The sequence below is a fragment of the Telopea speciosissima genome, chromosome 7 (genome assembly GCF_018873765.1).
Source record: "Telopea speciosissima isolate NSW1024214 ecotype Mountain lineage chromosome 7, Tspe_v1, whole genome shotgun sequence".
NCBI lineage: Eukaryota > Viridiplantae > Streptophyta > Magnoliopsida > Proteales > Proteaceae > Telopea > Telopea speciosissima.
Genome location: NC_057922.1, coordinates 64,755,149 through 64,871,038, shown reverse-complemented (window position 1 = coordinate 64,871,038; position 115,890 = coordinate 64,755,149). Strand labels below are relative to the sequence as shown.

Below are 115,890 nucleotides of genomic sequence, written 5' to 3'. Positions count from 1 at the left end.
TTAAAATGTCTAGTAATCTATAACCTTACCTTTTTGCCTTTTAATGTAAGACATTTTCTTTTTCCAGTGAGAGTGAATCTTGTCATTTCACATGTACTTGAAAAATGGACAAAGCTAATGACATAATAATAAAATGCTTTCAAATTATTTTGAATCTTTTTTTTAATCGACTTGAAGTACTTTTGGGTATAAGACGAGACAATCTGAAGAATGTTACAAGTTAAATACACCTATAGAGGTGTCATTTAAACAGTCCCCTTCTAAGAAAGTATCAAATGGCAAAATGATGGATCTGAATTAATTTGAAAATTAGATGTTTAGATTTCAAAATTTTAGGACAAAAAAAAAGTCATGGCAATTGTATTCCAACCTCACTGCGCTTCAAAAATTTTAAACTGGAAAAAATCATTAAAGGCAGATGCTCCAGCCTCCACCAAATTTCTTTTATTCACTATATCAAATAACAATACAATTAATCTGAAAAGTAAATCATACACTCTTGACAATCATTTCATGATCATTTTCGAAAAGATGAAAAGAATATTTCTGTGAATTGAATGCTTAGGAACTACATCTGCTCTTGTCACAATACCCCTACCACTACATGCATGCAATTCTCTTCTAGAAGCTAGTTTACCCCAAAAAAAATAAAAAAAAATAAAAATAAAACTAGAAGAAAACTTGAGTTAAATCAAATCATTCTTTTTCTGTATCATCAAATTCAATCCCAAGAACTCTGCAGTTCTGCAGTTGGACTTGTGTCCGAGAACCTAGTTCATCTGCTTCCACATAAATGTGAGTTGTATCAATGATTGCTCTACATGGTACTACAGTTTTTTCATTAAACAACAGAGAACAGTTGTCATATAAACCATCCTTTGGTGATAGATTCAATAAACTGGACTTGGGAGCAGATATCCTATTCTCGTGACCAACCAGTACTTCTTGATTTCTCATATTCAGCATGAGACGGTGTTTGCGACCCAAAAGCTCTGACACATATCTCATATCTCCTTCAGCAAGAGCATGACGAACTCGGGTAGATGACACTTGTCCCCTCTCTTTTGAATTGTTGGGGCCTTTATCTCTGATGCATTGGTTCCTGTCCATGACTGAGCTCACAATATAAGCTCCCAGTCCATACTCCTCACATAGCTTCACCAACTCGGATGTGTCACCTGCAGCTTTGTATCCAAATCGGTAGTTTTCACCTGCCATAAAGACTAGTAATTATATTACCATAATATAATAAAGCTGAACTGGGTAGATAAATAAGATATTTCAATGGTAAGAAGCTATGCAACTCTCTCAATCATTCACTCATTGATACCTGCCACAACTCCACGTACTCCAAATTCTTTGGACAACTTTTCAACAAACTGTCGTGGAGAGAGATGTCGAACACTTGAGAAGTCAACATGGAACTCAGTTGGGGCAACATTACCACAATGAGAAGCCCAAGAGGCAAGAACCCGCTTCCGGTCACATTTGGCAACTATAGGAGCCCTGTATATGAAAATTTAATCACGCAATAGTCACAGACAGATTCAGTTGATTCACATAAATAGACTACTTGTTAGAGGAGGGAGAAGTAAGCCAATTCGCTGAACTTGGTACTGTAGCAGAACTGAATCTAAAACCTAATCTGTAGCAAGACAACTAGAAGAAGAAAGCAAAGAAGAAGAAGAAGAAAAGAAGAGAGAGTAAAACCGAGAGAGAAAAGAAGACTTCTCACGATTTAGTTAAGTTACTAAATCGTGAGAGAGATGTTTATTTATAATAAAACATTAATGAGTTACAATAGAAAACCCCAAAATACCCTTGAGACATAAAACTAATTAAAACTAACTAAAAGGAACCACAAAAGACATAAATAACCCCAAGCACCTAAATACGATAATCTTAACACTCCCCCTCAAGCTGGAGCGTAGACATCACCAAGATCCAGCTTGGAACAGCCACTTGCAAATTGTGGTCGAAACAAAGCTTTGGTAAACATATCTCCAAGTTGAAACTGGGACCGAACAAAAGGAGTAGTAATCAACTTCTTTAGAACAGCATCGCGAACAAAATGACAGGCAACTTCAATGTGCTTGGTTCGTTCATGAAACACCGGGTTGTTGGCAATATAGATAGCAGCCTGGTTATCCCAGTACATCTCCATGGGTTGATCACTGAAATAACCAAGCTCATGAGTAAAGGAATGAAACCCACATCAATTCAGCAGCTGTGTGAGCCGTAGCTCTGTACTCAGCCTCTGCACTGGAACGAGCAACAATAGTCTGTTTCTTGCTCTTCCAAGTAACTAAGTTACCACCAAAGAAAATACAATAACCAGTAGCAGATCTACGATCACCATCAGAACCAGCCCAATCGGCTTCAGAAAATCCAACAATGCTAGTGTGTCCATGACGGCGATAGACAAGCCCCTTGCCAGGAGCACCCTTAAGGTAACGTAAAATACAACACGCAGCCTCCCAATGAACTTGCTTAGGTGTCTGCATGAACTGACTAATAACACCCACAACAAAAGAGATATCAGGACGAGTAACTGTAAGATAGATAAGTCTACCGACCAGGCGTCGATGCTGGTGTGGATCACAAAAGGCTGTGTCATCAGAAGCACCAAACTTGACATGAGGATCCATAGGAGTATCAATAGGTTTACAACCCGTCATACCTGTCTCATTAAGCAAATCAAGAACATACTTCCTTTGGGACAAGCTTAGACCGCGAGAACTGCGAACAACCTCAATGCCAAGAAAATACCGGAGGTTACCCAAATCCTTAATCTGAAAATTGTCAAGTAGATATGTCTTCACCTGTGCAATCCCAGAAGCATCATTACCAGTGATAATAATATCATCAACATATACTGCTAAGATGACCACATTAGACCCCCGTCGTCTAACAAAGATAGAGTGATCAGAGTAGCACTGAGAAAATCCACAACTGGCAACAACACTGCTAAATTTATCAAACCAGGCATGGGGAGACTGTTTCAGTCCATAAATTGCCTTATGAAGGCGACAAACTCGGACACTATCCTCCCCCTGAGCAACATACCCAGGAGGTTGCTCCATATACACCTCCTCCTGCAGGTCACCATATAAGAAATCATTCTTCACATCCATCTGAAAAAGGGGCCAGTCAAGGTTAACAACCAAAGAAAGCAAGATACAAACTGAATTCAGCCGTGCAACAGGAGAGAAAGTCTCAAAGTAATCGACCCCATAGGTCTGGGTAAACCCCTTGGCAACCAAACGGGCCTTATGCCGCTCCACAGTACCATCGGGATTGTACTTCACTATGTACACCCAACGACACTTAACAAGATCCTTACCAGGTGGGAGATCAACCAAAGATCAAGTCTTACGAGAGATGAGGGCCTCCATCTCCACATCCATAGCATTTTTCCACTCAGGGTGAGACATAGCAAGGGTATAAGAAGAGGGAATAAAAGTAGAATGTAATGCAGTAGCAAAAGCACGATAATGAGAGGGAAGATGAGAAACAGACACATAATTTGCCAGAGGATAAAGAGGATGGGTAGTGCAAGTACGAGTACCTTTTCTCTGAGCAATAGGGAGATCATCAACATCTACAGGAGGATCTGCAGGTAAAGAATCAGTTGGTGGCGGTAAAGGTGGGGCCGCAATAGGTTGAAGTGGGAGCAGCGGCTGCTATTGGTGACAATGCACATAAACCTGTACAGGTGGGGCAGCTATTGGCAGAGGAAGAGGAGGAAGAGGAGCAGGGGCAGCAACCCAACCAACTTCATCAAGATGAACATCAATAGAGGAACCAACAAAATAAGGGGAACTCTAAAAAAAGGTAACGTCAGCAGAAATAAACTGCTGGCGAGTAACAGGGTCAAAACATCGATACTCCTTCTGGGTACGAGAATATCCAAGAAATAAACACTTAACAGCCCGAGGAGATAACTTATCAAGCCCGGGGCGAAGCACATGAACAAAACACTAACACCCAAAAACACGAGGAGAGAGAGAGAGAAAACAGCCCGACCAAGAAACACTACTTTGAAAGGAATTTGATTATTTAGAACAAATGAAGGCATACGATTAATTAGAAAACAAGCTGTCAACACTGCATCTGCCCAATAGAGTTTGGGAACATGCATATGAAACATCAAAGAACGAGCGACATCTAACAAATGGCGATTCTTGCGCTCGGTCACACCATTTTGTTGGGGTGTATAAGAGCAAGAAGTTTGGTGAAGAATGCCATTGTCAGAACAAAACTGAGAGACCTCACGCTGAATTAATTCAAGGGCATTGTCAGTACGCAAAGTATTTAAAGGAACACCAAATTGAACTCGAATTTCATTATAAAACTGTTTGAAGACAGAAACAAATTCAGATCGATCCTTCAAGAGGTACAGCCATGTCATCCGAGAATGATCATCAATAAAACTAACAAAATAAGAAAACCCTAACCGACTTTTGACCCTACAAGGACCCAAAATATCCGAATGAACCAACTGAAATAAAGAAGTACTCCTAGACTCTGGACTCAAAGGAAAAACAGTACGATGATGCTTGCCAAGCTCACAAGCTTCACACTCGATACGGGAGACAGACCTGCAACTGGGAACAAGGTGTTGCAGCTTAGATAGAGAAGGATGCCCTAGCCGATAGTGCCAATGTAAAGGAGATACGCCAGGAGAAGTAGCAACAGCTGCAGTGGATGTAGTCCCCAAATCAAAGTAATATAGGCCTCCCTTCTCATACCCACCACCAATCTTCGTTTTTGTTGCAAGAACCTGAAAGACACAATAAGAAGGGTGAAAGGTTATAGAACAATTCAAAGTTTTAGTTAATTGACTAACAGACAAAAGATTAAGAGGAAGCTTGGGAACATGGAGAACAATAGTTAAAGATATGTCAGAAGACAAGGAAACTTTCCAATGACCAGTGACTGGTATAGAGGATCCATCTGCAATAGAAATTCGAGATGACATAGAAGGTTGTGTGTAAGATGAAAACAAATTAGGCTTACCAGTCATGTGAGAAGATGCTCCGGAGTCAATGACCCACGGAGAGGATGAGGACGCAAAGCAAGCAGTAGTACCTGAGTGGGCAAGGACAGCGGTAGATGTAGAAGAAGAAGCCTCAAGTTGCTGGACTCGTTGTAAGAGTTGAGAGACTAGATCATTAGAAGAATTACCACCATCAATAGAGGATCCCGGGGCAGTGTCGAAAGAGTGCACAGAATCAGCCCTGCCATCAAATACAGCAGAGTTTGCAAATTGCTCATGGGCCCACTGTGGTTTGCCATGTTTGAGCCAACACTTATCAATAGTATGATTAGACCGATTACAATGAGTGCACCATCGAGAACTAGCATCAATAGAACCAGAACCAGCAGTGTTAGACATATTCCCACGACCTCCAGAACCAGCTCCACGACCACGGCCACGCGCTCCAGTAGAAGTGAACAGGGCAGAATTATCTTTGTTGGTAGGAGCTGAATTAGACTTCACCACTGAAGGGGATACAAGTCTCTGGAGCCGACAATATGCTTCATTCATAGAGGGGATCTTCTCTCCAGTCAACAATTAGCTTTTGACGGATTGAAGATCAGAATCTAACCTAGAGAGAAATTTGGCAACCAAAAATTCAGATCGTTGGGACTTAATTACAGCAGCATCAGTAGAGATAGGCTGGTATACATTAAGTTCTTCCCACATCCCCTTCAATGAACTGTAATACTCACTAAGGGATTTTCCATCTTGTTTAAAAGAGAAGAATTTCTCATAGAGATCATAAATTCGGGACAGATTTGTATCTTGAGAGTAGCTTTGCTTGAGTTCTTCCCAAACACCCTTGGTAGTTTTATGGAACATAACATTAGAAGCAATGGAGGGTTCCGTGCTATTCCAAAGCCAGCAAAGAAGGGTTGCATGCTCAGCCTTCCAATCATCATATTTGTCATCAGTGGATGGCAGATGGTCCATGGTAAGGTATTTCATCTTCCGGCGAGCAGTGATATAGACCTCAAAGGCTTGAGACCAAAGTAGATAATTAGAAGCACCATTCAGCTTCACACTGGTAATCTGAATGTTAAAGTTGTCGGTAGAAGACTTAGTATCAGCCATTAGGGAAATTAATAGATGCAAACACCAATGCGATAACAGCCCAAGAGAAAAGAAACAAAAACCCTGATCAGGGTAAAATCGATAGCCTTGAAGAGTAGGGCAGAACAGCCCAATATAGAAGTATAATCTTCGATAATAACCAGCACCAATGATGTATAATCACTGTAAATCCAGCAGCAAGGATGAAGAACAGATCCCAGAAAAACAAACAAATCGATTTCCTCTGAATTTTGGAATATCGATTGTCAGGGTTTTAGAGCAAGCAAGGAACCAATCTTCAAGGGCTTCGAACAGCAGCAGGGACACACACAAGCAGTTGCAGCATAGCAGAGAACTCTAGTCCTTCATGAATATATGACTAGAGTTCAGATCAATATAAGCAGCATATGGTTGCTGTAGACCACGATATAAACAAAGAGGTGAAAACCCTTCAAAACAGCAGCAGCAAGGAGAATCTCGTGGATCAGAATTCAATGCTTTGATACCATGTAGCAGAACTGAATCTAAAACCTAATCTGTAGCAAGACAACTAGAAGAAGAAGAAGAAGAAGGAGAAAAGAAGAGAGAGTAAAACCGAGAGAGAAAAGAAGACTTCTCACGATTTAGTTAAGTTACTAAATCGTGAGAGAGATGTTTATTTATAATAAAACATTAATGAGTTACAATAGAAAACCCCAAAATACCCTTGAGACATAAAACTAATTAGAACTAACTAAAAGGAACCACAAAAGACATAAATAACCCCAAACACCTAAATACGATAATCTTAACAGGTACAAATACAATTACCCCAGTTTTTTCTTTTTAAATTTCAGGGATGTGTGTGTTCTCTACATCAAAAGATCTCAAACTTTATGCCCTGAATTTGTCTAAACTTAAAAGAACCTCTAGAATGTGAAGTACCTAGAAAAAAATATCAATGAAAAGTGTAATCCATTTTCACTTCCAGTTCATAGATATAATGACTACATACATATATGAACATTATCAAGAAAGCAACCAATGCTTTCTCTTCTCACAATATGAACATTCTGTTATGACAAGGTTCTGCAAGTATGGATTGACCTAAGAATATCTAACAGCCTGATAACTCAGTTCAGGGCTGTCATTTAGGGAAACTCAGTGGGATGTGTTAGCAATGTCCTCTTCCTTATCCCCAAGCATTTGGAGACAGATTTTCAGAGAGAATTTCAACAAGTGTTCTTGAGGAAATCTGGATCATCCATGAGGGACTTTCAGAGATCGTGAGCAGAAGGTGATATAATGTCTTTTTAAGTCCATAGAAGAGAGTAGTTCCAGATTCTAGAAAGAAATGATGGCCATTATTCTAGCACTGAAATTTGAAAGAAACTAAATGTCACCTGCCATGAACGATTCAACTAATGCAATGGGAGAGTAAAAGGGCCTAGGAGACTCTCTCACCTCATCAAGCATGTCCAGGAGCTAACCTCTACGAGGAACATCTCACTCTCCGTACATGTTCCAGGCCCAAACTGAGATAGTCTAGTGAAGCCAAGGTCTAAGTTGGACTTACAATGGCCAGTCTAATAAAACCCATGATCAACCAACCCAGTGTTACACAACTGATACCATATTGATATTCATTGTTGTCATTTGCAGTACCATATTAAGAGATACAAGTGACTTAAGATGAAGCAAGTGCAATCAGTTATCTCTTGCACATTTCATGACTAGGAATGTAAGAAATAAAACAATTTCAGTAATAAAAAATCTACGGTAAAAGTACCCCTGTACAATGGTCCGGGAAAGGTCACCAACATTTATTATCTCTATTGCATGTTATGCTTTTGCTCCTGCAACAAGTTTGTACAACACAAGTAGTCCAGTGTCTTGGTTTTTCCCTAAGCACAAAGATTTCAAATACTACTATTAGAAGGGATCCTGCTGTTTTGGAAGCAGAACTGGCCAGTTGGATTAGTGCTGGCCCCTCTCTCCTCTCTTCTTCCTCCCCCCCCCCCCCCTAACAGGAAAACAAATCCATAGTAAAGTGGAATAACCACTCAAACTGGTCACTTTATAATGGACAGGCCATTTGAAGGGCAGATTAGTTATGTTGTATCAAATGCACCGAAAAAAGCCAACCAAACTCCTTCAAGTCAATGGCAGGTCCAGTTTCAAAACTATTATCAAGAGCCCCCCCCCCCCTGGCACACACACATACACACACACACAAAAAAAAGAGAGAACTGTGAGGTACTTGGACCTATAGAAACATGAAAGGTGGTTCCCAAATTATAACAGTTATGCACGGCCCAATTTCAGATTTCATTTTAAGTTTTATAGAAATGAATCAGGTAGTTCATGTCTGTTAAGATTAGTCTCGGTTTCTGTGTTATGTTCTATTAGTTAGTGGCTTATTAGAGAGGGTGGGAATTAGTTCGCACAGTATACTTAAGTCGGTTGTATGTTCCTTTTGGTGATTATACATACATTACAAGGCACACGGTTTGAATAAGCTGTTCACTTCTCAAACCATGGGCTGCATTCCCTAAATTCTTCTCCCTACTTCTCTCTCTGTTTCTCTTCTTCTTATCTAGGGTTGCTGGTTGATTAGTGCATTGGTATTGTCACATGGTATCAGAGCATTAAGATCCAGTAGCTCTATTCTTTCCATCTTGAGAGTCCTCTTTGGGTTCTCAATTGTGGTCCACAGCACCCATGCTGTATTTTATTTCGTGAAACCCTAGTTGATTAAACAATGAAGAACTAGGGTTTCCTGCATTCATGAAGATCTGATACTCCATCGACATCCTGCTATCATGAAGATTATTCAAACTGAAGTTGCGGTACTCTTTTTTTCGCAATTTTTTTGCAGAAATTGAATCTGCAATTACTTTTGATCCATCCATTGGATCTTATCAATCTTTTAGGACATTAAAACCCCCTCTGAGTGGGTCCTTCGATCCTCAAATGAAGCTGATCCGAGCCATCAATGTGAAGTAATTTCAATTCTTATATTGCTGCACTGCCGTTTTATGGATTTTTCTGGGAAATCTTGTAATTGAAATTACTCCAGATCTGTCCGATATATATGGCTGAGATTTTAGGCATTAAGGCCCTCATACATTGGTCCTTTGATCTGACTTGTAGGTCAGTCTCAGCCTCTGAGTTGCTGTAATCAAATTTCTCCCAAGCAACCTGCAGGACTCTGTTCTGCATCTGTTAAGCAGAATTGATCTGTACATCAGGTTCTATACTTGAAATGGTATTTCAGGCCAGTGTTGCCTCTCTTTGGAAGGTTAAGTGGTGATAGATTTGTTGCTGATTGCTGTATCTATAACTGCTCTGTGATTTTTTATCGTCTCTGGCTCTTTTCCTGTGGATTTTTGTTGCTCACAAAGAGCAGTTGTGATTGTTGGTGCTTTCTGTCATCAATATGGCAGAATCCAAGCCTCTTGTGGATAATGCTAATGTCCAGATAACTTCTATTAAGTTAAACTGTGCTTCCAACTATCTTCTATGGGCACAGGCTGTGGAAGTCTATATTACTGTCAAACAAAAGATGGATTATTTGACTATGACTCCACCTGCTCCCACTGCTGCTGGTTACAAGGATTGGCAGTTTGAGAATGCTACTTTACTCTGTTAGCAGTGGAATAGTATGGAGCCCTTTGTGGCTGCCAATATCATGTTTCATAAGACCACAAAGGGTGTTTGGGATGAACTCAAAGAGAGTTTTTCACAAGGCAAAAATATGTCAAGGATATATGACTTGTATGAAAAAATCTTCTCCTTCAAGCAGAATGGAAAGTATGTTTTGTAACTACTACAGTACTCTTAAAGGAATATGGGAGGAACTCAATGTCTATCAGCCTCTCTCCATTGACATTAAGGTTCTCAAAGTCAAATCTCAACATGTTGAGTTTCTTGTTGTTAAGTTCATGTATGGGTTGGACTCTGATCTTCAGCCTGTCAAGAGTGAAATATTAGCTGGCAAAAAAATCCCCTCTATGAATGAGGACTATTGTAGAATTCAGTAGATTGTGTCACTCTCTCTGGTCAAACCTGATTCCACTACCTCTTCGAAGGATACGTCTGCCTTTGTTGGTAATAGTGGTGGTCGTGGTAATACTGCTCCTGGTAGAGGTCGTAGATCGAGGGGAGGTCGTGGTCGTGGTAATAGTGCTCCTGGTAAAGGTCTTAGATCGGGGGGAGGTCGTGGCCATGGAATGGGTGGTTGTGGCAATCAACCTTCTGATCCAGTTGTTCGTTGGTGTACTCATTGTAGTCGCCCTAATCACACTATTGATAAATGTTGGATGAAGCGTGGCAAGCCCTAGTGGACACAACAACAATTTGCCAATTCTACTGTTTCAGACAGGAATACTGAAGTGGTGCTCCCTGACACTAGTCATAGTCCTTCAACTAGAGGTGGTGTCTCATCCCATACTGATATGATCAATCAACTTCTAAACAAAGTTAAGCAACTAGAGATGTCCTCTTCTACATCCACGGCTACATTAGCACATTCAAGTACACCTACATGTTTTGCATCATCCTCATCCTCCACTCCCAGGGTCATTTACTCAGGCACGTCGTCACATATGTTTTCTCTTCATTTCAGCAATCTGATTCTCCACCACAAGCTATTCTTGTTGATGGATCTCTTACTAATGTTACTGGTCATGGTGTTGTTCCCTTGTCTTCTATGCTTTCATTATCTACTATTCTTTATGTTCCAAAATTGCTTCTTAGTCTCTTATATGTTAGTCAATTGATGAAACATCTTAACTGCTCCATTACATTTTATCCTTCTCAGTGTGTTTCAGGACCTCAAAGACAAAGATGACGATTGGTGGAGGACATGAGAGGGATGGCCTATACTACTTTGTCGTTGCTTCCTCATCTATGATAGCGTCTGCTACCTCTACTAGCGTTTCCCCTTTACATCGGCACATCTGGGGCACCTTTCTCTATCTAAGCGACAACATATGATCCCTAGTTGCAAATCTATTTCCCGTCTTGAGTGTGAAGCTTATGAGTTTGGCAAGCATCACCCCGTACAGTCTTTCCATTACATAATAAGTCTAGGAGTCAGTCTTTGTTTGATTTAGTTCATTCAGGTATTTGAGGCCCATGTAGGGTCAAGAGTCGGTCTGATTTTTATTATTCTGTCCTTTATTGACAATCACTCTCACATGACAATATGACATGGTTGAACCTTTTAAAAGATCATTAAAAGTTCAGATCGGTCTCTAGATTACCCAACATGAGATTTCATCTTTTTGTTTTGACAATGGCATCATTAACCAAACCAATTGTTCTTATACATCTCAACAAAATGGAGTGGCAGAGCGAAAAAATCACCATTTGTTAGGCATTGACTGATTTATAATTGTGTTGTTGTATTCATTTTCTTTTACTTTTATTATTAACATTTTGTCTTCGCAAGGATCCATGCAGCCGACCCCATTTAGTTGGGATAAGACTGGGTTGTTGTTGTTGTTGCTGCTGCTAGGTCTTTAATGTTCCATATGAATGTTCCAAAATTTATTGGGGTGATGCTGTGTTGGCCACCTTTTTAATTAACTGGATGACGTCTTTTGTCCTTCGTAATCACACCCCCTTTTTCGTTGTTTCTCCTAACAATCCCTAATTAGTTTACCTCCTCACATTTTTGGATGTCAATGTTTTGAACATAATCTTTGTCCTGACCTTGATAAACTGTCTCCTCGGGCTACAAAGATATCTTTCTAGGGTACTCCCGTACTCAAAAGGGCTACTTGTTTTTTGACCCTATTACTCGTCAACAGTTTGTTAGTGTTGATGTTATTTTTTTTGAGAACACACCCTATTTTGGTGGATCGGTTTCTGATTAAGGTCCTATCTCTCTTATTCCCCCACCTCTTCCTCAGCTCATTCCTTTTGAGGTTCCTGACTGATGCAGTTAAGATTGTCCAATTGGGTCAATTGGGCCTCAAAAGACTTTATTTTGGCTAATGGTTGGGTTGTATAGACCTTAGGCTTCTTATTTTTGGGTTTATTGATGTAATGGGCCTAATTTATAAGCCTATAAAGTGGGGATAGTGTTAGTACACGGGATTAATAGTTAAATTGAGTGTTTGAGTTTGATTAGGATACTTAATAGCTAGATAGAATTCTGTTTTGAGTTTATTTACTTTGTATTAGAGTGATTAGGAGTCATTTTATGAGTCGAATTAGGAATTTTAGAAGGTCAATATATATGTAATACATCCCCCATCAATTAGAGATGATTTGAGTAAAGAATATGAGTTTTTTAAAGAGTTTGGTGCTGTTGAGCATTGCATACGGGATTGGTGTCCCAAATCTGATTTCTTCTCTTCTTCTTTTGTTATTTCTCCCAAGAAGACCGATCTCATCTTTCTTCCCTCCCTTCCATCAACCTTATTTCTTCCTTTGACAATGGAGTTGCTTCCTTTATCTCAGATTTGATTACAGATTTGATTATTGGGCCTACTTGCATCTAAGATCCTTAATCTGGATTTTCAGATTGCATCACGGACTCCAAACCTCAAGCAACTACCGACAAACCTCCAGGGGTACCTTTACATGTATACAAGTGCCGCCCAAAGCAACTACCATCTGCTCTTGCTATTCCTCTACTCTCACCATCCGAATCTTTGCCTGGAGATCCTTCTTCTAACACTGATTTCCCTATTGCCCTTCGGAAAGGTACTCGTTCTTGTACTCAGAACTCCTTGGTTGCCTAACCAATTGCTAATTGTGTTTCTATTTCTCACCTACCTGCTTCTATTGTTGTATATTGAGATACCTTAAGGGTGATCCAGGAAAAAGTTTTATTTATCGTCATAATTGTCACACTAGTATTGTTGGTTTTTCTGATGCTGATTGGGCTGGGTCGGATGGTGATCGACGGTCTACTACATGCTATTGTACCTTCTTAAGAGGAAATCATGTTACATGGAGGAGTAAGAAAAAAACTACTGTGGCCTGTTCGAATATTGAAGCAGAGTATCAAGCTATGGCTCACATAGCAGCTGAGTTGATGTGGCTTAGGTCTTTTGTTCAAGAGCTTGGTTATTCAACCACCAAACTGATGGAGATGTTCTATGATAACCAAGCGGCCATTTACATTGATAGTAATCCAGTTTTTCATGAGAGGATGAAGCATATAGAAGTAGATTGTCATTTTATTCGAGACGCGGTGATTAAGAAGTTGATCTCTACACCCTTTGTCAACTCACATAGTCAACTTAGGGATTTATTTATCAAAACCTTATTTCGGAATGTTTTTCTACAATTGTGTTCCAAGCTGGACATGGGTAATGTCTATGCTCCAGCTTGAGGGTGAGTATTGAGATTAGTCTCAGTTTCTGTGTAATGTTCTATTAGTTAATGGTTTATTAGTGAGGGTGTTTTAGCCTTTTAGGGATTAGTTGGCACAATATACTTAAGTCGGTTGTATGTTCCTTTTGGTGATTATAAATACATTACAAGGCCCACGGTTTGAGTAAGCTGTTCACTTCTCAAACCATGAACTGCATTCTCTAAATTCTTCTCTAGGGTTGCTGGTTGATTAATGCATTGGTATTGTCACAATGTCAATCTTGCTACACATTCTGTTCCTCAAGGATAGACATAGCATGTCAGGTTTAAGCCACAGTAATTTGACAACTCCATGGAGTTGTCAAATATGGTGTCAAATTCCAAGTAAGCTCCTTGCACCTTGACTCCACAAAGTTGAAATTACCACAAAAGCCAAGAATATAAGATAATTAGTAATCAATTATCATAACACACCATTAAATTCTATTTAGATATGAGACCCGGAACTGATCCCCTCGACTACTATAATAAACCAAAGTGTAGGAGCAAAAGCAGTGAATAGAAGTACAATGAAAAGATGGAAAAAAGGTTGGGAAAAAGAACATAGATCACAAAAGAATATGCATTTCATACAAAATTAAGAGAAAACTAGCATCTTTACACAATATCAAAAGAAGAAAGAGAAAATCTGTACCGGGGTTCCCAACCAAATACTTCTGCCATTCCAACAAATGACATAAGAAAAGGAATGCCAGCCTTCGATGCTTGCACTGCAAGTTCTCGGTGACCAACATGAAGAGCATCAAACTTTCCCAGAGCTACTATACCTCCTAATTGTGTGATAAAGATGAAAACCAGCAGGAGATTGGGTCAAACAAGGAATGACAATGCCTAACTAATAGAACTGCCAGTGAAGCACGAACTAGGGATATGGAATAGAAACAATAAGTGCAGAGAACCAAAAAGATGTAAACGTAATTCCAGCATGCCTTCTCATGAAAAAATTAGTAGAAAGTAGCAGTCCGACCTAGGGATGTCAATCAGTCCAGGTCCTAGTTGGTTACACCATTTTAAGACCAGGACAGAAACTGGGCTGATTACACCAGTCGGTCCTATACCTTGGAACCAGGACCACTTAGTAATCTGTTCTGTTGATCCAGTTCTCAATCGGCCCCGGTTCTTAATCAGTCTGAAGACCAAAACACCAGTCACTTAACCCCAATGAGAGTATTTTTTAGGCCCATACAAATTTATGATAAAAGTAGACAAAAATCTATGAAATATAAAGCATGTGGACTCAAGGGTCCATTTTAACATGAGTATGCTTGACCCATTAGACTGAATAGTGAGTGAAAAACCTAGCCACCCATATATAAACCCCCATAATCGGTTCTAACCGGTTAATTGGTTCAGTCCAGTTCCAGCTCTAAAATACAAATCACTCTAATGGCTAGAACCAGAACTGACCAATTAATAATCAGTACCGATTTTTGTTGATTACTTCTGATTTGGTTAATCGGTTCCAGTCAAGATTGACATCCTAATCCGACTCCAACCCTACTGACCTAATCCTTCCTACAGGGATGACACTCACGCTCTCAATCCCCAAATCGATGTTCTGACGGTGAGAGCACCTACCTTCCTCAAATTCAGGTACTTGAGAGTGAAGTTATGAGGAAAACCAATCCAACGATTAGCAGGAGACTGCTTGAAGGAAAGCTGCTATCTCAATTTAGATAGACATCTCAAAATTATCGGGCTATGTTATATGGAGTTGAATTGGCTGGGTCAAAGAAAGCCGGGGGAGGATTTTCAAAATATATTGTTTGAATGAATATTTTTGGCTGGAATACTAGGGGATTAAATGCCCCTGAAAAGCAACGTGTTACTAAGAGAATGCTTTCTGATCACAAAATAAAAATGGGAGTGCTTATTGAGTCTAAAGTGAAGGAAGAGAATGTTAGTACTATTTTCAATGATCTGAAAAATGGTTGGAATTATACTCACAACTGTGAAAGTGGGATTGCTAATTGTGTTTGGATGGGTTGGAATAATAATTTTTTGAAGGTGGAAGAAATATAAAAAAAACTAGCCAATTGATCCATTCTAAAGCAAGTGTTTTAGGGAGTTCTATGATGTTTTATTGTACAGCAGTGTATGCTTTAAATAGTATAGAAGGGAGAGGGAGCTCTAGAGGGATATGGTGGACATTTCTCATGGCATGAATGACCCTTGGGTTCTAGTAGGAGATTTTAATGTAGTGAGGCACACAAACAGGAGAAACTGGGAGGGATCCCATTCGTCACTCTGCAATAGATGATTTTAATAATTGTATTTTTTACGCCGAATTGGTGGATCTAAAGTGGAAAGGCGAATTTTATACTTGGAATAATGATCATGCTGGTTCGGATAGAATTTCCTGTAAGTTGGATAGGGTTCTAGTGAACCACCTTTGGATGAACATTATGAAATTCTCATAAGCTAATTTTTTATGCCTAAGCATTTCTGATCATAGTCCTATTAATATCTCAGTCTTGGAAAATACAAACTTTGGTCCAAAACCATTTCGGTTTTTTTATGCTTGGACTGCTCACTTGGAGTATGATGAGGTGGTTCGAAGAGGATGGAATTTACTTGTTAGATTGAATCATAACCCTTTACTTTAGTTTGCTTCCAAATTGAAGAATGTGAAGCAAAAATTGAAGCTCTGGAATAAAAGTAAGTTTGATGATGTTTTTCTTGCTGTCAAAGAAGCGGAGTTGGAGTTGCAGCATGTTCAATTGAGTTTATCTTCTTCCCCAGATGATACTTCTCTTGTTCTCTTGGAGAGGAATGTGAAAAATAAATTGTGCAATGCCTTACAAGTGGAGGAGAAATTTTTGAAGGAAAAATCTCGAGTAAAATGGTTGGAGTTAGGTGATGGTAACAATAGCTTCTTTCACAAAGCTATGAACTGTCGTCAAAATCGAAACCATATTCTTGAGATTAAGAGGAGTGATGGGGTGATTGTTGAAGAGCCAAATCTCATTAAGGAGGAAGCAATTTCTTTTTACAAAAACTTGTTTGGGGAGAATTATGTTGATGATGGTTTTGTCTTCCTAATGTTCCTATTGACAAGGTTCTATCTTTGGACCAACAGACTGCTTTGGAAGTGGATGTGACAGCTGAGGAAATTAAAGGGGTTGCGTTTTCTTTAAAAGATCATAAAGCTCCAGGTCCTGATGGTTTCGGAGCTTGTTTCTTTAAGCATTCCTAGGAGGTGGTAGGTGGAGACTTAACTGATGCAATTAAGTGGTTCTTTAATAATTTGATCGTGTCTCATTCCATAATGCTACCTTCATTAGTCTTATTCCTAAGACTGGAGATGTATCTTCTTTTGCTGGGTATCGTCTTATTGCTTTGTGTAATCTGATCTTTAAAATTATTACAAAGATTCTCACAAACAGATTACAACAACTTATTGGAGATGTGGTGAGTGACACTCAATTAGCTTTCATAAAGGGGCGTTCTATTGTTGATAGCATACTGGTGTGTCATTATGTTGTTCGCGGTATTGACCAAAAGGGTGCTAATCCTACTGCAATTCTAAAGATAGATCTTCACAAAGCGTATGACCCCTTCAGCCGAAAATTTTTGTTTGGAATAATGGAAAGGATGGGGTTTCCTAAAAATTTTCTTGGCTGGGTGAAAGCTTGTGTTAATTCCCCAAGCTTCTCTATTCTTATTAATGGAAGCCCAACGGGTTTTTTCTTTGGTAGAAGAGGTATTTAGCACGGGCACCTATCTCCCTTTATCTCTTTACTATTGCTATAGAAGGCTTCTCAGGATTGATGAGGAAGCTAGAAGTGGAGGGTAGTCTTCAGTTGTTACGACGGTGTAGGGCATTACATATCTCTCATCTTATCTTCGCGGATGACCTAATGATCTTTGTAAAGACCATCCGTGAATCTGTTACCGTTAGTTTGGGGGCTTTAGAAGAGTTTGCTACCTACTCTGGGCTGCATCTCAATAAAGCTAAGTCCTCTATTATTTTAGGGGGGCTTACTCAAACTAGCAAACTGCAACTTTTGGAATTAACGGGTTTCTATGAAACCAAATTACCTATTAGGTATCTTGGTGTGCCTCTTATTTCGGGGAGGTTATCTTTGGTGGATTGTGATCCAATCTTAGACCTGGTGCAGAAAAAATTGGAGGGATGGAAAGCCAGATTCTTGTCCTATGTCGGTCGCTTGCAGTTGATCTCCTCAGTGCTCAAGGATGCTATTTTTACTGGTCAGGACATTTTGGATTTCCGGGTAATGTAATTACTAAACTTGAGTCCTTATTTTCTAACTTCCTTTGGTCGAGTCCTTCTCGTGAGAGGAAAATCCATTACATATCTTGGGACACTATTTGCAAGCCTAAGTATGAAGGAGGTTTAGGAATTAAACGTATCAAAGACATGAATATAGCAAGGATTAGAAACAAATTTAGTGGATTGTTTCGTAGAAGAATAGGCTGTGGGTTAAATGGGTCAATAAGAAATATTTGAAGCATAACTCTACTAGGACTGTTAAAGTTTCCCAAAATTGTTCTTAGGTATGGAGGAAAATTTTGAAGTATAGAGATAAAATGGAACCATTGGTTCAGCACATTATTAGGAATGGTCTCTCTACAAGATTATAGCTAGATAGGTGACATCCAATGGGAGTACTTTTCAATCGTTTTGAGGACAGAACTCGATATGATGTAGGCTCTAATCACCTATCCTTAGTTAAAGAAATTCTGCAAGATGGTCAATGGCATCCTAGACCCTCTAGATCTATTGCTTTGCATGATATGTGGAGGGAGTTACCCAATTGAAAGAAACTTCATCGTCCTGAATCCGATATGATAGCATGGAAAGGCAATTCTACTGAGCTGTTTACAACTAAATCAGCCTGGGATCTTATTCAGAATAAAGTAAGGAACGTGGAGTGGTCTGATGCGGTTTGGTTTTCTGTAAATATTCCAAGACAACCTTTTACCACTTGGAGATGCATTGTGGATGCTATGCCAACCAAGGACCAGCTTATTAGATGATAGGTGGGGGGTAAATCCCAATTGTGTATTTTGTTGGGCTGGTTTGGAGAGTCGGAATCATCTTTTCTTTGATTCTTCTTTCACTTCAAAAATATAGGGAGATATTCCCTCTTCTTGTATCCAAAATAGAAGACAGGTTCAGAGTGTGGAAGATGAAGCTGTTTGGATTAGATATGAGTTCAGTGGAGATGACCCCATTCAAATAGTTGGTAAGCTGGCTTTTTGTTCAACTATTCAACATGTGTGGCAAGAGAGGAATTTTATATTATTCCATAATAAGACAAGAACAAGACCCCAAGTTGTTGTTGCAATTAAAGTACTTTCTAGGTGTACCTCCATTTCCCTTATTGGGACTTACACCCTTAGAAATCAGTTTCTTGTTGATAGCGGGGGAATTAATGTGCATTGGATTTCTACTGTTCCAAAAGCATGTTCATGGTTCGACCTCCTCAGTCTATGTTTGCTTTCCATTGTGATGGTTCTCTATCCCAATAAAAGGCAACTTATGGTGGGCTGATTCGTGATGCTATGAGTTCCTCCATTATTGCTTTTGCAGGTGTAGGTGTAGCTAGATCAATCCTTTCTATGGAGTTGTACGCTATCTTCCGGAGTATGACTTTATGTATTGAAAAAGGTTTTTGTGAAGTGTCCATTTGGTCAGATTCCAAATTAGTTATGGACATGCTAAATGGAAAGATTAAAGATCCTTGGGCATTATAGTGGTTGAAAAGCAAAATCCACCATTTAAGTGCCTCTCTTTCTTCGGTGGAATATAAGCATGTGTGGAGGGAGGTGAATCAACAGCAGATTAAATTGCCTCCTTACCTACAGGTGATGTGGAGACTATTCTCCAACCAGTTGACTTCTCATAGGAACTTTGTAAATTGGTTAAGGGGATGCTGATTTTTGTATCTACTATCTGTTGTAACTTCCTTGTTTTTGACACTTTTGTTGATGCGGGCCTATCCCGTTTTTGTTAGGGGCCTCCCATCCCTTTTTTAAGCCTCTTTTAAAAGGGTTCTAGGTGGCTGCCTATTTTTTTGTATATCTAATTTTTTCCTTTTTCGTTTTTTTTTTTAAATATAATTTACTTATCCAAAAAAAAAAAAACAACAACAACAAAGCGGAGAGGGGAATAACAAAAGAAAAAGCGTGAAAAGCAAAACCTGTGACAGATGATGAACCATCAGAAGGAAGCTCCCGATCATCTTCACGTTGACTAAAACAATGAGATATAGAGCAAATGTTTGGATAAATGTCAGTCACACAAACCAACAGACAGAAGAGGGTATCTCAAGCGTGAAATAGACCAACCAAGTGAACAAGTTTATAGAACGGTTAACTCATTGGGGAGGGGGAGAGGGAACGATTAAGAAAGAAAAGAACAAACAATCAAACCTGAAACAATCAGAGAGAATGGGAGCTTCACTGGATGATTTGGCTTGCAGAGTATCAGCTTGAAGCCCATAAACATTGCCGGAAATCCCAATCCCCAGAAAACGATTCTTCTGAACAATGCTATCACAGGGTTTCACGGAGAACGATACGAACTTCCCGCAAACCAATAGATGACAAAGCGGAACTCTGGAACAAAAACCCAGGTCATAATTTCTCAAGTGCTGAGAAATTCGACAGCCAGTCCCCATCGTCAATTGCAGAAAGATTCGTAGATGTCAGTTGAGACTTGAGAGACGGCCAAACTTGCTTTAACTCTCAAGTCCCACTGGTTCAGGATTTCAGGCACCGAAATTCGGTGTGACGGGACTTGTTAGAGAGCTGAGACTAGAAAGTGGATGTTCGGTGTTCACAAACCAGTAAGGCTGTAATTAGAGGATTTGGCAGCTTGGCTTCAACCTGTGCAATCTTTTTAGTTTTTTGGGGGATAATTTTTTAGGGACTAAAATACTCTTCAATACCAGTGGGGCAGCAATGCATATCCGACGGTACAGCAGAGGCCATGTGTGCCACCTAGCCTCTGTGGTGCCGTCGAATGTGCACTGCCGCCCCGCCGGTACTGTAGAGGATCTGGTCCATTTTTTAGATCTATTAGTTAAGAACTGAAATTACAAGATAATTGGTTTCACATTTGTTTTACATCCACTACTTCACATTTTGAAAAGAATAACTCAATCCCTAAAGTTGATTAATGGCAAACAACCGCTATTTCGGTTGACAGGAGGCATTTCAAGTTGGTGCATGCCCCCCAGGAGGTCAACAGATCGACCCCTGAGCTTGTAGTTGGCCTATGGGCCAAAAAAGAAAAGTACTCATGCCACGCAAAAATAAATTAAAAGTAAATTTTCAAAATTACCCCAAAAATCTATTTTAAACTTTTAAACCTCGATGAGGAAAATATGAGGGAAGGGGCACGCAATTTTATCCTCTTTTTTTGTTTTCTATTCCTACAATTAAGATGTATTTCCCTTTGGATTCGAGGCTATAGCTTTGTTTTTATTTTTTTAAGGGGATAATAACCGCTTTGATTTCTACTCCTACAATAAAGGTGCACTTACATAGTTTCATCGGATTTCACAGTTTTTAAAATAGTTAAATGAAGTTGGGGCAATTTTGGAAGTTTTCTTTTATTTAATTATGACATGGCATGAGTACTAACCAACTTTGGGAATTAAGTCAATCTTTTTTAAAATAGAAAAACCTACTTATCTTGTAATTTCCGTTCTTCTCTAGTGGATCTAAGTAATTTCCCTTTTTTTTCAGTAAATAAAATTTCATTCAAATAGAATGCATGAGATACACAAGGTTTGGGAACGAAATATCCGAAACCAAGGAGTAGAATATAACCATTTTGTCATACATGCAATTGACATGGTATTCCAAACTAGGATATGGGCAAGCCCAACAGTTTTCCTGGGGCCCCGTTTGTTTAGAGGGGTTTATGGGGTGGGAGAGTTGTGGGATTATTGACTGGTGGGTCCCATATGTTTGGAAAAGTAAAGAGTTGATGGACCTGAAGGAATCCAGATCAGCTACCCACATGGGGACGGGTGGGGACAAATCTGACCCCTACATGGGGCATGGGTCCCACACCCTAGAGGCGGGTCCCACACCCCCATGGAGGGTTCAGATCTGTCCCCACCCATCCCCATGTGGGTAGCAGATCTGAACTCGACCTGAAGCATTTCGTGGGAAAGTTGCAAAATCCCACAAGCCCAGGGGTGGGAAAATGATGGGATTTGCAATGCCATGTCAGCAGACAATGGTAATGGTTATGTTCCCTCCATTATCTCAACATTCTCACTCCTTTGCAAACAAACAACCTAGGGAGATTGTTGCAATGCCATGCCAACATTTTACCATAACTTTCCCACCCCTTTCAAACTATTCCGCTAAACAAACGAGCCCTAAAAAAAAAAGTTGTAGATACAACTTACAACACAATTGGATACATGATGTATGAACAGGAGGAATGGGCATGACAAACAAAACCATGTGATTTCCTATAATGATGATTGACAGACTATTTGGTCCCCACGCTCACAGATGCCTGCCTGGCAAACAAAGCCAGCATTTTCTGAAGATTTCAACGCCATCACCCCGTCGGTTGTGCCATGAACCATCAAAATGTCACCTTCACCTTAGAGAAATTACTTTGTATGTACTCGCATACCCTGGGCTTCCCTGTGTACCTTCATGGATTGGATGCAATGATTTTGAGCCTCTCAAGATCCTTGATGGCCTTACCAACCATCTTGTTGTCAGGCATGGAGGCCCACGTGACAGCCATACTGAAGAGTTCATACAAAAAGAGCTGCAACTTAGAGGGCTTCATGGGTTCCGGCATCACGAAGAGCGGGGTTGAGAATATTAGGCCAGTCCACGAGTTGGGTGAGGACTGCAATATATAATGACTCATGATGATCTTTGAGTGGAGTAATTGCATCCTACGTAGCTGGAGATAATGCATTCCCACATTGTATTGGATTTGTGGCAGAATCCGCTTGTTGTAACCGATGTAACTCCTGCATTAGAGCCAAGGACGACGTGGAAGTGTAACCCCCAACCAAATTAGAGATATGATGATTACTAGCCTGAGGAAATGTTTGAAATTGATGAACAGTAATTGCATGACCCGTTTGTGAAATCCCAGAAATGGAAGAGCTAGTATTCATGGCACCAAAAGGGGGCGACAAAGATGATGATGCACCTATAACAGTGGTGCACCACCCATAGCGGTGGTTCGAACTCTTAAATGCTCAAACAAAAGGCTTGTGGCATTTTCCAAGCTCCACGGGTTAGGGACAAAGAGAACGAAGGAGAGGGAGGTAGCGGCGATCTTCTCCATATCGTCGAAGTAGCACCGGAGGCCGTTGGAATAGTCGTGGTCGAGAAGATAGACAACGAAGACAGAGTAGCCCCAGGTGGCGAAGTTGATGCAGACCTTCTGGAAAAGCCAGTTATAGATACTAGAAATTTCCACCCGCTCACCTCGATGACAACAATTGGACACAGACAACACCATAGCCTTACTTGTGGTCAGACTCACTAAAAAACCTAGAAAATACCGTAAAAATGGCCGCTTTTTGAGGTACAAGTGCATAGATGCTTCTATATGATTTCACAACATTTGATGTTGGCCACAACAAAATTGCAACAACTCCAACAAGAAGATTTGATAGAGCCTACACATTGTCCATGGGTATGTGAAGCTTTCTATGTCAACAAGCGGGCAGAACAGATTCGAGGAAAACTCATACTTGTTATCAATTATTAGCCGTTGAATGCCTTCCTCTTTGATTATAAGTTCTCATTGCCAACAAGGCCAACCCTGCTCCTCCAACTTGCAACTGCTCAAATCTTTTCAAAATTTGACTTAAAAGTCCTTTTTTTGGCCACTTGGAATCAACCCGACGAATAGGCCTAAATAACATTTCGACATACCCGGACAACATTTTCAATGGACTGTCATGCCTTTCGGGTTTAAGACCACTCTATTCATATTTTAGCGGGCCATGATGAAAATATTTGCCCCGATTCAAAATCAGACACTTATCTACAGTGATGATATTCTTCTCTTCTCTAAAGATGTTGACTCACATATTCAACTTCTCCAATAGTTCCACCAGATCATGTAAAAATATGGTATTATGCTTTCTCCAAAGAAGCTATAGATTGGAATGCCTCAAATTGACTTTCTTGGTGTCATTACCAGAGAAGGAAAATATCATATGCAGCCCCATGTTGTTACATCATTGCTCTAGTTTTCAGATTAATTTACCACAAATCATCAAATGCAAGTTTGACTCATTTCCCTGCTCCTCTACATCAGCTTTTGATAAAGAATGCACCCCCTTGGTCCTCCCAACATGCCGCAACGTAACATCTCTCAAAAAGCTCATTGAAAAGCTGCCTCTTCTAATCATACCATCTACGAAATTGTGAATCCTTAAAACTGATGCTAGTGATCATTAATGGACAAGAATTTTATTTGAGGAGAAAGATGCTAAAGGATCTCCATGTGCATACAAGAGTGGAAAATTCAACTCCACAAAACAACATTACCACTCAACTTTCACAGAGATCTTGGTAGTTAAGAGATGAATAGAGAAATTTCAGTTCCATCTCATTAGTCATACCTTTCATGTAGAAATGGGTATGACATCATTCCCAAAGATGCTCCAATTCAAATAGAAGGACCCTCCTCACGATCAATTACTTCGGTGGGCAAAATGGTTCTCTAAGTCGTCACCCGACGAAATATATCAAGGGTAAAAATAATGTCTTAGCAGATTTCCTTTCTAGGCCCGTTGACCATCTTTATATTCCTCCATAGTCCTTGTACTTTTCCCAATAACCCCAAAAGCCTCCTCTTCAAGCGCTTTCCCATTTTCACTGCACCATTTACCTCCATAACTTATTTCCTCCATTATTACACATCAATCCTCAAAGATGCTCTAATTCAAACAGAAGGTCCTTCCCCACGATCAATTACTTCGATGGGCATAATGGTTCTCTAAGTGGTCACCGTGGTGAAAATTATTAAGGGTAAAAATAATGTGCAATTCTGTGTATGCCTGTCTCGCTCATATTGAAGTTATTTACTTAGAGAAACTTGACATCCCATATCTATTTGATATATCAATTGGTGCGTTCTCTTAGCAGATTTCCTTGCCAAGCCCCTTAACCTCTTCATAGTTCTTCCATAATCCTTATACTTTTCCCATTAACCCCATGAGCCTCCTCTTTAAGCTCTTTCCCATTTCCACTGCACCATTTACCCCCATAATTCCTCCATTATTACAAATCTCTCATCTCTAACAGCCTTATTGTCTTCCACAAAACTCTTTGTATTGTCATTCAAAAATACAGTCTTCAGTATGAGTTCATCCTCTATCACCCTAATTACCCCTTCATCATTGACAAGTTTTTAACCTTTGAAAAGGAATTTATCGTTATCCTTTGGAACCTTCTCTCTATTTTCAATATCACCATAGGATTCCCTATCCATGGCTTCCATCATTATCTTTTTCTCTACCATCTTAACCAAGTTGATCTAAACCAGCGGTATTTTGGCAACTTCATATCTCTCTCTCTGGTTACAACTTCTCGGATCCCTTAACAATGATGTTGTTTATGTTAATGTCCTTTTTCATCGGCCACTGCACTATCTATTTCATCGGACCCACAATATTATCCGTTTCTCAACAATTGTCTGAGTACTCTACACATCAGCCTATGGTGTCTTCACCAACTAACATGACGATAGGGATGAATGGCAGATTTCCATAATAAAATTCCTCAATGTCTTTTGAATTCCATTCAACATGCGTGGGACCTACAACCCACTCTCCAGCATCCTCTCCCGGGCTAGCTCAATGAGGATTACTTTGGATTCCTTGTAAATGATTAAATGGACTATGGACAACTGAGGTGTGACTCATCCGACACTGTCTAAAGACCAAAGATGTCATAAAAATAAAAAATGTAGTACGTCACATGGGTTTCTATGTAATTTAGTATATCTTCTTTGGTGCTTTTAATTTGTTTAAGCGTGGATTAAGTTTGTGTGAAGTCCGTGGACTTGTAATTTGTTTTAAATATATGGATTTACGTTTGTGTCAAGTATGTGTAAAATCTATAAATATGAAGTTTGAAGGAATGAAAGTCAAGTTTCAATTTTTAGGAAGAAAATCGAGTTTTGGTTTTGGTATCAAAGCCAAATAACGATCTCTTGCCCAAGTATTTTATACGAAGGGGCATAGGAAACCCTGGTGACTCAGATAATCCTTTCCCATAAAATTTTAATGGGAAAAGAACACTGCTTGGTCACATGGCTCTTGTCCCTAAACGTAGGAGCATGTGAAATTATCGCATAGTTCCTCCTAAAATCAAAATTCTTATTTGTGTTGATGCCCCTGTGCGAGCCCTCATTGGCTCATACGTTGATGTAGGGGTTACACGACCAAACAACGATCTCTTGCCCATTTTTAAACGAAGCAATCACACCGAAACGAGTGGTTATCAGAAAAACCATATGATTTTTAGAATATTGGCCCAATTTGATTCTGGTTCCAAACAAGTGGTCCATATATGCCGGACGTAACCAAAAAAAGGGTTGATCCGGTTTTTTTCAGTCGACTAGTCTAATTGTAAAACCATGACTATGATTTAGGAGGCAAAAAGATTTTAGAAGTGATGACTCAGGCCATGAGGGTTGAAATTCCTCCACCTCTGAATGTGGCATCCCCTTCTTTTGAGGGAAATAAGAGGGGTATTTTGAGGCAAATGTTACTTATGGATAAGAGTTTATTTTTGGTAAAAACTTATGGATAAGAGGTATAAAGTTAGAACCAAAAAAAAAAAAAAATCGGAATAAAAGTTGATTGCTTTAAATTGATAGAATCGGAAAAAATTACAGTGTAGTATTTGGTATTGGAAATTTTTATTTTTTCCCTGTTCCGATTTTAAATTTAGACTACAATGCTGATTTTAACCAAACCGATTCATATGAAGTGTAACAAGTATAAAACGAACCCAACCTAAACCATAATGAACCCTTAAAGGCTGAAACAAGTGTTTTCAGATTTCATTTTTCACTTTGTCTCTACTGCCTCTGTCTTCGATTATTGACTCTCACCACTACTAATTCGCAATTCTGCAACTTTGCTCGTTCCCTCTTTGTGCCTTGCTTATTCAAGACCAGTACGAGACATTTCAAGTCGTACATGAATTAAAGATGTGGACCAAACACAACTGAATAAATTAAATCCAATTACTGATACCATATACGAATCCAATTTAGGGGTTTAAAATTGCGTCCAAAACTGGTAAACCGACCCGAAACGAACTGAATCTAGGCTTTATCGGGACGTCAACTACAGATTGGCGTATTGTGCCCCTAAAATCAAACTGGAAACTGGAAAAACCTGACACCGAACAAAAACGAAAACCTAGACCGATACCAAAACCAAAACCAAAATGAGTTATACCCGATAAGAAACTTATAACAGCCCAAAACCCATTAAAAATTTCCACCCCCCCTTATAATTGTGTAAAAATATGTATGGTAAAATGAACCCAACCAGACTGAAAATGACAAGCTAACAATCCCATTCAAGAAATAGATATGAACCCAAAACCCAAACCAGAATCAAGTCGTAACTGAATCTTCCTTATTGGTTTGGTTTCAGATTCACCGTTTCCACACCAATTTGACTCAACCCGAACCAAATCCAGCCCAAACCAACCGATTGACACTCCTACCCAATTAAACCGAATACAAAAAACTGAATAGGAATCAAATAAAACCGAACCAAATAGATTTCGTCTCGATTTGAGATTGCGAAGATTACTCGATTTTGGTTTATACATAGGGTATTCAAAACCAAACCAAAAACCGAACCGACTCACACCTTTACTTCTGGGATTGGGGTTTAGGGATGTAAATGGATATTCGTAAATCCGTATTCGATCCGTGTTCGTATCCGTTTAGGAGAATCCGAATCCGTCCGAAACTAATCGGATACGAATATGATAATTCCCCTATCCGACCGATTATTATCCGATTCGTTTAGCAGTCCAACGGTAATAAAATATCTGAAATATAACTCTGTGTTTGTCTATCCTTTTAAGTTACCTTATTGGATTTTGTTATCTTATTTTTATAAATTTATAAGTTAAGATAATGTGATTCTTTTTCTAGATTTGTTATTGGTTTATATATGTTATTTTATGCAATGTGCTACATGGAATTACATATCTATTAAAAAATCAAAAGTAAAAAACGTAAGAGAATAAAAGACTAAGAAGAGTAGAAGAAAGGGTAATACCTGAACTCTCAAGTTTCAACCCTAACCTTCATCTTAAAAACGGTAAATATATCAACGGATAGTCGAAAAATCGTATTCGATCTGTATTCATATCCATTTAGGAGAACCTGTATTCAAAAAATAATTATTCGGAAATTATCCGAATCCGTCCGAATACCGATAGAATATTATCCGAATTTATCCGAATATAAACGGATACGAATATGATAACGTCACTATCCGACCGAATTCGATCCGTTTACATCCGTAGGTTTAGGAGGCCAAAAAGATTTAAGAATGATGGTCCAAACTCCTCCACCTCAGGGTGTGGCGTCCACGTCTTTTCAGGGAAATAGGGCATTTTGAGGCAAATGATACTTCTGGAACTTACAAATGACCTCTCCTTGGACTCTCATCACAATACTTCAGAAGGACGATCGCTCAAGCAGTCGTGTAAGCTTCAATTATCAAAAACCATTAACTCTTTCTTTTTTCCCCTTTCGCTTTCAGTCGTCGTGAAGTACTGAGGAACGTACATGCTTATGGCTTAACATTTCAAGAACTTCTCGGAGTTTCATTTGAAATTTGGATGTTTTTGTCAAGTGTCGTTCCAACTTTTTAGTAGAAGCAGTATATTTATCTACTTCATCATCTTTTTTTTTTTTTTTTTGGAGTAGTTTTGATCAGTCGAAAATGGACTCTGTTTCAAACAACAACGAAGAACCCAGATCGTGGGATGAACTTATCAACATAAATGTAGTACCTTCGGAGTTGTTTCTCAAGTTCCGTAAAGAAATCCAGGGCCTACGTGTTGGCGTGAATTTGGAGGTATATTCGTCCACTATTTAAAACTAGTGTTATATAGAATTAAAAGCCTTTGTTGCAAAATCTTGGTCCAGCTAAAACGAGATTATTGTAGTTTATTGTATGGTTAGTTTTTTATTTCAGTAGAGGAGTGAAAGAGGCAAAGAGCTTTAGTTGGAAACATTTGTTTGATTTTATTTTATTATTACTATTATTTTTTAATTTATAGTTTTCTCCTATATATATATAGAAACTCTGTTTCTGTAATTCTGATTGCGGGATATTTTCTGATACATAGTTTTGGGGGATTTTGAACATCCCATACATAGTTTTGGGGGATTTTGAACATCCATCAATTTCAAATGGAGGTAAATATAGGATGGCCTTAGAATCACCCTGTGGCTGTTGGTGGATAGACCCAATTAAAGCTGTCCATACCTTATCAACAAGTTTAGGATGTCCCTAGTAGCATAGCCCTGAAGTCGTATAGGCGCTTGAGTAGAAAAAATTGGAACAATTAACTGAAACTATGAAAATCAAGTAGGGTTGTAAAATAAAAATGCCACAAAGTAGCACATGATTATCAGAATTAAACTAACTTTAAAGGGAGGCTCTGTAAGAGAGAGTTGTTTCCTCCCTCAATTCTAAGTGTTGCAGACAGTGATATCTCCCCCGCATCTCCCCTCCCCCCCAAAAAAAAAAAATAAAAAATAAAAAAATTCAGTATTTCTTGATTGAAGAAAGCTACAAATCAATTATAGGATATAAGATAGCAATTGGCTGCGAGGAAATGGGTGCTCCTTGATGGATTTTGTGATTTTTTTAATGAAATGGTAGAGGTTTTATTAGAAAAATTGGGTATGTTAATGGTAGTTGTTATGAGAAAACAATTGCAGGTCACAGAGATAGTAATCTGAATAAGAAACTTGATGAAGAAAAAACAAAGCATTGCCTGAGAAATAGATTTGCAAGAATACTCAACAGCATCCTGAAAATAGCAGCAGCTAGAAATCCATATCTCCGCCAGGAAAAGAGAACTTTCCATCTTATAACTAAAATCAAATAACAATATCCAAGTAGTCTACCAACTTTGCTAGGTCCCTATTTGTAAGCTTTTCTAATTCCAACTGTTCTTTGGATTGCAACATGATAAATTCTTTTCTGATTCCTGCTATAATTTTGACTTCAATTTAATTAATTCAAAGCACCCCTTGGCTATAGGACTTCCTCAATATGACTGAACTTTGGAATACAATGGGAATTTAAAAAGTAATCCCAAAAACCAAATAAAACGTGCATTTATTAAAAATAGTAAAATTGGCGATACAAAAAGTAAATCAAGATGTTCTACAATAGTAAATTACATATACTCCAATGGTAAAGCTCATAATACTAAAAGACAAAGTGAAAAAATGAACTTACTAACTATAGCTCATTATCAAAAGAACTTATTCCATGCATTGTTTGTGCTTTATTCTGACTGCTACATGGTTTTAGACACTTTTTCTTCATGCAACTCAATTGCTGTGGTTGGATTTGTTCTGGGTGAGTAGAAAGCCCACTAGGCAAGCTAAGGCTATTACACCTCATGTCCGGAGGAACATAAATATCTTATGGCCTTATTGGCTTTCTTTCAATCAGCAAAATTTCTTTCTCCAATCCGCTTAATAATAAAAAAAGGCTTTCTTCTGTGGCATCATCATCTTAAAAATTGTAGAAAACAGACATGTCTCATGATACTATTGCTCTGTGATTGAATGACTGTGGTGAGAGTTAAGTTAGCTGCATAGTTGTAGGATTAGCATCGGAAATTAGAATATGTTGAAGTCTGTCTCTTATCCTGTTCACGTGTCAATAAAACGGTCCTATGTACAGTGTCCCATCAAAAGAACACATTCTATCATCTACAAATGTTTCATTGATTCCCAAACCTCTGAATCGGTTAATATGGAGTGTGGATTTTTCTACTGAAATGTGCATATGTCTCCTGTTGAAGACTGGACTCAAGGTGACTGAGGTCCCCCCCCTCCCTCATGTATATGTTTTGATACAAGTTAGTTGATGCAGCGATTACTTGGATTAAGATTGTACTGTGGTTTATTTGTGGGTTACTGTACCTGAGCAAGCATTAGTTAATATTTTCGGTTCTAACTGAAAGCATTTTCAGTTTTGACCCTTGGTTGAGGTTTATTGGTTGGTTATGTATACTTCAGGAAGCATAAGTTTATACTAGCTGTATTGTGATCATTTCAGTTTTTGCATTAAATGGATATCTGCAAATTATTCGAATTAAACAATGTTCTAATGTTTTCCCTCATTTGTGATTCTTGATCTCAAATACTTTGGTCCAGTTCTACAATGTTCCACTAAACGAGTTTCAGACAAAGTTGGTGTTAAAGCCTTTAGACCCAGATCGGAGGTGGAAGTTTACATATGAGCCTATACATCATGATATACGAGTTCTTTCAAAGAAGATTCCTATTACCAAATTTCTCAATCTTCAGGTTTGATGCCTTTTCCCTGATCCTCATCTTTGTCTTTCATGCTCAAGTTAAAGAATGCAAAGACCTTTCTTCTGTGAATTATAGAGGGCGTTTAATTTCATTTTCACTCTACTTAAGCTATATCTGCATCCTTAGATCCATCTTTAGTTTGTAGAAGTTATGGAAGATCTCAGAATTTCTAGGAACTGCCTCATGAATCCATAGAATTGACATGGTACAGAACCGGACATCGATTGGTGTGAGAGCTTGTTATGCTTATGCAGATGAGGTTGTTGCATTGTGATGTCACTTGAATTAATGTTTCTAATTCACCAGCAAATTTTTTAGAACCACTTAATTTCTGTCGAGGCTTGGCAGAAATTGATACTGTTTTTGGGTTGCTTCAACCACATTTATTTTGGAACATAGGCTTTATCTACAGAACCACAGTTCATTACGAAGTATTACATATGTATGATGCACCAAACAAGAATACTTCTATTGATAAAACAATTAAAACAAAGGTGTTGTTTTGAAATCCTCAACTCAGTTCAACTTAGCCTTATCCCAACTAAATGGGGTCGGCTACATGGATCCTTTTTCTCCATTCAAATCTTTTCAAAGCCTTACTCGTTACTAGTCCTAAGCTATGCATTTCTTGCTCATCACTTCTCCTGGAGTCATTTTAGGCCTACCCCTAGCTCTTGTAGCTCATTCAATCTGAATCAAATCACCCTTCAGTACTGGAGCATGGTAAGGGCTCCATTGCACATGACCATGCTATGTCAAACAACTTTCTCAGACCTTATCATATGACAAAGCTACTCCTAAATTAGCTCTCTTTATTTTATCTTTTATAATTTTATAACTCATCCATCTCAACATCTTCATTTCAGATACACTATTTTATCTTGTGATCTTGTCCTGTTTGCACCACTTTGCGAGTATGTCTAGCCTTCGCATTAGCTACTCTAAACCCTTTTGTTTCTGGCTGGGGTGTCTGATGATCTTAAGTCCTCTTGAGGGAGTTGATTGGTTTTTCCTTAGGCTGTCTCCCGATCAAGTATTTGGGTTTGCCTTTGATCCCCTCCAGATTGACTGTTCACCACTTCTCCCCATGCTGGATCTCTTGCGCAAGCGGCTTCAACTATGGAAGGGAAAGCTCCTATCTTATGCCGGCCATCTATAGTTGATTTATTCTATTCTCCAGTCTTCTTATATCTACTGGTTCGGCCTTTTTGGGCTGCCTTAGTCCATTAGCTCAAAGATGGAGTCCCTCATGTGTGCCTTTCTTTGGTAAGAGTCTAAACACTGTTGCACCGGCACAGGGAGTTCATAACAGAACAACAATGACTTCCTGAAATCAATAGTTGAGTTGAGAACAGAACTGACTGATCCTGGAACTTCAGAAAGAAAATAGCAAATGTTGAAATTAAAAGCTAAACTGATTGTAGAAACAGATTACAGAAATAGAAAGTAGATTAGTATTAGCAGCTGATTAAGAAATAGCAACTGGAGTCTAAACACTGTTGCACCGGCACAGGGAGTTCATAACCGAACAACAATGACTTCCTGAAATCAATAGTTGAGTTGAGAACAGAACTGACTGATCATGGAACTTCAGAAAGAAAAGTACACTTAGAAGTCAGATTCGATGGTTTTGTGTGATTTGTAACTGGTTGGAATAAAAGACAATATCAGTACCTCAGCCAACAAGACAGAAGTAAAGGATAGAAGATAGAAGATAGAAGATAGAGAATAGAAAATTCAAGAGAGAAGTAAAGATATTTTACACCTCTCACTTAACTGTGGAGAAGGAATCCCACCAAGGTTTCCCTACTGCATCTCACAGTAGAGCATTTCTGAATTCCACAAAACCACGCTCCATCTCTCTCATAACTCACAAGCTCAAGACTAAATTATTCTCAAATCAATGGTAGTGGGTATGTTCCCCTACTAATGTAGTCCTAGGTAGGGGTAATCCCACTAGGAGCCAGGGTAATGGGGTCACACACAAGAGCTGGCCGATTGGGTTAGGATTCAGAAATCTAGGTCAAAACTAGGGTTAGGGTTGGACAATGGTAATAGGGTTTATGGGGTTTTAATGTGCAGGTCTAGGGTGCTTTTATGGTATATAAATAATAGGATTTGGGAAGGTTTTAAAATTCTGCAATGCTGGACAGAATTGTGTTGCAGGTTTTGGGCTTTAATGGAGTGAAGGAATGGAGAGGGTAGAGTGGGAGTTATGAGCTGGGTTTAGGATCAAGTGTAGGGGGAAGTGTGGGGGTTGTATGCTGGAAGTTTGGTTTGAAACTGATGGACAGATCTGTAGTTATGAGGGAGTCCTAGTTAAGGTAGGAGTTGCAGGTTTAATGGAGGTTAGGGTTTGATGGATGGAGGGGAAGGGTATATGCTGGAAACTAAAATTACTTATTGGTTTGATCTCCTTCAAAGGCAGCAACAGCAGCTTGAAGAAGCTCGATTGAAGAAGAAGAAGAACCTCCCGGTACTGGACAGACGCAAGGAGTCGCAGGAGTCCACCCACCCTATCCACCTTGAGATCCACAAGGATAAACACTCACAAAGAGCAGCAGCAATGGCAGCAAGCATAAAGCTAATTTTTATTCATCAAATTCGTATTCAATGCTGGCCTCCCTTACAAACTTATATAGAAGACTCAAAAATAGACTTAAACACTTAAAAGGAAAGGCCTAACCCTATCCCTAACCTATTAGGTAAATTAAACTGACTAGGAAACTAGAATACTAAAGGAAATAGACTCAAAACATGGCTGGACTTATAGAGTCCTAATCCAGCCCAACTTACATCACATGACCACTTAACCAAGTCACATGATCACTTAAAGTGAACCAATTGGATGCAACCAATTTGAACCAGTTCAATTAAAAAACATAAAAATAAACTAATTATTGGGCTAATCCCGTATGCAACCTATATACCCATAGTTTAGGCTCATTAAAGTGGCCTAATACATAGAAAACCCTTGGGAACAAAGGCCCAACATGTATATAACCCAACCCTAGGCCTATTTCTAAAGAACTAAGCCAATTTCTATGATGAACCTGCATCACCTACTCTTTATTTATAACCTCAATGAAATAAGCAAAATAGGAAACCCCTATGTCTGGTGGGGAGAAACGGTTACAACTTAAGTCTCTTTAAAATAGAAACTATTTTTTTGAGGGGGTAAAAATAGAATTACTAGAACATTACAAAATAGAAACTAATTACTTAATACCGTATAGGACTTAAATCCCTAATATTTTGGGCTTATAAAATTGTCTCATTACAATAATAAACCCAAAAATATAAATACCATGGCCTATAAGCGATTAGGCACTCAAATCAAGCCTTTAATCGGCCATGGTAGCAACTGTAGAGGAGGATCGCTTGACAACTGGAGACGTGGCAGCAAAAAAAAGGCTCGGTGATCTAGGTAGATCGCGGTGGCACTGGCGAAGGGAACCGGCGGAAAGGCACGGCGACCGGTGGGTCATGGTGAGAGAGAGACCGGCCGATAGAGAGGCTGACAAGGGAAGGCACGATGGTGACGAGTGCCGGCAGCTAGAGGGGCCGGCGGAAAAGGTGCGGCGACTTGATGTCTTGGCGGTGGTCGTGACAGTGGTAATGGGTGACGACCTCGGGTCGCGTGAGAGGCAGCGGCAACAATAGCACCAGCGGGAGAGAGGTTGGCGGACAAGGCGGCAGCGGCAACGGCAGTGGGAATGCGCAGTGAGGAGTTGCGATATAGTGAGAAACTCAAGAGTGCATGGTGCGGTGATCATCTACCATGCTAGACGAGGAGGCTACGGCCTCCAACAAGTGGTGGCGGTGGTGGAGAAGAACAATGCGAATACCGAAAAAGATTTCCTAGGGTTTTGGGCTCTGATACCAAGTTCAGAATCAGAATTGGGAGAATGATGTGACTTGTCATTAATGACAGAGGTCCTCTTTATTTATAATAAAGTTACAACCCAAAGGGTTAAAAAGGGTAATAAAGTGAAGCCCTAATTTAACCTAATGTAAGATGCTAAAATACTAATCCCACGGTTCTTAACAGGATGTTATATGGGTTCAAGTGTGGAACCAAAATAGAAAGTAATAAAATTAGAAAGTCTCTAGAACAGTTGAGACTTGAGTTACAAGAAATTAAACTTTACTTGGCCTAGACTAAGTAACCTAAAAGGTTACCAAAAAAAGACTGAAATAGCAAGGAGACAAGATTCTTCTAGAAGCTCCAAAGCCTTGTAGATCAAGGAAGTAATCTGCTTGCTGTCTAGGCTGAAAGATCCCCCACGATCTGGTTTTGGGAGAACCAGAAAACTCCCTCCCAGCTTAGCTGGTTGGCTCTAAGGCCCAGTGGCCTGGCTTTTCCATGGTCTCTGTGAGAATATTTGAGACCATAGAATCTATCTGCAGCAACAGCACCCTTGTTAGACATGTCCTTGTATTTAGATATGTTTTTTTCTTTTCTATTTCTTCTGACATTGGATGGATGATTTGATGCACATGAGTTTATCTAAAATCTGAATGCCTCATATGCTGAATAAACTGCTGGACCTCTGAGCATATTGGGAATGTTAAGATGTGTGTCTGGCAGTTACTACTTTTTTTTTTGTATGACATGTCCTGGTCTAAATGACATTGGCAATGATTTCGTGCAGACATGCATATTATTCAGTGAAACATGAACCTGTTAAATCCTCGTATCTGTAGAACAACATTTTTTTTTTGGAAAAATGCAGGTGGGTATAGGCCATAGTTTTAAGTTGCACGCAACTGGGTGGAAATGGAAACTCTCTACATGTTTGGGAGGAGATGGTGTTTCTCGGATACGTAACAAGTCATCCATTGGATTGTTCCCAGGAATGGATTTCCGGTTGGGTTGGAGGGCAGAGTATGTCCTGCCAGAGATTCAGGGGTAAGTTAATTGATGTTTTTCTACATTTAATTAGAAATACTCAGTTACTGAAGTTAAAGGCTGTTCTTCAAAATCATCTTTCAAAAAGAACAGCCAACATAAAGGAAGCCTATTTTATTTCAATGAAATGACCATGCTGGAGGCAAGTTAGAGAACTTCTTGGTCCCTACCCAACCCACGGGATGGTGAACTAAGGTTGCTTGACTAGCTATAGATCTGTAAAGTGAACCACATGATCATCTTTGACACAGATTATACTGAAATAAAAGGCATGCCGTAGCTGAATTGAGTTCAAAATATTAAAGCCCATTAAAGACAGAGATCTTGAAACAAAAGGATCTGAAACGCTTGTCAGATTCTACTCAAGCCATCGTATTCTGTGATCTTGTGCTAGTCATGTCCCTGACAGAATTATTTTTCTTCAGCTTCTGGACTTGCATGAGCCCAAAATCTCTCCCTTAGCTGTACCAAAGAGCTGATTATCAGTTCGAAGTATTGCTAACTGATTTGATTGAGGATGATTTTTCTGAGCTCCCTTGACGCACAGGATCCCAGCCATTGGAGTCCATTCATATTAGGATGATGGTCTGGCTAGCATTTCCTGATTAAGGGATGGTGTGCACAACTGATTTGATTTAGTTTTGTCGGACTGGCTTGAGGGATGTTTTCTTCGCCAAATATTTTGAAGGGTCTTAAATTGGATATTGTGTGGAGATTGTCTGAGAAACGTGGGACCACCTAAGTATGTCTCAGTTTTTTCTGGAGGTCCACCAATACATTTTACATTATTGTATAATCACTTATTTTATATTTGCTTTCATATTTGTATTTTGGTTCTTATGGTTGAAGTCTTTATCTAACAGGGCCCTTGGCGCCGGGGAACCAATGTTTAACTTGAACTCCGGACGGTTGCAAGCATCTCTAGACAGAGTGGAAGCCATTTTAACTCATACTACAAGATAGGTGTACCTCTTGCATAGAATCTGTTTTTTCCGTGTACATTAACATCAGTGAGTATGCCTAAAGTTAATCTGCGAGACTGATCCTAACAAACTGATTAGTATTTTCAAACCCCTAACAATACTTTGTACTGACAATCCAGGTGAATGTGTTGGATGAATAAGGTCATGGTCAGCTGATGCGATGTAGTTGCAATGTTTTCTTCCTTACTCCTCGGTACACTTTCTTTATCCCATGATGCCAGGTTGTCAATTCTGCAAAATCGACAGAGAACTGAGAAAGAACATAGATAGCCGGCTGTACATTGGCCCAACCACCAATTATCATCACAGGGTAGTATCTCCCTCTCCTTGTTTAGTGGTGGGGTTCTTTGCAAGTTTCAATATGAAGTTGTTTAAGTGATCAATGTAAATGCTTTTCTTTCTGTGAATTGAGTTCTATTATTTCACTCGGAAAATTCCATGAATCTCAAAACAATGTGCATCGGAAACAGCATTTTTGCTGATTCAGTTGCTTTGTCACAAGGGATGCGATTATCACTTTCACAGTACAATCCTGCTCTGCAGGTTAAGAGGAATAATCTGAGTAATGCATAAAGGATCCCTACGCCGATAGCATGGGGATCCTTTCTCACACCCCCTCACATTCTGTCAATGTGAGTTTCGCACTTGACACTCTCTCCTACCTTGACCATGTGGAGCCATTCAGTTGATGAAACCATATCCTATGTCTTGATTGGTGTGGCATGTGGAATTCTTCCCATAGCGGCGGTGTGGGGAACCTTCTCTCATAACTTTTTATTGTTTCTGGTATTCACAACTAGCAATATTTGGCCCCCAAAATTTCTTTGGAAGGATGTTGTATGTTTGTATCCAGACCCTATTTGCGGTTCTCCAGGGTCTATTAGGCCTTACTGTTTTTATGGAACAAATTCAAGTGGAGCCTTGATGGCAATATTGATGCACTGCAAATCCCAAAGGGGGAGCTCAATTGGCAAGGATCAACATTTCACAGTTGAGAGATCATGAGTTCAACTGTCCTTGAAGCCTATCTATCCAACAAAAAAAAAAATGATGCATTGCATGTGTAGCTGAGTGGATGTGGAGTGCACTTCCAGCACCCTGGCTAAGTGGCATGGTAACTAGATAAAGCAAAGCCAAAAAGTAAAGCCCTTCTTAAATTTCACACTTGTCTTTATATTTTAAAGGATAAATTATAGATCACCTCCTGATTTTCAATCGAAACTTAGATCACCCCCTGATTTAGATGCCAAAATGCCAAATTAGTCCCTGACGTTAGTTTTATGCTGTTAAATGATGATGTCATCTAGTTAAATAAATTTAAATTCCTAAACTACCCTTTAACAGTGTTGATTTATGATTTTACCCTTGCAACTAAGAACCCCAAATTCTATCTTTTCCCTCACACCACTCTCTCTGTGTGTGCTCCAAGCTTGAGGAATCTGGTGCTATTCCCGCCTTGATTCCTCTCCTTCGTTGCAGTGACCCATGGGCACAAGAACATGCTGTAACAGCTCTGTTGAATCTAAGCTCCTGGAACCTGAACACTAGTCTTTCAATCTGATTGTGAAACGAACGGAAAAAAAAAAAAGCTCAAAAATCTCATCTTTCATGCGACCCAAAAGCCATGAAAGAAATTAAGCAACATCAAAAGGAACGGCATCAACCATCAAAGTGAAACCAGATTCAGCTATAGAGATAATCGTAGAGACAATCCGAAGATGTAATAAAAGCTTCGAACCATGATAAACAAAATTCAAATTTGGTTCTGAAATTCAGGTCTTAGGGTTTATCTGTTTATCATCTTATCCTTCTTCCACTTGTTTTTATCTTTGGTCGAGTAGGTGGTACTTAAATGCAGATTGAACAACCAGAATTTCTGTAATTGATTATGTAATTGCCATTGAGTAGGCAGGGAATAATTATTTGGCAAGAGACCCATTTGGGATATACTCATACACCAACATTCTATGATCCTTCTCAACACAGAAACCCCAAATTCGGACTAAGTTGAGGTGGCGCATTTGGGCACCCCAAAATTCCGTCTCTCCACTGGAGACTTTCTTAAGGCACTTCACGGCAATGCTTTGGTGATTGGGTAGCTCGCCTTTATATATAATCCCAAATCAACCTTGCCCAATAATTTCAGAGAAGTTATTTGTGGCAGCTTTGAGCTCGGCATAGCTGAATCTTTTTGGACCTCCAGAGGGTAGGAGTTCAAGGCCTAGCGTCCATGCCATGTCTTGGTATTTGAGGTATTTCTTAATGAAAGCCCAAACAGAGAGGGAAAGAATGATGAACTCGATGGAGAAGACGGTGGAGAGGATGGCAATGTTCCTAGCTGTGGTTTTAGGTGGGGTGGGGTATTTTAGGTTGAAGATGAAGGGTAGTATTGTAAATTTAATTCTAATGTTTTAGTACAAGGGTAAAATAGTCCTTTCACACCAATAACTAACGGTAGACTAACTCCGTTACTGTAGAGGGGGTCATTTGAGTTTTTAAAAAAATCAAGGGATGATCTGAGTTTTGATTGAAAACCAAGGGATGATCTGTAATTTATCTTATTTTAAATAGTTGTTCAAAGGTTTGTTCTTTTAGTTTTGGGCTTGTTTAAATGACACTTCTATGTGTATTTAGAATTTGTAATCTTCTTTTGATTGTTCTTTGTCTTGTTTCCAAAAGTTTCAATTTGGGGTAAAAAAAAAATTTTAAATACTTTTTTGTAGCATATATATGTGAAATGATAAGGTTTACTTCATTGGAAAAAGTGTTATAACAACCTAAGGCAAAAAATAAAGGCCCTAAACTATTTTTATTCTTTTGATGAAAATGGAAAGACTAGATTAATAAAGAAAGGAACAGAGTACAACATTCATATCAAGGATACAAACAATTTAACACCTTAAGGTGTCAATAAGAAAAAGCAAAAGGTCGTGTGCATGCTACCGTTGGATGGAGTTAAAGGGGTGCATTGTAGACCCTCATCCTCATCCAACAGCTTTGTGCATGGTTGTGCACCATAAGACCATGCACAATCATGATTTGAGGTATCAGTATCTAGGACAATACGTAATAGTTTTGCTAGTCGCTAAGACCATGCACAATCATGGTCAATCATGGTTTGAGGTATCAGTATCCAGGACAATACGTAACAGTTTTGCTAGTCGCTGAGGCCTTGTACAATCATGGTCAAGCATGGTTTGAGGTATCAATATCTAAGACAATACTTAACAGTTTTGCTAGTTGCTGATCCCGATATCATATCAGTGACACGGCTGTATGGACAAAGGGTAAAATAATAACAAATTGTATTTTTTTTAAAGGAAAATTAAGGGGAAATATGTCCAATCCATGCTGATATGGTATCGATTTTACAGGTGATCGACACGCGATTTGATACCGTGCACTAGCATATGCATTATACCCTTCACATAACAAAATCTCCCTAATTTTATTTTAGTTTTTTAAACTTGGGAAAAAGTACACTAACCCGTTTTATAGTTCTTGTGCCTAGGCATAAGACTGCACAAAATTACTGCTCAACCTCCAATGACTTAAAAAATCTCATTTAATCAAATGCTGCTCCATGCACTCTTATTGGTCCCATGCTCATGCAGGCACCACACGATCCGATAGCGATCTCTTACCCTTTAAAATTTTTGACACTTGATAGAGTCGCATGAACGATAGCCAGAATTCTGTACAGTTCTCGATACAAGTACATACCTTAGTTAGAATGGTGAACCCCCCCCCCCCCTCCCCCTCCCCCTCCCCCTCCCCCTCCATGTAGTGCCTACGGCTGCCCGTACCAACCATTTCCATGGTCACCATTTGATGCTGCCTACATACATACTAGTGGGTGCAGAGTTTTGCAGTTCCACCATATTCTCGACTTCATTATTCTGACAGATTACACTACAATACAATTGAGTGCTTCTTCGAGCTTTTCCAAGTTCCACTCATAAGTGTCAGAACATGAAGTCCCGATTTTGAGAAGGCCTTCCTTTGCATAGGACAGAAAGAAAAGGGGCAGAGTCCCTCCTAGAAAGAAAGGATAATTGCAATCACAGCTCCATTTGGTTGCGAGGGAAATTAAAGGAAAGTAAAAAATTTCAAACCTAAAAATCCGAATAGTATTCTCTTCATTACCCCAAGGCTATATCATTAAAATTCCAAATCATTCTATTTATTTTACTTTGCATCCAAATCTCTTGGATCTATAAAGTGACTAAAATTCTCATCTAAAAAGTGTCGTACTAAACATGGTAAGATAGATTTGAAAATTTTCCTTGCAACCCAACCCAACCCAACCCAACTGGAGTTCATAATTCTGCCCTCCCCCTTGCCACTCCAATCTCAGGCTTATAATGTATAGATAGAAATCACATCAAAACAATCCCTGTTAAATTTTTGAACCAACACGATATTGAAATGTCGTCTAGTGTTTTTCCACAAAAGATTTTGATTGAGACGAGTAGTAATACAGCCTTCATGCAGGGGAATATCTTGCATGGCTAGGATATGCAAAGGCCTGAATCAACTGCTTGAACCATGAATAAAGCAGAAACGCCAACCTACTACAATCAATTGCACTGAAAACACATCACTCTCCTGCTTAAATGGAGGCCACGGACCCATCCATGGTGATAGCATGAAAACACTTAAATCAATTTGGGTCAAAATATATAGAGAGAGAGAGGGAAAGAAAGAAAATAAAGAACATGAAAGGACAAGTACATACCATCTTCCAAAAACAGCAAATTTAATTTCATTATCGATTATCAGAATTACATGCCATTAAAGTAATGAAGTAATAATCTAATCCAACCTCTCTGACAGAGACACAAAGAAAAGGTTACAACAGAAGGCCAACATCCCAAATCAATCACTCACCGTCTGCCTTTTGCTTCTTTGCTTTGTGTTCACTCACATTATTCTTCAGCTTACCTTCACGACGTTCCCTTTTCAACCCTTTTGCTTTGTGAGATAGAGCCACATCACCGACCTAAATGCCACAACAGATCATGAAAGTTAAAGGAATAAACCGCCAAAGCCATTTCAGCAACATTAGTAGGTACAGAGTCAAAAAAATAAGGGCCAATGGGATCTTTCTACCTGTTGGTCAGGAATGTAGATCTTTCCAATCTTCCCTTGTATTACATCACGGCTAACATTCTTCTCCTGAGTCAAAAAAGCCAAATTGTTTAGCATATACGGTTATGGTGCAAAGGATTCTCTTTCTCTCTCTCTCTCCAACACACACATGCATGCATGGAGAGTGAAGAACAGCGAGAGGATTAGGGATGGTTAACATACCTTCTTCTTAGGACGGTCAGTAGCAGTTTTCATAGCTTCTTTCTTTAGGCTGTCATTAGGAAGACGATGCCGCCGAACCACAAAATCCATGGAAGGGCCAACTTCTACCATTTCCATCCTTGGGACAACTGTGCCTGACCTTTTCAGTCGGAGTGCACAGTGCGTAAAGAACACTCTATTAGAGGACACAGCCGTACACACATAAGCATGGTCTACACCAGCAATATTTAAATTCTCTACAACCTGCATGGAATCAACTATTCCTTTTCATTTCTTATTGATTGTTACAAAAGGAGGACAAGGAGGAAAAGCCACCACAATACATACCTCTCCCCTGAATAAGTCAAGCAAAACTTCCTTTAAATGTTTCAGTTCTTCTACATTCTCAAAACCTTCTCCTAGAAAAGCAAAGAAAGGTTTTGACCCTACACGTGGAGCCATTTTCTTGTCATATGAGAACGACTCCATGGTTTTGAAATTTTCCACTCCAACCTCCACAAGATCATAAATGTGGTGATCATAAGTCCGCCCTATAACTAGATTGTTCGGCCTTTTCTTTGAGTGAGAACCAAACTGCAAGAAAATCCATAATAATGCTGTTAAAAGACTTAGTGGGCAGTTTGACTAACAAAAGAACTAGGGATGTAATTCCAAACCAGAATCTGGCCCAAGGGCAGAGATAAGCTGGACTCAACACACTTCAGCTCAACCTGGCCGTCATATACAGATGATGTACAGAAATTTTTTTTTGGCGGGTGAACCACCCGTCCAAACTATGGAGGAGGCTCCTCATTTGAGCCATATAAAAAGGTAATTCTATTATTTAAAAAAAAAAAGAAGCTTTGACACACTGGTACTCTGCTTTTTATCAACCTACCCACCACCCCCTAGTGCAAGACCAGATCTACAATAGCCCACTAGACCTAATCTTACAACAGGATCTCAATATGACAGTCCAATCACCCAAAAATTCAACCTTCTCAGATGAAGGTCAAACTTTAACAATAAATCACAAATAAGTAGAATAGATTTCCTTCGGAATATAGGAGTGATCCAACGGTCAGATTAAAAGTAATTAAAGAAAATTCAAATCTGAGATCAAATTCCAGCAGATAGGAGATTTAAAATTAAACATAAGAAGGTAACATCAGGGTAAAACTCAACTCGAGTTTCCATCTTGGATGACTCAAATAATCCCCAAATTATTACACTGAATTAATGGTTGGATCGAGAGAAATTAAATAAACTTTAGATCTGGAACTGAAACAGAGCAGAATTAGGAGATTTTTTACTATCAGCAGATCAAAGTCTCAGATCCACCTCAAACCCTGGTCGAGTGTCAGTGGTAGGGCACTCTTTAATACCCCAATGTATGAACTAGATCTGATGGTCAGATCAGATTTAGATGGGCTATGAAATCAGACTGAAACAAGCTCTAAAACAGAGCACCCATGAGGAAATTATCAAGCTCTCTCACAGATTAATAAAAAAGAATAGAATGACAGGAATAATGGTAGATTGATTAGGGATAGATTAACTGATTAACATAACTCAAAGAGAAAATCACAACCCAGCAGTATCAATTGATAGGAGATTAAACAATACCTTATTTGCAGAAAACAGAATATAAGAGAGACGAATAGATAGGTGGTAAGGGCCTCCCACCAATCTGGATCAGAATATCACTCTCCAAGGTTTCTCACCCAAAACAACTGAATTGCACAGCTTGAATGAAGAAAAACTCCCAACTCTCATTAATCTCAATTAATCCTCCCTAGGCCAATGGACATTACAATCATATAAAAAAAAACACTTAAACAGTCCTATTTTATCTAGGAAATCAAATCCTATTAGCAGTTAAGCAAACAAAACATAAACTTAACAGAACATAAAAGGAAACAAACTTAATCCTAAACTATAGCTGGTCGATGCATGTTAGTCTTCAATTGATCTTCAGTCTCGATCTCATCCAACTGAGATACCCCCCCCTCGAACCTGGAAAGAACCTGAACATATCGTCCTAAAAATCAGCAAACTTGATAGCCATTACTCCCCCAAACACTGCTGGTCGGCTTCTATTATATTTGCTCGATATGGGTTTGAATAAACCCTGGATATGGGTCAGGTGCATGCCCTTTTCAGAACCCAATCGAATGACCAAGTCTACATCAACCCACCCCATCCCATCCCCCCCCATAGAAACAAATGTCATTCCAAACTCTTCAACATATCTGAGAGGCAAATTCAAATGCACTGCATGTGAAGATCAGGACAATAGTCTTATAGGTAATAAAAAGTAACCATTTGTATGTAGAAAATTTTCCCCTCTTTCCAATAAATATGTTATTCATAAAAAAAGGAGGTGGGCATAAAAAAACTATGTTGAAGGACTCTGGGTTGAACCAAATAAACAGTCGTTTGATGGCCATTCCAACTATTAGAAAGGCTGCAATGCAAATGCACATGCACTGCATGTGAATATCAAGACATTTGTATTATAGTTACATAAAAAGTGGGCATTTCTATTCTAGCAATTTTTCCTCTCCAAATAAAAATCTGTAAAGTGGACATTGGAATAGCAAATAAACAAGGAAACTTTGAAAATTTTATTGATCATTACAAAATTCATTTTTTCTTTCATCCACATTATGCATACAAAACTAACAAACCCAGTTCTCACAGAACATTCAGTTTTGAAAATTCAATTTGATAATTACTGAATTTTTTTTCAATCCGTATCATATTCATACATATATATAAAAGTTAATGAGAGAAGAAGAAAAAGATAGACTTCAGTTTAATACTCAAGTTCCACCATGTTTGTACTACATAATAGTCAATAGTTGCAAGCTAGTGTATCAGATTTTTAGCTACTTTAAACATAAATTAGACCTAACAACCCAAGCAAAACTAGATACGATTCAATGATAACCCCTGGGTGGCATAACTTCTAATAATAAGATCACTTTCTAATTAACGGCAACCAATTGATTTCCTCCAGCAACATCCAAGTTCCCCTGTACAACTCAAGAACTAATTGTGTATGTCGCTAAGCAAACAAACATGCTAATAAACACTCCCCACAGTTAGTGATAAGTTCATTCATACTTTCGTAGGAGACCAATAAGTTAGTATCTACTTCTCTTTATTCTCACTTGATTCCCTATCTTTTTTGCTGAAAGTGGAAAATTCGCCCAAAATAGTGTTTTGCTTCATCTGTTATGTGCTATCTGTTACTGAAAATGCATTTCAAGCATATTTGCAGGTCATTGAAATTCATGGAAGAAAGAACCATTAAACATGTTGATGCAGATCCTAGCCTTCTCGAATTGAAGAAGCCACCCTAAACCTAGGGTTTTAGTAGGAGCCTTAGTTTAGTTTAGTTTATTTCCATACTTAGTTTTTATTTTGTGTTTTTAATTGAATTGGGTTAAATTGGTTGCATCCAATTGGTTCAATTGGTCTAATTTAAGTGAAGTGATCCTATTGGTTAAGAGGTTCTTATATCCTATTGGCCACTAGGGAATCTTCTTTTATTTTAAATGAAGTGATCCTATTGGCTAAGAGATTCTTATATCCTATTGGCTACTAGGGAATCTTCTTTATTTTAAGTAGTTTAAATTGTTTTTAAGTCATTAGGGGTAGATGAGTCTTATCTTTTAAGTCTTTAATTTGTTTTTAAATTGATCCACCTCTCCACGATTTAAGTGGGAGATTTAAATTGTAATAGATTTAGGAATAGGCCTTTTGGCCTCTTATTTAATAAGAAACGTGGGAGAGGCTCCCCCACCAAGTTTATGTTTAAAAAATTTCGTTTCCTGCTGTTAGCTGTTGCTGCTGCTGCTGTTCTTCTCAGAGATCTGCCTTGTGTGTTATATCGAGGCTGCCTTGTGAGTAATATCAAGGTGAGGGCTGGTGGACTCCAGTGACTCCTTGCATCTTGTAGATCGGGAGGTCCTTCTTCTTCAATCAAGTTTCTCCAAACTGCCATTGAAGAACTTGCAATTCAGTAAGTTAATTTACTGTTTTATTATTTCCCCTCCTCCTCCTAACCTTCCAACCTAACCCTAATCGATCCCATAAACCCTAGTTTCATCTATAATCATTACAGCCCTATTGCCTCATCAGTTTACACTCAAAATCTAACCACAGATCCATCACAGCAGACCCTCCACTCGACTGCCATCTCAGCCCCAACTTACAACTCTAAACCCTAATCCCCTCATCCCTCTAAAACCCCAAAACCCTAGGATTCTCAGATCAGTCACTTCTGCCCATCAATTCCCCTCCATATTCTGATTGAATGTTCTTCCCCCTCATTGGAAAACTCGACCAGAACTTGATCCCAAACTTCCATCTTAAAACCCTAGTTTCAACCTAGATTCTAAAACCTAAAACCCAAAACCCGAAACCTAAATTTATGGAATTTCAAAAACTTATTCAAACCTAATCAAACCTAGTTTATTAAGACCCTTAAAACCTGCATATTTAAACCCTATAAACCCTATTACCATTAGTTAACCCTAACCCTAATTTTTGCCCTATTTAGCCTAAGCTGTCCCAAACCAGCAGCCTTGTTAATTGACTCTATTACCCTGGCTCCTAGTGGGCCTATTCCTACCTAGGACTACATTACATGTTTTGAAATTATTGTTGTGGTCACAACCTAGAATTCAACAAGTACTAGAAGCACACTCTAGTTTGATACCAAGAATTCCTCTTTTTATCCATTGAAGTACACAACATCCTTAATAATAAACAGCAATCAAATACCACTACTGCACATGAACACTGGGATGAAAGAAGAGAAGTGCGGGCAGAAGCTTAAATGTCTACTTACAATAAAAAGACTGCAGTCGGTTTTGAGAGAAAAGAACTCTAAAGAGGTTTCTCCACCACTTTCAAAGGGCCTAATGCTATCATTCTTCCGGGAGTATTTTATGGCACAGTCCTTCTTTAGATGATAAATTTCAGTCAACACATGATTCAATACATTGCTGGTCTTGGTACCATGAAGAATCAAGGTCTTCTTCAAATTCTCAACCTACACCACCAAACCATCAAAGATCAATTAGAAACTTGAATAGCCAAATAATGGATGGTTCAGTCACCGTGGCTGGCCAAAGGTCACACTGGAAGTGCATTGGAGGATTCATTTAAAAAGATTAGAAGAAAAAAAAAAATCTCAAACAGAACTTACGAATTTGGGGGCACGTTTATCAAGAGCTCGTTTAGCTTTCTTTGTTTTTGGAGTCTTCACTGTCAGCATGATTGGCTGCCACCAGAAACATACAGCAACATTGGTGAAAAGCAAACACAATATCAAAAAATTGAATATCTCACATCCAGAAGTCTACTCTATATGGTTGAATGAAACCATCAATGCTATTCGAAAGAAAAAGAGGGATCACGATGATGGTTGCAGAGATTGTGCGGGAGGAGAAAGGGAAAATATTTCATTTAAAGTAGGGGTGTCAATGGGTTGGGTTGGGCCGGCCTGCCCTAAACCCTAGCCCAACCCTAAGGGCCTTAACCTAAACCCAAGCCCAACCCAACCCTACCAGAGTCTAAGATATCCTCAACCCAATCCAACCCTGCCAGGGTTTTGCCTATCCCGACCCGGCCCTGATTGATCCTGATTGGGTCAGGCAGAGTCGGGTTGGCCCTGATTGACCCTATCCCTGACCCTGACCCTGACCTTGACTTTTATTTTTTATTTTTTTTTGGAAATGGTTTTTCTTATGCCTGTAATTTTTACTATGTCAAAGCTGATCAGATTGTAAGTTTCTAGAATTGTCAGCATTGTGATTGTCATATTCCGCCTCTTGCAAGTAAAATATTTTAACTTAATTTGAAGCAGTAAAAATGAACAGCTTATAAACAGTGCACTCAATGAATCTCGTTAGCTTGAGATCCGAAATTTCTCCCCATTCTGCTCTCCTTTCTAAGCTTAATTGTGTATGAACAGCAACAGGGAAAGAAAAAGTTTATCAAAAAAAAAAACAGGGAAAGAAAAAACTTGAAAGTCAAAAGATAGAAGATAGATCGCAAGAAGAAAAATAACTGCAGTACAAGAAGTCCTCAGTAATAAAATCAAACATGTTCATACCATCACACTAACCCGATGGCCGGGTTACTAAAAACCACACAAAAAATATTCAATAATCCAAAATAAATTTAAGAAAAAAAAATTATCTAAGAAAAAGACATGGATTTGGGTATGTATCTGTTTCCATCTATTAATTCAAAAGTTCAAGAAATCTCTGTTTTACATTCTACACCCAGTTTTGTCGTCCATGCCTTTGCCCTCTGCAACCGAGAGCTGTAACAAAAATCATCTACAGCAGCCCCATCTCCCCACCCCCCCCTCCCGACTCCAACAGTAACAACCTATTCTCCTTTCATTACCCCCTGCTGTAAGCCTGTAACAGCGAACGAACAAACAAACAAACAAAAAACCTCGACGTCCACAGCAAAACACTCCTCCCTTCGACTCTCATTCCCACCCAATTCCTTGACCCCAAACCAGATAACCTCTTCAATTTTCACTGAAAATCACCCCACTCATTTGACTTTTAAAAAAAAAAACCACTGTCAATTCCCAGCGAAAACGCCCACCACCCCTTTTTTTTCCTCTGAAACTTCGATCAACCCCTTCTAGGGTTCGACCCAGTGAAAAGAAAAAAAAATGAGAACGACCAAAGAGAAGAGAGCGAGAGACAGAACCAAGAGAGATACGGAAGAGGAAGAAAAATCAGACATACCTAATTGGTCCAACCTCGCCTTGCAGTTCTCCTCGTCAGCCTTCTCCTCCAAAGTCCAAACGAGAACGATAGATGAAGCTAATCCAGACATTCAGGTGGGAGAGGAAACGAAATGTTAGGACTTAAGAGATTAGGGTTTATCGTTTTCTAAACCAATTTAAATCCTACGGTTCTAACAAAAACAAAAAAAAAAAACTTAAATCCTACGGTACAAAATAGACCCCAAAAGCCCAACCTATATTATATATAATTATAATTAGCACAGTATCAGGCAGGACTGGAGAAAGGGAAAATATTTCATTTAAAGCTCCGAATAAATGATTCAGTAAAAGAAACTAAGAAATAAGGGCTAAGAGTACCGAGAGAGAGAAAGAGAGGTTACCAGATATGGAGTTTGAAGCTTCGGAATGTCACCTTTCCTCACAAGCGCCTCCAAAGCGTATTTTTATCTTGGACAGCTCAGAGCGACAACGGTATCTTCTCCCACAGCGAGAGGTTTAGGGTTTTGATCCTTGAATACTTGGACTTAGCTTGGCTGAACGGCCGAACCAAGAGATAAAGGGTGTTTATCGATTCAGTTTTGGTTCGGTTCATGATGAAATAGGTATAAACCCCACCGAGTTCCAATTTTCCAAATGAATGTTATTCGTCCTAGTTATCTGGTTTGATTTCTCCGGTTTGAATCCGATTCCATAAGATTTTGAAGTAGCGATTCAAGAAAATGAAATTTACAAATCATTTTCTTGAATCGTTAAAGACCTAAATTACAATTTAACAAAAAAAAATTTTTTGGTAAATAAATGCAATTTAACATATTAAACACCATATAAACATGCTAGAAATCTAAACTTTCGAAATCAAAGTTTTACGAGTGTAATCCAACCAAGGTTTGTTTTCTTTTTGGTTTATTAGTCTACTAGCAACATTTTGAGAAAGCAAGTGAGGCTCTAGAAGAGTGTAGTTGTTCAGCAGATGTCAAGCTCGAAATCTGTGTATTCTTTGGATGCAGTTTCTCTTCAATTTATATTTTTACTCAGTTAATTGGTTTTTAATCGGTTTGGAATAGACGATTTTGGTTCACAACCAAACTGAATAAAAAATTAATGTTCAAAACCAAAACCGAACTGATTATTTTTTTGTTTCATTCAGTTTGACTTTAGAAAATCAGTTTAAATTCCGATTCCAATTTTTGTTTCACTTTGACACCTTTACCATTTACCAAGGGAGGACATGTTCTATTCTTGTAACTTGTTCATAGTGGGTTATGAGTTATCGTCCTGGAATGCATTCCAAGAAAGCATACCAAACACAACTTTAGAAATCGAGTTGAGTAAAATAGTAAATCCATATTCTAATGCAATAAGAAATCCTCAACTACTTGTCTCCCTTCTCTTATTGTTCAATGGTATGAACTCAAAATGCATTGATACATGATTCATCGATTTTAATTTTCTGGTTTTCCTATTTTTCTAATTTTTTTTTAAAATTTATCATATTTATTGCATTAAAAAATACAAAAAAAAATGTGACTTACCTTGACCGTGTTTGACTAGGCTGAGTCACCAGGTTTTTTTGAGAGATGGGTCAGTCAGAAAACCGGGTTTTCCAACTATGAATGAAAAAAAAGAAAATATAATTAAAACAAGTTGAAAAACGTGGTTTTCAAACTGTCATTTTCTGCAAAGGTTCAATTCAAGTTTCCAATTCAATATGCTTGCAGATAGAAGGGGGGAAATTTTCATATTTTAAAAAAGAAACTTTTGTAATCATTATCCCATGTAATTGTATAAATTACTTTAATTTTTTATCATATTTAGTAATGATACATTTTACATTTTAAACCAAATGAAAATTGATGCAATGTGCAATGTAAAGTAAAATTTAATAACTATATATGGTATGATTTAGTATTAGTGATGTAGTCACATGGGTAATTATTACAAAAGTTTTTTTTTTTTTTTTTATATGAAAATTTCACTTCCCTTCCCTTTAATTTCCTTTCCAACCAAACGTAGCCTTAAGGATTCCAACACTACTATGATTTTCATCTGTTAGTTATAGTTTTAACCGGAAAAAAAAAAGTTACCATGGGCAGTCCAACCAAGGTGTATCAAATGCAAACATGGATTTAGTTATCGAAGTTGTAGTAGCCAAACTGGCAGGTATTATTGGTATCATCGGTGGGTAAAATGGCCCAATTCAACCTGATACATTCAGGAAATGAACTTGTAGCTCAATGGGCACTGCCGATTATTGTTTGGTTGTAAGCTGTAGGAGGTCTGGTGTTCGACTCTCCATCCTTCCCACCTTATCCCCCCTGCCTATGGGCCCCTAGTCTGGCAGCTCCAGTTGATGATAGGGGGAAAATGGATCGAATTTTCCTTCAGCCACAATCCATTCACTGCAGGGGCTTAAGATGTGTGTACGAAAGGGTATCACGAGGGTATTTTGGAAAACATACTAAACCCTACCCTTGTAGGGGTTTGTGAACCTAGTATGGTGTGGTGAACCTCCACCACATGGTGAAGCAAAAATTCTTGGAGAGACATGTTATACTGAGGAAAAAGTTTTTTTGGACAGTAATTGTAACTTGAGAAGGATTGTTCTATTCTATTTCATGAAGGGTAATGAAAATAAAAGAAGGGCCAAGGCCATCCCAACATCATCCATAAATGTGGATGCAAGTTGGTCTGGAATCCTGATGGTACTCTGGGTCAGTCATCACATGCCGGAATATGTCTTTAGTAACACTAAAGTCACTACTTTCCTACACACAGGCAGAGAATCCCAGACCGAGGTGAGGGGCCACAGGGATAGAGAGACACATTTTGCTACTGGTACAATAAAAGCCTTATGGTTGGAACTTGGAAGGCTTACCCACTTTCCCTAGGCTACAGTCTATTATTGCTCTTAAAGTCTCAAACATGACATCCCTCCTTGCTAAGATGTGTACCACATTGCAGGCTTTCGCCACTTTCCCCAGACCTAGAGAGAGAAGAAAAATGGACAGAAAAACCAGAAGGCCAACTCAATATCAAGATATTTACCTTGTCCTTTTTTTTTTTTTTCCTGGTGAGGATTTTAGATACTGCTACAGTCAAATGTCATATAACCCAAACCAGGGTTTAAGATCGAACCAGATCCTGAACCGATGAATCGGCCTGAAAAACCCTAGATTTGGCCTGCAGATCCCCAAACCTTCCGATTACACTCATGTTAGTATCCAATCAGAATTTAAAAACCCAGAATTGGGATCTAGATCAGTCCCAACCGATTCTGATTCTGATTCTGTTCCAAAGAATCTCCCCGAAAAAACCCTAGATTCAGCCTGTAGATCACTAACACTTCCAATTCACTTGGACTTGGGATCAGTGGAGTCCAAATCAGCCTGAATCAGGATCAGTCTTGGCCAATTCATATCCAATTTTTAATTCCCTGAACCAAGGTTTTAAAATGCAGCATTGAATCATGCTCAAGAACCCTAGAACCGGTCCTCATATCCAAAAACAGGGAATTTCTAGGGTTTTTTGGTGTGAATCAGCTGAGTCTGATTGGTGGAAATCAGGATTGGTCACAGCCGATTCCAATCCGAATCTAGCCAATTCAACATTTGAATTCCCGATTCTTAAAACCCTGCCTGAACCCAACACAATTCTTACACAACAAGAATAGGTAGCCATGGTAACTCTACCAATATAACCAACATTAACTAATTGCATAACTGGAGTTGAATACATACAGATATCCCGTACCTTACCAATCAAAATGAATCACCATCTTCCTGCTTACCAAGTCTATAATTTTTCACCTAGACACAATCTCTCCATTATGTATGTATTTTGGGCTGAGAGGGAAGTCATCTCTTTTCAAGTCAGTCGCTGTTCTGTGATATTACTTGCCCAAATCTCAGGAAGAGTTGAGCATCAGAGGTGCTCAGGGATCCACAGTTCACCACGCTTGGATTCTTGAGGTTTGCATACTCATCCACATAGCTTGGCACCTTGGCCGGTGTCAATGCGGCTGCTGCTGCTGGCGGGGGCAGCAGTTGTTGACTCAATTGCTTAGCCATGGCTGGGGGTGTAGGTGTCAGTGTCACGAGGAGGCACCCTAGTATACGGCCCACCTCGTGCATCGTGGGCCGATCGGAGGGTTGTTTCTTGGTGCAGAGAAGGGCAAGCTGGAATACCTTCTTTACTGCTCCTAGATCTTTACATGTAGCAGTGACTTCTGGATCAACCGTCTCCATCACAGCATTGCTGGCAGCTTTGGACATGATCTAAGTACCATTGCAAAGACATTAGAGATGAAACTCAAGAAAAAGTGACAATTATTATCTTGGAAGTTTGTTTGATATTACTATACAACCAACAACAGCTCACTAATCCCAAGGATTTTGCATGAACAAAACCCAATATTATAATGTCTCATGGCACACTTTCTAGTAGAAATAAAGCAATCAAACATTCCTTTGTTTTGGTCACGTTTGACAAAGAGAAGAAAGAAAATGCCAACGGTGAGAATGAACGAATACCAGCTGATGCAAGTTGGAATCATTGTCCACAGCTTTCTTTCCAGTCACCAGCTCAAGCAGGACAATCCCGTAACTGTAGACATCAGATTTCTCAGTGAGACGGGTAGTGCGGGCATATTCAGGATCAATGTAGCCAATTGTGCCCATTATACACGTAGAGGTATGAGCCTTAGATGTGCACAGGCTCTTTGCGATGCCAAAGTCAGTGAGATGGGCCTCTAAATCCTTATCCAAGAGTATGTTGGATGATTTCACGTCCCTGTGGATTATACGAGGACTACAGTCATGGTGAAGGTATGCCAGTCCTTGAGCTGCTCCTAGTGCTATTCGGAGGCGAGCTTCCCAGTCAAGTTTCTGTTTCTTCGAAGGGCCTGCAAAGACAAATGGTTCTTAAAAGGAGGAAACTCATGAACAGGGTCGATCCACACACACAGTGTCTCTCCTCTAGGAAGACTTAGCTTACCATGCAGATGATCCCAGAGGCTTTCATTCTCCATGTAGTCGTAGAAGAGAAGGTTCCCAATGGGGGACAAAGAATAACCTTGGAGGCTCACCAGATTACGATGCTTGATGTTTCCAACTGTCCCAAGCTCAGTCTCGAATTCCTTCAGGCTTTGCGGGTAGTGAGAATACAGTCTCTTGATGGCCACTGGCTTGCAGTTCTTCAGCACGCATTTGTACACTGTGCTTGATGCACCGTATCCAATTATATATTTCTCACTCAGATTCTCAGTCATCCTCATGATGTCCTCGTAGACATGAAGAGCCATGTTCATGTGAAGGATTACCAACTTTGGTGATGTATGATTAACTGTAGTTCAACAAGCATTTCCCAAGGGACAAGACCTTAGTTTGCTACATACATATCCAAGCTGTATATCAAACAATTTATAAAATAATTATAAAAAGTAAATAAATAATTCACTTATTTGGGTTGATCACAACCATGAGATTTTTATCTTCTTTCTAATGGGTAAACAAAATAGGTGCCTACGGCTCCATTTGGCTGCAAAAGTTTAAAGGAAAGGAATGGAAGTGATATTGGTTTTAAAAAGAAAAAGTGAAGTTTTGGTAATCCTTACCTAACATGATTGCATAACTAGAAATTTTTAGCATATTTAGTAATTATACTTTTTTTTATGTGACTTTTATTTTTCTTTTTAAAACCAAGGGATTTGGATGCAAAAATAAAATTTAATAACCAATTAACCAAATATGGAATGATTTGGAGTTAGTGACATTGTATCGTGTTAGGTAATACAAAAGATTTTCACTTCCCTTTCCTTTAATTCTCTTGCAACCAAACAAAGCCGTTGAGATCTATTTCCCATGGATCCAATTGATAAGATGGTTCTGACATCTGCTCAAGTCGAGTTTTGGACCAGTGGAATCTGTTGAGAGAGGAGTCTTATTCCCATTAACCTGTTGTATCCTATCCCATTAGTAGACCATTCCCATAAATACTTTTATAGAGGGGACATCTGTGCCTCCTTTTCCAAAGAAAAATCCAATATTGTGCACTGACTTTCCGGGTTTGTAATACCTTTCCCAGGTTGGTAATATATTTCTAGTAGGCTCAACATGTGGGTTCCAGACCATGGGAAAGTACACAGTACAATCCTCTGGATCCAGAAGGTGAGTCTCTACCACCAAAATAAGACCTCTTGAATATTACATATATTTAGTAGAAAGAGAACTACCTGGTTTGTCCGGGGATCCTTCCAGAAAAAGTGTTGGATTTTGGGGCCGACATGCTGCCACTAAGATCATAAGAAGGATCACAAGAGCACCCAAAGCTATTCCTAGAATTGCCGCTTTAGAGATGGTAGCTGCATACACAATCCAAAGATTAAGAAAACAAGGAAAAGTGATGGTTGACTGATTTCAATTGAAATGCTCCTAGTAATGCAAAAAAAAAAAAAAACAGTATTTTATGCACTGTTATGGAATTTGTATTAATCAAGCAGATCCCATGTAAATTAGCCATGATCACAATCTTCTAGAGGATAGCATTTTCTTGCTCCTTTTTTTTTTTTTTTTTTCTTTCTCTCTTTGTTTATTTTTTATGAGGCTTGTTGAAGCAGGTGGAGAAGCGAAATAGAAATGATTTTTTTTTCTAGATGAGAACCTTCATACATTACTGTGTTTACAGTTTCAATAACTTGGAACAACCTCTTGGATAGCATGTTACCAAATCTTCATGCCAATTAAACTTTGGTCAACCAAGATCAACATAGAAATTCAAGATGGGGCCCCTGATCGAATGGCCTGTACTGAAGAATCAGTTTCAAGACAAACCTGCCCGAAAAATATAATAGAAAGTAAAAAAATTTGACAAAAAACCTACTTTACACGGCCCCATTTAGGAAAGGCTTCTTAAATGGCCAACTCTTATTGTGACATGGACAGATGATGTGGCTATTTGATATAGACCAAGCTCAAAGGGGAAAGAACTTGACATGTGAGTAGGGAACCTTGATGTCTACCTGTCCACAAAATTTGGGCAGATCTGATCCGCCACGTGGTAGCTTTTTATAGCCATTTAGGAAAGGCTTCCTACCTAAATGGATCATTCAGGAAAACTGCCCACAAATTTGACACCAAAATCCTCTTGTTGCATCAAGAATTATGTATGCTTTCTACCATTTAGTTGCTTAGTAAGTGGGGACAAAAAAACCATTAACTTGAATGCAATTCGTTTACCTCGTTCCGGCAGGTGTGATGTATGACATGAAGAACGTAGCCAGTATCCGCAAAGACCAGGATTCCCTACAAAGCTGCCACAAGATGGTCCAACTCATGGAATGGAAGATTGAGAATGGAGGCAGGAAAAATTAACAAAGAGAAGTCTTCCAAGTGGCTTCTAAAAGTCATGACATCAAGATTATGGTACTTGGAAAGGATGAGCATGTTTGCAATGACTAAAGATAACCAAAAAGGGAAATTAGCCTTCTTACCTATCAGGTCTAAACCTGGAGAAGTTATTTCCAGTAGGAATTTCACCAACTAGGTTGTTGTAAGATACATTTCTGCTCAGACACAGCAAGTTTAATGCAAACCCAATTATTCCACCATCATACTAGTTTACTAAATTGAAGATATACCAATAAATCCTGTGAGAGCAGATACTTACAGAATGGTGAGACTGAAGCAGTTAGTCAGAGGCAGCACATTCCCTGATAAATTGTTGTTTTCGACTCTCCTGTCATCATTTTGCACACATGATTATAAACTCAAAAGACAGTACTGTCAGTTAAAGCACGGAATTGCAGAGCAATACAACCTAATAAACAGAATACCAAAGCAACCACTACTTCACATCCAATCACCAGACATTTATCATGGATTTCAGAACATGTATGACTATGAAACTGCAAACATATTGGATCCAAATAGCCACAATTATTTAATGAGTTTTTCAATCCACCAAGTAGATGTAGTTCGTGGGATCCATGATATGGTGGGACCTATTCAGTCCATAGTATTTATCCCTAATTTATTCTTAGGATTATCAAGAGTAACAACGGCACATTATGGGGCCAAAGATACAAAGCAAATGTTCAGAGCAACATAAACTATCTTAATGACTTGATCATTAAAACACACATACACACGCAAAAGAAGGATGACCATAAACAAAAAGCTTTCCTTTTTCTTTCCTCACTAATAAAGAACAGAAACGTTCAATGAAAAAATAGAGGAACGCACAGTGAGTACAGATACGGTAGCTGACCAAGCTCTTGTGGAATCGGACCGGCAAGATGATTATTTGAAAGATCTCTACAATGCAAAGCAAGATTGACTTAGTGACAGAATTAAAAAAATATATATTATTTCATAATTTGTCACAACTGTCGCACCAATCTTACATCTCCATCACACTCCTCAAATTTCCAAACTCCATTGGAATATATCCAGCCAAACAGTTCTTGCTCAAGTTCCTATTCAGGGAAAATTAACATCACCAAAAAATGAAAACTCAGAAGCAAACACATCACTGGACAGTAGAACTCACAGTTTTAAAAGATGCTCCAAGTCACCGAGGGAAGAAGGAATGGAACCACTTATCTTGTTATTTGAAATGTCCCTGGAAAGAAAGTGACAATTAGAAGTAGCACCAGTGAGGAACTAAAATTTAATAAAGAAGTCAATACTTACAGTGTGTCCAAATTACCAATTCGGGACAGCTCAATAGGAATGTGACCGTTGAGATAATTTGAGGAAAGATTCCTGAATATGGAAATAAAACAAAATGTAATCAGCTACTACCATAAATAGCAGTTCAGAATCAAATATGAATTTTATTTATAAGCCAATCAGTAGTGATCACAACTATGGGAAGGGACTTAAGAATAGTAAAAAGTATGTGGCACAGGCAGGTATTTAATGGGACAACATGAGAATGCATGCTTTTTGACGAGACAACATACTAATGCATGCTTTCTCCCCCAACTGCCAACTTCCCTCCAAAAGTGAATCAGGATTGTCTGACCATACGAGGGTACATAGCAAAGATCCTTTAAACAAAACATAGCCCAACTGTATGGCATGACTATATGAGGAATTTACCAAAAAAGACTATACAATGAGGAGTTGTCCAATAAAAAATTGATAAAATATGTGTTACTTACAAGTAAGTCATAATCTCAAGCCTTTCCAGTTCCAGTGGGATGGTTCCACTCAATTTGTTGCCATGTACATTGCTGCCATTGTATTAAAGTATCCAAAAATTTTCAAGTAGTCAAGAATTTCAAATAGCTGAAGAACAGGATAAAAGTTCAAATCCTTACAGACTATTGAGATTTGTACACGAGCTAAGATTAGCAGGAATTGACCCTTCAAGATTGTTGCTTGCAACATTCCTAAAAGAGTATTGAGTCAACAACTAACTTTGAAATTATATGAAAACTTTTCCCAACAGCAAAAAAATATTAAATGCAATCATGTCAAATAATGAAGTTTATTTAGTATCACCCACAAGTCAAACAATTCAGTGAGCTTCCCAAGCTCAGGTGGGATATGCCCAGTAAGGTGATTGGCATTCAGTTCCCTGCACACAAAATTTAATAGTGTTGAACAGTGAGTGCAATACATGGTATTACCATATAACAATATAACTTTGGTGGTACAGCCCACCTTCCTGAATTAGGTATTTACTATTACAGCACAGCTGTAAACTTCCTCCAATCAGCCTTCCAAATTACGCATATGCAGGCCAACTGAACCATTAGATCACTGACCCCATAAGAATTGTTCCATCCCAACAAATGCACTTAGCGGATGATTATAAGGAATGCCATTAAATCAACTGTCCATTTGGAGTGAACCATGGCCATCAAAATGCACTGAAGTTTGAACTTCAAGATAGAGTAGATGGTTCAACTGATAAAATGGTCAAATACTCCATGCACATGCACTGGAATAATGAGGTAAGTCATGGAGGCAGTATGCAATACTGTGCAGCAAACCATTGTGAGACAAAGACTTCACTAGTATGAAAGATATCTTACAGATAATGGAGCTTTGTCATGTTTCCAAGCTCCGGTGGAATTGATCCTGTCAGCTTGTTACTCTGCAAGTACCTAGAAAAAAAATGAACAGATACCAGTCAAGTTCTTGTTAAAAGGTCAATCAAAGCGCTTTGAGAAGTAGAAGTACGAATTTCCAATTAATTCTGTGTCATATACTGATCATTAGATTGATGCAGTCCAAAAGAAAGTCAAGGACTCATCCAGCTTTGCATAAAAAATACAGGGTGATGAGTGACTGATGAAAAGAAACTCAGTTATGGCTAAATATCAACATGTTCAAGCAGTTCCTTTTATTTTTTCAAATAAAAAAGCTATAATAATATGTCTTCATATCCTTGAGAAATACTGCAACTTTTTTTCTTTTTTTTTTTTTGGGGGGGGGGGGGGGGAGGGGGTGAGAGCCAAGCAACACTACATATATGTTTACGGAAAAAACTCACAATTTTTCTGTGTATGTCAAATTGCCAAGAATGGGAGGAATAGTTCCACTTAATTGGTTGCAGCTTAAATCTCTGCATCCAAAAGGGGGAAAAAAGCTGAAGAATTGGGATCTCAAATACACAATAATGAGGTTAATATGGATCACAATAACAGGAGGCAGGACCTCCAAAGGGTGAGACAAGATGAAGACAGAGAGAGAGAGAGAGTTAAGATGGCAATATAACCCACTAATTCATTGCATTCCCAGGTAATCAATAAAAAACAAGAAAGTCCCAGTGCACGAGGCTACAGCTACTGCAGGGTCTGAGAGGGGCAAATGTATGCAGCCTCATCCCCTGCTTCGTAGGAGAGGCTTTTTCCAAATTTCCGGGTAAACAATGTCTCTTAAAATTATCAAAGGTTCAAAAACAGTAGAGCAGAGCGCTTACAACACAGCAAGGGCTTGCATGAGACCAATCACAGATGGAATTGGTCCAGAAAGCTGGTTTCCTTGCAGAGATCTACATACGAAGACAAATTTCAAGAGATCATTATTCAGAAACTTTAATAATCAAACCACTTGTTACAAAACAAAAAGGCTATTGAAATCACTTGTTACAAAACAAAAAGGGTTACTCAAACCACGTGTTACAAACGAAAAAGGTCACAGGTCATATACAATGTAGCAATTTGCAGGAACCCTATATTGAATGGAATCTCTCCAGTGAGCTGGTTGTAGGACAAGTCCCTGCCAATTGAACAACAGAGAGAACTTCAGACCTGCTCACTTTAAGCATTGATAAATTTGGCTCATTTAGTTAGGCAATGTACATACAAGACCTGGAAGCCCGTACAGTTGCCAATATTCTGAGGAATGCTCCCACTCAGACTATTGTTTCTTACATCACTACAATGGATAAAAGTAGAATTAGTAAGCTGAGGGAATGTCATGGGACATGTAGAGTATTTGAACATTGGAGAGAACACACAATGACTTACAAATACCATAAGCCAGTCAATTGGCACATATCAGGAGAGAGAGTGCCTATTAAATTGTTTCCCCGCAATCCCCTGAATTAGGTGTCACTCAGGATCAAAAGTTATTAAATCGTAACACCACTGAGTGAAGTAGGAAAAAAAAAGGAAAACAATCAAAAAACAATAGTTTCAAAAGAAAGGAATAATTTGCACTGAGATCAAATATTGAAAAGCACTCACAGATACTGTAAAACTTCATTCCAGTAAATGAGCCTTGGTATTTCACCACTCAAGTTATTCTGGGCTAGATCCCTGGCAGTGGCATGGAAACTCATGATTGTCAGCCAAAAATAATTGAAAAAGAAAGAACAAAAGAAATACCAAGAAAAGTTTAGTAACTTACAAAATTTTTAGGCTTGGAATCTGAGACAATGTTGAAGGAATGGGTCCTATCAGCTGGTTATTTTTCAAAATCCTGTAATATTAATCCAATTTAAATATTCTATGGAGGACTAGCACACTGGCAATAATAACAATAATGCATATGCAGAAACTTACAGGCTTTCCAACTGTTTCAACTTTGAAATTGAAAATGGTATGTCCCCATTGAGGTTGTTAGTAGACAAGTCCCTAAGAAATACCAGTTAACCCACATAAAACAATTCCTCATAATCAAGTACTAAAATGATAATTCAAACACAATGAAACTTGATGTTGTTCGTAGACAAGTCCCTAAGAAATACCAGTTAATCCACATAAAACAATTCCTCATAATCAAGTAATAAAATGATAATTCAAACACAATGAAACAGTACAGCATAGTGGAAGGACCAAACAGTCCCTCACCACCAAACAGGACTTACAGGTAATTCAAAGATGAACAGTCTCCAATCTCATCCGGGATCTGTCCAGAGAGACGGTTTTCCTTAAAATCACTGTCCAAATAAATTGGTTAAAAAAGAATAACATTAAGAAAACACATACATAAAATCCAATTTAATTTTTGCATTTCTCATGTCTTTACAACTTATTTAATCTAGGGGTAAAAAAAAAGGTTTTTCTTACTACAACTTCATAAGAATAGATTTAGATATGAAGAACAATACACAGAGAGTAGGCCTTTCAGATTTCCAATTGCAGGTGCGATCTCTCCTTCAAGATTCAAACCTGACAGATTACTACAACAACCAAAGTGGGGTGGCGTCAAAAACCTTTAAAGTTTGAGGTTTGAACACAGAAATCAAACTGAGTACCAAAAAGAAGAAAGGAACAAAGAAAAAAAAAACACTGATATCAAACCACCAAAATATGTAACAGAGAACAAACTATAAGCACACACTAACTACCATCTCCATTGAATAAAACCTGAAGGAAAAACTTACAGTGCAATAACATTGAAGGTCACATTGTCACATGTTACTCCTCTCCAGAAACAGTAGTCCGAAGATGGGGAATCCGTCCAGTCATACAACACATTATTGCCGTCGCCAAAAGACTTCTTGATCTCCAACAAAGTTGCACCTTTAATAAAGTTTAGGTTTTTAATTATTAGATAGATTAGAGACATAATATGAACGAGCGAGGAAAGAATAATAAAAATTTGAAGCACACAGGTTCGTTATCTGTTTAAATAATGGCGATAGTTACTCCAAATCTTTCAAAAACTAAATACACGGATCCCAAGAGCAAAAAAACAGAGCCAGGACTTATTAAAAAGCTAAAATTAATCTTCTACCGAAACAGAAATGATTAAATTAATCGCTCAGGTACTCTCGTTCGAGATTTCGAGGTAAACAATAGATTATTACAGGCATCGCAGCAACCAACAGGAAACCACCGATAAAACGGAGAGAAAGAGAGAATGCCAAGACGAATTAGGAAGAAAGTACTAAAATGGAAGTTACTAAGGAGGAAGTAAGAAGTTTCATTTATAAGTGAAAACACCATAAACAGGGTAAAAAGAAGGGTAACAAGTTAAGCTACCGTCGTTGGAGTTGGAGCCAGAGTCGGAGTCGTCGGAAGAACTGAAGCGAAAACAGAAGAGAAGAACCAGAAGGAGAAGCAGAAATCGATATGCCATCACAAACTCCGTAACAGAGGTCATTCTACGGCCAGAAAGTCCATCTCATTTCTCAAGCGTCACTTCACATTTTCCACAGAAACAACCGAACGTCACATGCTCACAGAGAGCCTCAGACACCTCTCCAAAGTCCAAACTCGAGCGTCTAGTAAGAGCGACCAAAGGTGGGAGACACCAAAAAGGCCAAAAACAAAATATACATCAGAGCCTAAAAAAGCTTGCAGAATCACTTCGGAGTAGTACTAGGAGCATAGCTGGTAGGAGAAGAAGAAAAAGCTCTTCTGGTCACCGACATTGGAAGCGACTGTTGTCTAAGGATTTCTCATTTTTCAGAGAGAGAGAGTAGTGATTTTATTTAATTTTCACTCTATTTTGGGTGCTTTGCTTGCTAGTTCCATCACATTGTCGTAGCTGTGCCATCAGAATGGAGGGAAATGAGTAATCAGCGAAGAGAGATAGAATTATTTGGAAGAAAAAGTTAAAACGTTCTGCCACCCTTCCCTATAAAACCTGCAACTCTACAGGAACCTCTCTCTCTCTCTCTCCTTTCGTCCTTTCACCTTGCATCCTCTCTCTCTCTCTCTCTCGCTCTGTTGGTTTTCTGAAATTTGCAGGTGGGAGCGGCTGAGAAGGGCCAGGTTGACAGCGACGAGTTCTTTCTGGGCCTCTTCTATTGCAGGCCCCTCTCTCTCTCAAATTTACTCACTAACTCTTATATTTCTTTCTTATTTTCTTCTATAAATTATTTACTAAGCTCCCTATGGCCGCCCGTAATCTCAAATTTATCCCTCTTGTGGTTCAATTTCAGAAAACCTGGTTTTTTTTTTTGGGTAGGAAAAGCCGGATAATTTTCATAACCTCAAATCGAAGTAAGACTCAATCAGTTTCAGTTTTAATCGGTTTTTTTATGTGGTTTATTCGGTTCGTATATGATGTTGGTACTTCGGTTAATTTCTCAAATTCTATTTGTTAAGTGGAATAACCTGCTAAAACAAATAAGGTAAAATGGCTCATGTTCTCTGTGCCGCAGCGTAGGCTGCGCCCAGACACATGGGCCTGCCACTCAGGGGGCAGGGTGATCATTGCGCCCACCCCCATGTATTTAGGCGCAGCCTGCACCCCCAGCACAAAGAACATTCTCCCAAAAGTTTTATATATGATTTCAACCGATGGATGAGGGAGAGAGGGACATGTGTTGTTACATTTTTACCCCTCATTCAACAATTGAAAGGCACGACCGTGTATGTACATGATCATCCATAAAAAACTAGGTCTCACAAATAAAATTGAGAAAAAAATTATAATGTCATGAAGATATAGCATACAAGTAATACAATCTTTTTTTTTTTTTTTTGGTAAACCAAGTAATACAATCTCATAATATCAAATATGATACCTTGCAATCTCTTTTACACAATGCAACTAATAAATCGATGGTTCATAGAGAAAAAAAAAAAACATGATAATTTCATACCATGGTTTGAGGTATCGGGCAATACGTACTAGTTTTGCAAGTGATTGAATCCGATATAGTGTTGATACTGTATCAATGACACGATATGGAGTATGGACAAGGGGTAAAATGATTAAAAAATCCATTTTTAAAGGAGAACCAGAGGCAAATTTGTCTGATACGGCTGATCTGTGTCAATACCAATCCGATACCACATTGGTTTCTAAGTTGATCAATACCGGTAGTGTGCACTAAAACCATGTTTCATGTAATTTAACAAAGACAAATGATTGTAGGGTTTAGTTTAACGTTTTTCTGTTTTCAATTTAAAATCCACCTGGATGAAATTTCACTTTCTAAAATCAAAATCAAACCAAATTTTTAAGTTTTTCTTTTCTTTTTTGGTAAAAAAAAAAAACTCTTTGACACTAAAATCAGTTTTATAAGGGACCTTTGTGCATCCGACGTTGCACTAAGCAGTGCACCTTCAAAGTTCATCCTCTCAGTTTCATGGCGATCGTCGAATGTAAAAGTGAGATGCATTAGGCATTGCACTGCACTTGAGAAGATAAAAATTTGTTTAAGAAGGTATATTTTTTCAAAATCAATAACTAATACAAGGTAAACATGAGATATGGAATATAAGGTCCGTATCACAGGGCTTTAGTGCATCTTATCAATGCAATCATCCGTCTCGCCGATACTGATACCAATATTGATATCGATATAGATCGATCGTATCAAGATGGATTGGGCTATCGAGTTAGATTGGATCGTCCCCCCCCCTCTCAACCATGGTTTGAGGTATTGGATCGGATCAGTCGATTTTGGCCGGATCGGAATCGTTCGAGACCGATCCCAATGCCGATCCGATCCAGCTATATAGACAAGGGCAAAAATGTAAAAAACAATTACTTTTTTTTTTTATAAGAAAACAGGAACACAAGTGTCATATTTGCCTGAGTTTGGGCGATCCCGATCCGTATCGGCTGATCTGATCCTGATCCAATCCGATCCAGCCGATACCGAGATCATGAACCATGCTCTCAACATACCGATACAATTTTTTTTAAAGCATCTTACCATGAATTTTTATCGCATGCGGTTTCCTGATCGATGCGGTTCCCTAGTGCCTCTCACAAGAGGAGGGTGGACCCCACCCGGGCAAAGTGTTCGGTCAGGTGCCCTGGGTGAGTCCCACCCCCTCTTGTGAGAGACACTAGGAAACCGTAGACGATAACGAGTCATCTTACCATCCCCTTTTTGGTACCACTGATGCAGCATTGAACAGGTATCGGAATTGGTCATCACCGATCCAAACCCGGATACGACATTGAACAGGTATCGAAATTGGTCATCCCGATCCGAGCCAAATACCTAAAGACCGAGTAACTCCATGGAGTCTGACAGATCACGTAAAGTAGGGGAAGAATCTGAAAATGTCAGAAACGTAAGGGATCCAGTTGTAATTTAATGCTTAATTTCAAATTTCTTATGCGTTACTGTGTGCTCTTAATTTTTAACGGGTATAGATTGTCTTAGGGAGTTAGATGCTGACGTGGCAGAGAGATCTGACAGTGGACATTAAATGTGTAATGTTTTAGCATAATTCCTTTGTTGGGACTTGGGATGTAATGGGCCCACCTTTTCCTCATCATGGGCTTATTAGCCATCACATATATTATATTAACCAAAAAATATATATTTAAAAGGGGTGAAAAATAAGCGCCAAGTTCCCTGGGACCAAACATGTTGGGCTTTTCCCCTAAATCCTGATTAATCTGCATAAATTCTTTCCTTTATTTTCATTTTATTTTTGATATATCATATTCATTGAAGACTCTCAGGCGTTCTTTGGAAGGCAAACATATTGCGATTGACTTAAACTAGATTTTAATTAACCCAGTTACTCATTTTTTTTTCTTTTTCCAATTTTACCCTTGTAAATAGTTATTTTATTTTTAAATATAAAAAAACTAAAATGACTTACGTGACCACGTCACCGTCACCGTGCCTCCTCCTTCTTCTTCTTCCTCCTGCAACCCCACTAGCCCCCACTCCCTGCTGCAACCCAATCCCACCCATGACCCAACCCCACCCGCCCCTACCCCCGCTGCAACCTAACCCCACCGCTTCGCTTCACCCTCCCCTTCTCCCCCTCCCTCTGTTCATTTTCTAACCCCCACCCCCTAATTCCCGCAACCCCAACCTTGTTGCCCCTCACTTCTTGCAACCTGCAACCTCTCTAAACTTAATTGCATAACTATATTTCCCATGATCGGTGAAAGATGGGGAGCGTTGAGGCCTCTCATTGCCAACTATGGTGATGGGTTAGGTTACAACGGGGGTAGGGGCGGATGGGGTTGGGTTGGGTTGCAGCAGGCAGTGGGGTTGATGAGGTTGCAGGAAGAAGAAAGACGAGGCACGGTGACATGGGTCCTTTTAGTTTTTTTATATTTTTAAAAAAAAATAACAAGGGTAAAATTGGAAAAAAAATGAGTAATTAGGTTAATGAAAATTCTATTTAAGTATCACAAACACAATATGTGAAACATCGGGTACCAAAGCTACAACTTGCCCATATGGTAGATACCCTAAGGCCTAAGTGCCTATGCATGCAGATTGTATGTGTGGAAAAAAGATGGGTCAAAGAAGCACCCTTATTACATTCATTTTAAGGATGAAAGACCTCTTGTTTATGCTGCTCTTTATGATTCTTGGAAGAACTCTGAAGGTGAATATGCATTTTTCTAAATTTCAGTCCTAATTTCAATTGGGGGGAGGGGGGGGGGGGGGCGCGGCTGCTTTCATCGTTGTATCTATTATTTTTTCTTTCTGTTCTGCTAATGAAGACTAATCCCAAACTAGGGAATTCCAGTGGAGATTAACTCAATAGGATCACAGGAAATAAGGAAAGAACCAGAAACTGAAGAGTATTGGTAGTTACGATTAAACAGTTCAGAGTAGTCTCCAATCTTCGTCAAAGGTTCTGTCCTGATGACAGACCAGACCTGCAAAGTTGTGTCAATGTATGAAGGCTGAATTGTGAGATCTAGAACAATCCTTTTGCAAGTAGGAAACTTGAAATAGAAACCAAAAGAACTAAAATTTCGATTGGGGTATTTAGAGAATCGAAACTCAGAGGTTGTAAAAAATCAGTTCTTTCCAAATTATATGAGAAAGATGAAAAAGAAGGAAAGGTTTTTAGCTGCAGAAGATGTGACTAAGTGAGTGAGGAGGGGTTTTATTTGCAGAAAAATAGGGAATGGTTTTTAGTTGCAGAAGATGTGATGAAGAGAGAGATTACTTGAGGAGTAGCAATGGCGACCGGAGATGCAAGGTAGACGGCGATCAGAGATGAAGGTGGGGGGTCAAGGAGATAGCAGCAGTGAGGAGGTTTCGTGAGAGATTTGGGAAATAGGGTAACCGGAAGGGTGGGAGGATTGAGGGTAGTTTGGTCCTTTTGATTTTTAATGTATTAAGGTATAGAGGGTATTTTAATAATTTTAGGGGTGAGTTAACTTGGTGGAATCGGCCATAGTTAAGGGGGTGTGTCTATATTTTTATCTTTTTGTTTCTAACAGAGATAAATCTTATCATTTCACATAAATATGCATTAAATAATTTTCAATTTTTAGAAAACATTCTTTTAAATCTTGCACGAAATAACTTTTAGGGGGAAGTTTTCATACACGGCCGTGTAAGCGTGCACGGTCATGTCCCCTCACACAAAGACTTGAAAAAGTCATAAAACCCCCACCCATTAATTAATGCCTTGAAATTCCCACCCTCTCACATACGCGGCTGTGTAGCCGTGTATGAAACTTTCCCCTAACTTTTAAGAACAAGAAAATGGTCTATTAAAGGAAAGGTACAACTTATAGTTCACCACTTTGGTGACAATATGTCACACCCTGAAACCACCCCCTGGAAGGATTCTGATGGCTGACCCGAATACCCGAAGTATTTAGACACCTCCAGGATCCATATGCAATAAATACACATCACAAGCACCACACAATATCGAGATAACAAATGCTACATTGATCAGAGTGTAGGGAAAGTAAATATTTACAAGTCCTATATATATATATATTATTTACATTAAAGTTTCAACGGCTCGATATTCCTAAGATCACGACCATCGAGCCAACACACAACTATTCTAAAATATAAACAGTGGAAACTCATCCACAAAAAAGGATGGTATTTAGCAAAATAGAACATAAAGATAGCACCACATCATCAGTCCTTGTTCTCCAAGGACACCCTAATCGTCTGCATGATTGGGGTCACAACCCTCTGGGTCTGCACCAGCACGTGCACAGTGGCCATCGACCTCTGCCTCAAAGTAATCGTTCCTGCTTCCATCACATCCACAGGGGTGAGCTCTACCGAGCCCCGTGAATGAAAAATAAACCATGCATGCAGATGCAACACAAACATGATCCTATATGCATGAGGTTCAGTTTTATTATTTAATCCACCTAACAAAACTAAGTCCAGGTAAATAGGTACTACTACAATCCCAATACATGTATCCCTGGTACGGGCTTCTAACCCCATCCGCGATACATCCATTGAGTTGTCGAAAAAACCAATCGACTCCGGCATCCCTTCCCAAGGTCAGCCCGACCAGCCTTCAATGTTACCAGTGTGCTACCACCAGCCCTATTGACTGATAGGACAATCGACACCACCTGTCCTAATGACCCGATGAGTCTACTGGCCAAGCAATGCCCCTTCAGGACATTAGCCTCATACATTTGTGGTATCCAACACTTTAACCCCTGTTGCCAAGGGTTCGTAGTACGGGTGATGTTGATCCCTTGCCAAATGCCATTTTATATGAACATAGTATGAAGTGTACGGTGCTCCCGCATCCCATACTAAAGCACACCATTCGTTTCATTTCCAAGCAGACGACGGCATCTATGCTAACAATGACATGCAAGCATGCCAACAATAATATCGTACCTCAACAATTTTAATTTAAATCTTATAACAATAATAAGAAATAAGAATGAGAAATAACGTAATCAATTACCATATTATAGCACAACAATTGTATTACACCTACATGTATGGCATATTCCCACTCACCTTGTTATGCAGTTTATGCTTGTGTTTGTGAAGCTGGACTGGTTTTCATGTTGGTTGTCGTTAGGTTCGATGACCAAATGATTATTTCCTATAATTATTAAGTCATACACAAGTATTAGGATATGCTTGGGTGTTGGTGGGATCCTAGGGTAGCCTTAGGATTAAGTTAGATTAGATTTAGAATCACATTTAGGCTTAGCGGTAGTTACAAGAATTTAAAGGAAAAATGGGGAATTTTGTATGAAAATTTCGGATCACACAGGGGTAAAATTGAGCAATGGTTTATTGTAACAAAAGAAGCCCTATGAATCTAGTTTCTAACAAAATTAGAATCAGAGCAAATGAAGTTTGGATGGTGACGTTATACCATTTTATTAAACAGGGATCAATCTCCCAGAATAGAAGACAGAACATGCTATCTAACTCGAAGTGGTATTTTAGCCCATTTATGTGGAGGCACAGTGCTTAGTCCAACTGGGGTAAAATGCCCCAAAAACCTGAATCGGACTCTTGGGTGGATTATGGTCTGAGTCCACCTCTGGGTCCACTTGAAAACAGTATAGGTGTGGACTCTTGTTATGGATTTTGGCCTAAGTCCACCTGGAAACAAAATAGGTGCGGGCACTTATTATGGATTCTAGTCTGAGTCCACCTCCGAGTCCACCTGGAAACAGAATAGGTGCGAGTACTTATTATGGATTCTGGGTCTGAGTCTACCTGGAAACAGAATAGGTGCGAGTACTTATTATGGATTCTGGTCTGAGTCCACCTGGAAACAGAATAGGTGCGGGCTTTTATTATGGATTCTGGTCTGAGTCCACCTCTGCTGAATCCGAATTTCTAAGATTTGAGCCTCCCAAGTTGATTTCACTTAGGTTTTAAGCCATAAGGGCTTAGGGAAAAAGGTCACTAAGCCATTTAGGGTTATAATACCCTACTCTTATCAAAGGATTTGTTGGGTTCAATGAATTACCATGAAAACTCCTAGATTTAAGTGAGAGGTTAAATGGAAGGTCAAGAGTGGTCATAGAGATGATTTAGCTTTAATTTCCATAGATTTCTAAAGGAACTATCAAGGATTAATATTGGATGAGAGAATAGGTTTGACAAATCAGTCATGGAGCTTTACATAAAAATGGAAGAGAGAGTGAGGTTCTTACCTACAAAATCGAAATTAAGCTCCCAAGTTCTTGTTGTTGTTGTTCTTCTTCTTTCTTTTTCTTTTCTTATTTATTTATTTATTTATTTTTTTTAGTAGTATAGAATGATTCAATCGTTTGAGTCTTTTGTCTAGATAGGAGAATTGACCCAAATCTCATTAAGGACACCTCCACATTGCATGTGCAAGGTGGCTTTGTCCACCAACCCATTATTTCTTCCTTAACCACCTCATACTTCACCAATAAGCCACCTCATGCTTCCTAGCCACCTCCTATTTCTCTATTTGTCCAACAAACCACCTCATGTTTCCTAGCCACCTCTTACTTCTCTATTTAATTAAGTAATACAACATAACCCATGTACCATATATAATCATATATATATATATACATAAACACCACATTATTATATTGTATAAAATTTATATTAAAATAATATTATATACATCTTAAATTATAGTAACATTATTATAATATAATCTATTTAAATAACATATAATAATGTATTACGCAAAATTTCTTGAAATTTCGTATCCGACCTGCATCGGATACAAGGCTGGATCCAAGCCTGGATGTGAATCCGTGCGTGAATCTGATGTACTCTATTGTTCAGCCCACACTGGACTCAAGGCCGGACCCAAGACTTTGTTTGCATCATTTCTTGCCTTCGATGCCTTATTTATGGCTTTTTGTTTATGAAATCCTAGGGTTCTTTTTTGGGGATCTCCCCACTTTCGTTAACACATTCTCGTAAAAAATATATATATATTTAAGTTTAAAATATCAAACATGGTTTATGCTTGTTAGTTAGTGGAATTTACCACGATCCGCACATCTGTCGATGGGTCTTGCAACTACACAGGGGAGGTATCCGTCATTTTACTGGTAAGTGATGCATTGCCGAAAATGTTCTTTCTTCATCATCTACCCATTCAAACGCCCAACCAAAATTTCATAATGTACTCGATGCTATGACTTTAGGTTCCGGATCTATAATCGGATTCGGATTAGGGTTCGGGTAAAAAATATGCCAAGCCATAACTCAATAAGTTACACCCTATATCAAAAGATCAAAAAAACCATAAAGGAGAAAGTTTTCATACCACACAGCCGTTTATGTGAGACGCTGGGAATTTCAAGGCATTAATTAATGGGTGGGGGTTTATGACTTTTCCAACTCTTTGTGAGAGGGGACACGATCGTGCGTGCTTACGCAGCCGTGTATGAAAACTTCCCCCTTAAAATTAGAATTCTTTTTAATCAACCTTTTAAGTCTTTAACTACAACAAGATTTTGGATAAAATCATAAAACCCGACCCGTCTTATGAGCGGAGAACCGTGATTCAAAATTTTAAATCATAAACTCAAAAAGTGAGAGAGGGAATAATAAAACGTTGTTCAAAGTGTTTGTTCCATGGAAAAGGACCCAGTACCCATACATAGCCGTTGCACTTTCCGGTGTCCAACGGCCAAAATTCTTACTTCACCTCTCTCTCTCTCTCTTTTTTTCTCCATATATGTTTGAAGTCCAGATTTCATCTTCTGTCATTCAAAGAATTGAAACCCAAATGGCTTCCTCATCTTCCTCCAAGCTCAGAAGCTCTTCTCCCTTCCCAAACATTCTACTCTCATGCCTCAATTTCATTCTTTTCATCCTTGCATCAGCATCTCTTGCTCCTGTCATACTTCTCAAGAACCCTCCAACTTCACTTGGCTGGGCACTACTACTGATCTCTTTCCTCTCCCTTCTCTCTTCCCTTGTGAGCTTCTGCTCTCAGCTCACCCACATGTGCTTCATAACCCAGATCTCACTAATCCTTGCGGCATCCATCGGCCAATTGCTAGGCATCATAGCCCTGTTTACTCGAGAGAATTCGAGTCTCCAATTGATTAAATCGACTAGAGATCCAAAGGAAGCTCGAGTTCTGGTTAGAGTGGAGTGTGGGACTCTGATGGCCATGTTTATAATGCAGTTGGGGGTATTGATGATGACTTGTGCTGTTCACAGTTCTTGGGTGAAAGACTTTGAAGGGTTGGAAGCAGAGAGGGAGGCTATAGCAAGGAAGAGGAGTAGAAGGTTGGCTCGAGTACAGGAGGAATCCATGGCTAATGCAGCTAAGATTGCTGAGGTTAGAGCTAAGGAGTTGGATGAGAAGATGAAGAGCAAGTATGGACAGTGGGTGAAAACTGATTTTGAAGGTGTTTGATGAAAATCAAGATATCAGATATGGTAATGGTCTGTTTATGTTTTGAGTTGGGAGTTGGGACAACTTCGTGTTGTATTCTAGGAGTCACTTCTGGGTTATGGTAGTTTGATATATATGTGTGATGTCTGTTTTTTTGTTTTTTAATGTTCAAAGATCAAGGATAGTTCATAATAGTAAGTAAAAATGGAGGGATTTTATGTTATATTAGTCAAGGTTTCAAATTTTGGGATCGGATCGGCCGAATTGAATTCGAATCGGCCAATGATCTGATTTGGCTGAGATTGATCCCAATTCCAACCGATCGATCCCCTTCCAAAAACTAAACTATATTTGGGTTGAGTTTATCGATTCCTCAATAATCCTGATCAATTCCGATCTGATCCAAATTAGAATAGAGCAAGACTGAGTCGGATCTCGATTCCTAGTTTTTAAAACCTCGCTTCAAGTTCAAGGTAGCTGGAATCGATTTGGGTCGGCCAAGGGTAGTATCGATACCAGACCGGCCTCTGACGATTACGATTTGGCTTGAATTGGCCCAACCTTAGAAATCGATCAATTTATTGAATTGGGAATCGAGGCAGAATTGAAAATCAAATTCAGTTTATTGCAATCCAATTAGACAAGATTCGGCTATCCGATTCTGATTCTGATTTCGAAAATCAGTGGCCAAGGGACGAGTTATACGTGGGTTGGGGCACATCACCACTTATTTGTCGTCACATCAAGTTTAGTAAATAGGTAAGACAAATATTGAGGATTTTTATCCTCTCAAGTTTCTAATCTACTTAACACCAATAAATAAAAATAAAACGAGTGTGTTCTATGTCAGCACTCCCATGAGTCTATCTCTCTTCTCCCATGTGAACAGACACATCTGCCTCCTTGTTTTAAGGAGGAGAGAGATAGACCCATGGGAGTGTTGACGTAGGCCACACTTCCGTACAGAAAACTGCTTTTCATTAAAAAAAAAAAAAAAATCCTAATCTACCGGTTCCCGAGTATACCCCCTAAATGATTGACACGTGGATCAATTAGATCCCACGGTCAAAAATTGAAACCGCTTTAATACTTCTCATCTTAGGAAAATTATCCTCTCCAATTCCCTATAGTTCGACAGTGCTAATGTGGATGTCTGACACGTGGTAGCTCCGACATCCAACGGTTCAAGCTCATTGAATATGTTGAGCTCAAATCGTTGGATGTCCGAGCTGCCACATATCGGACATCCACACTAACACTGCCGCACTGCCGAGCTATAGGGAATTGGAGAGGATAATAATCCCTCATCTTAACTCCAGTATTCCTCTGCCCATCGTCCCTAACCTGGGTACCCCTACCCCTGATAACACCAACTCACTCTACGTCTCCTCCACCAAACTGAACTTTGGAGCTCTCTACCTCCCTAAATCCTCGTCTCCTCCATCAAACTAAACTTCAATTTCTCCTACTTTTGAACTTTAAGCTCCCTTCCTCCCTAAACGTTGAACCCTAACTAATAGATGTCGTCTTCTTCACTGAGATCGTGGCTCTGTTCATCGTTGGTCTGGGAACCCTAACTAAGAGATGCCTTCTTGCTTGAGATCATGATTTATTTCGCTGTCTAAACCCTAATAATCAATTTCTCTTGACAAAATATTCTCTACCCTAAAAGGAGTACCCGAATGAAGTTTCAACTTGATCAGAGACTAGTTTAGGGTTAGTTCTAATAATTCCTAAATTGTAGATTTCCAATAGCTTATTCCCAACAATTTTCAAATTTTTGTTGAATGTCGCACATATCCAAGTCTATAATCAATATGAACACAGTATATGGAGTAAATCTCATTAGTTGCAAACACTCTTAAGTTGTGAGAAAAGTTCACCCCTACTACGGATTTTCATCCTCTCAAGTCCACACTTGAGAATCCAACCGTAAAAACATGGACAGTGATGTCTTTTTATTCTCTCAAGTGTTGGATGGACGGTTGGATTACTTGAGAGGATAAATTTCCCCCCTCCTACTACTTACTATCCTAAAAAAGCAAAAAAAAAATAAGTATTAGAATCGACCCGGACCCAAAAAATAGAAAATTGTCCATACCCATAGAAATCGAATCGGGCGGGGTTACCCGTTTAACTTTGTCGCTTTCCCCAGCCACAAGATCCAAAGTTGGATCGCTGCTTCCATTTTCCCAATCTTAAACGTTATCATCTTTCAACCAATTCCAGAATTCCTCTGTTTCTCACACCCATCCCTCTCTGCTATTCTGTTACTCTGTAGAAACCCAAAAGGACTAAAGAAGGCAGTCTTACTATACGAATATATGATGTCCCCCGACTCTCTTTCAGACGAGTTGGCCACTCCAAGACCCATTTGTGCGGTTCATTTTGTCTCCAACTGTTTTTTCTTTCCGGCATTCTTCCGAACACCTTTTTCTCCTCCACCATCTTCCCGACCTTGGAATTCGAAGCACAACCACTTGTCTGAAGTTCCTGATCTTATCCGGGTCCTACGCACGTCCCTTGTCTTAACAGCTGATCGATGTTTCAGAACATTTTCTTCTGCTGCTGCTGGTAATCCTGTATTTCAGAAACTCCTCTCCTTATCTGCCGATTTCCGCCACTTCTCCCAGGTAAACTCCCCCCTTTCTCTCTTCATCTGATTGTAAGTGTCTAATTCACGTTTTAGTATAGTAACAGTTTCATTTTGATACCTCAATTTGTCAACTTTCTGCCCAGTTCCCAGTATTACCCTAGTTAGAAAACAAATGCTTCACTATTGATTTTCTAGGAAAACAATGTTCTGCAGTCCTATTATTGAAGAATTAAGAATTGGGCATGATTGATGAGCAATATCAACGAGGAAGACCAAACGGGAAGCTCAGTTTGAGGAATTCCCTTCTGGATTGGAAAAAAATTCCTAATAAGGAATCATTTTCCAAAGAGGAAGTGGTCTATTCGTTCATGAACCATGAGTTATTTTATGTAGTAAATGATAACAGCAAATAGAAGGTTTGAGAGACTAGTAAAATAGAAGACTAATCAAAATAGTTAAAACACTCACGGATAGGACCAGAGTGAAACTCCACTTGATGTACAGTCATTACATCACTTCAACATATACTAAAGGATGTCAAAGTGATGGTCGGGCTGAGTCATACCACTCTGTCACTATTCTTAAGATTGTATTCCCCCCCTTCGGTGAAAATGGTTCTTGTGAATCAATCCCCAAGATGAAACAGCCCGGTACTATTCTTAAGATTGTATTCACCCCTTTACGGTGAAAAGGGTTCTTGTGAATCAATCCCCAAGATGAAACAGCCCCAAGAAGGCGGCACCAGTTTTGTTGCACTCAATATCTAGGCCTTGTCAGACCATGTAGAGCTGTGTTCAACAACACAAGTAAAAGTTCCAATAAAAATGAAAACAACAAATTGAACAAGGAGTGAACAATAGAGCATAAGAGAGCAAGAGAGTGATTCAAATGATGTCTGTCCAACACATCCCAAGGGAGGTAACTCTCTCCATAAAATTTTATAACTTGGCTGAAGCTGGTTGACCTCCTAGGCAAGCCAGTTGATTGGGAACCTCAAATGTTCATATAATGGACATATCCTCTGCCAAACATTGCTTTTGGGAAACATTGACCGGTGTGCATGCTGGTCGACCGGGAGACTGAAAACTATGCATGTGAAGAAAAGACATGCATGCACCTTGTGGGGATCGGAAAACAAAACTAGAGGTGTTTTGAATCTTAAATTCACTTTAAACTTCTTTAAACTATAACATTTTATTACTGGTCTTGTGTTGGACAGCCATAGTCATTAGTCCCAATACCGCTTAGAAAATGGCTATTTACCACTGCCATCCGACTGCTACCACTATTACCTCCACAATTGTATCGCTGGCCATTTACACTGTTGGGCACGTCATTCTGTTTTTTTTATTTTCCGCCTTGAAATTTAAAAAAAAATTTATTGAAAGGAAATAACAGAGGAAAAGATTGCCTGCATTTGTGTTCATAGGAAAAACATAAGTAATGTTTTAACAGTATGAACTTATTAGACATCTCATGTGTGTTAGACATCAAAGCACATACCCATGTCCTTGTTTGGGTAACAGATTATCAGAAATAAAAGGGCTGGAAAAAGATCAGTATGCATTGCTGTCATGATATCACGGCAAATAAACAAGAAGGAAATTAAAAGCTTTCAGAATCTACAAATAGTTATGGCAATCTCCAGATTAAAACCATGATCACATAATCATTGTTTGTAGATAATTTAACATATGTAATAGCTTTGGGTTTGGTTTCGTTATCCATCAAGGAAGACTTTTCCATTTTAGTTTAGATTTTGCTTCTACAAAATTGAGGTTCAATGTTTTTGCTCATGACATGCATTGTTGTTTTTTGTGAGTTTTAATGGATAGAAGAATTTTTATGGTCTTTTGTGGATCTGTAAGAGTATGCTTGAACCTATCATCAGAAGTTGTGCCTTTGTTCGGAGTGGGATGTGTGCTCCGTACCATCATATCATCTGCAACTCAGAGTGTCTATGTTTTGATCCTACTTTATGGTCTTCTAGTTAATCTTTCTGTTTTAGACACAGGTTTTCTTGCACCAGGTCTTAACTGTTCAGAGTTACAATACCTGAAGAGGAATAATATACTTATATTCTTCTTTAAATTCTACTTTCAGGTTAATTGTAGAAACTACAGGAATTCACACTCCCTGTCCATGCACAAGTTTGCTGCCATTTTACCTGGTGATTCAGTTGCAGAGATTGTAGCAACTAATGGTATCCTGAACTTCTTGAACATCTATAATTCACTGCTAGTTGTCAGGCTTGTTTTGACCTGGTTTCCCAACTCTCCTCCAGCCATTGTTAGCCCACTTAGGTATGATTCTTCAGTCTTTGCGACTTTTCTCTATTTTTATTGTACTCAAGAAGTTCTGAACATTTTAAACAAACTGCAGGGTCTAGATTATTTACTGAAAAACTGAAATGCTCAGTTAGAGAACACTACTGTTTTAGTTTCCCAATATTTGAATAACATTACAATCTGAGTTGCAACAAATTTTCAAACATAATTTCTTGCAATTCTCAACAGACAGATACAAAACCTTCAGTCTCCAACTACTCTGCAGGCTTATCAATCCAGACCATATAAGCTGATGTTAGAGGCCTACAAGCCGTATCTGAAGCAAGGGCTCTTCCTTGCATAGATGTATTTGTGCTGGCTATAGATTTGATAGATTTGACTAATGGTTTCTCATGAATAAAAAATTGTATTTCTGTTCCAATTGCTTGGGGAATTTGCTTAGATAAATGGATTTGGTAGGCTATGTCAAGTGAGCAAGATGGAAAGACGAGTCCCTGAAAAATACATTCCATTTCTGCACTGAAAATGTTTCTTGTATGATTCTAATTGATCTCTCTCTTTCTCATCCCCACCCTTTGGGTGGGTTTCCTGGTTCAGCACTTTGTGTGATCCTTACTTGAACATCTTCCGGGGGATTATCCCACCTCTTGGAGGGACGTTGGATCTGTCTCCAATACTAGCATTTCTGGTCCTGAATGCCTTTACCAGCGCTGCAGCAGCTCTTCCTGCTGAATTACCCATTAGACAAGAATCTCAAGAAGGTGTTTCTTCCTCAAACCCAAGGTTTTCCAATTTTGCTACAACACAGAAGAAGTGGATGAAAAGGTGCGCAGCAACACCTCGATGAGCTCTGTGGACCTCAACTTGGCTGTTTGAGTTTTCAAAGTTGGAGATTTCTTTATTAATCATCTTGTTTATGAATCCCACCTCTTCTGGAGATTAAAAAAAGGTACAGATTCCTTGTGTATTCTTTTAAATCTTCAAATTAATGACCATCTCCCAGGCACTAAACTGATTTCAATTGGGTTGCAATATAAATGTTTTTCTTTTGCCTCTATCCCCCTGTTACATCTTGGTCATGACTATGTAATAACCCAAAATCTCAAGTTGTGCAACGTTTCTATGACCTACTTCAACGTTGCAGTCCTATTATTGAGTTAGTTCTTCTTTGATTTTGTAACAAGAAGAATTCTACTGTCCATGAATTTTGATGATGATTGATTATGTTGTCAAGCTAATACAAACCTATTAGATATGGAGACCTACAGCTTTTGGAGGAATTCTTCACATCTTTCTCCCAACCAGGGGAAGGATTCAAAAACATTTTACTTACTATTTGAAAATTATGTAAAATTCCAAACTAACTTCCACTTGTGGATACTAACTGTTTTCGAGCTTGCATTTTGAGGGTTATGTTGCCATTTTCATCTCTAACCTGTAGCCAATTTGGATGTTTGATGGGATCTAATCTGACACTGAAAAACAGTACTTGAACCCTTTGATCTGGAGTACATTATTTGCGCTGGTTTATCTATTCATGCTTGTATTCTATGAATTCCAATATTCCATTTCAAATCTAGCAACAGGTAGAAAGTAGGAGGGGGTAACAATGACCTCTCACGAGCAATCTCTTGTACCCAAGGTTTTAAAAATTGGGATTGGATCACCGGATTGGCTGATTCGGATCAGAAGTGACTGAGGCTGATCCGGCTCAGCCGATCCTTGTATGGAAACTAGGTTTAGGGCAGTTTTACACCGATTTTGGCTTATCCGGTTTTCGATTCTGCAGATCAGTCACCCCTAACCCTAGAAGTCCATTACAGATCAGGAATCGGGGTTGGCCTTGGTCTTTTAAACCCTGTTATTTAGTTATATTTTTATAATCGAAACTTAAACGGATCAGATACTATTCTGTCTGAAATTGAAATATTCGTATTCACATTTAGTTAGCTTTTGAACGGATTCATATGGTGTCTTGAAACCTATTTTGCAAATACGAATTTCTTTAAAAGGATATGATCACAAATCGAATACAAATTTTGTCTATTCATTTACGTCCTTAGATGAGTCCCACAAAATTTGTTACACCAAAAAAGTGGGAAACATTGTGATAGAAGCCTCTTCCTCACTTTTTCCTCATCTTTTTAAATGCAACCATACAATGATACAATATCTAGATAGAAACCTACTCCTCTCTTAAGGAAAGAATTATCTTCCCAAGGACAATTTGGAGGGTATTGTGAAAGAAACCTCTTCCTGACTTTTTCCTTGTCTTTAAAGTCAACAAACAATATCTAGAAAGAAATTTCTTCCTCTCTTTTCTCATCTTTTGAAGTGGAACCAAACAACATCAAGAGAAAAATCTCTTTCAATTTTTTTCCTAAATTTTTGGAATATGTGTTTTGGTCAAATTCCTAAGAAAGAAAATATCTTCCCAAAGACAATTTGGAGAAGGTATTTGACTCACTAGAAAAGCTATAAAATATGGTCTTTTTCACAAACATTGTCAAAGTTTATCTGTCATTGGCTTCTAAGTTTTTCTTTTTTAAATGAAAATAGCAAAATATATTACTTAAAAGGAGAAATGTACAGGCAGGTTAGAGTGCGCTATATTACAATAATTCTAGATTGCACTTAAGAGTTAGTTTTTCATCCTACTATAAACAGATTCATCCCTACACCAATTAACTTTAACTTTAGTGAAGTTATCAGTTTCATCAGTTTGTTGAAAAAAAAACCTTTAATTATGTTCCAAGGTAAATTTTCCTTAGAAGATGGGAGCAGAAGAGGATAAATATCCATGTGAATGCACAAAAATACTTTAGGTCTGATGTTAGCCTTCTCAGCATGTTTCCGCCCCTGCAAAAGTCCAAATAATTCAACCTCCTTTTCGTCGTGAGTTGATAGGCACCCTGTAGATGTTAAAACACTCTTTCCAGCTATCAAAATGCAAAAAGCCCAACCGGTTAATTCTAGTTGAGGTTCATATATGCTTGCGTACATTAAATTAGGGAGTTGTAAATTTGGGTTAGCAATAGGATACATTATAGAGTCTTAGTGTGTGACTTGTGTAGATGCAATAGACAGGGATGCATTAGAAGGGGGATGAATGTTCACATCAGATAGCCACTTTAGTACATCCCAAAGAACCAACCTAGGATCGACCTTGGCCAATCCTTTAAGAACCTTGTTCCTTACATTCCAAATAAAATAACAGTTAATAATAAAAACAGAAAAAAGCAAATTGAAGATTGTTTATCAAGAACTTTAGACTTGAGGATGGAGGCGCACAGATGTGCCAGAGAAGGGTTAGAAAGGAGTTCAATTCTCAGTCCGAGAGAGCTAGATGCTCAGAGATGCTTTGTCTAATCACATAATAGAAAAATGTGCCAAATGGATTCATCACTAGAACCACATAAAACAAATGTTGGCTCGATGGACATCCATTTCGAGAGAGTAGTTTTGGCTTCTAAGTTAGCTTATACTACTTACTAGTCACAACATAGGGTGTTCATTTCTATTAAAAAAAAAAAAAAAAAAACGTCCCAATGCACGAGGCTTCCGCTATTGCCGGGTTTGGGAGGGGCAAATGTACGCTTCCTTACCTCCTGTCGAAGTGGCTCATATCTATATCTATCTATATTTCTTTTTGATGTTTATAGTTTTTTCTCATAAAAAAGATGCCCTTTTCACGTTTATTGCCCTGCCAAATCCAACCAAACAACATTGAGATTCATATTGGTATTGGTAGGGGCTGATACTGATTCCTGGCTGAAATTGTAGCGATGGGTCAGAGCGGACCAAGGGTAAAATGATAACAAAAATCGATTTTAAATAAAATCAAGGGCAAATCCATCCGATACAAGCCAATCCATATCGATATTGGCTGAGACCGATACCGTATCTGATTACTAAATCCTGCTTCTGGAAAAAAAGAAATAGGTTAATCTTATGGCAAAAGTAATCTGTTCTCGTAGATGAAGAGAATCCAACCATTTAGGTGTCATTATTCTATGTACCTATTATTATATAAAATCCAAAATACCCTTGATACTATTTCAAGAGTCCCATCCAATCACCAGAATCAATGAATTAATGTGATTCACTCTTCATTGTAGGTCAAGGAAAACTCAATCTTATTGGTATTGTCACTACATTTCTGGTAACAAATGAATTGCAACCATGCCCACTTGTTCTGCCATGTGACTACCCAGATGGGGTTGAAATTTATGTGGATAAGTGGACCCAAAGGGGTCTTCCTTTTACAGGCTAAGTTTCAGTCCAATCAAACGACGTGACAAAAAATCATTAAAGAATTTAGAAGTACAAAGAGAGTGCACGAGACTACGAAGGGGTGCATGGACATACATTGGAGGAGGGTAAATGATTGAAATTTCAAGGGTAGTGAGCACCGCTACGGTTATTTGTTTTTAAACGCAACACAAAACGCAACGTCTTAATCTAAACCGTTTATTTTTTTACTTTTTAATCGTATCCATCGAATAAAAAAAACCCATAAACCTGCTCACCGTGAGAGCAGGTTTCTTCTTTTTTCTATGGCTGTTGAGGTATTTGGTTTGGGTTTCAGCTAATCGTGAGGTTTCTTTCTGCAGGTTTATGGGTTTCTTCTTTTTTGCTCTCACGGTGAGCAGATTTATGGGTTTCTTCCTCTCTCTCTTCCCCCTGCAAATCTATGGCTGTTGTGGATTTGGTTTGGAGAAGAAACCTGCTCTCACGATTTTTACCATTAAAATCGTCTCTTTTTTTTTTGGGTAAACAGCCACTGGAGAAAAACCCATAATCGTATCTCAATTGCTGTTGTGTATTTGGTTTGGGTTTCAGCAGAGTTTTCATTTTGTCCATTTCGTATAGGTATAAAAAACGAAACTCCAACAATGGAAAAGAAGAAGATGATTTAAGCTGATGATGAAGATGACCCAAATCCGATGAGATGGCTTAAAACCAAAACTTCTTTCCTTTCAAGACTTCAGAGATCAAAAGACCCTGTAAAAATTAATCGAATTGAAGACCCTTGAATCTCTGGGATCTTGGAACCGAACAGAAATGCAAAAAATTCCATCTTCCCTTTCATAAAAAAAAAAAACTTCATCTTCCCACCCACAATACACAGGGAGGGCGGAGGTGGGAGGAGACAATACACAGTGGCTTCAGCTTCTTCAGTTTTCTTAAAAAATAAAAAAAAGAATTTCAAGGGAGATAATCCAGAAAAAAAAAAGGGTTTTGAGAAAAAAAAATCAAAACAGAGAGATGGGGAGTGCTTCGGTTCGTTATATCTTTTTTTTGTGTAAATCGATTCTCTCTAGGTTTGCCTAGAATAGGTTTAGAAAGGAAGAGAGATTTACAGGGGAGATGGGGTTGGGGTTGCGGGAGTGATTTTTTTTTTTTTTGTTGAAATGATTCTATCTGAGTTTGCAGACAATAGGTTTGCAGGGGAAGAGAGAGAGGCGGAGAGAGCTGAGGAAGAAGACAGTGAGACAACCGGTAGAAGGTTGAAAATTCAACGATTCAGATCAATTGATTAAATCTCAATGGTTGAGATTTAACCGTTGCGTTTAGTAGTGCGCTTAAGAAATTATACAGGTGGCGTTACAACTTTTTTCCCATTAAAATTTCCCATTTGATTAATCCAAATAATTCCCGAGTAATTCACTGTCAATTCACCATATCATTCTTGCATATGAGAGAACGAGTGATCATGGTTGCAATTTATTTGTCACCATGCATGGTGACAATATGTCTTTCTCCCTCCCCTTTTAAAAAAAGGCAAAAGGATGGGCATGTTGCCTGTACACGCCCTCTTACAAAACCTGAAACTCTTTTTCCTCTCTCTTCTCAACAATCATATGGATCAATTGTATAATCAATCGACACCAGAGTCTTAGTGCATGATATTGCAACTAATATCAATCATCATTGATTTCGATATCAATTCATATCGAGTCGATACTGGATCAAATAGATATCTTTTTCACCAAAAATCTAGGGATCAAAATAAATCACCAAAATCGTATTGATCGGGTATCGATATTGAGCACAGTTGATATCAATACAGATCAGACAATAAGCTTGATTCGATACTAATTTCTAAATCCTTTACTGACACCCACTGAAATGTACACTTCTTTTCTTCATTGGTTTGACGTATAAAATGCCAATATATCATACCCTTAAATATATTCTTATAGTCTAATCAAACTCACACTAGTGTAAAGGCCACGCGTCCAGGCAGCAATCCCTTTAAAAAACAGGAAAAAAAAATAAACAGAAATTGGATTGGGTGTTGATCGCCTTGCTGTGACCTGTCTTACAAGGCTTGGGGGAGGGGGAATGGAAGAAAAAGGGTCCAATCATTAAAGAAAAGATTTGATTCCATATGTCCATCCATGTAAATTGAAATCCACATATATCTTTCTGACAAGTGACAATGATATCCCTCTGCCTAAAGACCATTCCCTTTCCCTCACCAGTCGCTTCTGGTTTTTCTTCCAAAATCTGTGTGCTTCTTTGTTTTCAATTCCTCCATTCGTTTTCTTGGACTTCACAAACAATCCAAAAGCTCGTTGGTCCGTCCAGGTACTTCCTGAGGTATCCAAAAAGCCCGTTCGTTATTCAACCGTTAAGTTGCAGAAAGCTTGGTTGTAATGGCTTCAACCATATAGCCTTTACCTACCCACCTTAACAACCCCTCCCCCAACCCCTTCTGGGTACTGGGATTTTAAGCCCTTAATCCATTCTCTCTCTCTCTCTCTCTCACAGACACACACACACACACACACACTGTCATACAGGGGAGCTTGAAGAAGTGTTTCGGACATTGGAGGAAGCAAGCTCCAATGTCGACGGGGATTGTTTTTCGCAGTCTTGATTTCTTGGCATTTCCAAGCCATGGTTCTGGAAGTCACTCCCAGCCTCGCGGTGTTTATGTCTCTCCATCAATGTGAGTATCTTCTATCTCTCCTTTCTCCAGTTTCAGCAATCTTTTTTGCTCATGTACATTTTTATTTCCTGACCTCTTTGCCTGCAATATTTCTTCCTTCTTCCCTAGAAACTTAAAGTTTTTATGGGATTCAAATTAAAATGTTAAATTCCTGCCCTGCTTTCTCGACCTCTGCTCCTTTGGGTTCAGAGAAATTAAAAAAACAGGAACAAGAACATAATGGACTGAAATAGTTCCAGTTGGTTCCAAACAAATCCTCTGTTTTTATTGTTTTTTCTTTTTTGGGGGAGCTCAAGCATTGTTCTGAAATTCTTAGTAATTAGCTGCATTTATAGGACTATTTCTAATCTCTAATCCAATCAATCCACATTGAACTTTCGAGATTGGCCCAAGTTTTCTGAGTCCACTTTGATATTGATCCACAGGAAAATCAACCCAACATCTCCACGGACAAGGAAGGAGGCACAGTCTGTGGAGGTTCCAACAACATCTAGTCCTCATGTTGAGCCTTCAAAGCCATCAAATCTTCGGTTTGATCGGCTGCAACATTTGGATCAAGAGTTTAATCATGGGAAGGTAATGGATTTTGGACGATTCGTGACCCGGGCAGCAGTACTTGATGAAGAGTATTGTGTGGGTAGTTTAACTAAATTGCAAATTAACCTTGAAATTGAGGCCATTTTCATCTATATTTCTTGCTAAATTTGTGGTGGTGCTGGTGGTTGGCCTTTGATTTTGTGGTAGACATCGGCATGGTTGAGAGCAGAATGTCACTGGGAGGATCAACCATATGGACGGTTTGTATTAATTATCACACCATGAATTCTATGGCATGTCCTCTCTTCCCTGTTATCAGATAAACAGTAAATGAGATGGAGACCACCACTGGGTTAGGAAAGTAGGAACTGCTGTCTTCCTATTAAAACTCTTGGTGGAAACATTAGAACATGCTTTAGAAATTGGATTACTGTAACCATCACTTCAATCAATCAATGAGAACATGCTAATTTGGAAATATTTTTACTAATGCAGCTATGTCAATAACTACAAAAGAAAATTTGCAGAGCAGGTAAGTCCTAGATATCAAACATAGTTCAAGAATTTCTACTGCAAAAAAACAGAGATACCTGGCATTCTCTTCTCACATTTTCTAATTTTTCCCTGGTTTGTTTCAGGAATTTAATGCATTAAAAAGGCGATGCAATGGACAGTATGTAGAAAAATGCACCTGCATCGTCGCGGTAGGCTGTTTTATGAAGATATTTGCTTTTCTGTTATCCATTTTTTTCTCCTTCTAGTGACAGAGATGAGGGAACAGAAGGACAGCTATTCATCCGCTCTTCTTCAAAATCATCAGGTAAAGAAGGCAGACAAGAATGAACAATGTACGATACTGAAGAGTGTGGTTGGAACTCTGGATTTAAGCATCCAACACATGTTACAAGGAGAGGAGTATCCTGGGGTAGAAATACAATGTGCTTTGATTAGGAATTTCAATCCAATATTGGTGAGGAGTAATAATTCTTGCTGATTGATATATGGTGTAATTCCTCGTATAGGAACTCATGAAGGCTCCAATCTTTCACTGCTTCAACCGAACGAGACCACGGATGTATGGCTATTTAGCAAACTTATGTGTGGCCAAAAGCGCACGTCGCCGGGGCATTGCAAGCAAAATGTTGCAGTTTGCTATTGAATCTGCCAAATCAGATAGTAAGATTAAGAAATGTAGCAAGCCCTCCTTTTTTAAATGCAGGTTTCCATGGAAGCAGCCAGATTTCAGGGTTTATGAAATGGTCTGGATGAGTGGAAACATGGGCTTTTTCAAACTACCACCACTGAATCCTGTCTCCTTGGTGCAGGTGTGGAGCAGGTGTTTGTGCATGTTCACAAGGATAACATACCAGCAAAGGAGCTGTACCAAAAAATGGGTTTCCAGGTGATATGTTCTTGATTACGCTATTTGCATTAGTGTTCTGGAATCTTAGGTTGTGTTTGGTATGAATTCTCGAAATAAATTCTAGGTCTAGAAAGCATTCTGAAGCGAGAAAATAGAGAAGAATCGGGTTTCAGAAATGCATTCTATACCCAGAATCTATTCCAAGAATGAATACCGACTACTGCCTTAGATTAACAGAAAAATATTTACCGACATGAGCTAATACAGCTTCAGTACTTCTTGTTCAGAGAGTGGAAACAGCAACCCCTCGTTCCTTAGAAGAGCAGAATTACTTGCTATGTTTAAAGATAAAGCATTTGTAAATTGATGAGAGCAGATCTTCTTCCTCTTTTGGTATAAAACAGACCAATCCATGGATTTCTTGTAAAATTATTCAAAAGCCAATTCTTGAATTTTTCTGACCACTGCAATATGGTCCCAAAATTATAATATAGAAGCTAATTTACTTTCTTCTGGACTTACAGAAGTGGTGGCAACCATTAATGATAGATTCTTTTACAGGAGAGAGGATAAAAATCTTTGTTCAGCCTTTGCTCATAGGTTCAGTCAGGAATGAATACAGTTTAGCCTATTGGAATTTGGAATCAGGAGATATGAGTTTGGTATATACTAGTACAAATGGAATGGGACTGGTGCATCAAGCTCTGATACCAGATTAGCTTGAAAAACAAGATAAAGCTAATGGATCATGATTAGGGGTGTAAATGAATAGCCGAAATTCGTTTCCGTATCCGTTTAGCACTATCCGAATCCGTCCGAAAGCTAAACGGATACGGATAGCTTATAGCTAGCCGAAAAGCTATATTTACATGTAAACGGATAAAATATTCGATCCGTATCCGTTTAGCACTATCCGAATCTGTTCGAAAGCTAATCGGATGCGGATGCGGATATAGCACTATCCAAGCCAAATCCAATCTGTTTACATCCCTAATCATGATCAATCCAATTAAGGATCAGTTAAGTGTTAAATACATGGATCCTCTTTTGAGATGGATTTGTGATCCAAATGTTATATCCTCAATCTGGCATGAAATAAAAAAATATTGATCTTTCCCTTTAGGATGGCCTGATTGAATCCTCAACTGCTCCAATATACCTCTTGATGCAAAATATTCTTAAGATGTTACATCATCTTACAACCCTTTTTACTGGATGGAGTCTTTAACTCTTAGTTCTCACTGTCTCCCAAATCAAATCTATGTTAAAATTCAGCTTGTTCTGGAGCACTCTACCCATACTGTGTTCTTTCTTTATAACTAAAATACTATTCAGGATAGTGTTCCAGTTCTGTTTGACACTGCATCTATTGAGAAGTGTATCAATCAATGGACTGAAATCTGTCCAAACTGAACATGCTATTGTAACAGATCAAACTGAAAAGTCTTCTGGGTTTTACAACATATAAGTCAAAAACGGTCAGCGATTCAAGAATCGGAATCAGAATCGGATTGGCCAAATCGACTGCTTTGGATCGGCTGATCCACATTCCAATTCTAGGGTTAGGGCATACTTTGATTGATTCTGGCCACTTCCTGACCGATCTAGCCCGATCTAGATCCGGATTCCACTCATTTAGACCTTGATTACAGTATTGTAATTGAAATTGAGAAATTTTCCAAAAACACCCTTTATGTATGTGGCAAGTGATGTTGTAGTTGTTCCTGAAATTGAGAATTTACCAAAAACACCCTTTCGGTATGTGGCTAGTGGTGTTGTACTTGTTCCTTGACAAAAAACGACAGAACAAACCCGAACCAAACCAATTCCATATCAGGCCAGCTTCAGTTTGGGGTATTATGAAACCGGATCGAAACCAATACAAACCAGGAAAAAAAAACATGGTTTTTCCATAATTGTTGTTTATATATACATGGTAAACTGAAATCGAATCAGAATGAATCCGATATCAAACTGATAAAAACCCAATAGAAGAGAATCGAAATAAACCGAAACCAAACCAAACTGAAGCCGAGCTTCCTTTACCGGGCTGGCTTTGGTTTGGCCCAGACCAGCCCGACCGAAATCGGACGGAACTGACCGTTTGACAACCCTATGGTTTGGTAATGTTTCAGCAAATTTGGACTTCAAATGGAAAAGAAAAAAGGGGGGAAAAAAAACCCCACCACTTGAGTGCTAGAGAATCCTTTTTCCCATTGCATATAAAGAGATGTAAAATGCAATATCTAGTATTTCTTGTGTTGACTAATTCGAAATCAAGCTTCTGATTGAAATAAATAAATAAATAAATACCCACTTAGAAGAGCATCAGATTCTAATTGATTATACAGCAATTTCTTCCACAACCATAATGTAAGGAAATGGAATCAGCTTTTTTCCACAGCCTCCATATTGATGTGAAACCATATCCAACCATCCTATTATCCCAAGCTTCATCAATAAGCTCAAACAGAACCTTTCATAGTTGCTTACCTTATTGAGAGGCCTTTAGAGCATCTAGAAAGGTTTTCTCTTCTCCTTACCAACTAGCCATTGTAGCTGATTAGCATGGACTAGAGTGACAGGTTCCTAAAAAGCTCTTCCTTAATTCCCTCAAGGAGTCTCAAAACAATAGCTTGTCTGGATCTGCAATTCTGTATGGGTAGCACCAGAAGGGCTTCTTATTACTATGAGAGAGTAGTGGCTATTGTTTTGGCCCTTATTGCTGTTCTATCACCTCTGTATATCGATCGGAAACAAGCGGTCGAACTGGAAGAAGATGAAGATGGCAGTGGCAGCACCATCAGCTTTGTTTCCTGGGCATGGTTACCTCTGTTGCTAGTAATCCTGATTGTTGCCATCAACATGTCTTGTTACTTAGACAGAAGATTTAAGAGGTTTGACCCTTATTGGATACACAGAGTTGGAGGTTCTCCATGTGGGATCCTAGCCCTTCTCTTGTTGCTTGCTTTAGTTTTGAAGTGCAAAGCTTCTTCGATCAATAACTGAACTTAAGAGCCCTGAAAGGTGAAAGGAAGAAGGTGAAGGACACAAACTGCTTCCAGGGGTGAAGGTGGGGGGGGGGGGGTGTAAGGTTTTGTATATTTTTGTGATTTCATCTTCATGGTTCTGTACTGCTTTTTCTCTGTGTAAGTGGTCAAGTTTCGGTTCGGTTCGGTTCAGGATACAATGTGTGCAATCTGAAATCAAATCCAAACCAAATAATTTTCATAACCTCAAAACTGAAACCCAATTGAATTGGTTTGGTTTTATTCGGATGTTATTCATTCGGTTAGCATATGGTCTTGGTCATTCGATTCAAATTCTATTTAAGTGGAAATAACCTGTTGAAACAAATAAAGTTGGTAAAAAAATCACAAATCTCATGAAGATACAGTCTCACTATGTCAAATATGCTACCTTTCATCCCTTTTTAGACAACTCAACAAAAAAACCCATAGTAGGTAATTTCATACAACTCGATGAAGACACTAGTATGGTTTAGGTTCGGTTCGATTCAATTTAGTTTGGGTAACACTTTGTTCGTTCAGTTCAAATACAATCTTCAGTCTAAAATTGAAAACGAACCGTTTGAAATTTCACTTTTCAAAGTAAAAAATGAATTGGTTTTTTCGACTTAATTTGGTTTTAAATGATTGGTTCGGTTTTATTTTTGGTTCTGGTTCTAAGTTTAATACCCTTAGTTCCTCATATGTGAAGGCTTCGTGACGATATGTGATCTTTAACTTCCATAAATGGGCCTCCAAATTGCCATAAGAGTGTTTAGAGGAGCATTTTGCTGGAAAAACAAAGACACGTGTTCTTAAGAAACCATACACGAAAAGTGGTTACATTCCAATCCGGATTCATGCTTCACTTGGGGAAACAAAATTTAAAATAAAAAAAAAAGATCCCTGCCAGGCTGCGTGCAGCCATCACCCAGACAGAGTACAGCGCAAAATCACAGCCCCCTGCCCCTTTGAAATGCAAAAATCACAAACTCTTTAATGCTCCTGCTCGCACACTCATTGACCCCTATGCCTGTGCATGGCCCACGCAGCTTGGCAGCGATCATGTACCCAAATTTATTTTAGGGCAAGTTTTTTTTTTTATGAGAAACAAAATAACTATTAGTTATGTACAATAAAAAGAAACATCTCACACCATATAGTTTAATGGGAGAAAATTCTGTCCGGGAGTGTGGCCTACACTAGCACTCCCATGAGTCTATCTCTCTCTTTCCCATATGAAAAGACATCTCTGACCCCTTGTTTTGAGAAGGAGAGAGATAGATACATGGGAGTGCTGGTGTAGGCCACACTCCCGGACAGAAAACTACTTCCCTAACCTACTCGAGCCCTTCTAGCCAAAACCTTTGCTAGTTTACCCATAGACCTATCAATCTTACAAATATTTATAAATTTAAAAGAGTTTTTGCCATAATCCCACATCATTAATGAGGAGGGAGGGAATATATATTTTGCGGGAGTGTGACAGCTTTTTTTTCTTGTGGTAACTTCCTCACAAAAACTGCACCAAAAAACAAAAAAAACACCAAAAAAAAAAAAAAAAAACCCTTCCTCACAAAAACAAGACATAGCAAAAGTTTTCTGAGCCACTAGGATTTCCTACACTCTCTTATAGAGACTAATGAATATGAATTTCTCTACAAGGGGGCGTAGGAAGCCCCAGCAGCTCAGAGATACCTTCCCTTTAAAAATTACATTCCTCTTTTTAACTTCTGGACATTTTATATCAAAACAAATAGAGCCTTGCTTTTCTCATTTTATTTTGCTTGAGTTTACTTCTGAAATATCATTTAAAACTCTTCTTCCCTTCCCATAACTTCTAATCAAACAGCGACTGCTCTAATGTGGGTAGCAAGTGAAAAAATCAAATTCCATTAGCTAACCACAGACCATAGAAAGATTTAATATCATGCATAGACCTGTGACATCAGGATCTCATTTGTTCATTGAAATCATAGAGCTTGTAAAAAACATTACAAGTAGATTTGGCCAGAGAAAAAAAAAGAGTAAAAGTCCCGTTGTTAATAGATCCACTGAAATCCAGAAGTTGCAATGGCCAATCAAGTGATGGGAGGAGAATGCCAGAGTTAGAAATTACCACCACCACCACCTCCTCTCCCTCCCCCCCCCCCCCCCCACCCAAAAAAAAAAATAAAAAATAAAAAATATATATATATATAAATAAAGAAAGAAAGAAACATAGAACACATTAAGGTGCAAAATGAAGGCAATGCCTTGTGTTTACATTTCGGGTAAAATGAAAAGAAGAAATTCCACATAATGGGGTGACCATAGAATATTCTTTTTTGTTCCTCTATCTCTCTCTCTCTATATCTATCTTTCTATCTATCTATAAGGCGGTTTTTGTATTTTTCCAGTATCAATTGATGCAAAATAGTCATACCAAGCAACTGAAACATTTGAAATTTGAGGTGTAGTTGAAGAAGCCAAAGATCAGTATCCAGATGTGTCTTCCAAAGTATCAATATTGTTTAGATGTTTCAACATATCAGTCAATGGCAATCCAATGATTTGCACATGGGGATTTGAGTGGCCATCTAGAAACACTTTACTGATCTGCAAAGAGGAAGAAATGAAACATAATGTCCTACTAGCTCATACATTTCAATTCTTTATCATCTTTCATGTACTTCAACGATACAGTTTACACGATACTATTTGACAGCTTCCAAATGTAAGGAAATGCAGTGAAAGTCATTAAACAATTATTTCAAAAACCTGAGCAACAGAAAAGCAAAACTAATAAATGTACATTTGAGGGGGGGGGGGGGGAGGGATAACAAGTAGCTTTCAATACCTAATATGAACAAAACAATAAGTAATCAAGACAGACCATCCAATCAACAGCCCCCCCCCCCCCCCTCTGAATGCGCTATAAACTAAGAAAACATACTACTGACAGGAGTCATTTGAGTCTGGTGACTCTGGTCAGTCCAAGAGGTCACATGGGGTGGGTAGGGGGGGGGGGGGAGCACCAATATGATCGTCAACCTATGACTATGAGTCAGTTAATCAAACACACCTTGCAGGATGTGAAAACTACTTTTGTAAGACTAAAGGATACGATATCCTTATGTGAAGTTTTGTTTTCATCTTCTTTTATTACTTTATTCCCCAGCAATGAGAAATTGAACAGTGTAACAGTCTGTTGTTTGAGGTCTTCTAGTCTTTCTACAGTCTTTTCTTTTATGTAATAGTAGAAAGGGAAAAAGTACTGTGTCCAGGAGTGTGCCTTCTGCACCCAGACACAGCATGGGGCGAAATGACCACCCCACCCCCCATGAAAGGTGGAAACTACGCCCCCATTGATGCTTCCACGCACACTCCCATTGGCCCGGCCCCTGTACTGGCTCAGGGGCCACGCTCCCCCACAGGAAACACTTCCCCTAGTAGAAATATCTTTTCTAAATAAGTGCAAAATATTTACTAAACCCGGATGAGCATAACCTGAAATGAAAAACTTGTTATGAAAGGTATTCTATGTTTGATGACAAAGACTTCATGTAGATTATACAGATGACATGTAATAAGCAATCTGAAAGATAATATCCGGCAGCCCATGGGATGGTGTACCACAAAATATATAAAAAAAATAAAAAATCAGAAGAGCATTATTAGTTTGGGAGAATTAATTTTTGGGTAAATTACACGTCACCCCCTGGTTTTCAAACGAAACTCAAATCACCCTAGTTTTTGAAAATACTCAAATCACCCCCTGTATTAGACCCCAATATGACAAATTAGTCCCTACCGTTAGTTTTATGCTGTTAAGTGATGATGTCATCTAGTTAAATAAATTTAAATCCCTAAACTACCCTTGACATCCAAACATAGATTTTTAAGGGTAGTATTGTAAATTTAATTCTAATGTTTTAGTACAAGGGTAAAGTAGTCCTTTCACACCAATAACTAACAGCAGACTAACACCGTTAATGTAGAGGGGGATGGATGAGTATCTTCAGACTTCAAAAACCAGGGGGCGATTTGAGTTTCGTTTGAAAATCAGGGGGTGACGTGTAATTTACCCTTAATTTTTTCATCGCACTTTGGACAGACAGACATACCTCTAAGTCCGTTTAGGATAACTAGGCCAATTTACTTTTTCAGCAATGAACCCCTAAATAGTAGCTTTACCATTTAGATCACTGTAAGGATAAAAAAACCTGTAAACCAGTACCTACAAGAGAAAGAGGAGGAAGAAGAGAAGAGGGAGAACCCTAGAGCCATGATAGGATTCAGAACAATACCTACTGTGGTCTAGGCCAACAATTTATGTTACATTAAGAAACCTACCAAGGGTTTAATTACAAACAAAGACAAGTCAAAGTAAATAACAATGACTTAACATCAAATTCCTCTCTCTAACGACTTAACAATGACTATGACCCCCCTCCCAGTACTGCTTAACACTCTCCCTTAAGCTGGAGTGTATAATATATATATATATATCCCACACCTAGCTTGAAACAACCACTAAGAAATGCAGGCCTAAACAATGCCTTAGTGGACATATCGCCAAGTTGATTACCTGAGTTGACAAATGGAGTAGAGATGAGTCTTACAAAATGGCAGTTGACATCCATATGTTTAGTCCGCTCAAAAACCGGATTTCTGGAAATATAGACCGCAGCTTGATTATCAGAATACATCTCCATAGATTTAATGACTGAGAATCCCAACTTCTGAATGAGAGACTTCAGTCACATCATGTCAGCCGTTGTATGTGTCATACCCCTATACTTAGCTTTTGCGCTTGACCGAGCCACTGTTGTCCGCTTCTTACTTCTCCTAGTAACAAGATTTCAACCAACAAACGACAATACCCATTATAGATCTATAATCACCATCAGCCCCAGCCCAATCAGCATCAAAGTAACCCATAACATCAGTATGACCATGACATCGATAAACAAGACCTTTCCCAGAAGCACCTTTAAGATACATCAAAACGTGACATGTAACATCCCAATGAGCCTGCTTAGGATTTTTTCTTGAACTGATGAATAACATCATCAACAAATGAAATATCAGGTTTAATAACAGTTAAGTACATAAGTTTTTCAACCAGCCGCCTGTGGCTGTACTGATGATTATCCGCAAACTCTGTGTCATCATACGCTCCAAACTTCAAATGAGGATTCATAGGGTCATCCATAGGTTTACAGCCCAACATCCCAGTCTCAGATAGAAGATCAAGCACATACTTTCTCTGAGATAGACTGACACCCTTAGTACTACAAACAACTTCAATGCCCAAGAAATATCTGAGCATTACTAAATCTTTCATCCAAAAATATTGATGTAAATACGCATTGACATCCTCAATCCCAAAAGAGTCATTACCAAAAATAATTATTTTACCCACATACACAACGAGAATAATCACCTTGGACTCACGTCGACGAACAAACACAGAATGATCAGAGAAGCATTGCGTGAACCTATAACCACCAATGACCTTACTGAATTTATCAAACCAAGCACGAGGGGACTGCTTCAACCCATAAATAGACTTGTGAAGATGGCAAACCTTTGATGCACACTCCCCCGTGAGCAATGTACCTAGGAGGTTGCTCCATATAACCTCCTCGAGATCACCATAAATAAATGCAATTTTTATATTAAGTTGAAAGTTGAAACAAAGGCCAGTGAAGATTAACAGCCAAGGATATAAAAACTTGAACAAAGTCAAGACGGACCACTGGAGAAAAGGTCTCAAAGTGGTTAACTCCATAAAAAGTCAGTATAACCTTTGGCAACCATGCGAACTTTCAGCCGTTTAACTGATCCATCTAGAAGATACTTGACAGTGTACAACCAACGACACCGCAATGGTTCGAGAACTTGGTTTCAGTGCTGATTTCGCCCAGCTAGAAAACCAAGTTGGTGCATTTTTTTTTTTAAACTCGGTAGATGGTTTCAGTGGGTTTTTGACCAAGTTTGGTCATGAAACTTGGTATACAGCCCATATAGGGCCATTTAAAAACAAAGGCACTATCAGATTGTCCAAAATCAAAGTCCAAATAGGAGTTTGACTTCGGACCCTAGTTTGGTAAGCTATGATGTACTAATAGACCCTATTCTACACATAATTTAGTAATAGAAAGCAATCAAAGCATACAATTAATATAAAACAACATAAATAAGTATTACAAATGTAAAAGTGTAAAATACATCAATCTTAACATATACATCTATCATGGCAAGCCATTTTGCCGCAACATGTAAGCCTCTGAATGTGCCACGTAGGATTCTCATGTCATAGTGCTACTAAAGAATCACGCATAGTCTTCCACACAAGTCATATAAGTGTTGTCATCAACTAACCAAAGGTACCCTATTCTAGGGTATGGAAGAGGCGGTTGCGATGAGATCAATCACTGCTACTGCCACCAGGCTGTTGAAATACCATTGACATGTATGGCTGGGTTGGATGCAGCTTCTCCGTGCCATCCGACAAATTTCTGGTGGAAAATGGGAGCAAAACCATGCAATTTGGGTGGGTGGGTGGTGTGTTCTCTGCCAAGACCAGCGAGATCTCGACTGGTCTCAGTCGAGATGTGCATTATTTATACAGGGTCAGATGCTTAATTGAACCAAGATCTCGGTCGTTCTGAGATCTCGCCGAGATATTGTAATCCTTTAGTATCACCCATAATCTCGTCTCGCCATCTCAAAAATGAGTTTCTAGCAAGATCTCGCCGAGTTCTTGTTCCATGGACGCCGCATGCACTCTTTTCTGGGGATAAGTCAATAAGAGGCCACGTCTGACGTCCAACAAGGCATCCATTTCTATATCCATAGCATTCTTCCAACCAGGATGCGACAAGGCTTCCTAGTACTTGTTAGTTACAGACAGTAGATAAAGACAAAGCAAAGTTGCAAAGTAGAGGAAGATGGGAGACAAGGGCAGGTTAACTCATTAGCTCAGTAGCTCATACTGACTGCCCTTATCGAATTCCTTGATAAAAGGAATTTGTGGGCAGGACATACTCAGATAAACAAGATAAATTGGACAGACTAGTGCCTGCTTGTCCCTGCGGTACCCGACCGGAGGATAGAATCTTGCTTGCCTATTAGAGTTTTGAATACAAGTTTGAATATCTTTACGAAGAGCAACGAGCAAGTCGGTAGAGGAAGATTCCCCAGGCAAAGAGTTTGATGAAGTAGAGGGTGATAGCAAAGGATCAGTTAGAACGGTTGTACGTCACTTGGGGACAACACTTGTATACCTGTAATGGCACAAGTGGAGTAATAGTAGTAGAGTGTATAAGAGGAATAGATGTAAAGATAGATGGAGAACTAAAAGAATCAATATCCATCCTACGCTCTCATGAGAAAAGTACAGTGTCGTTTTAAAAAGGTAATATTAGCACTGACATGTGACCGAATCATAACACGGATAACCTTTTTTAGTGCGAGCATAACAAAAGAACACACTTGGTAGCACGCAGAGATAATTTATCAAGACTAGGGTGAAGGTTGTGAACAAAACAGGTACAACCAAACACTCATGGCAAACCAAAAGAGAGGACCGATGAAAAAGAAATTGATTGTCAAGCACATTAGATAGCATACAGTTTATCAAATAACAAGCAGTTAGAACATCACTCCAATAAAACTTCGGAACATGTGTATGAAACATGAGAGTGAGCAACTTCCTACAAATACCAGTTTTATCTTTCAACAACACCATTCTGTTGAGGAGTATATGTACAAATGGTTTGATTTATCATGCCAGAATCAAAATAAAATTCAGATACTTCACATTGGATATACTCTAGAGCGCTAACAGAACGAAAAGTTATAATTGAATCTTTATTTCATAAACCATGTCATCTTAGAATGATCGTCAACAAAAGTAACAAAACATTTAAAAAAAAATAGACCGACTCTTAACACAACACGGACCATAGTTGTCACGGCGGTTAGGCGACCCAAGGCGGTGGAGAGGGCCAAAGTTTAAGGCGACACCAACCAGGCGAACAAGGCGTCCAAGGCGCCTGGACGCCAAAGCGTCGCCAAACACGTACTAAAGAAAACAAAGAACTCTAAGAAGCATCATATAAGGAAACGATGTATGATGATGATTTTCAAGCTCACACGCCGTACACTCAAGTCGAGAGAGTCTTGCAACTGAGAATTATACGTTGGAGTTTGGAAATAGAAGATGTCCTCAGTAATACCAATGAAAAGGAGATGACACACTAGAAGTAGTAGAGCGACGCCGTCAAAGTAATATCCACAAATTGCCATCCTTGTCTCGAGATCCTAAAAAAAACAAGTAGAGGTGAATGAGCAATTTAATGATTTTGCCAACTGACTAAAAGAGATACGACTTAAGGATAATTTGGGAAAACGATGAACAAGGTTCAACATAGGAAGAGAAGGTAAAGAAACACAACCAGAAGTGGGTATCTGAGTAGAGGAGCCATCGACAAGTATGACACTAAAAGGATGATCAATCTTCTGAAAGGAAGAAAATACATGGGACTGACCAGTTATATGAGAGGTGGCACTAGAGTCAATGAACCGTGGTATAGAAGAAGAGGCAAGAACTATGCCATTACTTGAGTGAGTAATTTGTAGCAATGGATGTAGATGCAAATATCTCAATTTGTCGAATAAGCTTAAGTAATTGATTTCTTTTTTGGATGAATGAAAATTTAAATTACGAAGAAAAAAGAGAGGAATATACAAGCCCAAGGGCCAAAGAACAAAAGCCAAAAAGCCTAACACGGGTCAGTCTGCAAAAGGGAAATAGGCAGACCCCAGGATACAACAATAAGCCTGTTCCTTGGGGAATCCTTAATAGGAGTAAGGGGGAGGGAACCAAGTCTGGTGGAAACTTCGAAAAAGATCGCATTTCAAATCTTGTCTAAGGAGCGAGAGTTGGAAGTCCATCTTCTAAGATTGCGTTCCATCCAAATATGAGAGATAGAGGCCCAAAAGGCGAGCTTGCCAATAGAGTCACAAATAGTATTCCTTCCAAACGTCATGTTGATCCAAAGCCATTCGCGATGAAGGGGGAGGGGGCTTCTTCTAACTGGCCAGCAGGTACTTAGGACTCTTTTCCAGATGGATGAGGCAAAGGGGCAAGAGAAGAACAAGTGGTATGTGTCTTCAAGGCCATTCCAACAAAGGCAGCAAAGGGGGAGACCTGAATGTGGCGGTGGGTAAGGAAAGCCTAAGTCGGAAGGCAGTTAGAGAGAGCTCGCCAAGAGGTGAAGCTATGATGGGGGATCAGACCTTTGAACCAGACAACTTTGGACCAAAGGGTGGGGTGGCCTCTGAGTCTAACCATATCCCAAGCTGAATGAGAGCTGAAAAGCCAGAGGATCGAGTCTCCTCTACCACAGTACCCAGGGGGATGGGGGGAAGGGTGTTCTAGAGGACCTCTAAAGGGGGAGAGGGGGGAGGGGGGACCAGACACCTTTGGAAATGATGGAAGTAAGCATGGACATTCTATCAAACCCGGAGGAATAGATCTCACGAGGGTTCACAATCAAGGAGAGAACGCCTGAGGGATGCCAATTGTAGAGCCAAAGAGAGGTGTACGAACCTCGTCAATTTTGCAAGAGATGGCTTCCATGGCTATGTGCCTAATTTGCAAAATCCTACACCACACCCAAGAAGCATCGGAAGAGAGGCTGACCGACCAAATGGAGTCTGCGAAGAGGACCAACATAAACCCAAGATATCCAAATGGTGTCTTTTTTGGTGAGGATCTTCTAAATAAGCTTGAGAGAGCCAATAAGGTTGACATCTTTAATTCTTCTAAGATCAAGACCCCCTTCAGATTTTGGGAGACATAGGGAAGAGCAGCACTTAGGGTAGAGAAATTTGCATGATTCCACCCCTTTCCAAAGAAAAGCACACATAATAGATTCTGCAGACTTGATGATTACCTTAGGGAGATCAGAAACTCCACACCAATAAATGTAGCAGGATTGAAGCACTGATCTGATGAGCTCTAACCGGCCTGCATATGAGAGGAGTCTGACTTTCCAAAGCTACAGTCTTTTGCGAAGGAGATCAAGGATGGGGGAGCAGTGATGGGCTGACAGCCTAGCGAGGATGAGGGGAAGGCCAAGGTATCTAACTGGGAGGGAACCAAGGGTAAAGCCAGTATAGCTAGTGAGGAGGGTGTCAGAAACCCTAGCAAGGAAAAAGTGGGACTTAAGAAGGTTGATACGAAGACCAGAGAGGTTCTGAAATAGGTGGAGGGAGGCCATGATGGAGTCAATGGAGAGGGTATCAACCTTAGAGAAGATCATAAGATCATCGGCAAAGGCGAGGTGGGTCAGGTTGGAGTGTCTGCACTAAGGGATGGAGGAGATAAGGTGAAGGTCAGTTTAGGACTGAAAGCTACGGGAAAGGACCTTAAGAGACAGACCAAAGAGAAATGGGGAGAGGGGACAGCCCTGACGAATACCAACAGAGGATGAGAAATATCCGGTCGGGCTGCCATTTACCATGACAGATAAGCGAGGAGAGGAGATGTAAGAATGAATCCGGTTAACCAAAATGGGGGGAAGGACATTCTAAGGAGGACATGGGAGATGAAGTCCCAACAAATGGAATCAAAGGCTTTGTGGATGTTGATTTTCAAGAGGGCGGAAGGAGAATGGTATTTGCGATCCAAGTCTCTAACAATTTCTTGACAAAGGATGATATTATCGACGATGTTGCGATCAGCTATGAAGGCGGACTGGTTAGCACTGACCAGGGAGTCGACAACAAGCTGGAGGCTGTTGGCTAGCATTTTGGCTATGAATTTGTAGAGGAAATTGCGAAGGGAGATGGGGCGGAAGTCAGCCATTGAAGAGGCTCAAGATTTCTTGGGGATGAGGCAAAGGAAGGTGTGGTTAATGATTAGGATTTACCCGGGGGTGTAGAAAAAATTCTTAATGGCATGGATGAGGTCGACATTGATGATATCCCAACAGGAGAAGAAGAATCCCATGCTAAATCCATCAGGGTCCAGAGCTTTGCTAGAATTTTGGGAACGGACAGCAGTTAGGATCTCAGAGTCTAAGGGGATGGATTGGAGAGAGCTAAGGAGGTGAGAGGGGATTAATTTATTGATTAGGTCATCCAGAATGGGGGGGAGGATGGTAGGAGGGGGACAGAAGATCTCAGAGAAGTAGGAAACCGCTTCCGATTTAATGGCATCAGTGTTGGTGTGAAGGGTACCATCATTTGAGGTAAGAGAGGATGGAATTGGAGTTGACCCTGGCTTTGAGAGAGCGGTGGAAGAAAGCAGAATTGGAGTCTCCAAGCACGAGCCACTTAATACGGGATTTTTTACTTCAGAAAGCTTTCCTCTTGGGTAAGGCGAGGAGGGGGGAGGAGTAGGAGTATACCAGGATGTCCCAGGCAGCTAGGACAGTTGGGAGAAAATTCAGATGGGAAAACCACATATCGAAGTATTTGAAGGGCTTCGGGCTGAAGGATGTGTAGAGAAGGACAAAGAGAGAGATGGAACAATGGTCCTATAGGCCAGGGAGGTCAAAGAGTGCATAGGAAGAAGGAAAGGAGGATAGCCAAGTGTCGTTTACAAGGACACGGTCAAGTTTGCAAGCAACTCTGTTAAGGCCTGATTGCCAATTATGCTAGGAGAGGTTGGCACCCGACCATATAAGGTCGTTAAGCCCAAAGTCATCGAGGGAAGAGTTGAAGGCCTCAACAGCTTCCTGATCAATAGGGGACCCACCAATTTTTTCATGGTTGTAACGCACTACATTGAAGTCACTACCCAAACCCCAGGGAGAAGAACCCACAAAGGAGGAAAGGGAACGAATGTCATCCCAGAGAGAGAGACGGTCAGGGTGACGGTTCAAGGCATAGACCACAATGAAGAAGGGGTGATTGTCGAGGAGGTCAGAGATGTTGAGATGGATGAATTGGTATGAGGAAGAAAGGACGAAGATCAAAAGCTTAGAGGGGTCCCATAATACCCAAATACGACCATTAGGGGAGTGGGAGTAGTTAGAGATAAGGGACCAAAATGGAGCGATGGAGGAGACAATGTGGGAAGAATTGGACTCGAGGACTTTGGATTCTAATTTCTAAGAGACAGCAAAGAGAGGATTTGGAGGATATTAGACGGGAACGAATGTTGGATTGTTTTGCCGGGGCATTGAGGCCACAGACATTCCAGATGGTCGGAGAAAGTATTACCGGAGGCGAGGATAGCAGATCAATGAGGTGGGGGGATGATGAAGGGGGTCTAAAGGAGTTGGGGCGATGGGATGAAGGGGTGGTTTGGCGGGGAGGGATATCAGTTCAGGGTCAGGAGATGGAAGGGAAGAGAGATGAGAAGTTGGATGGTTTGGTTCAAAAAGGGTTTGAATCGGTTCAATATAGGCAGAACCAAAAGGGCCAGAATTGGTAAGGGTTAAAGATGGGTTAGATGGGCGGTTTAAGGGGCTAGGGGTAAAAAGGGAACAAGGGGTATTGGTGGATGGGTTTCGTTTAAAAAGGGAAGGAGACAAAAAATTCGTAGGTCACGACTTGGATTGGGGAACTATAGGAGGAGGGGCGACAACAGTAGAGCTGGAAGAGGGGCAACAAATAGGCCTGACAAAGGGCGGAGGGACGACAAGAGGCTAGGAACGGAAAGTAGGTGAAGGCAAAAGGGAAGGGGGGTTTTTGGCTTCAATAGGTGACGAGCGACTGCAACTTTGAGCGAGACTGGCTTCAGCAGGAGGCACCTGGAGAGCAGGGTTCTTCCTGAGCTCAAGAGGAGCAGGCGACAAGTCACCATCAATGTTAGAGCTAGCGTCTTGGAGGACCGAGAAGTCGAGAACCATGGGAAGAAACCCTTGTAGCCGCTGGTTCATCGGGAAGCAATGGAGACTGGAGAGCTACCGGACTTATGGGATCTACGGTGGTTCCTGGTTCTTCTCCGGCCACGGGAAGGATCCTGAGGGTGTTCCAGAGCAGAGAGGATACCAACCCCATTGACAGAGGGTTGAATGGGGTCCACTCTCGAATCAGGAGTGAGACCAGTTTCCAGATTGTCGATGGAGACCAGACTCAAAGCAGAGCTGAGGCGGTGATCATCGTTGGGGTCTTTTGGCTTGACAAGGGCATCGGAAGGGGTGCTTTGCTTGGTAGGATGGCCGAAAACTTTGCAAGAGGAGCAGAATAGGGGTAGCCATTCGTATTGTACCCATTAAGTGAAGGATTGGTCGTCTTCTTAAAAAATGGTGACAAAGTCTTGCGGAGGATTGTCAGTAGTGATTTCAACACAAATCCCAACAAAGGCAAGGCGATCAATGCGTTGGGTGCATTCATCAGAGTAAAGAGGATTCCCAATAATCGAACCCACGATGCTAAGACTAGTGGGACACCAAAAATGAAGAGGGAGACCTGGGAGAGTGACCCACAGGGGAATGGATTTGAGGTCGATTTTGCTTAGCTTGGTGTGTTGATCCCATTGTCGCAAGAAGGACAGTTTCTTCCCAATCTGCCAAGGTTCACCTTCCAGGGCGCGAAGTTTGTCGTCTTCGTCGGAGAAACGAAAGATGAAAATGTCGTTTGCCAGAAGGTAAGTGTCAAAAAACCCAGCAATCCTCTATTGTTTGTGTAGAGAGGTTTTGACCGCATGAAAAGGGGGGCTGTTCCTAATGAAATGTCCGACAAGGCAACAGTGCCATTTGGAGATTTCCTCATCCAGAAGACCTGATGGGCAGAAGCCGACCTTTGAATCGTCAACGATGGTGGGAGGAATGAAGTGTAGAGAATGACCTTCATGGTATGGAAAGGGTACAGGTTCAAAGCGGGAGTTCCAGGGTTTGGAACCAGGGGAAGTGGAGGTAGGGCGAGGGTAGCATGGATGATAATAGATGGCAGGGAAGGTAGGGGCAGTGGAGGTAAGGCGAGCGGAGCATGGACGATGATGGATGGCAAGGGAGGTAGGGGATGATTCAAGGTTAGTGGTGGCACAAGAGGGTGAGCTATGGTGGGAAGGGCGACCAGCGGCGAGGGTCGCAGAGAGGGGGGGACATGGAATCAGAGAATCGCCGTCTGGTCATCTCCGGACAAACCAAGTCTCCATACATTCTGTTTCAATCCTGCTCATTTTCAAATTTTTAAGAACTTTTGACTCCAATACCTTACTTCATGATTCTAATTTGGCACTTCTCCCTTCTTTTCTTTCGAAAGAAAAACCATATCATCAAGCAAATAATAGAAAAAATGAAACCTCATCTTCTAATTGATTTAGTTCATCTCGTAATGGAAAGATAAGCTGAATACCACCAGATGTAGAAGTATGATTGGTGTTGAAAGATGATGCCACTATAGAACTCTAATTTGATGTAATAGAGTTAGCAAACAGTTGCTGAGCCCACTCAGGTTTACCATGCTTCGGCCAACATGTATCAACACTGCAATTCATCTTTCCACAGTAAGAGTATTGATGCATGCCTTGATCCGGTGGTTGTTTGCTACCTCTACCACCACCACGACCTTAGCCTCACACTAAACCTCGACCTCAACCAGGAAAACCAGCACCACGGCCACGACCCCTCTTATTTGAAATAAGGGTTGAATTATCTTTAGAGGAGGATTATTCAAGTTTGGTGAAGGAGGGAGACACAATATGTTGAATCCGACAAAACACCTCATTCATGGATGGTATCTTTTCATCTATAAGAATTTGGCTTTTGAAAAACTGAAGGACAAAGTCTAATCTAAACAAAAATTTCGCAACCAGGAATTCTACACGTTGAGATTTAAAAGTCCAATATCAATAGATAGAGGTTGGTATACATTGAGTTCCTCCCACATGCCCTTGAGAGAACTGTAGTAGTTGCCAACAGATTTACCATTTTGTTTAAAGAGGAGAACTATATAAATCATATACCCTGGACAACTTTGGACATATTCTTAGTTGAGAATCGCTTTCTTTGAGATCATCCTAAACACCCTTGGCTGTGGTATGAAACATTACATTGGCAGCCACAAAAGGCTCCATACTGTTCCACTGCCATACTGTTCCACAGCCAATAGAGTATTGTTGCATTCTCCGTCGTCCACTCCTTACACTTAGCAGGTGGAGACGTAGTTAGATAGTCCATCTTCCATTTGACGGTGACATAAACTCTAACTTCCTGTGCCCATAGAAGACAGTTGGATGCCATTAAGCTTGATAGAAGTAATCTAGACGTTGAGGGAGTCCAGTGGAGATTTTAAATCACCCATTATGTATATAGAAGAGTAACCAGAAGCGATATCTCAATTAAGGCACCACACATGAACAGCTACAACAGCCCAAAGATCAATAAATAAGTAAAGATGAATGACCAGCAGCAGTTTCAACAGTAAACACTTCAACTCGGGTAAGATATAGAAACCCAATTGAACAAAAAGTGAACTCCTTGAATGGGGCTACAAATCTGGTTAGAGGTTGCAATTCAATAGAATACCAGAACCTCACAATCTGATAATGATCAAACGGCTAGATGAGAATCAAGAACCAAAAAACCAGCGATGCAGATCCGGGGTTCAAAACCCTACTTGGATTGCTTATGGGCCCACCCAATTAACATATGGCAATCTTGTATTAACCAGAATTTCCTTAGGGTTAAATTGATAGGTAAAGAAAGTAGGATCTAAATATCTAATAGGAATTAGATTTATTGTGTAAGGACATACTTGGAAGCAAAGTTAAGGTAAGGGACAAGATAGAATTATTGGAGAAGGGGTAATTATGGAAAGTGGGTAAATAAAATAAAAGCACAAAAGGAATCGTGGGAAGGACTCTGTCTTCAACCTTGGAAAGAATTGCAGACGGTGGAACCAAAAAGAGAGAAGACGGTTTTGAGCAACAATACTCCCTCACGAAAGATCGATTTGAACTCAAATTTCAGGGGAGGACAGTCACTCAAATCTGCCACAAGAAACTAGGTAATGAATCTCTGAAACAAGGCCTGGCGGTAACAGTAGGTCTGGGCCTGAAACTTAACTTCAATCTCTGGTTGGAGGAAGGCTTAGGAATTCAGACTTAGGAAGCTGGTTCGCCCAAGGGAAAGGAGCCTACAACTAGAATCTTGGGCCAATCGACTAGGTTTAGTGATTCAGCAAGGCTTTACCCTGAATCTGGTGATACTGTCCAGCAAGGAGTAACTCAAGAGAGGGAAAATAAAGGGGAAGAACTTGGAGGAGAGAGGTTCAGAATAGAAGAAAATAGAAAGATAATGAGGCGAGAGAGATAGGGAGAAGAGGTTGCGCAACATGATTCGTACCAGTCTGGTAACAAAACTCAAAACTTTCATTCATTCAAATCTGCCCAATGAATTGGGTTAAATATATGTAAAAAAAAAAAATTTAAGTTTCCTAATTAAAGTCCAAAACAGAAGTAGAATTAAAATCTACTTCCCAATTACTTCCTAAAACCTAGACTAATAAAAATAGAAACGAAATAAAACTCAAATTGGAAATTTCCCTAATAGCTACCCAAAATAAAATTTCCCAAATAAAATAAATCCTAAATATCCTACTGAACCAGAACAAGGTTGGGACCCGGTTCATCTTCATATGGGTTCTCAAACGGGTTCGGCCTGGCCCATGGAACAGCTCCTGCATCAACCAAACTCTGAGAACATAACTAACAACATTCAGAGACTTGGATCAGCCCCAATCTTAGGTCGAAGGACCTTAACCAGAGGGGCCTTCAATGCCCCCAAAATATCAAGAAGATCTAATGGTCAGGTTTTCAGTAATTGCAAATTTCGATACTGCCCAGAAAACCCCCCCCCCTCCCCCCCAAAAAAAACAGGGTATTGCCAGTTTGTGTTATCAGTAATATTTCTTTAAAAAATCAAACCTAGTGAAGGGGAAACAATGAGGACTTACTGCTGCAAGTAATAGTCTTCATATGGTTAATAATTTGATGTAGATACATCTTCCATGGTGATCCAAGCAAGAGGGAAACAAGTTGGCAACATATATGGAAGAATCCCTAATTTATTTTAATGTAGTTTCAAAATAGGGTTCCATAGAGCAGATATGGGAGCATAGGTTGCTGCATTTCTGCAAACCACAAAGGAAAACCTTAAAGGACATTCAAAACAGAGAATAACAGAGTAGGAACTGGTTAGGCAGGCTTTGATACCATGTAACGATATAAAAAGCTGTAAACCAGTACCTACAAGAGAAAGAGGAGGAAAAAGAAGAGAAGAGGAGAGAACACTAGAGCCACAATAGGATTAAGAACAATACCTATCGTGGTCTAGGCACACAAGTTATATTATATTAGGAAACCTACTAAGAGTCTAATTACAAACAAACACAACTTAAAGTCAATAACAATTACTTAAAGTAAAACAATGATTCAACATCAAACTCTTCTCTCTCACGACTTAACAACAACTATGACTCCCCCTGACGGTACTGCTTAACAATCACAGAACAATTATCAAAGTTCTGTGAATGTGGCAACAATAGGTACAACTTCCCTAGGCCTCAACCAGAATGTTTCTCTAGAATTTTTAATAAAAGTAATGTTTTACATGCCAAACTAGTGTCTGTGACATGGGAACAATTACCTGAGAACATCCAAAAACTGTGAGCACTTTCAGTGCTGAGCAGCTATCAACTATCAATCCCAGTGCTTCATTAGTCAACTTACGGCAAAAGGACAGGTCCAGTCTTTGCAGCTTTCTTGAACATCTGGCGAGTGATATAGCTGTGTGGTGGCCAACCTGTGAAAGAACAGTTTCATTCATGAGAGCAGCTAAAAATACTTTCAAAATGCAAACTGGATAGATTCTACAAACCAACACCCCCTCCCTTTTTCCCTCCCTTTTTCCCCTCAAGGTGGAATGTAACACCTGAGTTTGAGCTTATGGGAGCTAAAATGTTGTATGTAAGAGGACGCCATGGTAAGCCATAACATGGAATGTGACAATCAAGACAGGGCGACAGGGGACTGTTAGCCTCAAAGCCTAGTCCTAAGGCCAGTCCACGCACAAAACAAGCCAGGTTTTAAGCCCCAGTAGCTTGTAGATTCATCAAGTAGCCATTCAGAAACAGAAGTAGACTAACCACAGATACAACCGCACAATGCTGCTCAGGCAAAGGATGCCAAACAGAAGAGTCCGCATTGCCTTTATGTTTGATACCATATTCACCTAACCGTGATAAATTATTAGCTTAGGCTCTTGAGATTTCAGAAGCAAGACGTTTTCCATAAGTACGATTTTTCTTTTAATTTTTCATTAGTACAAGAGCAAATACATGAGAGCCTAAAATTTAAGCACACCTGGCCATAAAAACAAAACAGAAACCAAGATGACAAAGAAATTCAAGAATTCTTTTTTTTTTTCCTTTTTTGGGTATTGGGTAGGGAGGAGGAAAAAATATTGAAATAGATACGAAAGTTTGTAAAAGAGATGTATGCTATAGAGCTATCAACTGTCATATGGACATCAGGGGGTATATATGCCAATACAATGGAAGTATGGACGTCGGTCTGAGAGATTCTAATCTCACAGTTGATAGCTCAGTAGTGTGTCCATACTTTTTTAAAATCATTATGCTAGGATATCACAAATTATGCACATCTTGACGATGGCTCTTTTCCTTGAATTCAGACCATCCAAAATTTCTTCAAAAAATAGAGTTGCAAGTTAATGTGGTACCTTAGTAACATTATTCAGCCAAAGTTTCGTCAAGGATTCTCCAGAGGCTTCCAAGAATGCAGCGATTGCTTCATCACTAGTATTTGCAGAAGTTCCTAAAGTTAGTCTACTAGAGAGAAGGATGAGAACAAGAACAAGAACAATAATAATAAAGGTGAATTGTTTTTATAACCACGTAGACAGAAGCTTCTACACAGGCCACCATTTTCAAGCCATATAGAGGACTCATCTTGTTAGGACATGTAACACAATTGGGGAAGTCCCCTTATCAAGGTTTCCTTTATTGTTTTATGTCTTTAATTGTTAGTTTTCTAGTCTAAGTAAGTTTCCTGTTTAGGCTTTAAGATAAACTAGGTAAGAGTTATATTAGCAAGTTTCCTGTTTAGGCTTTAGGCTTAACTAGGAAAGAGTTATATACCTTTTGTAATTCTGTTTTGGATTTAACATAAATATACGTTGGCTGGTACGATAGAACATATATTTTATTGCACAGCCCTTTTCTCCCATTGTTCTCTCTTCTTCTCCCTTAATCTCTTTCTATCTTCTCTCTTCTCTTTGCCAGGCACTGGTTACAGATTCTGGGATTCCTTACATGGTATCAGAGCTATAACCAGTTGCTGGTTTGAGAGTCATTTTTAGTTTTCATGTTTCGTTTACTTTCAATGAAGATTCTTGTATGATGAAGCATGTGCCTATCAAATTGCTAATGCTACTGCTATTGAGAGTGATCGAGTATTTCTGTTGTTCCTGAACAAGGGTTTTGTATATTGAGACGATTGAAAATCTACTATTATCATGAGTTATTTTGCTGCTCTTAATTGCTGCTGCATACGTCAGATGTTGGATTCAATCTGATGTTGCTGCATACATCTATTGAGGAAGTTTCTTCTCCTCTAGGCTTTCTCGTTGAGGAATTCTCTGGAATCTGTTATCTGAAAGGGTTTTTTTGCTATCGAACCTTTTGCTGAAGGTTGAAGACGAAATTTGTAGACTGAAGGTTGTTCTGCTGCTAGGTTCTGCTAAGTGTTTCGATCTGTGCTAAAGTTGAACACAATTTGCTGGTATCTTCTTGATCTACTGATTTGATGGCATCCGCCCTAATCAATTTGCTGTTGATATCATGTCCTTTGGTTGCATCTTGTTGGGTATCGATTTGCTGAATCAATTTGCACTTGTTAAAAACAGTCACCATTGTGTCGATTATGCTTGCTGATCTCTTGCAATTTGCGATTAGTTGCGACGAAGTAGATGATGATCCCTTGGTTCTCGGGAACATAGGTTGAAGACAACCTGTTTTTTCGCTGGGTATGGTTGATGCTGGTTGCAAACTATCAAGAAGTTTTCGATGGTTGTTACAGGTCCAGATCACCGCTGCCTCCTCTCCCTGGTTCTCGCTCCAGTTGGTTTTGTGAGGAAGAAGACTTCCTCTTCAAATTGCTAGAATACGATAAGTGCTTTCCATATTCCTTTGTCCTTTATTTCACTATTTGACTTTTCCATATATGACCCTCTCATTAACACTAAGTCCTTCATGTCCTTATTTTACTTCTCATTCCAAGATTACCCTTTTTCCTTGGGTGGTATTTGTAATTAGATTTCATCTCAATTACAGCTATGCCATCCCTTTTTTCAACTTTGTGTCATTTACAATTCTGCCATTCCCCTATATATCTACCCAAAAAAACAACAAACTCAGCCTTATCCCAACTTAATGGGGTCGGCTAATTTATCTACCCAAAAGCCACTTGAAAATTCTGGTTAATTACCAGATTGCCACTACTTCCTTGTACTTATGTTTTACCTCTCTTGGGTGGATCAATAATTGGGTTTAAGTCTGGGATTGCATTTTGTGTAGCCATTGGAGCTGCCCTTTTTATGGGCTTTTGTATTATTGTATAGCTACTGGAGCTGCACTTTTATGGGCTTTTGCGTAGCCAATGGAGTTGCACTTTTCTCTGTCTTTGTTGCCTTCATTGGGAAGGGCATTTGATGTTGGCGTGTTGCTGTTGCTGATTGGATTTGTTCGACATGAAGATTTTTTTTTATGCTGATGCTGTTGATGATTTATGTGCTTGAGCTGCTATTGCTACCTGATTGAAATTCTCTCTGTGCTCACTGGTGTCTATGACTACTACATGTGTTCAAGACTGATGCTGCTTTTCAAATCTGTTCTTGTTGGTCCAAGCTGAAGCTCTTGTGGTGTGGGGTGGGATGGGGTGGTGGAGGAGCAAGTTGGCACTACCAATAAAGTAACAAATGCTCCGACACCTAAATGGCATAAAATGCCCCAGGCATTTAAAGGGAGAAAAGAAACAAAGGTCTTCAAATCCCATCAAAACAGATGAGCAATGGAAAAGAATAGTGAAACAAAGAATAATGAGAAACATTTGTAACCAAAAAACCATATTCTTTGCTCCTTTAGGGCCATAAATCCCGTTTAAATCCTGCTTTTGCAAAGTTCCAAGAAGGAGGGTGGAGTCGGTCCTAACCTTCTGCACTTTTGCATGAAGTGGCCACCTTTAGAACCTGCGCCTTTCTGCAGGCATCTCAAGTTTATACCATTGGACCACATGATGGCCTCCTTAAAGGATCAGAATGGCTGGAACAAAGATATTCCAATAAAGTTTGAAATCTCCGAAAAGACAACTTTCCTATTTCTTGTTGACCTCTTCTAAAGACGGCTTTCCTATTTCTTGTTGACCTCTACAAAAGACAGCTTTCCTATTCTTAATACAAAAGTAAGAACCATATCGAACCCACCAAATGAGAAAAAGAAAAAAGAGGGGAGGGGGAAGAAAGGCATAGAAAGCCCAACACAGTGGGGGACAAGAAAGGGAAAAGGAAGACAGATTAGATATAACACATACAGACAGCCCTATGGAGATTATTTCATCCCTCAGCACTTTGATTACTATCTGCCCATTTATATACTAAAATCAAGAAGAATTAGAAGGTCTACCACAAGTCAACTCTCTGGAGCACATACTACATACCAGGTTAATATTCATGAGAATGACATCATTACAGCATAACAAGCTACTGAACTCATAACTGGAAACTGGAGCTTAATAACTAGATGCATAAGTAAGCAAAACCAACCTGAATGCATTGCGAGATAGATTGAGCGTATGAATTGACTGACAACCATTGGCAAGGTATGCCATTGCACAATCAGTCAATTTACACAAGTTACCAAGATCAAGAGAACATAGTCCGGAACAAGTCTCTGCAGTGACTTTTAATGAAGTATCAGTCAATTCCCTGCATCCATTGAAAAACATCCAGTGTCAATGATGTTAAGTGGAATTAATTGATATTGTATGTGTGAAAATAAAAGAATGTGGTGAAACAAATAAACACTAGTAAGATCCTCTATCTTGAAAATGGATATGTAATCTGTGCACCAATTCCTTCTCCAAATTAGTGTGTAACAATATTGACGGTACCGGCCCCTTACTAACGTTGAGAAGAAAACTTAACACGTTAACATCAAGCTTGGTTATTAGCACTTTTAAGTTTCTGTTATTTTATGGTAGGCATTCTGGTAATTTTATTTTTTATTCTATTTGCTGCCATATTTAATGGCAGTCAAATTAAGTATCACTCTGTGTTAGATTTAAGTTTTCAATTTCCATGATACTCCTAATCTAAGTTTTCAGACTTTTTTGGAACTAAAAGTTAAATTTAAGGATTGCTTCCATCACTCATCAATATACCAATTCTCTAGTATTCTAAACTTGTCCTTTTGCATCCTCTAGATGTCAGTTGAATGTTATCAGTCACCCTTTTTAACAACACCATTATAAGAATGTGCGGTGATTGGAAGAGAACCCGGGAGAAATATACCAACAGGTATCAGCTGATCATAAATGGATGGCATACAAGAATACGCTTGAGCGTATGATTTGTAATATCTATCATACAAAGTGGGTCAGGCTTTCTTCCTCTAGATCAGACGATCCTTCATCTGGATTGTCTATATCCCCAGAATGCTTTGTGTTCCAATATTTATGTTTAAATCCTCCCATGCACCTCTACCACTTAGAAAGAGAGTCATTATTCTGCCAACCCCTACTCCATATCCACCATATTCCACTTTAGATGAATGTGGGTTCAGATTCACAGTAAGGAAACCTTCCTAGAAGCATATTGCAAGGGTTCAAAGTGCACAATGTCATTACCAAAACATAAGTAGAAAAAATCAATGGGCTTACCTACAACCCAAAAAAGAAAGTTTCTTCATGTTTGGACCATGTACAGCTACTAGTTCACTGACAAAATCATCACAAACATTACGCACACATGCAACAGACAACACTTCCAAGTGTGCTAGCTTCTTCAATGCAGGGAGAATCATCATTGCATCTACGTTTTGGCAATCATCTATGTATAATTCCCTCAGTGATGATCCCAAAGAATCAGCCAGAATGTTTATACTATCTGAGGTGACAAAGGAACACATCCCCAAATTTATAGATCTAAGTGCAGGCGCTGAAGCAACAAGTGCTTTAAGTCCAACATCTGAAAGACGGCATGCACCCTTCAAGGATATGGTTGCTAATGCAGGCAAAGTATTAGGCGATTGAGCTAACGTAGTCCGCAATATATAATTTGGCATACAACGCCCACATAGGTCAAATTGCAGCACCTGATTTCATGAAAACATTCAGCTCAATCAGAAACACAGAGTCATAGGACATAAGAAAATGAACATTCAACTCAATTAGAAAAGAAGAATGTAAACAAGAAAGAAAAGACTAACTCACATATGTCACAAACCATCCGTATGACAAGAGCAAGCCGTGAGTCCTTTGAACTCTTTCTCCATAGTATCCGTTTTCTTTTACAGATGTTCTCAATCATATATTTTTCTTCTTTAATAGTATCCCTCGATATTCATTATAAAGCACAGATTTTTTTTTAAAGAAAAACCCAAATAGCTTATTTAGAAAAGGCACTTGACCATTTCACAGGAAGAGGCCCAACCCTGCATGAAATGACAGGCCCACTGACAAGCAGGATCTCCAAATACATTAATGCATCTCTAGCTCTCTCCTGATTCATAAGCTAATTCACCAGTGAGATTTTGATTAACAAAAATTCATCAGTGACCGAGTTATTAAAATCCTCGACCCCCCCTCCCCAAACTACCAAGTCCCTCTCCACTAAAAACAGATGGATAATAATTCACTCAGTGAACTCTTTCACTAGTTTAGCCCATTTCTTGCTCCAAAATCTCCAGAAAAATATACTCATGAACTTTACCCATACATGTGCCCAAGAAACTGGGAAGGGTCACCAGAGCATGTATTGTTGATCAAGAAGAGTACCTTTGCACTCTCAAAATCCACAGTTCATCCAGGATGTGCATACTTCCTTACAACCACTCATACTGAATCATTCCCATATCCAAGTGTAACAAACATGATACACTAACCATCCTAAAAGAGTTGTCATAGATGCAATTCTGTAAAAAAATTCCATTTTTTACAAGACAGAAGTGAAGCCTAACCAATACTCCATTCTATTACAGCTCCAGCATAGGAGTACAACACATAAAGAAACCCTAGAACCTAGCATCATGTATAGAATCAAGGACATTTTCTAATCATTCTTGGATAAGGCAGTACTCAAATACAAAAAGGAAGTTATTAAACAAGAGAACTCACCGTAAGGTTTTCTGTTTTACAGCCTACAAGCATTCTGCTGAGCTCCTCCTCAGTTATGGATGAACAATCCTTTACACGTATCTCTGTTGGAGACCCATGAACAAGGAGTTCCATAAAATGGTTACTCATTTTTCGAGAATCACAGAGCAGCCGACTGAGTGTGTGCTTCAATACATCTGGGACAAGCTCAAGTGAGACAATCGCATCAGAATTCTTAGCAAGAACGCTCAGGCAAAGGTTTTGCAGTGAAGGAACTAAGGGCTTTGAATTATTGAGAGACTGATCCTTCGAGGGTGTCCAGTCAATTACCGGTACAAGTTTACTTAAACCAGAAGAGGAATTTCCTGGTTGAGTTTTCAACTGTTTCATGTTTCGCTCCTTAATAATCTTCATAGCAGTAGAAAAGGGACCAGGCCAATCTTCGAGTTCCTGAGAAGTTTCCACTGGCGGCATTTGCCTCTCAGGCACGTTGGGCAAAGGGACGTTTTCCTCTTCAGGCCTAAAATGTGCAAACCGAGAAGCATTTGCCCTGGCTGTACGGCGGAACCTTTCACTCCGGCCGGATCTGCTCTCCTTTCTATGCCTCAGACCCATCTTTATATTCTCCTTTTTATACCTCAGATTACTCTCTTTAATATCCTTCATGATGTTCTCCATTTTTTCCACCGCCGTTAAAATTTCCTTCCGCTGGCTAAGGCCTGAAACAGCATCCTTCATCAAACGCTCTGTCACAGGAAATAATTCCAGCTCCACTGGAGTGTCCTTAATCAATGTCCCCTTCCCTTTTTCTTCTCTGCTGTACCTTTTGCCACCATTAGCACCACTACTTTCACCATCAATTGGGTCTGTCTTCAAATTCTCCACATGAACACCCTCTCCACTTTGGTCAGGCAATCTTCCCTGATTTTCTCTATCTGTTCCCTCTCCCTCTCTTTGATGAAGTAAAAACTGTATACCGTCATTCTCAATTCCGTAAGAATCAACACCGGTCCCTTCCATTTTCCTTCTGACGATTCTTGCTCCTGACCGCAAATTCAAGAACCCACTGTCATTTCCATCTTCCGACACTAGGTCCACGGCAGGCGAGTTAAGGTCAATATCCAATTTTCTCTTCCCTTTCTCCAGGTGCGAGGTCATTATCCTTCCACTAGTACCGGAACTTCCCAGTCCCGATTTGCTGGAACCCATGTCCTTAGTTTCTTTACTTTCTTCCTCCTCAACATCTCCACTGGAACACAAATCCACCAGCTCAGTTCTCCTCGTCGGCGTCACAGTTCCATCAGTTCCGATAAACCCTTTTCCAGGATCCACCTTCTCAACAGAATCAGAAAGACTCAGTCTTTGCCTTTTGGAATCCAAAACCCTAGAATCAGCTACTTCCTCACTCTTTCCCTTGTCTAAATCAGAATCAGAATCAGAAAGCGAATTGCGGTCCCGCTTATCTGCCTGGCCCTTGCCATTTTCCCCGGAGCCAGTCTTCATTGCGCGTCGTCGAGTAGCATAAGGGGGCTTCGGAATTGAAGCGATTCGAGAGCTCCGCCTCAGAGGAGTAGTTGTTGTTGTTGAATCAGGAGAATCTGGCTTTTTATCAGAAGATGAGAAAGGAGAATCGGAGTTCTTCATAGAATGAGAAGGTTGTTCGTGAGTCTTGATAGGAGTTGAAGGTTGGATTTCGATGATTCGATTCCTTAGGGTTTTAAAAAGAGAAGAATTCTTCGAGATTTCCTTTGAAAGCGTCATGGACTAAGATTTAATTGCATTTAAGTCAAAATGGCATGGAATGAACGCAGGTGTCTGCGACTGTTTTTTATAGAAAGAAAAACGGCGGGAAAAGGACGGATGCTTTAGAAGGGAAGCGGCGGAGAGACGGATAGAAACCGTCCCGGAATATTCTCTCTCTCTATCTCTTTCTCTCTCTTCAGTATCGCGCTCAGTCACGTAGTTTTCGTTCTCGTCTGAAACACTTTAAAAAGGTTAATTCCTTAACACTTGTGGGCCCATACGTTACACTTTCCCGCGCAAAATGAACGTGGCGAAAGGATAAATATGGTAATGTTAATGTACATCAGTCTCTGACTCTCTATGCGTTCGTCTTCTATCAAATCTTAGTCAAACATTTTTATTTTTTTTGGGTGCAAGTCAATCTTTCTTACCCATAACAACAAAAATGGATTTCCATTTACAAAAGGCTAAAAGGTCGTAGAACGTACGCAAAAACAGTTTGACGGTTCGTTCTTCTTCTGATAACCGTTGATTTAATTCATCCAATCTCAGTCGTTGAACTATTTTCCTGAAACCGGCTATGACCTG

At 39.3% G+C, this 115,890-nt stretch overlaps 9 protein-coding genes and 1 pseudogene across 19 annotated transcripts; 5 read left to right on the top strand and 5 right to left on the bottom strand.

Moving 5' to 3' along the window:
• Positions 1–686: 686 nt before the first annotated feature.
• On the bottom strand, positions 687–23,256 carry LOC122669907 (FAD synthetase 1, chloroplastic-like). Of its 5 annotated transcripts, XM_043866809.1 has the most exons (6): positions 23,246–23,256; positions 19,868–20,169; positions 19,636–19,688; positions 14,103–14,238; positions 1,331–1,506; positions 687–1,211 (listed from the first exon to the last, which is right to left on the bottom strand). In XM_043866809.1, exons 2-6 carry the CDS (start codon positions 20,113–20,115, stop codon positions 697–699), a joined length of 1,128 nt encoding a protein of 375 aa, XP_043722744.1. In that variant the 5' UTR covers positions 20,116–20,169; positions 23,246–23,256; the 3' UTR covers positions 687–696. The 5 variants fall into 5 exon arrangements, with proteins under 5 accessions (XP_043722744.1, XP_043722743.1, XP_043722745.1 ...); XM_043866808.1 differs by lacking the exon at positions 23,246–23,256 and having other exon boundaries at positions 19,868–20,207; XM_043866810.1 differs by lacking the exon at positions 23,246–23,256 and having other exon boundaries at positions 19,654–19,688; positions 19,868–20,207.
• LOC122668780 lies at positions 21,928–22,949 on the bottom strand (annotated as a pseudogene).
• Positions 23,257–28,102: 4,846 nt separating the features above from the next.
• LOC122669899 lies at positions 28,103–37,433 on the top strand. 4 transcript variants are annotated; one of them, XM_043866795.1, is made up of 6 exons: positions 28,103–28,206; positions 28,413–28,563; positions 30,891–31,043; positions 35,789–35,964; positions 36,828–36,974; positions 37,169–37,433. In XM_043866795.1, exons 2-5 carry the CDS (start codon positions 28,429–28,431, stop codon positions 36,925–36,927), a joined length of 564 nt encoding a protein of 187 aa, XP_043722730.1. In that variant the 5' UTR covers positions 28,103–28,206; positions 28,413–28,428; the 3' UTR covers positions 36,928–36,974; positions 37,169–37,433. The 4 variants fall into 4 exon arrangements, with proteins under 4 accessions (XP_043722730.1, XP_043722729.1, XP_043722732.1 ...); XM_043866794.1 differs by having other exon boundaries at positions 36,828–37,433; XM_043866797.1 differs by having other exon boundaries at positions 28,109–28,188; positions 36,828–37,433.
• Positions 37,434–41,698: 4,265 nt separating this feature from the next.
• Positions 41,699–49,519, bottom strand: LOC122669731 (ribosome production factor 2 homolog). Its single transcript, XM_043866574.1, has 7 exons — positions 49,407–49,519; positions 47,461–47,535; positions 47,101–47,304; positions 42,588–42,833; positions 42,261–42,503; positions 42,060–42,125; positions 41,699–41,949 (listed from the first exon to the last, which is right to left on the bottom strand). Exons 2-7 carry the CDS (start codon positions 47,527–47,529, stop codon positions 41,830–41,832), a joined length of 948 nt encoding a protein of 315 aa, XP_043722509.1. The 5' UTR covers positions 47,530–47,535; positions 49,407–49,519; the 3' UTR covers positions 41,699–41,829.
• Positions 49,520–52,711: 3,192 nt separating this feature from the next.
• Positions 52,712–62,622, bottom strand: LOC122669508 (LRR receptor-like serine/threonine-protein kinase ERECTA). Of its 3 annotated transcripts, XM_043866280.1 has the most exons (27): positions 62,468–62,622; positions 61,867–62,005; positions 61,591–61,662; positions 61,348–61,419; positions 61,043–61,114; positions 60,888–60,959; positions 60,725–60,796; positions 60,506–60,577; positions 60,342–60,413; positions 60,186–60,254; positions 59,956–60,027; positions 59,527–59,598; positions 59,066–59,137; positions 58,534–58,605; positions 58,346–58,417; positions 58,187–58,258; positions 57,714–57,785; positions 57,571–57,642; positions 57,425–57,496; positions 57,264–57,335; positions 56,689–56,757; positions 56,513–56,584; positions 56,259–56,332; positions 55,256–55,384; positions 54,019–54,366; positions 53,556–53,926; positions 52,712–53,300 (listed from the first exon to the last, which is right to left on the bottom strand). In XM_043866280.1, exons 1-27 carry the CDS (start codon positions 62,586–62,588, stop codon positions 52,896–52,898), a joined length of 3,021 nt encoding a protein of 1,006 aa, XP_043722215.1. In that variant the 5' UTR covers positions 62,589–62,622; the 3' UTR covers positions 52,712–52,895. The 3 variants fall into 3 exon arrangements, with proteins under 3 accessions (XP_043722215.1, XP_043722217.1, XP_043722216.1); XM_043866282.1 differs by lacking the exon at positions 54,019–54,366; XM_043866281.1 differs by lacking the exons at positions 61,591–61,662; positions 61,867–62,005; positions 62,468–62,622 and adding an exon at positions 61,550–61,575.
• A 9,177-nt stretch (positions 62,623–71,799) lies between these two features.
• Positions 71,800–72,530, top strand: LOC122667325. The gene has a single exon (XM_043863583.1). It carries the CDS (start codon positions 71,849–71,851, stop codon positions 72,485–72,487), a length of 639 nt encoding a protein of 212 aa, XP_043719518.1. The 5' UTR covers positions 71,800–71,848; the 3' UTR covers positions 72,488–72,530.
• Positions 72,531–74,761: 2,231 nt separating this feature from the next.
• Positions 74,762–86,018, top strand: LOC122667323 (ylmG homolog protein 2, chloroplastic). Of its 2 annotated transcripts, XM_043863582.1 has the most exons (4): positions 74,762–75,099; positions 77,166–77,365; positions 77,948–78,202; positions 85,981–86,018. In XM_043863582.1, exons 1-3 carry the CDS (start codon positions 74,791–74,793, stop codon positions 78,195–78,197), a joined length of 759 nt encoding a protein of 252 aa, XP_043719517.1. In that variant the 5' UTR covers positions 74,762–74,790; the 3' UTR covers positions 78,198–78,202; positions 85,981–86,018. The 2 variants fall into 2 exon arrangements, with proteins under 2 accessions (XP_043719517.1, XP_043719516.1); XM_043863581.1 differs by lacking the exon at positions 85,981–86,018 and having other exon boundaries at positions 77,948–78,335.
• LOC122667322 lies at positions 84,146–86,723 on the top strand. Its single transcript, XM_043863580.1, has 9 exons — positions 84,146–84,308; positions 84,734–84,941; positions 85,053–85,105; positions 85,341–85,377; positions 85,484–85,549; positions 85,666–85,770; positions 85,868–86,021; positions 86,171–86,247; positions 86,496–86,723. The coding sequence occupies exons 1-9, from the start codon at positions 84,205–84,207 to the stop codon at positions 86,568–86,570; spliced, it is 879 nt and encodes a 292-aa protein (XP_043719515.1). The 5' UTR covers positions 84,146–84,204; the 3' UTR covers positions 86,571–86,723.
• A 1,723-nt stretch (positions 86,724–88,446) lies between these two features.
• LOC122667326 lies at positions 88,447–89,285 on the top strand. Its single transcript, XM_043863584.1, has one exon. It carries the CDS (start codon positions 88,867–88,869, stop codon positions 89,215–89,217), a length of 351 nt encoding a protein of 116 aa, XP_043719519.1. The 5' UTR covers positions 88,447–88,866; the 3' UTR covers positions 89,218–89,285.
• Positions 89,286–91,570: 2,285 nt separating this feature from the next.
• Positions 91,571–115,052, bottom strand: LOC122667321. The gene is made up of 7 exons (XM_043863579.1): positions 114,217–115,052; positions 113,581–114,183; positions 112,126–112,559; positions 111,011–111,172; positions 107,912–107,987; positions 106,817–106,972; positions 91,571–91,814 (listed from the first exon to the last, which is right to left on the bottom strand). The coding sequence occupies exons 1-7, from the start codon at positions 114,766–114,768 to the stop codon at positions 91,692–91,694; spliced, it is 2,106 nt and encodes a 701-aa protein (XP_043719514.1). The 5' UTR covers positions 114,769–115,052; the 3' UTR covers positions 91,571–91,691.
• Between the last annotated feature and the right edge of the window lie 838 nt (positions 115,053–115,890).

What these genes read in the sequence shown, in the direction of transcription:
- LOC122667322 (XM_043863580.1), top strand. Translation starts at nt 84,205, where the DNA reads ATGTCGACGGGGATTGTTTTTCGCAGTCTTGATTTCTTGGCATTTCCA. An exon ending in GTTTATGTCTCTCCATCAAT is followed by an intron (nt 84,309 to 84,733) that starts GTGAGTATCTTC and finishes ATTGATCCACAG; the next exon opens with GAAAATCAACCCAACATCTC. An exon ending in AATGCACCTGCATCGTCGCG is followed by an intron (nt 85,550 to 85,665) that starts GTAGGCTGTTTT and finishes CAAAATCATCAG; the next exon opens with GTAAAGAAGGCAGACAAGAA.
- LOC122667321 (XM_043863579.1), bottom strand. Translation starts at nt 114,768, where the DNA reads ATGGGTTCCAGCAAATCGGGACTGGGAAGTTCCGGTACTAGTGGAAGG. An exon ending in GTAAAACAGAAAACCTTACG is followed by an intron (nt 112,560 to 113,580) that starts GTGAGTTCTCTT and finishes TCATGAAATCAG; the next exon opens with GTGCTGCAATTTGACCTATG. An exon ending in CAGTTTTTGGATGTTCTCAG is followed by an intron (nt 91,815 to 106,816) that starts GTAATTGTTCCC and finishes TCCTCTTTGCAG; the next exon opens with ATCAGTAAAGTGTTTCTAGA.
- LOC122667326 (XM_043863584.1), top strand. Translation starts at nt 88,867, where the DNA reads ATGGGTAGCACCAGAAGGGCTTCTTATTACTATGAGAGAGTAGTGGCT.
- LOC122667323 (XM_043863582.1), top strand. Translation starts at nt 74,791, where the DNA reads ATGATGTCCCCCGACTCTCTTTCAGACGAGTTGGCCACTCCAAGACCC. An exon ending in ATTTCCGCCACTTCTCCCAG is followed by an intron (nt 75,100 to 77,165) that starts GTAAACTCCCCC and finishes TTCTACTTTCAG; the next exon opens with GTTAATTGTAGAAACTACAG. An exon ending in GCCATTGTTAGCCCACTTAG is followed by an intron (nt 77,366 to 77,947) that starts GTATGATTCTTC and finishes TTCCTGGTTCAG; the next exon opens with CACTTTGTGTGATCCTTACT.
- LOC122667325 (XM_043863583.1), top strand. Translation starts at nt 71,849, where the DNA reads ATGGCTTCCTCATCTTCCTCCAAGCTCAGAAGCTCTTCTCCCTTCCCA.
- LOC122669731 (XM_043866574.1), bottom strand. Translation starts at nt 47,529, where the DNA reads ATGCTGACAGTGAAGACTCCAAAAACAAAGAAAGCTAAACGAGCTCTT. An exon ending in ATAAACGTGCCCCCAAATTC is followed by an intron (nt 47,305 to 47,460) that starts GTAAGTTCTGTT and finishes TTGGTGGTGTAG; the next exon opens with GTTGAGAATTTGAAGAAGAC. An exon ending in TCTACATTCCTGACCAACAG is followed by an intron (nt 41,950 to 42,059) that starts GTAGAAAGATCC and finishes TGTGGCATTTAG; the next exon opens with GTCGGTGATGTGGCTCTATC.
- LOC122669899 (XM_043866795.1), top strand. Translation starts at nt 28,429, where the DNA reads ATGGACTCTGTTTCAAACAACAACGAAGAACCCAGATCGTGGGATGAA. An exon ending in GTGTTGGCGTGAATTTGGAG is followed by an intron (nt 28,564 to 30,890) that starts GTATATTCGTCC and finishes ACTTTGGTCCAG; the next exon opens with TTCTACAATGTTCCACTAAA. An exon ending in GTCCTGCCAGAGATTCAGGG is followed by an intron (nt 35,965 to 36,827) that starts GTAAGTTAATTG and finishes TTTATCTAACAG; the next exon opens with GGCCCTTGGCGCCGGGGAAC.
- LOC122669508 (XM_043866280.1), bottom strand. Translation starts at nt 62,588, where the DNA reads ATGACCTCTGTTACGGAGTTTGTGATGGCATATCGATTTCTGCTTCTC. An exon ending in TTGACTGGCTTATGGTATTT is followed by an intron (nt 60,414 to 60,505) that starts GTAAGTCATTGT and finishes TATCCATTGTAG; the next exon opens with TGATGTAAGAAACAATAGTC. An exon ending in ATGACAAAGCTCCATTATCT is followed by an intron (nt 58,606 to 59,065) that starts GTAAGATATCTT and finishes TTTTGTGTGCAG; the next exon opens with GGAACTGAATGCCAATCACC.
- LOC122669907 (XM_043866809.1), bottom strand. Translation starts at nt 20,115, where the DNA reads ATGGGGACTGGCTGTCGAATTTCTCAGCACTTGAGAAATTATGACCTG. An exon ending in ATTCTCTCTGATTGTTTCAG is followed by an intron (nt 19,689 to 19,867) that starts GTTTGATTGTTT and finishes TCATTGTTTTAG; the next exon opens with TCAACGTGAAGATGATCGGG. An exon ending in GTATTTGGTTGGGAACCCCG is followed by an intron (nt 1,507 to 14,102) that starts GTACAGATTTTC and finishes TTTCATATACAG; the next exon opens with GGCTCCTATAGTTGCCAAAT.